Source organism: Blennius ocellaris, assembly GCF_963422515.1.
Source record: "Blennius ocellaris genome assembly, chromosome: 5".
Taxonomy (NCBI): Eukaryota; Metazoa; Chordata; class Actinopteri; order Blenniiformes; family Blenniidae; genus Blennius; species Blennius ocellaris.
In genome coordinates, this window is record NC_137654.1 from 1,638,520 (window position 1) to 1,782,698 (window position 144,179).

At 50.7% G+C, this 144,179-nt stretch overlaps 3 protein-coding genes across 6 annotated transcripts in view; 1 reads left to right on the forward strand and 2 right to left on the reverse strand.

The window, feature by feature from the left end:
• The window catches only part of sephs3 (selenophosphate synthetase 3), a 10,000-nt gene extending 2,025 nt beyond the window's left edge, over positions 1-7,975 (reverse strand). Inside the window, exons 1-6 of the mRNA XM_080496078.1 lie at positions 7,595-7,975; positions 6,822-6,925; positions 3,879-3,986; positions 3,651-3,805; positions 3,243-3,333; positions 46-145 (exon numbers count right to left, since the gene is read on the reverse strand). Coding sequence (XP_080352204.1) covers positions 46-145; positions 3,243-3,333; positions 3,651-3,805; positions 3,879-3,986; positions 6,822-6,925; positions 7,595-7,874 — 838 coding nt within the window. The 5' untranslated portion in view covers positions 7,875-7,975. The remainder of the gene's footprint in view (positions 1-45; positions 146-3,242; positions 3,334-3,650; positions 3,806-3,878; positions 3,987-6,821; positions 6,926-7,594) is intronic.
• A 45,056-nt stretch (positions 7,976-53,031) lies between these two features.
• On the reverse strand, positions 53,032-102,554 carry ikbkg (inhibitor of nuclear factor kappa B kinase regulatory subunit gamma). Of its 4 annotated transcripts, XM_080496258.1 has the most exons (16): positions 102,224-102,554; positions 91,235-91,381; positions 90,863-91,143; positions 87,453-87,521; positions 87,283-87,381; positions 86,496-86,681; positions 80,602-80,663; positions 80,434-80,481; positions 74,459-74,561; positions 74,265-74,380; positions 74,022-74,174; positions 67,267-67,339; positions 67,040-67,174; positions 65,909-66,045; positions 65,736-65,806; positions 53,032-53,891 (listed from the first exon to the last, which is right to left on the reverse strand). In XM_080496258.1, the coding sequence occupies exons 2-16, from the start codon at positions 91,377-91,379 to the stop codon at positions 53,704-53,706; spliced, it is 1,866 nt and encodes a 621-aa protein (XP_080352384.1). In that variant the 5' UTR covers positions 91,380-91,381; positions 102,224-102,554; the 3' UTR covers positions 53,032-53,703. The 4 variants fall into 4 exon arrangements, with proteins under 4 accessions (XP_080352384.1, XP_080352386.1, XP_080352387.1 ...); XM_080496260.1 differs by lacking the exon at positions 87,283-87,381; XM_080496261.1 differs by lacking the exon at positions 86,496-86,681.
• A 295-nt stretch (positions 102,555-102,849) lies between these two features.
• Positions 102,850-113,788, forward strand: LOC308130957 (transmembrane emp24 domain-containing protein 4-like). The gene is made up of 5 exons (XM_080497501.1): positions 102,850-103,042; positions 111,197-111,297; positions 111,372-111,497; positions 113,158-113,304; positions 113,373-113,788. Exons 1-5 carry the CDS (start codon positions 102,907-102,909, stop codon positions 113,520-113,522), a joined length of 660 nt encoding a protein of 219 aa, XP_080353627.1. The 5' UTR covers positions 102,850-102,906; the 3' UTR covers positions 113,523-113,788.
• The last annotated feature ends 30,391 nt before the right edge of the window (positions 113,789-144,179 follow it).

Below are 144,179 nucleotides of genomic sequence, written 5' to 3' on the forward strand. Positions count from 1 at the left end.
AGAGACATCAGTCATCTGACCCTCACATCAATGGAGACCGCGTACCTGCACGGTTCAGCGTTGCCATGGAGAACATGGCTTCCTGATAGCCCTCTTTCACTTCCTCTTTGGTGACGACCAGCTTGATCTTGTTCCACCTTTCAGGCTGAAGAGACAGAGACACTGGTGAGACGGGACAGCAGCGACATCTCATCACAGACATGGAGACAAACATGCAACAAGGTTCCTTGTTAGAACCGACTCACTAATGGATCAGTGAACCTCTGCTTCATCTCCTGACAAAACCATCCATTACAGTTTACATGGCAGAACTTTGTCATTGGGATGTTTGGTGGTTAAATTGGTTTATTTATGATTGGCTCTTGTGTTCAGTAGGGCTGCCACAAACCATTATTTTGATAGTCAGCGATTAGTTTTTCAATTAGTCGACTAATCATATCATACGTACATTTAATGTAAAACATACATCTTATGCACCAGCATGAAGTTGCTCTTATTGAACCATCATTCATTTTCAGCTTGAAGTGTTGAAGGTATATGCCAACTAAAAATAAAGAATTAAAGGTGTACAGGAGGATTTTCAGGAATTTTAGGAAAGAACCTCCCTCTCCACCGTTTGAAAAAAATGTGCATGCGCAACGCTGTACCTGCTCCCGAGACGGAACGCCTACTAAAACGTGCACGAGCCCAGTTCTCCTCGTGCACGCTCTGTTTACAAGTCACAAGTCGCCATCGCTCACATAAGCTCACTTTACAAGAAGATTTGCACCAGAGGGGGTGAAACTGTGTAAAAATGTGGGAGAATAATGCGTGGGGTCGGCCAGCGGCATGATGAGAACCGTGTGGAGTGAGCTGCAGGGACGAGCACGTACGACGGCCTTACGTCATATATCACCACAATGATTGACAATTAGGAGGACCAGTTATTTTGATGATCCACCCGGAAGAAGAAAATCTTCTACTATACCTTTAAGAGAGTTCATTAATACTTTAATGAAATATGCTTGTAGCAGCAAACCCTTGTTTAACTGTGTAGAATAAAGTGCAAACAGCTGAGCAAAATAAGGAAAAGGCACTTGCCTAAACAACACAAAAATAAATACTTCAGGTTGGTTTTTTAGGGGTATATTTCTCCTTAATGTGTCTTTGACATCAAACATAGCAACAATGAGGTAGGAACCTGTAAATAAGGACTTATTAAAGTTTTGGTCTCAGTGCCCACAACTGAATTCAACTTTACTACTCTGACTCTATAGAATCCCAAACTGCACAAGACTCTTGTTCATAGCCAGGAAAGTGAGCATTTCTACATGTGTTGGAGAAAGACTTGTTCTCTCCTGAGAGCAGATGTTCCCTGCTGCAGAGGAAATGCACTCCGATGGGCTGCAGGACTGGTGGTACTTTTTAGCACTGAAACATCACGTTAGCAAGCAGCGTTACCACATTTCCTATTCAAACACGTCACTGTAAAGTGACAGAAAAAGCATGAAATGTGTTGTCAAATCGTCATCGCTAACGTTAACGTTTACAGCTATATGAGGAAGTAGTAAGTTAGCTCTCTGTTTCCGCTAATATTAGCAGCTAATTAGCCAGTTAGCTTGGCGTGATGACGGTCCCTCTTGCTCGTGGTCAGAAGCCATAACGTGCTTCCTTTTCAGGTGCTCGTGCTTCACGTTGTGCTGACGTGGAAGGCAAGTTCTGTCTAGCCGATATCGCATTGTACGCTTTTCTCTTTCGTTTTCTTAAAACGCGTCCACACTTTGAGCTCCGTTGCCGCCGGCAGCCATGACGTCTGAGCCCGTCTGGTAGAACTCCGGTGACATCACGGCCGACCCTGATTACCACGACTGCATGTGTGTCAAGGACAGAAAGGCAGACGCAGCAGTTGAAGGTGCCACTGCTGCAGTTTGAGAGAAAAGCAAAGATGAAAAAAATAATAAATAAAAACGACGCGTCAACTCTTAAATTAGCTGTCGACTAATTAATCGTGACTCGTCGGCTAATCGTGGCAGCCCTAAGGAAAGACGATCCTCAGGGGGGCCCCGCTGCCACTGCAGCTCCCATGCAGACCACCACCACGAGGGTCAGACCTTCCCCTGATCCAGAGACCAGCACCCAGAGTCTGATCTCCCATCAAGCAGGAAAACCAACCGGTTCCTCCAGGACGGACCAGGGAAACGACGCCTCACAGAACTTCTTTGAGTTTTCCTCAACCAGCAGGAAAACCATCACAGACCTGAGCAACCAGCTCCTCAGTCTGAACAAAAGGAACAACCAGGAGCTGCAAAGAAGGACTCCTGAAACATCAACTTCATCTTCTTCTCCTCAGCCTGCAGAACCAGCAACCACAGTTAGCAGGAGGTGCTAACTACAGGAGAAGACGCCAGCTTCCCTCCAGCAGGACAACAACTGAACTCCTTCAAGGAAGTGGGAACAACAACTGGGCTTTACCTGAGATTAGTTATCAACTTGTAAACCAACGTTAGCTCTGCCACAGACACAGGGTCTGCATGCTAATCTTTGCTTTACTAACTAGTTAACTCACAATCCTACACATATCACATCAAAGACAACATCACACAGTAAAATGCAGCAACTGTCCCACCATTTGCTGCATAAACACAAACACAACATACTAAAATAAATATAAAATGTAAAAGAAAAACAAACAATAGTACATGACGTGGCCCTCAGAAGCAGCTGCAACACAAAGACGCTCCTCCACTGTCATGGAGGGAAGGCAGCACTTCACCTTTTTTTTTTTTTTATTCTATCCAGAAAGAACTTCCTTCCGAAGTGTAGTTTACTTTAAATGACCTTTCTGTTATTAAGTTAGAGCAGTCTCTCCCCTCTCTCTGTATCTTCCTGCTGACAGAGGAACGTTCCGTCATCTCAAGCAGGAATAAACTCTAATCACTCCACAGCACGAATCCTCTGATTGTTATTGGTTTCTTTTATAGCACTTTATTAATGCCCAAGGCGAAATTCATACTGAATGGACCCATCGGTTGCAGCCACACAGGCTGGGGGAAACTGAGGGTCTTGCTCAGGGACCCCCAGTGTGGGAGGAAACACACAGGGAGGACATGCAAACTCCACACAGAAAGGAAGCCCCGACCTTGCTGCTGTGAGGCGACAGCACCAACCACTCTGCCACCCTAAACTGCCTCCAGGGTGTGTAAACAGGTTTGTGTGTCAACAAGCCGACGGCAGTCTGCAGACCACGTGATGCGGCGTCTCACCTGGTCCAGCCACTGGTGAGCGTTGACGGCCACCTGAGTCCCCAGAGGCTTGGTGAGAACCAGAACGTCACCCGGCACGGCGCCATCGGGCCTGAGAGGGAAACCAGCAGCAAGTCTTCATTAACAACAACACTGCCCTCTTGACCCCCCCCCCCCCCATTTCTAATGTGATTTAACTGATGAAAAACAAGGTTTGAATAAAAACAGCATATTTACATCTACAGTTGATAGTTTTGTATTATTCTATAATATTTACTTTGAGAAATAAATGAGTGTTGTGTTAAAGTGGAGACAGATCTTAAAGCCTGTCAGTCACTGTCCTTTGTCTTCAGTTCTCATTTCACCAGTGTCTTGACACTTTGGTCTCAGCCTTGCTTCTTCCTCAGCTGAAGCGTGACTCTGACTCACATGATGAACTCGTTGGGCTGGCAGACCACTGAGGCGACCCCCCCCACAATGATCCAGGGGTTGATGACGGTCTGGCCGCCCGTCACTGAGGTCCCGCCCTCCTCGGCGGCGTCACGAAAGCCTCGGATCATCAGAGGCATCACCAGCTCGCGGTCCTGTTCCACACACACTCTTTAGGACACAACATGAAATCAAGGGGGGGGGTCTACTCACGGCTGAGCGTCCAACCTTGTCGTTCATCTTCTGGCTGACGCTGAGCAGCATCAGCATGTTGTCGCACTCCGTGATTCCCATGGCGTAAAGGTCGCTGAGGACATTCGCACATGCTATCCTCCCCTGAGACAAACACACACATTTCATTTCATCTTTTTGCTTCGTTGGACGGGACAGAGCAGATCAACGTGCAGCGATCTCAGGAATGTTCACCAGGCCACTGTCTCCAAGCCAGATTCAGCACAAGTCTACCGTCCATCTGAAGTCCCACACCCACTCAGACAGGACGCTTCTAATCACAGCAGGTGGCCTTCCAATCGCCAGACTGAGTGCTTGATCTTCATCTCACCCCGTCCACAAGAAAACAAGAACTTTCTCCCAGCTGAGGGAGGGACTGAGGTGTGCTGCCTCACCTCTCTACCCAGACCAGAGGAGCCAGTCCCCCAGGAGGTGGGGGGGACTGAGGTGTGCTGCCTCACCTCTCTACCCAGACCAGAGGAGCCAGACCCCCAGGAGGTGGGGGGGGGACTGAGGTGTGCTGCCTCACCTCTCTACCCAGACCAGAGGAGCCAGACCCCCAGGAGGTGGGGGGGGGACTGAGGTGTGCTGCCTCACCTCTCTACCCAGACCAGAGGAGCCAGACCCCCAGGAGGTGGGGGGGGGGGGGGGGGGGGGGGGGGGACTGACTGAGAGAAGCAGTTTGTCTCTGTGAGTTTTGATTTATTTAAATAAAAGAGTGCTGTGTCTGGAAAGCGCTGACTCGCGCCTCTGTGGGTGAAGCTGCTCTACTGCCCCCCCTGACTACTACTGACTTGTTTTGTCTCTTGGACTATACGTTGACCAGCAAAGCCCACCCAGGACCACCTGTCCCACCAGACAGTACAGTTCTAATGTCGGGGTTGTGAAGGACGCAGAGACAACGAGCGGTGGAATGGTGGCTGTAGTCCCAAAGGTCTTGGAAAGAGCAGTGGACCACTTCACCTCAGACTTGGAGCAGCATCAGTTCAATCAAGATCTAGAAAAATGCACTCCACTCAAATACCTTTATGAATCTTAGTCTTAATGGACTTGACCTCTGCGTTCGAGAGTTTGGACCACAATATACTGATTGACAGACACATCTGAGCTGGGGGTTCCAGGTCTGTCCTTCAGTGGTTTTCCTCACATATGAAAAGGTACATCTTTCAACGTTGCCATTACTATATAGACCAATGTACCCAACCTGTCCTGTGGAGGCCAAGGCTCTGTCCTGTGGAGGCCAAGGCTCTGTCCTGTGGAGGCCAAGGCTCTGTCCTGTGGAGGCCAAGGCTGTGTCCTGTGGAGGCCAAGGCTCTGTCCTGTGGACTCCAAGGCTCTGTCCTGTGGACTCCAAGGCTCTGTCCTGTGGAGGCCAAGGCTCTGTCCTGTGGAGACCAAGGCTCTGTCCTGTGGACTCCAAGGCTCTGTCCTGTGGAGGCCAAGGCTCTGTCCTGTGGAGACCAAGGCTCTGTCCTGTGGACTCCAAGGCTCTGTCCTGTGGAGACCAAGGCTCTGTCCTGTGGAGGCCAAGGCTCTGTCCTGTGGAGGCCAAGGCTCTGTCCTGTGGAGGCCAAGGCTCTGTCCTGTGGAGACCAAGGCTCTGTCCTGTGGAGACCAAGGCTCTGTCCTGTGGAGGCCAAGGCTCTGTCCTGTGGACTCCAAGGCTCTGTCCTGTGGAGACCAAGGCTCTGTCCTGTGGAGGCCAAGGCTCTGTCCTGTGGAGGCCAAGGCTCTGTCCTGTGGACTCCAAGGCTCTGTCCTGTGGAGACCAAGGCTCTGTCCTGTGGAGGCCAAGGCTCTGTCCTGTGGACTCCAAGGCTCTGTCCTGTGGACTCCAAGGCTCTGTCCTGTGGACTCCAAGGCTCTGTCCTGTGGAGACCAAGGCTCTGTCCTGTGGAGGCCAAGGCTCTGTCCTGTGGACTCCAAGGCTCTGTCCTGTGGAGACCAAGGCTCTGTCCTGTGGAGGCCAAGGCTCTGTCCTGTGGAGACCAAGGCTCTGTCCTCGGGCCTGTTTTGTGTGCGTTGGACCTTTTAGTCTTGGCTATCTCACTGGTGATTTTAAAAATGTGCCAACCACTTATACATTGACGATATTCAGTTGTACTGTTCCTTCAATGTCTCAGTTTCATGTCTGATGTTTTTGGAACGCATGACCTGCATTAAAACGGGCTCTCTTCAAATTACCTCCATATAGATCAACTTCACTTACTACAATATCTAATGTCTGAAAATTTTATTTTAAAAATAATTAATTTAACATTTCTGGTGAGGAATAAATCAGGACGTTCCCACATTTTCCCTAAAATGTCTCAACTCACACACAAGTGGGGCTGGGCAATACGGCTCACAATTCATATCGATTTTTTATCAAAGTGGCAATTAAAAACTCTTGCTGATCTAAAATGATGTAAAGACTTGGTACAGGTGGAGCAACTCAAGCAGGTGCTTCCAGTTTGGACGGCTGCTCCAGTTCAGGTGGACAATTTACATTGAAAACCCTTAATGTTGCCAGGGCCTGGAAGTTGCAATTTAGATTTCCATTTACTTTTCATGACTGTGCAACAACTGATGGTCACCCACCATCATGTAGGGGTCACCCACCATCATGTAGGGGTCATGGGCTCATGTAGGGGTCACCCACCATCATGTAGGGGTCACCCACCATCATGTAGGGGTCATGGGCTCATGTAGGGGTCACCCACCATCATGTAGGGGTCACTCACCATCATGTAGGGGTCACCCACCATCATGTAGGGGTCATGGGCTCATGTAGGGGTCACCCACCATCATGTAGGGGTCATGGGCTCATGTAGGGGTCACCCACCATCATGTAGGGGTCACCCACCATCATGTAGGGGTCACTCACCATCATGTAGGGGTCACCCACCATCATGTAGGGGTCACCCACCATCATGTAGGGGTCATGTAGGGGTCACTCACCATCATGTAGGGGTCATCCACCAGGGGGTAGAAGAAGTCTGTGGTCTGGACCAGGGACAGTCCTCCATGTCTCAGAGGGATCACGCAGCAATCCATCCCTACACCTGCACACACCTTGTCTCAATTACTTCCTTGCACTTGAACTTTTCTGGACACAATTAGACGTCCGTGTTGGTCTCAGGCCAATATGAAGTTCTGGTTGTTGTTATTGACTCTGAAACTTCATAATTGCCTTGGTTTTGGTTGTATTTTATTTGTAGGTTGAGATTTTTCAGAAGTTAAAATGCAGCTGTGAACAATGCAGTTTAAAAACTAATTAATTGCCGATAAATCAGCTGAAACGTCACTTCCATGGTGTAAACATGATGCACTCAGCAGCAGAATGGACCATTTGAACATGGACCAGAACGTTGTCCTCCAGTCAGACAGCGGGACCTGGCTGTTGGTCTCCGGCCGCGGGAACAAGCTGCAGCTCGGCTCGGGACTTCCTGACTAATGATTAGCTTAACTTCACCTTCACGTCACAATGTGCTGAATCATGTCTGCTAATTAAACTCAACTTGTCTCCCCTGACAGACAGACGCTATTTCTTCTATCTGTCAGCAGTGCAGCTGGACAATGACTAGTTACATCACTTCCACAATTACCTCAAATAAACCCGTTTCACTCGATGAACAGTTCAAAACTGGGGAATGAGTTAATGCTAACAGCTAACTGACGCTCTGGAGCGTGTGGAAGCTAACTGCTAAAGGCTACATTTCCCGGATCCTCACCGAGCCGCGGGCCAGCCGGCTGCTGTTGACCGAACTCCGGATGCTGGTCCCCGGACTTCTCCGTCCCGTCGGCCCGGTCCGTCTCCAGTCCCGTCAGGAGTTTGAGCAGAGCCTCCTGCGGGACCTTGCAGCCTCATCCCTTCAGATCGGAGTAGGCTGTGAGGCGGAATCCGCGCTCCAATCCGTGCTCCTCGGGTTTAAAAGGTTTGTATCCCGGGGGGAGGCAGCCCCCGGGTCCCGGAGCCTCCACCACGGGAGGTGGGGAAGTCGAGCCCGACATGTCTGCCGGTCGAGAGCACTTCAACTGCACAATGTCGCCGCGGCGCTCACGCCTGTGTTCCGGACTTACTGGTTCCCGTGTCAACTGATGACTGGCGCTGGTGTTCCGGACTTACTGGTTCCCGTGTCAACTGATGACTGGCGCTGGTGTTCCGGACTTACTGGTTCCCGTGTCAACTGATGACTAGCGCTGGTGTTACGGAATTACTAGTTACCATGTTAACTGATGGCTACTGACGATTACGGAAGAGGATTAGGGCCACTGTGGAAAAAAACCCTGAGTTCTGAATTTTTTTCTCAAAATTCTGACTTTAAATTCAGAATTCTGACTTTATTCTCAGAATTTTGACTTTAAACTCAGAATTCTGAGAATAAAGTCAGAATTCTGAGTTTAAAGTAGTCAGAAGTATGGGAGCCTGTAGGGAACCAACTTCAGTGGGCTGCCAGTCTTTAAGGCCTGCAGGAGAAGAGGATGGGTGATGGGTGAAGGAGACATAATAATATAGAAGATATCCAGGAGGTGCATGAAAAAATGCATCTGGGGAATAAATAAAGAACAAAGGTTCAGTGAAAAAAATCACTATTAGCATACATTTGTTTATAATTATGAATTTTATTATTTAGTTTTTCCTAGATTTTTTTAATTTGAGCATTTCTTACTCCTTCATATAACAACATGGCAAATCAGGCCTCAGTATAGACCGGCGATAGTTAAGTGACCTATTTCACATTGATAAATGTACTGTGCTCTTTCTACGCAGGAAGAACTTGACGAAGTGGTCAACTCATGGAATTCACACAGAACAAGACCAAGACGAAGTGGTGACACGGCATCGGGCCGCCAGTGGTGATGGATTCATTCCCACAGTTGCACAGAGCTGAGGATAGACGTAAAGCTGTTTCCATGGAAGAGGTCACTGCGTGTATGGACGAGGTCACTGCGTGTAGGGACGAGGTCACTGCGTGTGTGGACGAGGTCACTGCGTTTATGGACGAGGTCACTGAGTGTGTGGACGAGGTCACTGCGTGTAGGGACGAGGTCACTGCGTGTGTGGACGAGGTCACTGCGTGTGTGGACGAGGTCACTGCGTGTGTGGACGAGGTCACTGCGTGTGTGGACGAGGTCACTGCGTGTAGGGACGAGGTCACTGCGTGTATGGACGAGGTCACTGCGTGTGTGGACGAGGTCACTGCGTGTAGGGACGAGGTCACTGCGTGTATGGACGAGGTCACTGCGTGTGTGGACGAGGTCACTGCGTGTAGGGACGAGGTCACTGCGTGTATGGACGAGGTCACTGCGTGTGTGGACGAGGTCACTGCGTGTGTGGACGAGGTCACTGCGTGTATGGACGAGGTCACTGCGTGTGTGGACGAGGTCACTGCGTGTAGGGACGAGGTCACTGCGTGTATGGACGAGGTCACTGCGTGTGTGGACGAGGTCACTGCGTGTAGGGACGAGGTCACTGTGTGTATGGACGAGGTCACTGCGTGTGTGGACGAGGTCACTGCGTGTATGGACGAGGTCACTGCGTGTGTGGACGAGGTCACTGCGTGTAGGGACGAGGTCACTGCGTGTGTGGACGAGGTCACTGCGTGTAGGGACGAGGTCACTGCGTGTATGGATGAGGTCACTGCGTGTGTGGACGAGGTCACTGCGTGTGTGGACGAGGTCACTGCGTGTATGGACGAGGTCACTGCGTGTATGGACGAGGTCACTGCCAAAGGCCACTTTCCATGTGATGGACTGGTTTTGAACTGTGTGGTCTCCTGATGCAGGACAATGGGTGGGACGCTCCCACAGGTCCACTTGTTGCAGCTGATTTCTTCATCATGTTAAGAGAGAAAATGCTGCAAATAAGCTGCAAGCTTATGTGGCAAATATTGGCATAATGATTTTCTTCCATGCTTCAGCATGACATTTACATAGAGTGAAGGTGACTTTAACCAGCTCCCAGTGTGCATCCCTCACTAAGCTGGTTACGCTGGTCTTCGTCATTCTGTCCACCAGCTCTGGACTCTTGAGTGGCGCCGCTAGCTGCTGCTAAAATGTAAAATAAGGGTGCTAATGGATGATCTATTTAGTCTTTTAGCCTGCAACAATGGTGATACTAATATATACAGTGTTTATTAAAACATGTTATATTTCAGTTATATTGTCATCGAACCATGTTGCATTTGAAGAACACATTTTATATTGGGAAAGCTGAATGTTGTGTAGCAATTAATGTGATAATGCATATGAAGTGTTTTAAACAAGATTCTACCTAAAATACGCCACAAATGAAGTAAAAAGTACAATATCTTGTATGGAAATTGAAATATGTTCTTCGGCAGTGAAATTATTTCCATAAACTGTGTAAACACAATAATTGTTTTATTGTCAAGTATATATATAAATAAAGGCCCTTAATATTCCATGTTTCTTAAATATATATTCTCAGGTTTAATATTTCACTTAACAGTGAAATGTGTTCACTAATAGTGTGGTGGCTTGTTCGCTACTGGCAGTATGAAAACATGATGTAGAGCAGGATCACTATGGCAACAACACATCACCAGTAGGTCAAACTAGCCTGTCTCACTCCGGTCTAACCAGATCACCTTCCCTATTCGTGGTGAACAATCCAACGCTGGTGAATTCTGCTTCACAATGACAGGAAGAGTCACATCCAAGGATCGAACAGCGACGTGGCTATGAACGCCTGGCGCCACGAGCCACTTCTCCCTGTGGTCACTTCTCCCTGTGGTACCTTCTCCCTGTGGTACCTTCTCCCTGTGGTCACTTCTCCCTGTGGTCACTTCTCCCTGTGGTACCTTCTCCCTGTGGTCACTTCTCCCTGTGGTCACTTCTCCCTGTGGTCACTTCTCCCTGTGGTACCTTCTCCCTGTGGTACCTTCTCCCTGTGGTACCTTCTCCCTGTGGTACCTTCTCCCTGTGGCCACTTCTCCCTGTGGTCACTTCTCCCTGTGGTACCTTCTCCCTGTGGTACCTTCTCCCTGTGGTCACTTCTCCCTGTGGTCACTTCTCCCTGTGGTACCTTCTCCCTGTGGTACCTTCTCCCTGTGGTACCTTCTCCCTGTGGTACCTTCTCCCTGTGGTACCTTCTCCCTGTGGTCACTTCTCCCTGTGGTCACTTCTCCCTGTGGTACCTTCTCCCTGTGGTCACTTCTCCCTGTGGTCACTTCTCCCTGTGGTCACTTCTCCCTGTGGTACCTTCTCCCTGTGGTCACTTCTCCCTGTGGTACCTTCTCCCTGTGGTCACTTCTCCCTGTGGTACCTTCTCCCTGTGGTCACTTCTCCCTGTGGTACCTTCTCCCTGTGGTCACTTCTCCCTGTGGTACCTTCTCCCTGTGGTACCTTCTCCCTGTGGTCACTTCTCCCTGTGGTACCTTCTCCCTGTGGTCACTTCTCCCTGTGGTACCTTCTCCCTGTGGTACCTTCTCCCTGTGGTAACTTCTCCCTGTGGTCACTTCTCCCTGTGGTCACTTCTCCCTGTGGTAACTTCTCCCTGTGGTACCTTCTCCCTGTGGTCACTTCTCCCTGTGGTCACTTCTCCCCGTGGTCACTTCTCCCTGTGGTACCTTCTCCCTGTGGTACCTTCTCCCTGTGGTCACTTCTCCCTGTGGTCACTTCTCCCTGTGGTACCTTCTCCCTGTGGTCACTTCTCCCTGTGGTACCTTCTCCCTGTGGTCACTTCTCCCTGTGGTACCTTCTCCCTGTGGTACCTTCTCCCTGTGGTACCTTCTCCCTGTGGTCACTTCTCCCTGTGGTCACTTCTCCCTGTGGTACCTTCTCCCTGTGGTCACTTCTCCCTGTGGTACCTTCTCCCTGTGGTCACTTCTCCCTGTGGTCACTTCTCCCTGTGGTACCTTCTCCCTGTGGTAACTTCTCCCTGTGGTACCTTCTCCCTGTGGTCACTTCTCCCTGTGGTCACTTCTCCCTGTGGTACCTTCTCCCTGTGGTCACTTCTCCCTGTGGTCACTTCTCCCTGTGGTACCTTCTCCCTGTGGTCACTTCTCCCTGTGGTACCTTCTCCCTGTGGTACCTTCTCCCTGTGGTCACTTCTCCCTGTGGTCACTTCTCCCTGTGGTCACTTCTCCCTGTGGTACCTTCTCCCTGTGGTCACTTCTCCCTGTGGTCACTTCTCCCTGTGGTCACTTCTCCCTGTGGTACCTTCTCCCTGTGGTCACTTCTCCCTGTGGTACCTTCTCCCTGTGGTACCTTCTCCCTGTGGTCACTTCTCCCTGTGGTCACTTCTCCCTGTGGTACCTTCTCCCTGTGGTACCTTCTCCCTGTGGTCACTTCTCCCTGTGGTCACTTCTCCCTGTGGTCACTTCTCCCTGTGGTCACTTCTCCCTGTGGTACCTTCTCCCTGTGGTCACTTCTCCCTGTGGTACCTTCTCCCTGTGGTACCTTCTCCCTGTGGTCACTTCTCCCTGTGGTACCTTCTCCCTGTGGTCACTTCTCCCTGTGGTCACTTCTCCCTGTGGTACCTTCTCCCTGTGGTCACTTCTCCCTGTGGTACCTTCTCCCTGTGGTCACTTCTCCCTGTGGTACCTTCTCCCTGTGGTCACTTCTCCCTGTGGTCACTTCTCCCTGTGGTACCTTCTCCCTGTGGTCACTTCTCCCTGTGGTACCTTCTCCCTGTGGTCACTTCTCCCTGTGGTCACTTCTCCCTGTGGTACCTTCTCCCTGTGGTCACTTCTCCCTGTGGTACCTTCTCCCTGTGGTCACTTCTCCCTGTGGTACCTTCTCCCTGTGGTACCTTCTCCCTGTGGTACCTTCTCCCTGTGGTCACTTCTCCCTGTGGTACCTTCTCCCTGTGGTCACTTCTCCCTGTGGTACCTTCTCCCTGTGGTACCTTCTCCCTGTGGTCACTTCTCCCTGTGGTCACTTCTCCCTGTGGTCACTTCTCCCTGTGGTACCTTCTCCCTGTGGTCACTTCTCCCTGTGGTACCTTCTCCCTGTGGTCACTTCTCCCTGTGGTACCTTCTCCCTGTGGTCACTTCTCCCTGTGGTACCTTCTCCCTGTGGTCACTTCTCCCTGTGGTACCTTCTCCCTGTGGTCACTTCTCCCTGTGGTACCTTCTCCCTGTGGTACCTTCTCCCTGTGGTCACTTCTCTGACACGTCCTGCTTAGAACCCAGAAAGTCAGAAGGATCGTGATAAATGCATTTATCATCAAAAATGACAAAGCTTTGTTATCCAAAAAACAACAACAACTATAGTAGAACAAGTAGCAATTTATGCACAATCTAACTTTGTGACAAACAATGACATGGTTAAATCGCAACCATATGAGCAATAACAATCAACAAAAACCATCAATTGATGCAATGCCATCAGGCTTTAGCTTGTCATAGCATCCATGTGCCAAAGTGCATCTGGTCCTCTGCAAGTGTCCTGACGTCTCCTCAGGCGCCGCGCTCTTCTCACTTCTACACCTTGTGGACCGACCAGTTTGATGATGCGTCTAATGGCGTCTTGTGACACAACAGATCCTCGCTGAACTGCACCAAGGTGTAACCAGCGATAAGCCTGCATTCGTCCATTGGTCGGGACTTCATGTTGGACAAAAGCAAACACTTCCTCCAAGTCAGACTTCTTCCTCCTGAACAGACCAAGTCTTGTACAAACTCTCTTTAAAGTGCTGATGCTTGTCACGGTCTGCTTGTAATGTGCTCAAATTGCAAGTATTTCCTTGTTACTGAAACAAAGCCTGAAGTACAGTTTGATAAGATCCTCCAAATCAGGCACTGCAGGCATTTTTGTGCAAAGCAAACATGAAGGGATCATCACGCTGAGAAGAATCTCCCACAGGAATTGAAGACAGCAATTCGGTCACTGTAGGAAGGGATGTGATTGGCCAGAGTTGCATCATCCATGAGTCGATCTGCACAGAGGAGGAAATGAAATATGAGATCATGCATTTTTTTTCAATGTGAACATGCATAAATGTGGAAGTGATTGCTTAGTTGTTGCTTTTTTTTGTTTGTTTTTTAAGAATTATTTGTACATAGCATGTAGTGGACAGCCTATCACAAACAGAGTTTATGTGTACAACAACACATGTACAGTATTTACACAATCTACTTTTCTAAAAGTTGCAGTGACATTAACACAGTTGTGTGAGACGGGACGCCACAGACAGCACTGACTCAATGAAAAGAACCAATGGCTGGTGAAGTCAGTGTCACTGACTTCACCTGTCAGTGTCACTAACTTCACATGTCAGTGTCACTGACTTCACATGTCAGTGTCACTGACTCCACATGTCAATGTCACTAACTTCACATGTCAGTGTCACTGACTTCACCTGTCAGTGTCACTGACTTCACATGTCAGTAACACTAACTTCACCTGTCAGTGTCACTAACTTCACCTGTCAGTGTCACTAACTTCACCTGTCAGTGTCATTGACTTCACATGTCAGTGTCACTGACTTCACCTGTCAGTGTCACTGACTTCACATGTCAGTAACACTAACTTCACCTGTCAGTGTCACTAACTTCACCTGTCAGTGTCACTGACTTCACCTGTCAGTGTCACTGACTTCACCTGTCAGTAACACTAACGTCACCTGTCAGTGTCACTAACTTCACCTGTCAGTAACACTAACGTCACCTGTCAGTGTCACTAACTTCACCTGTCAGTAACACTAACTTCACCTGTCAGTAACACTAACTTCACCTGTCAATGTCACTAACTTCACCTGTCAGTAACACTAACTTCACCTGTCAGTGTCACTGACTTCACCTGTCAGTGTCACTGACTTCACCTGTCAGTGTCACTAACTTCACCTGTCAGTAACACTAACGTCACCTGTCAGTGTCACTGACTTCACCTGTCAGTGTCACTAACTTCACCTGTCAGTGTCACTGACTTCACCTGTCAGTAACACTAACTTCACATGTCAGTGTCACTGACTTCACCTGTCAGTGTCACTAACTTCACCTGTCAGTGTCACTAACTTCACCTGTCAGTGTCACTGACTTCACCTGTCAGTAACACTAACTTCACATGTCAGTGTCACTAACTTCACCTGTCAGTGTCACTGACTTCACCTATCAGTGTCACTGACTTCACCTGTCAGTAACACTAACGTCACCTGTCAGTGTCACTAACTTCACCTGTCAGTAACACTAACTTCACCTGTCAGTAACACTAACGTCACCTGTCAGTGTCACTAACTTCACCTGTCAGTGTCACTGACTTCACCTGTCAGTAACACTAACGTCACCTGTCAGTGTCACTAACTTCACCTGTCAGTGTCACTGACTTCACCTGTCAGTAACACTAACGTCACCTGTCAGTGTCACTAACTTCACCTGTCAGTAACACTAATGTCACCTGTCAGTGTCACTAACTTCACCTGTCAGTAACACTAACTTCACCTGTCAGTAACACTAACTTCACCTGTCAGTAACACTAACGTCACCTGTCAGTGTCACTAACTTCACCTGTCAGTGTCACTGACTTCACCTGTCAGTAACACTAACGTCACCTGTCAGTGTCACTAACTTCACATGTCAGTAACACTAACTTCACCTGTCAGTAACACTAACGTCACCTGTCAGTGTCACTAACTTCACCTGTCAGTGTCACTGACTTCACCTGTCAGTAACACTAACGTCACCTGTCAGTGTCACTAACTTCACCTGTCAGTAACACTAATGTCACCTGTCAGTGTCACTAACTTCACCTGTCAGTAACACTAACTTCACCTGTCAGTAACACTAACTTCACCTGTCAGTAACACTAACGTCACCTGTCAGTGTCACTAACTTCACCTGTCAGTGTCACTGACTTCACCTGTCAGTAACACTAACGTCACCTGTCAGTGTCACTAACTTCACATGTCAGTAACACTAACTTCACCTGTCAGTAACACTAACTTCACCTGTCAGTAACACTAACTTCACCTGTCAGTAACACTAACGTCACCTGTCAGTGTCACTAACTTCACCTGTCAGTTTCACTGACTTCACCTGTCAGTAACACTAACGTCACCTGTCAGTGTCACTAACTTCACATGTCAGTGTCACTAACTTCACCTGTCAGTAACACTAACTTCACCTGTCAGTAACACTAACTTCACCTGTCAATGTCACTAACTTCACCTGTCAGTAACACTAACTTCACCTGTCAGTGTCACTGACTTCACCTGTCAGTAACACTAACTTCACCTGTCAGTGTCACTGACTTCACCTGTCAGTGTCACTAACTTCACCTGTCAGTAACACTAACGTCACCTGTCAGTGTCACTGACTTCACCTGTCAGTGTCACTAACTTCACCTGTCAGTGTCACTGACTTCACCTGTCAGTAACACTAACTTCACATGTCAGTGTCACTGACTTCACCTGTCAGTAACACTAACTTCACATGTCAGTGTCACTAACTTCACCTGTCAGTAACACTAACTTCACCTGTCAGTGTCACTAACTTCACCTGTCAGTGTCACTGACTTCACCTATCAGTAACACTAACTTCACCTGTCAGTAACACTAACTTCACCTGTCAGTGTCACTGACTTCACCTGTCAGTAACATTAACTTCACCTGTCAGTGTCACTGACTTCACCTGTCAGTGTCACTAACTTCACCTGTCAGTAACACTAACGTCACCTGTCAGTGTCACTGACTTCACCTGTCAGTGTCACTAACTTCACCTGTCAGTGTCACTGACTTCACCTGTCAGTAACACTAACTTCACATGTCAGTGTCACTGACTTCACCTGTCAGTAACACTAACTTCACATGTCAGTGTCACTAACTTCACCTGTCAGTAACACTAACTTCACCTGTCAGTGTCACTAACTTCACCTGTCAGTGTCACTGACTTCACCTATCAGTAACACTAACTTCACCTGTCAGTAACACTAACTTCACCTGTCAGTAACACTAACTTCACATGTCAGTAACACTAACTTCACATGTCAGTGTCACTAACTTCACCTGTCAGTAACACTAACTTCACATGTCAGTGTCACTGACTTCACATGTCAGTGTCACTGACTTCACATGTCAGTAACACTAACTTCACCTGTCAGTGTCACTGACTTCACCTGTCAGTAACACTAACGTCACATGTCAGTGTCACTAACTTCACCTGTCAGTAACACTAACTTCACATGTCAGTGTCACTGACTTCACATGTCAGTGTCACTGACTTCACATGTCAGTAACACTAACTTCACCTGTCAGTGTCACTGACTTCACCTGTCAGTAACACTAACGTCACCTGTCAGTGTCACTAACTTCACCTGTCAGTAACACTAACTTCACCTGTCAGTGTCACTAACTTCACCTGTCAGTGTCACTGACTTCACCTGTCAGTAACACTAACGTCACCTGTCAGTGTCACTGACTTCACCTGTCAGTGTCACTAACTTCACCTGTCAGTGTCACTGACTTCACCTGTCAGTAACACTAACTTCACCTGTCAGTAACACTAACTTCACCTGTCAGTAACACTAACTTCACATGTCAGTAACACTAACGTCACCTGTCAGTGTCACTGACTTCACCTGTCAGTAACACTAACGTCACCTGTCAGTAACACTAACTTCACCTGTCAGTAACACTAACTTCACATGTCAGTAACACTAACGTCACCTGTCAGTGTCACTGACTTCACATGTCAGTAACACTAACGTCACCTGTCAGTGTCACTGACTTCACCTGTCAGTGTCACTGACTTCACCTGTCAGTAACACTAACTTCACCTGTCAGTGTCACTGACTTCACATGTCTGTCAGTAACACTAACTTCACATGTCAGTAACACTAACTTCACCTGTCAGTAACACTAACTTCACCTGTCAGTAACACTAACTTCACATGTCAGTGTCACTAACTTCACCTGTCAGTGTCACTGACTTCACCTGTCAGTAACACTAACTTCACCTGTCAGTAACACTAACTTCACATGTCAGTGTCACTAACTTCACCTGTCAGTGTCACTGACTTCACCTGTCAGTAACACTAACTTCACATGTCAGTGTCACTAACTTCACCTGTCAGTAACACTAACTTCACCTGTCAGTGTCACTGACTTCACATGTCAGTAACACTAACGTCACCTGTCAGTGTCACTGACTTCACATGTCAGTAACACTAACGTCACCTGTCAGTGTCACTGACTTCACCTGTCAGTGTCACTGACTTCACCTGTCAGTAACACTAACTTCACCTGTCAGTAACACTACCTTCACATGTCAGTGTCACTAACTTCACCTGTCAGTGTCACTGACTTCACCTGTCAGTGTGACTGACTTCACCTGTCAGTAACACTAACTTCACCTGTCAGTAACACTAACTTCACCTGTCAGTGTCACTAACTTCACCTGTCAGTAACACTAACTTCACATGTCAGTAACACTAACTTCACCTGTCAGTGTCACTGACTTCACATGTCAGTAACACTAACTTCACCTGTCAGTAACACTAACTTCACATGTCAGTAACACTAACTTCACCTGTCAGTAACACTAACTTCACCTGTCAGTAACACTAACTTCACATGTCAGTAACACTAACTTCACCTGTCAGTGTCACTGACTTCACATGTCAGTAACACTAACTTCACATGTCAGTAACACTAACTTCACCTGTCAGTAACACTAACTTCACATGTCAGTGTCACTAACTTCACCTGTCAGTGTCACTGACTTCACCTGTCAGTAACACTAACTTCACCTGTCAGTAACACTGACTTCACATGTCAGTGTCACTAACTTCACCTGTCAGTGTCACTGACTTCACCTGTCAGTGTCACTGACTTCACCTGTCAGTAACACTAACTTCACATGTCAGTGTCACTAACTTCACCTGTCAGTAACACTAACTTCACCTGTCAGTGTCACTGACGTCACATGTCAGTAACACTAACGTCACCTGTCAGTGTCACTGACTTCACCTGTCAGTAACACTAACTTCACCTGTCAGTAACACTACCTTCACATGTCAGTGTCACTAACTTCACCTGTCAGTGTCACTGACTTCACCTGTCAGTGTCACTGACTTCACCTGTCAGTAACACTAACTTCACCTGTCAGTAACACTAACTTCACATGTCAGTAACACTAACGTCACCTGTCAGTGTCACTGACTTCACATGTCAGTAACACTAACGTCACCTGTCAGTGTCACTGACTTCACCTGTCAGTGTCACTAACTTCACATGTCAGTGTCACTAACTTCACCTGTCAGTGTCACTGACTTCACCTGTCAGTAACACTGACTTCACATGTCAGTAACACTAACGTCACCTGTCAGTGTCACTAACTTCACCTGTCAGTAACACTAACTTCACATGTCAGTAACACTAACTTCACCTGTCAGTGTCACTTACTTCACATGTCAGTAACACTAACGTCACCTGTCAGTGTCACTGACTTCACATGTCAGTAACACTAACGTCACCTGTCAGTGTCACTGACTTCACCTGTCAGTAACACTAACTTCACCTGTCAGTGTCACTGACTTCACCTGTCAGTAACACTAACTTCACATGTCAGTAACACTAACTTCACCTGTCAGTGTCACTGACTTCACATGTCAGTAACACTAACTTCACCTGTCAGTGTCACTGACTTCACATGTCAGTAACACTAACGTCACCTGTCAGTGTCACTGACTTCACCTGTCAGTAACACTAACTTCACCTGTCAGTGTCACTGACTTCACCTGTCAGTAACACTAACTTCACATGTCAGTAACACTAACTTCACCTGTCAGTAACACTAACTTCACATGTCAGTGTCACTGACTTCACATGTCAGTAACACTAACGTCACATGTCAGTAACACTAACGTCACCTGTCAGTGTCACTGACTTCACATGTCAGTAACACTAACGTCACCTGTCAGTGTCACACCCCATTGCTGCTGCTGAGGTTGGGGGAAAAGCCTTGATTCAAAGAAAAATAGAAAAACAGCCCCCTCCCCCCCCCTTAAAAAACGAACTAAACATTATAAGTTGTAATACTACTGTTCTCCTAATTCAGGTGTAAAAATTGGCGCTGTCATAACTTTTTACTGACAGTAGGTGTCGCCCAACCAGGAAGTGAAACTCCACACACACACTGACTGTCACATTATTGATAAGATAAAATGACACTTTCAGCAATAATCCTCCTGCCCAGACACTAGAGGGCGCTATCACTGCCCAGACACTAGAGGGCGCTATCACTGCCCAGACACTAGAGGGCGCTATCACTGCCCAGACACTAGAGGGCGCTAACACTGCCCAGACACTAGAGGGCGCTATCACTGCCCAGACACTAGAGGGCGCTAACACTGCCCAGACACTAGAGGGTGCTATCACTGCCCAGACACTAGAGGGCGCTAACGCTGCCCAGACACTAGAGGGTGCTAACACTGCCCAGACACTAGAGGGTGCTAACACTGCCCAGACACTAGAGGGCGCTATCACTGCCCAGACACTAGAGGGCGCTATCACTGCCCAGACACTAGAGGGCGCTAACACTGCCCAGACACTAGAGGGTGCTATCACTGCCCAGACACTAGAGGGCGCTAACGCTGCCCAGACACTAGAGGGTGCTAACACTGCCCAGACACTAGAGGGTGCTAACACTGCCCAGACACTAGAGGGCGCTAACACTGCCCAGACACTAGAGGGCGCTATCACTGCCCAGACACTAGAGGGTGCTATCACTGCCCAGACACTAGAGGGCGCTAACACTGCCCAGACACTAGAGGGTGCTATCACTGCCCAGACACTAGAGGGCGCTATCACTGCCCAGACACTAGAGGGCGCTATCACTGCCCAGACACTAGAGGGCGCTAACACTGCCCAGACACTAGAGGGCGCTATCACTGCCCAGACACTAGAGGGCGCTAACACTGCCCAGACACTAGAGGGTGCTATCACTGCCCAGACACTAGAGGGCGCTAACGCTGCCCAGACACTAGAGGGTGCTAACACTGCCCAGACACTAGAGGGTGCTAACACTGCCCAGACACTAGAGGGCGCTAACACTGCCCAGACACTAGAGGGTGCTATCACTGCCCAGACACTAGAGGGTGCTAACACTGCCCAGACACTAGAGGGTGCTATCACTGCCCAGACACTAGAGGGCGCTAACACTGCCCAGACACTAGAGGGCGCTAACACTGCCCAGACACTAGAGGGCGCTAACACTGCCCAGACACTAGAGGGTGCTATCACTGCCCAGACACTAGAGGGCGCTATCACTGCCCAGACACTAGAGGGTGCTAACACTGCCCAGACACTAGAGGGCGCTATCACTGCCCAGACACTAGAGGGCGCTATCACTGCCCAGACACCAGAGGGCGCTATCACTGCCCAGACACTAGAGGGCGCTATCACTGCCCAGACACTAGAGGGTGCTATCGCTGCCCAGACACTAGAGGGTGCTATCGCTGCCCAGACACTAGAGGGCGCTATCGCTGCCCAGACACTAGAGGGCGCTAACGCTGCCCAGACACTAGAGGGCGCTAACGCTGCCCAGACACTAGAGGGCGCTATCGCTGCCCAGACACTAGAGGGCGCTAACGCTGCCCAGACACTAGAGGGCGCTATCGCTGCCCAGACACTAGAGGGCGCTAACACTGCCCAGACACTAGAGGGCGCTAACACTGCCCAGACACTAGAGGGCGCTAACACTGCCCAGACACTAGAGGGCGCTAACACTGCCCAGACACTAGAGGGCGCTATCACTGCCCAGACACTAGAGGGCGCTAACACTGCCCAGACACTAGAGGGCGCTAACACTGCCCAGACACTAGAGGGCGCTATCGCTGCCCAGACACTAGAGGGCGCTAACGCTGCCCAGACACTAGAGGGCGCTAACTCTGCCCAGACACTAGAGGGCGCTATCACTGCCCAGACACTAGAGGGCGCTATCACTGCCCAGACACTAGAGGGCGCTAACACTGCCCAGACACTAGAGGGCGCTATCACTGCCCAGACACTAGAGGGCGCTATCACTGCCCAGACACTAGAGGGCGCTAACACTGCCCAGACACTAGAGGGTGCTAACACTGCCCAGACACTAGAGGGCGCTATCACTGCCCAGACACTAGAGGGCGCTATCACTGCCCAGACACTAGAGGGCGCTATCACTGCCCAGACACTAGAGGGCGCTATCACTGCCCAGACACTAGAGGGCGCTAACACTGCCCAGACACTAGAGGGCGCTATCACTGCCCAGACACTAGAGGGCGCTATCACTGCCCAGACACTAGAGGGCGCTATCACTGCCCAGACACTAGGGGGCGCTAACACTGCCCAGACACTAGAGGGCGCTATCACTGCCCAGACACTAGAGGGCGCTATCACTGCCCAGACACTAGAGGGCGCTATCACTGCCCAGACACTAGAGGGCGCTATCACTGCCCAGACACTAGAGGGCGCTAACACTGCCCAGACACTAGAGGGCGCTATCACTGCCCAGACACTAGAGGGTGCTAACACTGCCCAGACACTAGAGGGCGCTAACACTGCCCAGACACTAGAGGGCGCTATCACTGCCCAGACACTAGAGGGTGCTATCACTGCCCAGACACTAGAGGGCGCTATCACTGCCCAGACACTAGAGGGTGCTAACACTGCCCAGACACTAGAGGGTGCTAACACTGCCCAGACACTAGAGGGTGCTATCACTGCCCAGACACTAGAGGGTGCTATCACTGCCCAGACACTAGAGGGTGCTATCACTGCCCAGACACTAGAGGGCGCTATCACTGCCCAGACACTAGAGGGCGCTATCACTGCCCAGACACTAGAGGGCGCTATCACTGCCCAGACACTAGAGGGCGCTATCACTGCCCAGACACTAGAGGGCGCTAACACTGCCCAGACACTAGAGGGTGCTAACACTGCCCAGACACTAGAGGGAGCTATCGCTGCCCAGACACTAGAGGGCGCTAACGCTGCCCAGACACTAGAGGGCGCTAACTCTGCCCAGACACTAGAGGGCGCTATCACTGCCCAGACACTAGAGGGCGCTATCACTGCCCAGACACTAGAGGGCGCTAACACTGCCCAGACACTAGAGGGTGCTAACACTGCCCAGACACTAGAGGGTGCTAACACTGCCCAGACACTAGAGGGCGCTATCACTGCCCAGACACTAGAGGGCGCTATCACTGCCCAGACACTAGAGGGCGCTATCACTGCCCAGACACTAGAGGGCGCTATCACTGCCCAGACACTAGAGGGCGCTATCACTGCCCAGACACTAGAGGGCGCTAACACTGCCCAGACACTAGAGGGCGCTATCACTGCCCAGACACTAGAGGGCGCTATCACTGCCCAGACACTAGAGGGCGCTATCACTGCCCAGACACTAGAGGGCGCTAACACTGCCCAGACACTAGAGGGCGCTATCACTGCCCAGACACTAGAGGGCGCTATCACTGCCCAGACACTAGAGGGCGCTATCACTGCCCAGACACTAGAGGGCGCTAACACTGCCCAGACACTAGAGGGCGCTATCACTGCCCAGACACTAGAGGGTGCTAACACTGCCCAGACACTAGAGGGTGCTAACACTGCCCAGACACTAGAGGGCGCTATCACTGCCCAGACACTAGAGGGTGCTATCACTGCCCAGACACTAGAGGGCGCTATCACTGCCCAGACACTAGAGGGCGCTATCACTGCCCAGACACTAGAGGGCGCTAACACTGCCCAGACACTAGAGGGCGCTATCACTGCCCAGACACTAGAGGGCGCTAACACTGCCCAGACACTAGAGGGCGCTATCACTGCCCAGACACTAGAGGGCGCTAACACTGCCCAGACACTAGAGGGTGCTATCACTGCCCAGACACTAGAGGGTGCTATCACTGCCCAGACACTAGAGGGTGCTATCACTGCCCAGACACTAGAGGGTGCTAACACTGCCCAGACACTAGAGGGTGCTAACACTGCCCAGACACTAGAGGGTGCTATCACTGCCCAGACACTAGAGGGCGCTATCACTGCCCAGACACTAGAGGGCGCTAACACTGCCCAGACACTAGAGGGCGCTATCACTGCCCAGACACTAGAGGGCGCTAACACTGCCCAGACACTAGAGGGTGCTATCACTGCCCAGACACTAGAGGGTGCTATCACTGCCCAGACACTAGAGGGTGCTATCACTGCCCAGACACTAGAGGGTGCTAACACTGCCCAGACACTAGAGGGTGCTAACACTGCCCAGACACTAGAGGGTGCTATCACTGCCCAGACACTAGAGGGTGCTATCACTGCCCAGACACTAGAGGGTGCTAACACTGCCCAGACACTAGAGGGTGCTATCACTGCCCAGACACTAGAGGGTGCTATCACTGCCCAGACACTAGAGGGTGCTAACACTGCCCAGACACTAGAGGGTGCTAACACTGCCCAGACACTAGAGGGCGCTAACACTGCCCAGACACTAGAGGGTGCTAACACTGCCCAGACACTAGAGGGTGCTATCACTGCCCAGACACTAGAGGGTGCTAACACTGCCCAGACACTAGAGGGTGCTAACACTGCCCAGACACTAGAGGGTGCTAACACTGCCCAGACACTAGAGGGCGCTATCACTGCCCAGACACTAGAGGGTGCTAACACTGCCACAGCAGCATGTCAGTAACTCACTGTGACAAACTGACAAGCCGCGACAGACCGGGGTTATTGTCCAGTCGCCCAAGATTTAATGCTTAAACGCTTATAGAACAAACATGCTATGAGCTAGCTCGCATCAGCATTTAACATATTGCAGCCAATTCCTGATTCACAAACACCACGCACCAAACCAACACTGATCAGTTTCACTCACCTTCTGCTCCTCCATCAATCAAACGCCTTCGTCTGGAACCCTCCACCAGCAGAAACTCTACATCCCACATCTTGGTCCATCTGGCTCTTCTCCTGCAGGCCTGAAAGACTGGCAGCCCACTGAAGTTGGTTCCCTACAGGCTCACATACTTCTGACTACTTTAAACTCAGAATTCTGACTTTAAACTCAGAATTCTGTTTGAACTCAGAATTCAGAAATAGTGACCAAAATTCATTTTGAAATGTCAAATTTGAAAACTAAAATGCATACAGTAGCGACATCACATGTTTTTCAGCATTATGGATTTGAAGGATAGGATTTCAAAGTAGAGTCACGAGGAGAGGTATTTAACTATTATAAGTACTTTAATAAGTGCACAACCTGCTGAACTGGACGATGGACTGGTCTTCAGAGCTGACAGCCGCTGTTGCCATAGTTACTTGAAAGAACTCATCTGGTTACTGATCACTAGCTACTCCTTTAAAAACTAACTCCGCTACTTCACTGGTTACTCCTTTTTAAAAGTAACTAAGTTTGATTACAAGTTACTGTCAGCAGCTGCCAACAACACCCCCCATCAGCTGACCAAACTCTGCTGACCTCCTGCGCTCCTGCACCATGTTTATACATGTTGGGATCTGCAGGACCATAGAAAGTTTGTTCATTTCTGGGGAGAGACAATATTCATTTGTCATGAGACGCAGTCATGACATGAATTCTGACCCAGGAATGTGATGGCCTTTCACACCTAGAGTGGGGAAGGGGGGACATTCTCCAAGACCTTCCTCCCCCCCCTTTCTGCTCACAAGACTCTCCCCCCATGCAATCAGCCAGTTACTGATTGGTTGAAGCTCTCAGGCTTCGACACCTCTGAAGTCACACGTGGACAAAAGGCTTTCACCCAGCCTCCATTCTCAGAGACTCTTGCAAAGAAAACTCCAAGGAGGTGGGTTGCTGCAGAGCAGCTCATCCAGCGTTAGCACACAGCTAACACGAGAGGCCGGCAACCAGAGGCCTCCACTCCTTAACTCATCTGCTGACCCACCACGAGGGTCAGACCTTCCCCTGATCCAGAGACCAGCACCCAGAGTCTGCTCTCCCATCAAGCAGGAAAACCAAGCAGTTCCTCCAGGACGGACCAGGGAAACGACGCCTCACAGAACTTCTTTGTGTTTTTCCTCAACCAGCAGGAAAACCATCACAGACCTGAGCGACCAGCTCCTCAGTCTGGACAAAAGGAACAACCAGGAGCTGCAAAGAAGGACTCCTGAAACATCAACTTCATCTTCTTCTCCTCGGCCTGCAGAATCAGCAACCACAGTTAGCAGGAGGTGCTAACTACAGGAGAAGACACCAGCTTCCCTCCAGCAGGACAACAACTGAACTCTTCCAAGGAAGTGGTAACAACTGGGCTTTACCTGAGATTAGTTAAACCTGATGCTATGATAGAACTGTTTAACTTTCATGAAGGTGTGTTGATTCTGTTACAGTGATTGAGTTCTATAGATAATGATATTAGGAGCAGTTATCAACCTGTAAACCAACGTTAGCTCTGCCACAGACACAGGGTCTGCATGCTAATCTTTGCTTTACTAACTAGTTAACTCACAATCCTACACATATCACATCAAAGACAACATCACACAGTAACTGAACACCATCTGACGACTCCTGACGTTTTACAAGACAAGTCTCATTCACATCAAGTCATTCTAGAAATGGTCCCTTAGCAGAGACACACCAGAAGCAGATGCTACAGCTAGCTTCTATTGTTCCATTGCTATCAGCACATGGTGGAGACCCCGGACAGACTTCCTGCTCTCTGATAACCTCCATTTGGAATGTAGTTTCTTGTGATCCGCCATCTTGTTTTGTAGTTCCATCACACGTCACACACACACACTCCCTCCAACTCTCTCTCTCTCTTTCTCTCTCTCTTTCTCTCTCCACACACACACACACACACACACACACACACACACACACACACCCAGCTGTATATAGGTAGTTAGAATCTGTGTTTTATTTGTTTTCATTGTTAATAAATATAATGTTTGGAATCATACTTGCTGTGTTATTAATGAGCACAAAGGAGAATGAAATGTCGACTTCTTCTGTGTCAAGAACTCCAAAATCCTTCAATCTTTACTGTTAATTCTGGTAATTGTAATTAATTTAACTATTAATTCAAATTCCTGATGAACTGTTTAGTATGTGTTATGAGACTGATAGAACTGAATTGACTATCATTTCCTGTTAAGACAGGTGGAGCTCCGAGGTTCTGATACACATCAGATTAAATTTCAACATTATTAATAACTATCTTTGATAATTATTAATCATTATCGATAGCCAACCAAAACATAAATAGTGATCCATATGAGGACATAATGGTCCCAACATTATGGTGCCCCCCCCGAGGGCATAGCAAAGTCGACTTTCATTCATATTTGTGCAATATTAATATCAGCGTACTTTGGTACAAACCAAAACTCTCTGATTCCGGTGTGAAATCTCCCAAAGCTTTCACATCCACCATTGTCTTCCTGCTACCGCAGTGGACATCCAGCCTACTTACAAGAGTACGATGTGGTGAAAATTGTTTTATTCACAACTGAATCAAAATTGAGAGACAGTGTGTGAGTAAATAAGTCCTTTGAGTTACACTGGAGTTGCTGCTCCAGCTGACGTTTCCAAGTCACTGCCCTGCAGTGAAACATTAGCATTCGAATGACACCCATTCAATGCAACTAGAAGCAAAGTTGGTGATTCTATTGTCCTTAAACTTATCACATCAGTGCCACCGGCCGTGTGATACTTGAAGAGTGAGTGAGAATCAGCTGATGCTGCCAACGCATATCAGCATAAGAGCATTTCGCCACAGTGACCAAAACACTGTGAAGTTTTTACCTTGCTGTTATTCCCAAATTCCAGCTTGAGTTAAAGTTAAAACTTTTCCTGACTGATACTGCCATGCATTGTAGTTAGTGTATGTTTTAACCCTGGTACGCATTTGCAATCGTAAATTCCTACCTGATCTTATCTGTGTGTGTGAAGCCCTCTCTCCACAGGGAGTCCCCCTCACCACATAGAGAAGAACAATCCTTTGATCAGGCTAACCACAGGAACATCTTATGGTGTCTGCTAGACAACTCCATAAACACACATTTAAGTTTTCAAACGATAACTTAATCTTAGCCTCATCATCATCATCCCTTTTGAAACAATGGAAATCAATCATTTGGACGAGTTGATCACTTCAATTGCAAAAAGCTTGAAACCTGGTTTCATGGACCTCATTGGCAGATTGAGTCTGGTTGAATGCAATGAAGAGATGATCTCTCTAATTAGTGGTTCTGGTAATGCACAGACTGCATCCCATGGTTCATTGTTGAGATGTTTGCTTCTAATCTTTCATAGGCAAACCACCCTCGCCTGTAAAATTAAAGCAGACTTAGAAAAGGAAGTAGAACTTTTAAAAGTGCAAAATGCTTCTCTCCTCCATGAAGCTGGAACGGCGAGTAGGAAAGCATTACACTACTTAAAAGATCTACACGCAGCAGAGTCAGAACTCTGCTCACAAAGAGAAGAACTGTTCAGGCTTAGGTCAGAGAATCTAACCCCAGTCAGATCTTCCAGCCAATGTGACTCTGGTTTTACAGATTCATCCTCTGTGGAAGAGGAGCAGGGATCCCCACAGACGGTGCAATCTGTCCCAACCGAGCCAATGTCTTTGGGACTCCAGTCATTTGCAACCTGTCTGTCAACAGACACAGTCAACAATGACTTGACTTCCCAGTTTTCCGACTCAGATTTTGAGGAGACAGTTAGATTATCTTCCAGATTCTTTGATCCAAGTCCCTCTCATCCAATTTCGGACTCCCAGGTCCACAGGAGAAGGGGGGTCAGCTGCTTCACAGCTCCCCCCGACACACCTCCCAGACCTGAGGTATGCGAGTCAAGCCATACCTTTTCAAATGCTAATTTAGTCCTGTCTTTATCAGAGAGGAAATCCAAGTTCCCTCGGTTTAAAGAGCTGACATTTTTATCAGAAGACATGCCAATATTTGATCCAGACAACTCTGATCAACATGTTGAGGATTATTTGAGAGAGTTAGACACTCATCTAGTTGATCTTCCACACACCAGTGACAGGGAAAGGATTCTCTTTTTGCAGAAAACCAGCTCACGAGCGGTCCATCAGTTTATCCAAACACAACCTCCCAGTGTGCAAGACAACTACACTCAGCTTCGCCAAGCCATGACTGAAGAATTTTCTTCTGCCGTTGACGAAACCGACTGTATAGTTGGAGCTCTCCAAATTAAACATTCACGTCTTGAAAATCCCAGGGATTTTTATCAACGTTTGAGACACACGTATGTTGGGATTTATGGTTGGTAATTAGCATAAATAATTACTGTAAGTAATGGATTACTGAAAGTAATAGATTACTGAAAGTAATTTAGGAAAAATTGGAATTACTAATGAAGTAAACGGTTAGTTACTCATCAGCAACTCCTAGAGTAATTGAGTAATTACTCAAAAGTTAATAAATTATCAAAAATAATTTATTAATAAAAATTATTAATTTGCATAAATTGGTTATTTATCAAATAATAATTAAATCGGGGCACCACCAGCTAAGCTGGAAATAGCTAATACCAAATTTCAGTCTCGTTTGTCAAAAAGGGTTATTTAAGTAAAGTTAATATTTCTGTGTAAATATAACAATGTTAAATAACAAGGAAGGTGTGAGCTTCGAGCACAGACTGTTACAAACCAGTGAATTGTCAACAATAAATACACAATGATAACCAAGAATCGATCAATTCAGTTAAAATGCGTTTATTAACAAAAAGTATTTATTCAAAAATAATTCATAAATTATTTATTAAAACAACACAATTAAGTAATAAACAATCAAACACGAAGATCTAATCCATTAAACAGCAAACACTATGTACAACGAAAGAGGGTGTGTGTGTGTGTGAGTGTGTGAGAGTGTGTATGAGTGAGTGTGTGTGAGTGAATGTGTGGAAGCCTGAGTGGGATGTAATGACCACGAACGTCCACCAGGTGGCGGCAGGCGTTGGAGGGTCAGTGTGTGTGGGTGTAATGACCTCGAACGGACACTAGATGGCGGCAGGCGTCTAGTTCGAGGCAGTAACCGGAACGACCACTAGGGGCGCGGCGGCGCACGGAGGGAGAATGCAATGACTCGACTTGTCCACCGAGTGGCGGTCTTTCAAGAGATTGCAATCACCAACGCGGCCACCAGAGGCGCTTGGTGCACTCTTTCTGGACAGCGTGACGTCACTGTGCTCGTGCACGGCTCGTGAGCCTGCTCGGAGCGCGCCTGGGGGCTCGTGGCTGAGAAATCCCAGGGACAGTGAACTACACACGGTCACAGAAGCGGGTGCAGCAGCGCGCGGCTGCTTTTACGCGATCGTTTATGAGGAGGAGAGGAAAAATGAAAAGGAGGGAGGGAGAAGGGCAGTGGACAGAATATGTTCAGCTCTGCACACTGTCTCTGGACTCCAGTCTAGAAATGGTCTGTGCAAGTTGAGAGAGAGAGCGAGAGAGAGAGAATGTTCGCGTGGATGTAAATCCAACGCGCAGACACAGATTGGTTGAAACAGGGATCGGCGTCCCTGACTTCAACACAATAATAAACACACAGCAATATTACAGTCACGTTATTCTCATTGCCTGCCCAGACTCTAAGCCTTACTCAGTTTGATGAGGGTGAACGTGCTGCCGGCGGCCGGGGAAAGTGCGTTGATTTCCCGGCTGGAGATTGTTTTTCTCTCTGGCGTCCCAGGGAAAACAAGCTCAAATGATCTGTGGACAGGAAAAGTCCACAAGATGATCCGAGGAGGATCAAGCGCTTATTTTGAGGAGGGGGAGAAGAAGCGGCTTCAGGTCTGCATGCGGGAGGAGTGTGCGCTGGCAGCTGCACACTCGGACTCCGGTGAAGAAGAAAAAAAGGAAAAAGGGAAAAGTAGAAGTAGTTCCACGGTGGTTGTCGGCTCGTCCGGCCGGGTGTGGAACTCCGGGCCCGGTCAGCGGGCACACGTGGCACTTCGTCTCCGTGCGAAACGGATGCGTCCGTCTTTACGCAGGTTTCAACATTGGAGAGGCAGAAATCACCCCGGCGGGGGTGTTTTATACCTCTTGTTGTGGTTTCGTGTTACCGGTCGGCTCTGGGTCATGTGGACCAATCCTGACGGAGGGCCCGCCCTGGACCTTCCAGCTGGTGAGGGAGCTCTCAGGCTCCCCCTGCCGTTGGCCTCTAGTATTGCACCTTGGAAGGGGGGGTCCAGGGGGTGATCACGTGACCAATGGCAGACTTTTTCAGTTGTAGGCATGTGGTCCTTTGTTCTCAAAGCGTGGTCTCCCCTCCCCCTTCCATGAGGTTGAGCGGCCCCCAACATCCCCCCTTTGGTCCGAAGAGTGGGATGCGGATCTCAGGCTTTGGAGCAAACCTGGGCCGAAACGTCTATGAGTCTGTGAATGTCCCAATGTCCTGTGGAACACAAGGTCATTTTCTGTCCAACAGTTCATACAGGAGGTTATTGTCCGAGCAGGGCAAGGCTAGTCTGGGCAGGGTAAGGCTAGTCTGGGCAGACCTACTATTCCTGTTCTAACTATCTAAGCCTTCATACATTTCATTTCTTACAAGTGCATCACCAGTGAAAATGAAAGAGGTAGGAAAGGGCAGGAAAGTTGAAGAACAGGAGGGAGATGGGTTAGTAGGCAGCTCGAGGACAAGTTTACAAAAGCGGAGGTACCGGATACAAGGAGTAGAGTCTGATCTGTAAACTGTGGATGTGGTTGCACCAGTGAGCAAGTGTCCAAAAGCCACCAGCCGTCTGGGGCTTTTGGTGCACCTGCTCCGGTGAGGAGTGAGAGTGAAGTGTGGTGTGTGGAGGTGCACGTGTGTGTTCCCTTCCAAAACCCAACTTTCACTACAGAGGCTTAAAACTGTACACATTATTTCTGTTAATAATGGCTAAGTTTTGAAGAAATCACAACTCTTGGCTCTGTGGTTTCACAGAGGTTAAAATAGCACTGCCGGGACTGTCAGATGTATCTGTGAAGGTTGTATAACCGTGGTGGTGTTAGTCTTGACAAATTGCTCAACCCGGGTTAGTGGAGCTAAGCAAGGTGGTTCTACCTGTACTGAAGCTGCTAACGGAGGAGCTAATCTCCCTTCGATCTCGTGTGAGATTTCTGACTATACACAGGGGTTATTTCTCCTAAACAATACTTGACTGGTCTAAGGCATGCTAAGTGGTGTTAACAGAGCTGGATATGCGTTTACAGTGACTATATTTCCCTGAATGGTTCAACTCGAGCTTTGTAACTGCTCACGTTGTCTAAGGAGGCAGGGTTAGATTTCTGATGGTGGCAGGGGTTAGTACATGCATCTGATGGGAATTGAGCATGCTGGCACTAAACCCTACTGATTAAAATCTATTCTGCTCCTGGAATGGAGGTTCTCCCCCCTCGCTAGGGGAGGAGTCGACCTTACTCCGAGGGAGTAAATTGATTGAGTGGCTCTGCAGTGCAGGCCGTGACAACACTGACCTCTTCTGGCTGGTCCAGAAGGTGCAGTGTAAGGTCATTTCTCTACCGGTCATTCTTTGGAGGGAGTGGAACCTGTGGAGTGGTGTATGGTGGTCCGATTGGTCACCAACACCCGTTGGAGGCTCACGTCTCCATCTGCACCACCGCTGTTGCCATACCGGAGTATGTGGGTGGTGCTGTGGTTGACTCGGTCAACCTGGGAAAATGACTAGGAGTGGTATGGTGAATGGAGGTTGGCCTCCATTACCAAAATGTCGTACAGGGCAACCATGACACTGCGTGTGGCATGTGTGCCTGTCTGAGTCGACCAAAGATGGGAAGCTCCAGTGGCTGAACGCTTGGTTCAGAAGGAGGGCAGCAGCCGGAATGGCTGTGTCAAGATGGAGGCTCCCAAGTTATGACACGTTAGTCGGGCTCTGAGGTTTTGACTGGCGTGAACTCTCCCTGCTGGGGTTCAGTCCCATCAGCGCCACCTATGAGCCCAATGAATTCAGCTTTGGTGCGGCCTCCCAAACTATGCTGAGAGCAAGTTTGGTTCACGCTACCAGAAGTTGATAAAGGACGTGTCGTGTCTCGGCTAAATGTTCCTCACAGGTGCAGTGACGCATGAGGAAGTCATCCACATAGATGAGGGTTGCCGTGAGCAGCAATGTTACTCATCATGGTGTGGAGAAGGATGGTAGACACCGATGGTGGGTCTAAGTAGCCGAAGTGGCACCGGTTCCAGGCGAACTGGCGGTTGCCAAAGAAAGAAACTAGCTGCTACTGGTTAGCGGGGACCACCTTCGTGGTCCAGCACCGCTTTACCGCGTATACAGCTAGAAAGAGTGTGTACTGGTGTACACAAGATGGCGGTGCCTCGAGGTCAGTGGGGACGCGCACCAGGTGGTGGTCTGTGACCCCCCTTTCGTGCGAGACCCACGCGAAGATCGTGTGATAATCGCGGAAGACCTCAATGAATGCATCTCCTCGTTTCTGCTGTGTAAAGCGCTAGCTTTAGCAGGGTGTGGCTCGGTCTTTGACTCGAAACCTGAATAAGGTTCTTCTGGTACAGACGCGGTCTGTTTACCTGAAGTGTCTGTATTCTCTGGTTGAGTCATCGGAGCGTGCACAACCAGGTCACCTTCAGTGCTCGGTTTTGTTCCATGGAGAACCTGTTCAAGGTTAACATGGTGAGCGCTGGTGATGGTTTTGGTTGTGGGAATGAGGAGAGCGGTGTCATGCGTGTCGTCACGGGTGAGGGACGACGGCAGGTTGTCAGTGAGAGGCACCATCAGTTCAAGATTGTGAAATGAACTGTCAGTTGACATCTCTAACGGTGGAAATGCGGTCACTTTAATCTGACCGCGTGTCAGATTGTGGACCTGCGGGTTGGCTGAACGATTGTTCAGCTCCAGAAGAGATGTGTCACAGATCACCGGCACGGGATCTGGACAGCGAGTCGAGGAGGCACATGAACCAGGGACCTTGGTTAAGGTCTGAAGTGACCGTGCTAAAAGTGAGCGGTGGCTCGGAACTTTAAGCAGGCCGGCGTCGGTGGCCGATCTCTCGGGCCAGCGCGCCAAAGGTGCCTCCGGAACCAAGGTTCCATCCATGTGTGCACCCCCCACGGTGTGGTGGGCGTGCAAAGAAGTACTCATGTACAAAGAAGAACTCACGTCCTTCAGTGACAAGAGTAAAGAGTGGTGTGCTTGAACTGGGTCTTGGCTCGTCACCTGCGGCGGATGCTGACTGTCAGGGAGCCTTGAAGTGGATTGGCTGGGGTCAAACTCTAGGAGAGACCCAAGTATTGGTAGGGGACCTCTGGACTGGATGGCATCGACTCTGCTGTTGAAAGCTTGGTGGCCTGGTTCAGGGCCAAGAGGAGTCGGGCTGGTGACTTGGGACCAAAGGCGCCATTGGTTGCAGTCCATCAGCACGGCCAGTCGGTTTAAGAGGTCCTGACCAATAAGCAGTTCCTCTGTGTTCAGGTCAGTGACATAGATGGGATGTGTCACCGACATGTCCTGGAAAGTTATGTCGACCCAGACACGTTTAGTGATGGGAGAAGAGTCCTGAGTGAAGCTTCTGATGTTTATGCTACACTCTTCCACCTGAAGTGGCTTTCCTAGGGCACGCATGGTTCTAGCAACCTGCGTGAAGGTGGCTGAACACATGAGGGTGATTTCTGACCCAGAATCAAGCAGGGCGAGGGTGTCTACACCCCCTGCCATCACTGAAGTGTATACGCAGTTGGCGTTGCCATTGCGTACAAGATCACCCAAGAATGTCAAAGGGGGCTCCTCTGTTGGTTCTGAGGGCCTCTTTGACCTCCTGGATCTCCTCCTCCTCCTCCTGACAAAGCAAACTTTGTGTGCGGAGGGGAGAGGCGACCGGCCTAGTCATGTGGTCAGGGGCCGGGAGTCCGGTTCCTCAGGGGAGTCGGGTCCCTTCTGACCAGGCGGGTCCAGGTCCCGCATCACCTCCTTGAGGCAGGATTTAACCCACTGTGGGACGTCTGCGTCCCAGTGGTTTTGGGTCTGACCTCGGCCTTGGTTGTGAGACTTACCTCTCCGCTGGGAGTGGTGAGGTCTCGGTCTGCCTGATCTCTTACCTCTGGGCCGTTGTCCACCTCGTGGTCGAGGTTGTGGACATCTAACGGGTCCCCCATCCACAGCAGGTGTGGGGGAGGGGACCTCGTGACCTACAGGTGACAGGTTCGTGTTTCCGGTCGCCTGCGTTCTCAGGACGCCTGCGTCACCGTCATGGTTTTCACCTGAACTGTGACGCAGCTCCCACACCATCTGCGCGTGTTTGCGGAGGTCTTTCATGGTGGGGTTTGTAGTCCTGCAGAACAGAGCGACATCAAACCGCACACTGTTGTGGAGGTTGTTAATGAAGAGCGACTTTAAAGTCTGGTCTTCATCCAACCCCGGTGCGCTGCGGCCTTGGAAGTAGGCGGCCCTAAGGCGCCTATAGTACTCTCTGGGAGGCTCCGCCTCCTTCTGAGTAATGGCAAGTGCACCAAAGGTTGCAGAGGCAGGATCATTGTACAGAGAATACTCTTCCCTAAGTGCATGACAGAGGGATGAGTAATGGTCTCTGATGGCAGGTGGGAGGGATTCCATGTAAACATGGACGCTCCTGGACGTCGTCTTCCAGAGAAGCTTCAGCTTCTCACGTGACGAAGGATGAGGCAGGTCGAGGAGGCAGCGTTCAACCTCCCGGAGGTAGTCCTCTATACTAACCTCCCGGTTGTTTGGGTTGAACTGCTCTATGTCCTCTGCGAGGGACTCAAGCTGGCGGGTCCGAAGACCACGTTCCCTTGGGGGACCGGAATGGTCCGAGTCATCTGAGCTGGACCCCCCTGGTTCTCTCCGGTGGAGAGAGTGAGGGTCATGATGACCAAGAGGGTCTCCAGTGAGTGGAGGACCAAAGCTGACAGCACGGTGAGGTGCTGCAGAATAACTCCTTTCATTCTCCTGGAGCGGAGTGAAAGAGCTGTGAGAGCGCATTGTGGTGCGGCTAAGCACCGATGGATGTGTGTCATAGCACACCGGGACCCTGCGGTCCTTAAAGTGAAAAGCTGGGGGGACTGGGTGTCGGTTCAGTGGGATGCAGTCAACTCCCACAACACTGGGCAGGTGTCTTATGCCACGCCCCCCTGGCTGTGTGTCAAGCCCCCCCCTCGCCATGGCTGCGGGGAAGCTTGATGCAGTCTGTCCCCCTGACGGGACAGCTCCAAGTCTACACTCACCTGTGGTGGTCGGTCCACCTGACTGGACCACCTCAGGATTGTAGAGACCTGGAGGAGGCTGTCCACCTGACTGGACAGCTTCAAGAATGCGCATAACTGGGGTCATTTGTCCATCTGACTGGACATTTTCCAGACTGCGGAGATGTGCTGCGTCTCTGCTGAGAGCTGCACCAGGTTTTACCCCAGTGTGGTTTGGCTCATTGTGCTGAGAGCCATAACCTGACTCATCGTCTGATGAATCATCAGATGATGTGTTTGTTTTGACTTCTTTCACAGAAGTTCGGGTTAGTAACCCAATAGGTTCCGTATAAGGAGCCTGATCGTCCCTGGCCTGGATCTCCTGTCGCAGGCGGGAGTTCTCCAGCTTCAGCTGGGCATGGTTAATCCTCAGCTGCGAACTGTAAAGTTGCAGCTGGGAGAGCTGCTCTTGAGCTTCGAGAGCTTGCAGCTCGGCCTTGCGCTGGTAGAGCAGTGCAATGTGGCCTAACACGTCCGGAATGGTGAGCTCTACCTGACCAACCGGGTTCCTCACATAGCTTAACAGCTGCCTGATCTCTGCTTCACAGGTCTCTAAGCTGTAGCTGTTGAGGTTTCTTCTCTCCTGTGTGGAGAGGCATAGGAGCCCAGCGACCACAGTCTGCAGGGCTGGGTCATGTGACTCCCGAGGAGTCTCTGCTCCGAGCACGCAGTGTCTCTGACTCCTCATGGTAGGAGTCACGCGAAAGCTGTGTTTTGAAAAGTGCCAAAATGTTGTTAATGCACAGGTGATGGTTACACCTGTGGCTTACAACTCTGTGGGTTGCTAATTGCTCTAACTGTAACCTCTCTCAAGTTAACAGGGTGGTGTTAGCACCTTGGGTGAGCAATAGCGGGTTAGTGTACATTTATCTCTATGCCAGAAATAAAAGAATGCATGAAAATGCAAGAAAAAGAAGGCTTTACCACTTCACAAACACAATTGACTTTGCTTAGCAGTGCTGTAACGTGTTCTTCGAAAAACTAAGTTCTGAGAAAAACAAAGTTATCGGTTGTAAAACTAAACAGACAATTCTGGATAAATTATGCAGATATTGTGACAATACTGGTTTTAAAACAGCCTCACACGGGCGGCACCATTATGTTGGGATTTATGGTTGGTAATTAGCATAAATAATTACTGTAAGTAATGGATTACTGAAAGTAATAGATTACTGAAAGTAATTTAGGAAAAATTGGAATTACTAATGAAGTAAACGGTTAGTTACTCATCAGCAACTCCTAGAGTAATTGAGTAATTACTCAAAAGTTAATAAATTATCAAAAATAATTTATTAATAAAAATTATTAATTTGCATAAATTGGTTATTTATCAAATAATAATTAAATCGGGGCACCACCAGCTAAGCTGGAAATAGCTAATACCAAATTTCAGTCTCGTTTGTCAAAAAGGGTTATTTAAGTAAAGTTAATATTTCTGTGTAAATATAACAATGTTAAATAACAAGGAAGGTGTGAGCTTCGAGCACAGACTGTTACAAACCAGTGAATTGTCAACAATAAATACACAATGATAACCAAGAATCGATCAATTCAGTTAAAATGCGTTTATTAACAAAAAGTATTTATTCAAAAATAATTCATAAATTATTTATTAAAACAACACAATTAAGTAATAAACAATCAAACACGAAGATCTAATCCATTAAACAGCAAACACTATGTACAACGAAAGAGGGTGTGTGTGTGTGTGAGTGTGTGAGAGTGTGTATGAGTGAGTGTGTGTGAGTGAATGTGTGGAAGCCTGAGTGGGATGTAATGACCACGAACGTCCACCAGGTGGCGGCAGGCGTTGGAGGGTCAGTGTGTGTGGGTGTAATGACCTCGAACGGACACTAGATGGCGGCAGGCGTCTAGTTCGAGGCAGTAACCGGAACGACCACTAGGGGCGCGGCGGCGCACGGAGGGAGAATGCAATGACTCGACTTGTCCACCGAGTGGCGGTCTTTCAAGAGATTGCAATCACCAACGCGGCCACCAGAGGCGCTTGGTGCACTCTTTCTGGACAGCGTGACGTCACTGTGCTCGTGCACGGCTCGTGAGCCTGCTCGGAGCGCGCCTGGGGGCTCGTGGCTGAGAAATCCCAGGGACAGTGAACTACACACGGTCACAGAAGCGGGTGCAGCAGCGCGCGGCTGCTTTTACGCGATCGTTTATGAGGAGGAGAGGAAAAATGAAAAGGAGGGAGGGAGAAGGGCAGTGGACAGAATATGTTCAGCTCTGCACACTGTCTCTGGACTCCAGTCTAGAAATGGTCTGTGCAAGTTGAGAGAGAGAGCGAGAGAGAGAGAATGTTCGCGTGGATGTAAATCCAACGCGCAGACACAGATTGGTTGGAAACACGGGATCGGCGTCCCTGACTTCAACACAATAATAAACACACAGCAATATTACAGTCACGTTATTCTCATTGCCTGCCCAGACTCTAAGCCTTACTCAGTTTGATGAGGGTGAACGTGCTGCCGGCGGCCGGGGAAAGTGCGTTGATTTCCCGGCTGGAGATTGTTTTTCTCTCTGGCGTCCCAGGGAAAACAAGCTCAAATGATCTGTGGACAGGAAAAGTCCACAAGATGATCCGAGGAGGATCAAGCGCTTATTTTGAGGAGGGGGAGAAGAAGCGGCTTCAGGTCTGCATGCGGGAGGAGTGTGCGCTGGCAGCTGCACACTCGGACTCCGGTGAAGAAGAAAAAAAGGAAAAAGGGAAAAGTAGAAGTAGTTCCACGGTGGTTGTCGGCTCGTCCGGCCGGGTGTGGAACTCCGGGCCCGGTCAGCGGGCACACGTGGCACTTCGTCTCCGTGCGAAACGGATGCGTCCGTCTTTACGCAGGTTTCAACATTGGAGAGGCAGAAATCACCCCGGCGGGGGTGTTTTATACCTCTTGTTGTGGTTTCGTGTTACCGGTCGGCTCTGGGTCATGTGGACCAATCCTGACGGAGGGCCCGCCCTGGACCTTCCAGCTGGTGAGGGAGCTCTCAGGCTCCCCCTGCCGTTGGCCTCTAGTATTGCACCTTGGAAGGGGGGGTCCAGGGGGTGATCACGTGACCAATGGCAGACTTTTTCAGTTGTAGGCATGTGGTCCTTTGTTCTCAAAGCGTGGTCTCCCCTCCCCCTTCCATGAGGTTGAGCGGCCCCCAACACGTACTTTCAGGGTAGAAACGCACCGGGCTTGGAAGAGAACCCAAAGCTCAAATCCATGTTCTTGTGACACCTGCACCCTTCCATACGTGTTCACGTTGCACTCATGACACTTAAAGGTATTCCATCCATGCATGAGCTCAGGAAGATCACACAAGCAGTCTGGGAAACTGCTGTCACTTCCAAAATCATCGCAAAACCATCTGAACCTGCCAGTTCCAATCCTACAGTGTCAAACAGATGTTCTCCCCCACACCCCTCTCACAACAGGTCGAGGGGGGGGGGGGGGTGTGAAAAGACAACAGGGAACCCAGAAGAGTAACCGCTGCATCCCACAGCTGCCTAGAGATGGCCATGCTCAGAACAGAAGCTGCAGAAGACCATACTGGGAGATTCTGACTTAAAACCAAGACGTGCACAGTGACTGGTCTGACAGCGACGCCCACTCTGACAGTTCTGACAGTTCCAGGCACAGTGAGGACTTCTCAGACAGGGACAACGCCTCCAACCGTCTCTCTGTCTCCCACAACCAGGAGCGTTACCGCCCGGAGCCCCGAACAAACCACAGACGCTCCAGGGCTCCTCATAGTCCATCCCTGCACTGACATCAACACAAATGCTAATCCAATGTAGCCACCTTGTTTCCTGCAGTTAGGCAGACTTGAGTTGTCAGCAGCAGCAGAAACTCCGTCCCTAAACAGTAATAGCAAGACACCCTGCTATTAACTTGGTAAGCCTAACTTCTGATTGGACCCAAAACACCACTGTCCACTTAACAAGTACACTTGGATTATATTTTGTGCACAACCTTGTCAGACACATAGCTAGTTTGAAACACTAGTTAGGACTCAGTATGACTTACACATAGTCATAAACATGCATTTCCATGCTAACACGAGAGGCTCTTGCAACCAGAGGCCTTCACTCCTCAACTCATCTGCTGACCCGGCCACGAGGGTCAGACCTTCCCCTGATCCAGAGACCAGCACCCAGAGTCTGCTCTCCAGGAAAACCAACCAGTTCCTCCAGGACGGACCAGGGACCCTCACAAAGCTTCTTTGTGTTTTTCCTCAACCAGCAGGAAAACCATCACAGACCTGAGCGACCAGCTCCTCAGTCTGGACAAAAGGAACAACCAGGAGCTGTAAAGAAGGACTCCTGAAACATCAACTTCATCTTCTTCTCCTCAGCCTGCAGAACCAGCAACCACAGTTAGCAGGAGGTGCTAACTACAGGAGAAGACACAAGCTTCCCTCCAGCAGGACAACAACTGAACTCCTTCAAGGAAGTGCTAACAACAACTGGGCTTTACCTGAGATTAGTTAAACCTGATGCTATGATAGAACTGTTTAACTTTATGAAGATGTGTTGATTCTGTTACAGTGATTGAGTTCTATAGATAATGATATTAGGAGCAGTTATCAACTTGTAAACCAACGTTAGCTCTGCCACAGACACAGGGTCTGCATGCTAATCTGCTTTACTAACTAGTTAACTCACAATCCTACACATATCACATCAAAGACAACATCACACAGTAACTGAACACCATCTGACGACTCCTGACGTTTTACAAAACAAGTCTCATTCACATCAAGTCATTCTAGAAATGGTCCTTTAGCAGAGACACACAGGAAGCAGACGCTAAAGACTAGCTTCCATGTTCCATTGTTCTCCAGCACATGGTGGAGACCCAGGACAGACTTCCTGCTCTCTGATAACCTCCATTTGAATGTAGTTTCTTGTGATCCGCCATCTTGTTTTGTAGTTCCATCACACGTCTCACACACACTCCCTCCAACTCTCTCTCTCTCTTTCTCTCTCCACACACACACACACACACCCAGCTGTATATAGGTAGTTAGAATCTGTGTTTTATTTGTTTTCATTGTTAATAAATATAATGTTTGGAATCATACTTGCTGTTTTATTAATGTGCACAAAGGAGAATGAAATGTCGACCTCTTCTGTGTCATGAACTCCAAAATCCTTCAAGCTTTACTGTTAATTCTGGTAATTGTAATTAATTTAACTATTAATTCAAATTCCTGATTAACTGTTTAGTATATCTTATGAGACTGATATAACTGAATTGACTATCATTTCCTGTTAAGACAGGTGGAGCTTCGAGGTTCTGATACACATCAGATTAAATTTCAACATGATTAATAACTATCTTTGATAATTATTAATCATTATCGATAGCCAACCAAAACATAAATAGTGATCCATATGAGGACATAATGGTCCCAACAATATTTAACCTTTGACCTTCATTCTTTGTTGTATTTATATCTGACTCATGCTTTTATTATCACATTATTACTACTACTGCTATTTATTGACCCAGAGATGTAGTTGAAGTCTGCTGTTGCACTAGTTATTCACTTGCACTGCCGGCTCTGTGTGACTTCATTTGCCCCCCAATTCTTTTGTGTTCCTGACAGCTGGCCTGTGATTGGCTGAGAGTGGAGGAGGGGGTCAGGTGAGCGCGCAGCGTCTGCATGCAGGTGTCTGTCTGGTTCCGTTGGGAAGAGGAAGGAGGAGCGGTCAGCTGTGTTTCATAATAAAGTGGCTTTGCAGACAAGAAGCTGATCCTGCGGGACACTATAATTATAATAATAATAATTATAATAACAATAACGCACAGTGACCGGGACAAGTAACTTTAATTGACTACTGGTGTGGAAAGAGTAACGCATCACTAATTAACACAAAGACCATTCTGAGTGGCTGGAAGTGTGCATCTGACGTAAAGCTCTGCTTTCCTGGACGAGTTTCTATTGGTTCTGTTGGGATTTATGGTTGGTAATTAGCATAAATAATTACTGTAAGTAATGGATTACTGAAAGTAATAGATTACTGAAAGTAATTTAGGAAAAATTGGAATCACTAATAAAGTAAACGGTTAGTTACTCATCAGCAACTCCTAGAGTAATTGAGTAATTACTCAAAAGTTAATAAATTATCAAAAATAATTTATTAATAAAAATTATTAATTTGCATAAATTGGTTATTTATCAAATAATAATTAAATCGGGGCACCACCAGCTAAGCTGGAAATAGCTAATACCAAATTTCAGTCTCGTTTGTCAAAAAGGGTTATTTAAGTAAAGTTAATATTTCTGTGTAAATATAACAATATTAAATAACAAGGAAGGTGTGAGATTCGAGCACAGACTGTTACAAACCAGTGAATTGTCAACAATAAATACACAATGATAACCAAGAATCGATCAGTTCAGTTAAAATGCGTTTATTAACAAAAAGTATTTATTCAAAAATAATTCATAAATCATTTATTAAAACAACACAATTAAGTAATAAACAATCAAACACGAAGATCTAATCTATTAAACAGCAAACACTATGTACAAAGAAAGAGGGTGTGTGTGTGTGTGTGTGTATGTGTGTGAGAGTGTGTATGAGTGAGTGTGTGGAAGCCTGAGTGGGGTGTAATGACCACGAACGTCCACCAGGTGGCGGCAGGCGTTGGAGGGTCAGTGTGTGTGGGTGTAATGACCTCGACCGGACACTAGATGGCGGCAGGCGTCTAGTTCGAGGTAGTAACCGGAACGACCACTAGGGGCGCGGCGGCGCACGGAGGGAGAATGCAATGACTCGACTTGTCCACAGAGTGGCGGTCTTTCAAGAGATTGCAATCACCAACGCGGCCACCAGAGGCGCTTGGCGCACTCTTCTGGACGGCGTGACGTCACTGTGCTCGTGCACGGCTCGTGAGCCTGCTAGGAGCGCGCCTGGGGGCTCGCGGCTGAGAAATCCCAGGGACAGTGAACTACACACGGTCACAGAAGCACATGCAGCAGCGTGCGGCTGCTTTTACGCGATCGTTTATGAGGAGGAGAGGAAAAATGAAAAGGAGGGAGGGAGAAGGGCAGTGGACAGAATCTGTCTAGCTGCACAGTCCCGCGGTGTGTAACTATGGAGCTGTACACACCAGTCCAGAAATGAGAATATATATAGGACTCAGACGGAGAGAGAGAGAGAGAGAGAGCGAGGTTCGCGTGGATGTAAATCCAACGCGCAGACACAGATTGGTTGGAAACAGGGATCGGCGTCCCTGACTTCAACACAATAATAAATCACACAGCAATATTACAGTCACGTTATTCTCATTGCCTGCCCAGACTCTAAGCCTTACTCAGTTTGATGAGGGTGAACGTGCTGCCGGCGGCAGGGAAAGTGCGTTGATTTCCCGGCTGGAGCTTGTTTTCTCTCTGGCGTCCCAGGGAAAACAAGCTCAACTGGTCTGTGGACAGGAAAAGTCCACAAGATGATTCCAGGATGATCAAGCGCTTCTTTTGAGGAGGGGGGAGAAGAAGCGGCTTCAGGTCTGCATGCGGGAGGACGGTGCGCTGGCAGCTGCACACTCGGACTCCGGTGAAGAAAGAAAAAAAGGAAAAAGGGAAAAGTAGAAGTAGTTCCACGGTGGTTGTCGGCTCGTTCGGCCGGGTGTGGAACTCCGGGCCCGGTCAGCGGGCACACGTGGCACTTCGTCTCCGTGCGAAACGGATGCGTCCGTCTTTACGCAGGTTTCAACATTGGAGAGGCAGAAATCACCCCGGCGGGGGTGTTTTATACCTCTTGTTGTGGTTTCGTGTTACCGGTCGGCTCTGGGTCATGTGGACCAATCCTGACGGAGGGCCCGCCCTGGACCTTCCAGCTGGTGAGGGAGCTCTCAGGCTCCCCCTGCCGTTGGCCTCTAGTATTGCACCTTGGAAGGGGGGGTCCAGGGGGTGATCACGTGACCAATGGCAGACTTTTTCAGTTGTAGGCATGTGGTCCTTTGTTCTCAAAGCGTGGTCTCCCCTCCCCCTTCCATGAGGTTGAGCGGCCCCCAACATCCCCCCTTTGGTCCGAAGAGTGGGATGCGGATCTCAGGCTTTGGAGCAAACCTGGGCCGAAACGTCTATGAGTCTGTGAATGTCCCAATGTCCTGTGGAACACAAGGTCATTTCTGTCCAACAGTTCATACATGAGGTTATTGTCCGAGCAGGGCAAGGCTAGTCTGGGCAGGGTAAGGCTAGTCTGGGCAGACCTACTATTCCTGTTCTAACTATCTAAGCCTTCATACATTTCATTTCTTACAAGTGCATCACCAGTGAACATGAAAGAGGTAGGAAAGGGCAGGAAAGTTGAAGAACAGGAGGGAGATGGGTTAGTAGGCAGCTCGAGGACAAGTTTACAAAAGCGGAGGTACCGGATACAAGGAATGGAGTTTGATCTGTAAACTGTGGATGTGGTTGCACCAGTGAGCAAGTGTCCAAAAGCCACCAGCCGTCTGGGGGTTTTGGTGCACCTGCTCCGGTGAGGAGTGAGAGTGAAGTGTGGTGTGTGGAGGTGCACGTGTGTGTTCCCTTCCAAAACCCAACTTTCACTACAGAGGCTTCAAACTGTACACATTATTTCTGTTAATAATGGCTAAGTTTTGAAGAAATCACAACTCTTGGCTCTGTGGTTTCACAGAGGTTAAAATAGCACTGCCGAGACTGTCAGATGTATCTGTGAAGGTTGTATAACCGTGGTGGTGTTAGTCTTGACAAATTGCTCAACCCGGGTTAGTGGAGCTAAGTAAGGTGGTTCTACCTGTACTGAAGCTGCTAACGGAGGAGCTAATCTCCCTTCGATCTCGTGTGAGATTTCTGACTATACACAGGGGTTATTTCTCCTAAACAATACTTGACTGGTCTAAGGCATGCTAAGTGGTGTTAACAGAGCTGGATATGAGTTTACAGTGACTATATTTCCCTGAATGGTTCAACTCGAGCTTTGTAACTGCTCACGTTGTCTAAGGAGGCAGGGTTAGATTTCTGATGGTGGCAGGGGTTAGTACATGCATCTGATGGGAATTGAGCATGCTGGCACTAAACCCTACTGATTAAAATCTGTTATGCTCCTGGAATGGAGGTTCTCCCCCCTCGCTAGGGGAGGAGTTGACCTTACTCCGAGGGAGTAAATTGATTGAGTGGCTCTGCAGTGCAGGCCGTGACAACACTGACCTCTTCTGGCTGGTCCAGAAGGTGCAGTGTAAGGTCATTTCTCTACCAGTCATTCTTTGGAGGGAGTGGAACCTGTGGAGTGGTGTATGGTGGACCGATTGGTCACCAACACCCGTTGGAGGCTCACGTCTCCATCTGCACCACCGCTGTTGCCATACCGGAGTATGTGGGTGGTGCTGTGGTTGACTCGGTCAACCTGGGAAAATGACTAGGAGTGGTATGGTGAATGGAGGTTGGCCTCCATTACCAAAATGTCGTACAGGGCAACCATGACACTGCGTGTGGCATGTGTGCCTCTGTCTGAGTCGACCAAAGATGGGAAGCTCCAGTGGCTGAACGCTTGGTTCAGAAGGAGGGCAGCAGCTGGAATGGCTGTGTCAAGATGGAGGCTCCCAAGTTATGACACGTTAGTCGGGCTCTGAGGTTTTGGCTGGCATGAACTCTCCCTGCTGGGGTTCAGTCCCATCAGCGCCACCTATGAGCCCAATGAATTCAACTTTGGTGTGGCATCCCAAACTATGCTGAGAGCAAGTTTGGTTCACGCTACCAGAAGTTGATAAAGGACGTGTCGTGTCTCGGCTAAATGTTCCTCACAGGTACAGTGACGCATGAGGAAGTCATCCACATAGATGAGGGTTGCCGTGAGCAGCAATGTTACTCATCATGGTGTGGAGAAGGATGGTAGACACCGATGGTGGGTCTAAGTAGCCGAAGTGGCACCGGTTCCAGGCGAACTGGCGGTTGCCAAAGGAAGAAACTAGCTGCTACTGGTTAGCGGGGACCACCTTCGTGGTCCAGCACCGCTTTACCGCGTATACAGCTAGAAAGAGTATGTACTGGTGTACACAAGATGGCGGTGCCTCGAGGTCAGTGGGGACGCACGCCAGAGGGAGGTCTGTGACCCCCCTTTCGTGCGAGACCCGCGCGAAGATCGTGTGATAATCGCGGAAGACCTCAACGAATGCATCTCCTCGTTTCTGCTGTGTAAAGCGCTAGCTTTAGCAGGGTGTGGCTCGGTCTTTGACTCGAAACCTGAATAAGGTTCTTCTGGTACAGACGCGGTCTGTTTACCTGAAGTGTCTGTATTCTCTGGTTGAGTCATCGGAGCCTGCACAACCAGGTCACCTTCAGTGCTCGGTTTTGTTCCATGGAGAACCTGTTTGAGGTTGACATGGTGAGCGCTGGTGATGGTTTTGGTTGTGGGAATGAGGAGAGCGGTGTCATGCGTGTCGTCACTGGTGAGGGACGACAGCAGGTTGTCAGTGAGAGGCACCATCAGTTCAAGATTGTGAAATGAACTGTCAGTTGACATCTCTAAAGGTGGAAATGCGGTCACTTTAATCTGACTGTGTGTCAGATTGTGGACCCGCGGGTTGGCTGAACGATTGTTCAGCTCCAGAAGAGATGTGTCACAGATCACCGGGTCGCGATCTGGACAGCGAGTCAAGGAGGCACATGAACCAGGGACCTTGGTTAAGTTCTGAAGTGACCATGCTGAAAGTGAGCGGTGGCTCGGAACTTTGAGCAGGCCGGCGTCGGTGGCCGATCTCTCGGACCAGCGCGCCAAAGGTGCCTCCGGAACCGAAGTTACATCCATGTATGCACCCCCCACGGTGTGGTGGGTGTGCAAAGAAGTACTCATGTACAAAGAAGAACTCACGTCCTTCAGTGACAAGAGTAAAGAGTGGTGTGCTTGAACTGGGTCTCGGCTCGTCACCTGCGGCGGATGCTGACTGTCAGGGAGCCTTGAAGTGGATTGGCTGGGGTCAAACTCTGGGAGAGACCCAAGGATTGGTAGGGGACCTCTAGACTGGATGGCATCGACTCTGCTGTTGAAAACTTGGTGGCCTGGTTCAGGGCCAAGGGGAGTCGGGCTGGTGACTTGAGACCAAAGGCGCCATTGGTTGCAGTCCATCAGCACGGCCAGTCGGTTTAAGAGGTCCTGACCAATAAGAAGTTCCTCTGTGTTCAGGTCAGTGACATAGATGGGATGTGTCACCGACATGTCCTGGAAAGTCATGTCGACCCAGACACGTTTAGTGATGGGAGACACGTCCTGAGTGAAGCTTCTGATGTTTATGCTACACTCTTCCACCTGAAGTGGCTTTCCTAGGGCACGCATGGTTCTAGCAACCTGCGTGAAGGTGGCTGAACCCATGAGGGTGATTCCTGACCCAGTATCAAGCAGGGCGAGGGTGTCTACACCCCCTACCATCACTGAAGTATATACGCGGTTGGCAGTGCCATTGCGTACAAGATCACCCAAGAATGTCAAAGGGGGCTCCTCTATTGGTTCTGAGGGCCTGTTTGACCTCCTGGATCTCCTCCTCCTCCTCCTAACAAAGCAAACTTTGTGTATGGAGGGGAGAGGCGACCGGCCTAGTCATGCGGTCAGGGGCCGGGAGTCCGGTTCCTCAGGGGAGCCGGGTTCCTTCTGACCAGGCGGGTTCAGGTCCTGCATCACCTCCTTGAGGCAGGTTTTGATCCACTGTGGGACGTCTGCGTCCCAGTGGTTTTGGGTCTGACCTCGGCCTTGGTTGTGAGACTTACCTCTCCGCTGGGAGTGGTGAGGTCTCGGTCTGCCTGATCTCTTACCTCTGGGCCGTTGTCCACCTCGTGGTCGAGGTTGTGGACATCTAACGGGTCCCCCATCCACAACAGGTGTGGGGGAGGGGACCTCGTGACCTACAGGTGACAGGTTCGTGTTTCCAGTCGCCTGCGTTCTCAGGACGCCTGCGTCACCATCATGGTTTTCACCTGAACTGTGACGCAGCTCCCACACCATCTGCGCGTGTTTGCGGAGATCTTTCATGGTGGGGTTTTTGGTCCTGCAGAACAGAGCGACATCGAACCGCACACTGTTGTGGAGGTTGTTAATGAAGAGCGACTTTAAAGTCTGGTCTTCATCCAACCCCGGTGCACTGCGGCCTTGGAAGTAGGCGGCCCTAAGGCGCCTATAGTACTCTCTGGGAGGCTCCGCCTCCTTCTGAGTAATGGCAAGTGCACCAAAGGTTGAAGAGGCAGGATCATTGTACAGAGAATACTCTTCCCTAAGTGCATGACAGAGGGATGAGTAATGGTCTCTGACGGCAGGTGGGAGGGATTCCATGTAAACATGGACGCTCCTGGACGTCGTCTTCCAGAGAAGCTTCAGCTTCTCACGTGACGAAGGATGAGGCAGGTCGAGGAGGCAGCGTTCAACCTCCCGGAGGTAGTCCTCTATACTAACCTCCCGGTTGTTTGGGTTGAACTGCTCTATGTCCTCTGCAAGGGACTCAAGTTGGCGGGTCCGAAGACCACGTTCCCTTGGGGGACCGGAATGGTCCGAGTCATCTGAGCTGGACCCCCCTGGTTCTCTCCGGTGGAGAGAGTGAGGGTCATGATGACCAAGAGGGTCTCCAGTGAGTGGAGGACCAAAGCTGGCAGCACGGTGAGGTGCTGCAGAATAACTCTTTTCATTCTCCTGAAAAGGAGTGAAAGAGCTGTGAGAGCGCATTGAGGTGCGGCTAAGCACCGATGGATGTGTGTCGTAACACACCGGGACCCTGCGGTCCTTAAAGTGAAAAGCTGGGGGGACTGGGTGTCGGTTCAGTGGGATGCAGTCAACTCCCACAACACTGGGCAGGTGTCTTGTGCCACGCCCCCCTGGCTGTGTGTCAAGCCCCCTTCTCGCCATGGCTGCGGGGAAGCTTGATGCAGTCTTTCCCCCTGACGGGACAGCTCCAAGTCTACACTCACCTGTGGTGGGCGGTCCACCTGACTGGACCACCTCAGGATTGTAGAGACCTGGAGGAGGCTGTCCACCTGACGGGACAGCTTCAAGAATGCGCATAACTGGGGTCATTTGTCCATCTGACTGGACATTTTCCAGACTGCGGAGGTGTGCTGCGTCTCTGCTGAGAGCTGCACCAGGTTTTACCCCAATGTGGTTTGGCTCATTGTGCTGAGAGCCATAACCTGACTCATCGTCTGATGAATCATCAGATGATGCGTCTGTTTTGACTTCTTTCGCAGAAGTTCGGGTTAGTAACTCAATAGGTTCCGTATAAGGAGCCTGATGGTCCCTGGCCTGGATCTCCTGTCGCAGGCGGGAGTTCTCCAGCTTCAGCTGGGCATGGTTAATCCTCAGCTGCGAACTGTAAAGTTGCAGCTGGGAGAGCTGCTCTTGAGCTTCGAGAGCTTGCAGCTCGGCCTTGCGCTGGTAGAGCAGTGCAATGTGGCCTAACACATCCGGAATGGTGAGCTCTACCTGACCAACCGGGTTCCTCACATAGCTTAACAGCTGCCTGATCTCTGCTTCACAGGTCTCTAAGCTGTAGCTGTTGAGGTTTCTTCTCTCCTGTGTGGAGAGGCATAGGAGCCCAGCGACCACAGTCTGCAGGGCTGGGTCATGTGGCTCCCGAGGAGTCTCTGCTCCGAGCACGCAGTGTCTCTGACTACTCATGGTAGGAGTCACGCGAAAGCTGTGTTTTGAAAAGTGCCAAAATGTTGTTAATGCACAGGTGATGGTTACACCTGTGGCTTACAACTCTGTGGGTTGCTAATTGCTCTAACTGTAACCTCTCTCAAGTTAACAGGGTGGAGTTAGCACCTTGGGTGAGCAATAGCGGGTTAGTGTACATTTATCTCTATGCCAGAAATAAAAGAATGCATGAAAATGCAAGACAAAGAAGGCTTTACCACTTCACAAACACAATTGACTTTGCTTAGCAGTGCTGTAACGTGTTCTTCGAAAAACTAAGTTCTGAGAAAAACAAAGTTATCGGTTGTAAAACTAAACAGACAATTCTGGATAAATTATGCAGATATTGTGACAATACTGGTTTTAAAACAGCCTCACACGGGGCACCATTATGTTGGGATTTATGGTTGGTAATTAGCATAAATAATTACTGTAAGTAATGGATTACTGAAAGTAATAGATTACTGAAAGTAATTTAGGAAAAATTGGAATCACTAATAAAGTAAACGGTTAGTTACTCATCAGCAACTCCTAGAGTAATTGAGTAATTACTCAAAAGTTAATAAATTATCAAAAATAATTTATTAATAAAAATTATTAATTTGCATAAATTGGTTATTTATCAAATAATAATTAAATCGGGGCACCACCAGCTAAGCTGGAAATAGCTAATACCAAATTTCAGTCTCGTTTGTCAAAAAGGGTTATTTAAGTAAAGTTAATATTTCTGTGTAAATATAACAATATTAAATAACAAGGAAGGTGTGAGATTCGAGCACAGACTGTTACAAACCAGTGAATTGTCAACAATAAATACACAATGATAACCAAGAATCGATCAGTTCAGTTAAAATGCGTTTATTAACAAAAAGTATTTATTCAAAAATAATTCATAAATCATTTATTAAAACAACACAATTAAGTAATAAACAATCAAACACGAAGATCTAATCTATTAAACAGCAAACACTATGTACAAAGAAAGAGGGTGTGTGTGTGTGTGTGTGTGTGTGTGTATGTGTGTGAGAGTGTGTATGAGTGAGTGTGTGGAAGCCTGAGTGGGGATGTAATGACCACGAACGTCCACCAGGTGGCGGCAGGCGTTGGAGGGTCAGTGTGTGTGGGTGTAATGACCTCGACCGGACACTAGATGGCGGCAGGCGTCTAGTTCGAGGTAGTAACCGGAACGACCACTAGGGGCGCGGCGGCGCACGGAGGGAGAATGCAATGACTCGACTTGTCCACAGAGTGGCGGTCTTTCAAGAGATTGCAATCACCAACGCGGCCACCAGAGGCGCTTGGCGCACTCTTCTGGACGGCGTGACGTCACTGTGCTCGTGCACGGCTCGTGAGCCTGCTCGGAGCGCGCCTGGGGGCTCGCGGCTGAGAAATCCCAGGGACAGTGAACTACACACGGTCACAGAAGCACATGCAGCAGCGCGCGGCTGCTTTTACGCGATGGTTTATGAGGAGGAGAGGAAAAATGAAAAGGAGGGAGGGAGAAGGGCAGTGGACAGAATCTGTCTAGCTGCACAGTCCCGCGGTGTGTAACTATGGAGCTGTACACACCAGTCCAGAAATGAGAATATATATAGGACTCAGACGGAGAGAGAGAGAGAGAGAGAGCGAGGTTCGCGTGGATGTAAATCCAACGCGCAGACACAGATTGGTTGAAACAGGGATTGGCGTCCCTGACTTCAACACAATAATAAACACACAGCAATATTACAGTCACGTTATTCTCATTGCCTGCCCAGACTCTAAGCCTTACTCAGTTTGACGAGGGTGAACGTGCTGCCGGCGGCAGGGAAAGTGCGTTGATTTCCCGGCTGGAGCTTGTTTTCTCTCTGGCGTCCCAGGGAAAACAAGCTCAAATGGTCTGTGGACAGGAAAAGTCCACAGGATGATCCGAGGAGGATCAAGCGCTTATTTTGAGGAGGGGGAGAAGAAGCGGCTTCAGGTCTGCATGCGGGAGGACGGTGCGCTGGCAGCTGCACACTCGGACTCCGGTGAAGAAGAAAAAAAGGAAAAAGGGAAAAGTAGAAGTAGTTCCACGGTGGTTCTCGGCTCGTCCGGCCGGGTGTGGAACTCCGGCCCGGTCAGCGGGCACACGTGGCACTTCGTCTCCGTGCGAAACGGATGCGTCCGTCTTTACGCAGGTTTCAACATTGGAGAGGCAGAAATCACCCCGGCGGGGGTGTTTTATACCTCTTGTTGTGGTTTCGTGTTACCGGTCGGCTCTGGGTCATGTGGACCAATCCTGACGGAGGGCCCGCCCTGGACCTTCCAGCTGGTGAGGGAGCTCTCAGGCTCCCCCTGCCGTTGGCCTCTAGTATTGCACCTTGGAGGGGGGGTGATCCGGGGGGTGATCCGGGATGAATGGCGAACTTTTCCCATTCTGACCATGTGATCTCTTTGTTCTCAAAACGTGGTCTCCCCTCCCCCTTCCATGAGGTTGAGTGGCCCCCAACAGTTCCAAACCCGGGGGTCGCGGCCCTCCTGAGGGTCGCCATCTCCCCCCTGCCCCCCCCCCCCCCCCGCCATCGTGACAGTGGGTCAGCCCCTGCACCAGTAGTGGTGCAGGATGTAGTTTCTGGGTGAGCCTCAACATCTGGATGGGACCGTTAAAATCAACCCAAACAACAAACGCTTCCCCTTCATCTCCGTTTCAGTGCTTTCCTGCAGCAGAGGACAGCGACTCAGTGGACTTGTCCTGTCCACTGTGCTTTCCTGCAGCAGAGGACAGCGACTCAGTGGACTTGTCCTGTCCACTGTGCTTTCCTGCAGCAGAGGACAGCGACTCAGTGGACTTGTCCTGTCTGTGTCTTCACATGAAGACTGACTGGTCTGCAGACCTGGTGCAGGTCACGGTGTGACATGATTGTCTTCACGCTCCACTCTGGACTCACTTCCGTCCGCGTTCCGGAACGTAACGATCCCGATAACGTGCCTGGCGTTCTCCACCTTTCCTAAAATAGTTTCGCTTTCATGTCAGGAGTTCTGAGCCGTGTGTGTGTCTTCGTTTGCTTTTAGTTTGTGGTTGTTGAGACGGGAGACGGAGGATCGCTGCAGAGCGGAGCCTGTGTCAAGGACCCGCCACAATAAGAGCTCCCTACCACACCGACCAGTCGCAACACATTAAATGGAGACGCTAACTTGCCCCTCGGTGTCAACGTGAGTGTGTGTGTGTGCGTGTGTGTATGTGACCTGTGATGAACTTCCCCACGACAGCAGTTGTATAGATGACCTTTGGCTTTGTACATCAGGATTTTGTATATGAGAGTATTTTATCTCTGTGACAGATTTCGGGATCTGGATTGATGCTCTTCATGAGCGGGATCTATTTTAAAAAGACACAAACGACAATATATAACTGCTTTATTTTGTAAATCTCCAACAGCTTGATATTGTTTGAAGCACATGGGCTTGAATTCCAGGCAGGATACACAGACATGACGGTCGCTCAGTGCGCCGACCTTCAGATAAAAAGCTGGGGGCTACGGGGGGGGGGGGAGGGGGGGGGGGTGCTAAATCAAAAGTGTACACAGGCACAGAACTCAGAGAAGGGCTACTTTTTTCAACAAGAGTAAACCATCTCCAATACATCATTGTGATAATATTTGTTTGGGGCAATGCAGATATTTACATTCACAACCTAAACATACTGTGTTGAGAACTTAAAGCTCACCAACATATTTACAAGGACAAGAGATCTGATCTCTGAGACAGAAGAGAAGTCCAGCACTGGAATCAACACTTTAGGTCCATTGATTGATGGGTTGGATAGTTGATGAGATTGGGGCTGTGGTGGGTGGTGGTGGTGGGTGGTGGTGGGGGGGGGGCTCAGACACCAGGAGCAGGATGTGGAGAACTGAAGAGGTGGAACAATGGGTGAAGCTCGGCTGCTCCACCAGTTTCTTAATTGAAACACAGAAGGTGTAGATCCACTCTAATGTGAGCTTGATAAAGCAAGAGGCTGTCAGACTTCACAGCACAACGTACATGTTCTAGATAAAGGAACCTTGAGGTAGCTGTTCTTGCTCTGGTTACTGTATGCAGTCCATGACGTGGATCTGCAGCGTGTCCATATCTGGAGCTTGGTACTGGCACTTTGGACAGCACAGATCCGGGAGATCCTGACCTCCGGCTGCTCCTTGATCTCCGGCTGGAACCAGACCCTGATTCCGGAACAAGGAGGCGGGGGGAACCGTGTTGAACCCAGCCCCCGTGAACCCTGCAGACAGGAAACAGCTTAATACTAGTGGTCACAGCCAGAGATATGAGGAGGAGGAGGAAAACAAGTCAACATTACAACTTTCATCTCAAAATCCCAACTTCATTTTTTCACATTTTCCTTTCCTGCGCTTCGTTTCACACCTTCATGACAGGGTCCAACATCTGTGTGAGAACCTGTGTGAGAACCTGTGTGAGAACCTGAGGCTCCTGAACACCACCTGTCCAGGTGGTGTTCAGCAGCCTCAGTGATAGAACCTTGTGTTGAGTCTGACCACCAACGTTCCTGGTCCACAGCTGAACATGACCGATAAAACTGTCTGTAGCACTTTCCCTTCATAAACACCCTCCGTCTGGAAGGGTGACCGTCCCTCTCTCGCCCTCAACACCCCACTTTTCTACCATCTCCGCCCTCAACACCCCACTTTTCTACCATCTCCGCCCTCAACACCCCACTTTTCTACCATCTCCTTCCCTCAACACCCCTCTTTTCTACCATCTCCTTCCCTCAACACCCCTCTTTTCTACCATCTCCTTCCCTCAACACCCCTCTTTTCTACCATCTCCTTCCCTCAACACCCCACTTTTCTACCATCTCCTTCCCTCAACACCCCACTTTTCTACCATCTCCTTCCCTCAACACCCCACTTTTCTACCATCTCCTTCCCTCAACACCCCTCTTTTCTACCATCTCCTTCCCTCAACACCCCTCTTTTCTACCATCTCCTTCCCTCAACACCCCACTTTTCTACCATCTCCTTCCCTCAACACCCCACTTTTCTACCATCTCCTTCCCTCAACACCCCACTTTTCTACCATCTCCGCCCTCAACACCCCTCTTTTCTACCATCTCCTTCCCTCAACACCCCTCTTTTCTACCATCTCCTTCCCTCAACACCCCTCTTTTCTACCATCTCCTTCCCTCAACACCCCACTTTTCTACCATCTCCTTCCCTCAACACCCCACTTTTCTACCATCTCCTTCCCTCAACACCCCACTTTTCTACCATCTCCTTCCCTCAACACCCCACTTTTCTACCATCTCCTTCCCTCAACACCCCACTTTTCTACCATCTCCTTCCCTCAACACCCCTCTTTTCTACCATCTCCTTCCCTCAACACCCCTCTTTTCTACCATCTCCTTCCCTCAACACCCCACTTTTCTACCATCTCCTTCCCTCAACACCCCACTTTTCTACCATCTCCTTCCCTCAACACCCCACTTTTCTACCATCTCCTTCCCTCAACACCCCTCTTTTCTACCATCTCCTTCCCTCAACACCCCTCTTTTCTACCATCTCCTTCCCTCAACACCCCACTTTTCTACCATCTCCTTCCCTCAACACCCCACTTTTCTACCATCTCCTTCCCTCAACACCCCACTTTTCTACCATCTCCTTCCCTCAACACCCCACTTTTCGGCAGTGGAGAGGGAGGAGAGTGACATCATGGAGGACAGTGACATCATGAGGAGAGTGACATCATGAGGAGAGTGACATCATGGAGGAGAGTGACATCATGGAGAAGAGTGACATCATGAGGAGAGTGACATCATGGAGAAGAGTGACATCATGGAGGAGAGTGACATCATGGAGGAGAGTGACATCATGGAGGACAGTGACATCATGGAGGACAGTGACATCATGGAGGAGAGTGACATCATGGAGAAGAATGACATCATGAGGAGAGTGACATCATGAGGAGAGTGACATCATGGAGGACAGTGACATCATGGAGGAGAGTGACATCATGAGGAGAGTGACATCATGGAGGAGAGTGACATCATGGAGGAGAGTGACATCATGAGGAGAGTGACATCATGGAGGAGAGTGACATCATGAGGAGAGTGACATCATGGAGGACAGTGACATCATGGAGGAGACTGACATGAGGAGAGTGACATCATGGAGGAGAGTGACATCATGGAGGAGAGTGACATCATGGGGGAGAGTGACATCATGGAGGAGAGTGACATCATGGAGAGTGACATCATGGGGGAGAGTGACATCATGGAGGAGAGTGACATCATGGAGGAGAGTGACATGAGGAGAGTGACATCATGGAGGAGAGTGACATCATGGGGGAGAGTGACATCATGGAGGAGAGTGACATCATGGAGGAGAGTGACATCATGGAGGACAGTGACATCATGGAGGACAGTGACATCATGAGGATAGTGACATCATGGAGGACAGTGACATCATGGAGGACAGTGACATCATGAGGAGAGTGACATCATGGAGAAGAGTGACATCATGGAGGACAGTGACATCATGAGAAGAGTGACATCATGGAGGAGAGTGACATCATGGAGGACAGTGAAATCATGAGAAGAGTGACATCATGGAGGAGAGTGACATCATGGAGGAGAGTGACATCATGGAGGAGAGTGACATCATGGAGGAGAGTGACATCATGGGGGAGAGTGACATCATGGAGGAGAGTGACATCATGGAGGAGAGTGACATCATGGAGGAGAGTGACATGAGGAGAGTGACATCATGGAGGAGAGTGACATCATGGGGGAGAGTGACATCATGGAGGAGAGTGACATCATGGAGGACAGTGACATCATGGAGGACAGTGACATCATGAGGATAGTGACATCATGGAGGACAGTGACATCATGGAGGACAGTGACATCATGAGGACAGTGACATCATGGAGGACAGTGACATCATGGAGGACAGTGACATCATGAGGACAGTGACATCATGGAGGACAGTGACATCATGGAGGACAGTGACATCATGGAGGACAGTGACATCATGGAGGACAGTGACATCATGAGGATAGTGACATCATGGAGGACAGTGACATCATGAGGAGAGTGACATCATGGAGAAGAGTGACATCATGGAGGACAGTGAAATCATGAGAAGAGTGACATCATGGAGAAGAGTGACATCATGGAGGACAGTGAAATCATGAGAAGAGTGACATCATGGAGAAGAGTGACATCATGGAGGAGAGTGACATCATGGAGAGTGACATCATGGAGGAGAGTGACATCATGGAGGAGAGTGACATCATGGGGTGCAGCACCCGAGCACTCGGGGTGATAAAACAAGCGTGATGGTTGACGGCAGCGTTGGAGACTCAGTAGTTTCATCTGTTTATTAAATGTATGAATTAGATATTTGAACAGGGGATTTTGTGTTTTGACAAAAAGTGAGCAGCTTTTATCAAGATTTACAGCCATAATGTACAAATATACTAACCAATTACAATAATAATAATAATAATAATAATAAAAGGAGCGAAAGGGGAAATAAAAAAATAAATACATTTAAAATATATATATATATATATATATATATATATATATATATATATATATAAGCTGTTTGAGGCAGAGGGACCCAACCCAGCAGAGACGAGGGGGCCACGGTCTCATTATTTAAATATATATATATAAATAAAAGGGAACACAAAAATAAGACATCCCACATCTCAATTAATGAAATATTGCAGTTGTCTTTATTCAATATATAGTAGAGTGCTGAGAACAAAATAACATAAAAATGAACAATGTCAATGTAAACGATTCTCCCCTGCAGGTCTGGATTTGGAATCCTATCAAAATAAAAGTGGAGAATCACATTGCAGGTAGAATTCCTCCAGACCAATCAGAATGAGGCTCAGTAGTGGGCGTGGCCTCCACCTGCCTGTATGACCTCCCTCCATGCCTGGGCTCCTGATGGGGGGAGGTTCTCCTGAGGGACGGCCTCCCAGACTGGGACCAGAGTATCAGGAACTCCTGGACAGTCTGTGGTTGGTGGACGGAACCAGACATCATGTCCACATGTCCTCCATTGGACAGAGGTCTGGGGGACAGACAGGCTCGTCCAGAGCATCAATACCTTCATCATGAAGAACACATGAGGCCTGGCAGAACCCAGGTTCCACTGCACCAGCATCTGGTCTCACACTGGGTCTGAGGTTCTCCTGCTGGTACCTGATGGCAGTCAGGGTTCCTCTGGCTAGAACATGGGGGACTGTGGGTCCTCCTGGTACCTGATGGCAGTCAGGGTTCCTCTGGCTAGAACATGGGGGACTGTGGGTCCTCCTGGTACCTGATGGCAGTCAGGGTTCCTCTGGCTAGAACATGGGGGACTGTGGGTCCTCCTGGTACCTGATGGCAGTCAGGGTTCCTCTGGCTAGAACATGGGGGACTGTGGGTCCTCCTGGTACCTGATGGCAGTCAGGGTTCCTCTGGCTAGAACATGGGGGACTGTGGGTCCTCCTGGTACCTGATGGCAGTCAGGGTTCCTCTGGCTAGAACATGGGGGACTGTGGGTCCTCCTGGTACCTGATGGCAGTCAGGGTTCCTCTGGCTAGAACATGGGGGACTGTGGGTCCTCCTGGTCCCTGATGGCAGTCAGGGTTCCTCTGGCTAGAACATGGGGGACTGTGGGTCCTCCTGGTACCTGATGGCAGTCAGGGTTCCTCTGGCTAGAACATGGGGGACTGTGGGTCCTCCTGGTACCTGATGGCAGTCAGGGTTCCTCTGGCTAGAACATGGGGGACTGTGGGCCATCCTGGTACCTGATGGCAGTCAGGGTTCCTCTGGCTAGAACATGGGGGACTGTGGGTCCTCCTGGTACCTGATGGCAGTCAGGGTTCCTCTGGCTAGAACATGGGGGACTGTGGGTCCTCCTGGTACCTGATGGCAGTCAGGGTTCCTCTGGCTAGAACATGGGGGACTGTGGGCCATCCTGGTACCTGATGGCAGTCAGGGTTCCTCTGGCTAGAACATGGGGGACTGTTGGCCATCCTGGTACCTGATGGCAGTCAGGGTTCCTCTGGCTAGAACATGGGGGACTGTGGGTCCTCCTGGTCCCTGATGGCAGTCAGGGTTCCTCTGGCTAGAACATGGGGGACTGTGGGTCCTCCTGGTACCTGATGGCAGTCAGGGTTCCTCTGGCTAGAACATGGGGGACTGTTGGCCATCCTGGTACCTGATGGCAGTCAGGGTTCCTCTGGCTAGAACATGGGGGACTGTTGGTCCTCCTGGTACCTGATGGCAGTCAGGGTTCCTCTGGCTAGAACATGGGGGACTGTGGGTCCTCCTGGTACCTGATGGCAGTCAGGGTTCCTCTGGTTAGAACATGGGGGACTGTGGGCCATCCTGGTACCTGATGGCAGTCAGGGTTCCTCTGGCTAGAACATGGGGGACTGTGGGCCGCCCAAAGAAATATCTCCTTCCACCATTACTGACCCAAACCGCTCATGCTGGAGGATGTAGCTGCAGTGGAACGTTCTGCATAGTGCTGCAGTGGAATGTTCTCCATGTTGCTGCAGTGGAACGTTCTCCATGGTGCTGCAGTGGAACGTTCTCCATGGTGCTGGAGGATGTAGCTGCAGTGGAACATTCTCCATGGGGCTGCAGTGGAACGTTCTCCATGGTGTTGCAGCAGAACGTTCTCCATGATGCCATAGCATAACGTTCTCCATGGTGCTGCAGTGGAACGTTCTCCATGGTGCTGCAGCAGAACGTTCTCCATGGTGCTGGAGGATGTAGCTGCAGTGGAATGTTCTCCATGGTGCTGCAGCAGAACGTTCTCCATGGTTCTGGAGGATGTTGCTGCAGCAGAACGTTCTCTATGGTGCTGCAGCAGAACATTCTCCATGGTTCTGGAGGACATTGCTGCAGCAGAACGTTCTCTGTGGTGCTGCAGTGGAACGTTCTCCATGGTGCTGCAGCAGAACGTTCTCCATGGTTCTGGAGGACGTTGCTGCAGCAGAACGTTCTCCATGGTTCTGGAGGACGTTGCTGCAGCAGAACGTTCTCCATGGTGCTGCAGCAGAACGTTCTCCACTGTGCTGGAGGATGTAGCTGCAGCAGAACGTTCTCCATGGTGCTGGAGGATGTAGCTGCAGCAGAACGTTCTCCATGGTGCTGGAGGATGTAGCTGCAGCAGAACGTTCTCCATGGTGCTGGAGGACATTGCTGCAGCAGAACGTTCTCCATGGTGCTGCAGCAGAACGTTCTCCATGGTGCTGGAGGATGTAGCTGCAGCAGAACGTTCTCCATGGTGCTGGAGGATGTAGCTGCAGCAGAACGTTCTCCATGGTGCTGGAGGACATTGCTGCAGCAGAACGTTCTCCATGGTGCTGCAGCAGAACGTTCTCCATGGTGCTGGAGGATGTAGCTGCAGCAGAACGTTCTCCATGGTGCTACAGCAGAACGTTCTCCATGGTGCTGCAGCAGAACGTTCTCCATGGTGCTGGAGGATAGAGACGCTAATATTGCTGTTCTCTGGTAAATGCCAATGGCCCTGCAGGGTGTTGGGCTGTAAGAACAGCTCCCCCTGGTGGACGAGGTTCCTCATAGCACCCTGGTGAAGTGTGTTTGTGACAGTTTGAGCAGGAACATCACATCAGTGTCCTGCTGGAGGTTCTGCAGCTTCTGCAGCTCCTCCTGGTCCTTCTTGCACAAAGGAGGAGGGAGCAGTCCTGCTGCTGGCTTGTTGTCCTCCTACCCCCCCTCCATGTCTCCTGGTGTCCTGGTGTGTCCTCCTACCCCCCCTCCATGTCTCCTGGTGTCCTGGTATGTCCTCCATGTCTCCTGGGGCCTCATTTATAAACGTTGCGTACGCACAAAAGAATGCGTACGCCACTCTCTACGCAAACCGTGGGATTTATAAAAAGAGAACTTGACGGGAAAATGTGCGGTCCACCACGCCAACTCTGACCCTGGGTCACCCTAACCCTAACCCAACTCTGACCCTGGGTCACCCTAACCCTAACCCAACTCTGACCCTGGGTCACCCTAACCCTAACCCAACTCTGACCCTGGGTCACCCTAACCCTAACCCAACTCTGACCCTGGGTCACCCTAACCCTAACCCAACTCTGACCCTGGGTCACCCTAACCCTAACCCAACTCTGACCCTGGGTCACCCTAACCCTAGCCCAACTCTGACCCTGGGTCACCCTAACCCTAACCCAACTCTGACCCTGGGTCACCCTAACCCTAGCCCAACTCTGACCCTGGGTCACCCTAACCCAACTCTGACCCTGGGTCACCCTAACCCTAACCCAACTCTGACCCTGGGTCACCCTAACCCTAACCCAACTCTGACCCTGGGTCACCCTAACCCTAACCCAACTCTGACCCTGGGTCACCCTAACCCTAACCCAACTCTGACCCTGGGTCACCCTAACCCTAACCCAACTCTGACCCTGGGTCACCCTAACCCTAACCCAACTCTGACCCAGGCGTACCACAGAACTGGGGGAAGGAGAAACTGCGCCACTGATGGCAGAAGAAAGAAACGGGAGAAACTGTGTGAAACTGATGGTGTAAAATAAATAGTTATATGACCTCATATATGGACAGTTTATTTGCAAGAAGTGGATAGTAAACAATAACATTTCTACAATGAATAAACAAACATACTCCCTGGAGTGCACACAGGAAACATATGATTAAGACAGTAGTAAGACAACAGTATTATGTTTCCACTGATATGAATGCAGTGTAACATCCTATATCATAGAGCCCATATAGCAGTGTTGGGCGCAGACTGGAGGCTGTACGTGATGGGTGGCTTCTAGGTACGGAGAATTCATGTGGAAATCCTGAGACTTGCAATGTTGTAGGAGTGTTTAACCCGTTCACGACCTTGCAGGCGACAGTGGAGAACCCTAACCCTCAAGCAGTGGCTGCTCACCCCTTTTCCTCACCCACAAGGCGCAGAGGAGAGGACCTAGAATCTATAGTATTGTGGAGCGCACCATCGGGCTCCTGGAGGGCAGGTGGCGGTGTCCCCCTCCACCTCCGTCACCACTCCACTCAGGAGGGATTCCCCGATGACCCCCGCCAGTGTTTCCTCCAGCGGGGTGAGCTCCGGAGGGCCCGTTCCCCCGCCCGGGGCACAGACGCTCTGCCTGTGTGACGCCAGGCGCTTTTTTGTGTCTACTTTGATGTCGGACCACTTTTTTTCCCCTCAGCCACACTCCGACCTTCTGAGGCCACAGCATTGACACCATCCGCCACATGCTGCCACTCTACAGCCTTTTTGGCGTTGGTGACCCCAACACTGACCCTAACCCTAACCCAACACTGACCCTAACCCTAACCCAACACTGACCCTAACCCTAACCCAACACTGACCCTAACCCTAACCCAACACTGACCCTAACCCTAACCCAACACTGACCCTAACCCTAACCCAACACTGACCCTAACCCTAACCCAACACTGACCCTAACCCTAACCCAACACTGTGTCCACCAAATAATATCGCCTTCCTCTTCTCCACCTCCCCGACCAGAACTTCCACCTCACACTGGGTGAAGTTGTGTTTCTTGGCTTTTCTTTCTGCTTTCGGCATGCTGTCAGTCGTGAATCAATATTCATGAGAGGCGTTTCTCTGAATATTTAGAGGCAAATATGGGCGTGGTCTGACCCGCACACAGGTGCGCCACATTTAGAGTGGATTGTGATTTATAAAGGGAAATCGGCGTAGGACGTGCGTGCGCACTGTTTTATAAATCAGGATATTTTTGTGCGTAAGCACTTTCTGTGTTTCGTGCGTACGCCAATTTTGACGTCAATCCTACGCACAGTTTTATAAATGAGGCCCCTGGTATGTCCTCCATGTCTTCTGGTGTCCTGGAATGTCCTCCATGTCTCCTGGTGTCCTGGAATGTCCTCCATGTCTCCTGGTGTCCTGGTATGTCCTCCTACCCCCCGTCCATGTCTCCTGGTATGTCCTCCATGCTCTGGACACTGTCCAGGGAGACTCATTGAGGTTCCATTTTGTGTTGGTCGTCTCCTCCCCCTGCTCCCCCTCTCCTCCTCCCCTCCTCCCCCCCCTCTCCTCCTGCTCCCCCTCCTCCTCCTCCCCCTCTCCTCCTCCTCCCCTCCTCCCCCTCTCCTCCTCCTACTCCCCCTCCTCCTCCTCCCCTCCTCCCCCCCCTCTCCTCCTCCTCCTCCTCCTCCCCCTCTCCTCCTCCTCCTCCCCCTCTCCTTCTCCTCCTCCTCCTCCCCCTCTCCTTCTCCTCCTGCTCCTCCCCCTCTCCTCCTCCCCCTCCCCTCCTCTCCTCCTCCCCCTCTCCTTCTCCTCCTGCTCCTCCCCCTCTCCTCCTCCTCCTGCTCCTCCAGGACTGAAACACTAACAAGGTTCTAAAGTGAGCAGGAACCAGGAGAACGTCTTCATGGTTTGTGGTCACCAGGTGCAGAACGTCTCCTTTACAGCAGTCGTCTTGATCATCACCTGTCATTTCCACATGTTGTGTTTGATTGAACAACAACATCGCCTGTCATTTCCACATGTTGTGTTTGATTGAACAACAACATCGCCGGTCATTTCCACATGTTGTGTTTGATTGAACAACAACATCGCCTGTCATTTCCACATGTTGTGTTTGATTGAACAACAACATCGCCTGTCATTTCCACATGTTGTGTTTGATTGAACAACAACATCGCCGGTCATTTCCACATGTTGTGTTTGATTGAACAACATCATCGCCTGTCATTTCCACATGTTGTGTTTGATTGAACAACAACATCGCCTGTCATTTCCACATGTTGTGTTTGATTGAACAACAACATCACCTGTCATTTCCACATGTTGCGTTTGATTGAACAACAACATCGCCTGTCATTTCCACATGTTGTGTTTGATTGAACAACAACATCGCCTGTCATTTCCACATGTTGTGTTTGATTGAACAACAACATCGCCTGTCATTTCCACATGTTGTGTTTGATTGAACAACAACATCGCCTGTCATTTCCACATGTTGTGTTTGATTGAACAACATCATCGCCTGTCATTTCCACATGTTGTGTTTGATTGAACAACAACATCGCCTGTCATTTCCACATGTTGTGTTTGATTGAACAACAACATCGCCTGTCATTTCCACATGTTGTGTTTGATTGAACAACATCATCGCCTGTCATTTCCACATGTTGTGTTTGATTGAACAACAACATCGCCTGTCATTTCCACATGTTGTGTTTGATTGAACAACAACATCACCTGTCATTTCCACATGTTGTGTTTGATTGAACAACAACATCGCCTGTCATTTCCACATGTTGTGTTTGATTGAACAACAACATCGCCGGTCATTTCCACATGTTGTGTTTGATTGAACAACAACATCGCCTGTCATTTCCACATGTTGTGTTTGATTGAACAACAACATCGCCTGTCATTTCCACATGTTGCGTTTGATTGAACAACAACATCGCCTGTCATTTCCACATGTTGTGTTTGATTGAACAACAACATCGCCGGTCATTTCCACATGTTGTGTTTGATTGAACAACATCATCGCCTGTCATTTCCACATGTTGTGTTTGATTGAACAACATCATCGCCTGTCATTTCCACATGTTGTGTTTGATTGAACAACAACATCGCCTGTCATTTCCACATGTTGTGTTTGATTGAACAACAACATCGCCTGTCATTTCCACATGTTGTGTTTGATTGAACAACAACATCGCCTGTCATTTCCACATGTTGTGTTTGATTGAACAACAACATCGCCTGTCATTTCCACATGTTGTGTTTGATTGAACAACGACCGGTGAAAGTGATTGACAGTGAGTGTAGTTTCACACCAGTGTGATGTACTGGGAGTGACGTTGTGTTGTTTACGGGTTCCTGGAGCTTTTGGAGTCAACAATGACATTAATTGAATTAAGTGATTTGAAATGTTTAACGCTTTAAAAACCTTGAACGTATTTAATGGCGCTTTGTTTACTTCTGGTTTTTACCGGAGCATCATGTGCAGCGTGTCTGGGGGCACTGGATCGACGGAGCAGCACCACACCAAGGGCAGGAAGTTTCATTTTAAAACGTTACCTGATGGCTGATTGAGAAGGTGAAAGTCATTAGCTTTACTTTGTAAAGCTGAACTTAACAAACAGCTAAACAGCAGGTTGCCATGTTGGCTGACCAAACTGTCCAGCTGCAGGAAATACTTTTTTCCCTTTTCTCTTTCCCTGGCTGTCCTGTATCGTGTGGCACCACAGTTAAGCTGTTAGGATCTTCTTTCCACTGGAGCTTTATTCTTGCAAGTTGCAAGTCATTTGTTCAAATATCCAGAAAATAAACAAAAATCTACAATATCTACAAAACTGTCGGAATCTTGAAAATGAGACAAAGTAAAATAAAAATGGATTTCCATGGATTAATTCTGAATTAAAACTGCATAAAACTAAAACTAGATCCTACCCTGGTGGGTGACTACGACGAAAATGTGTGTGTGTGTTTTCGGTCCATCATCATTTCCTGCCTTAATTCCAGAGAAGTGTGTTTTCTCCAGGCCCCAGTGAGTCTGCTGTATCATCAGTCAGAGGTTTGGTTGGTCTTCGCCCGTCGTTATGAACTTCTCTCAGCTGGAACCCAGCTTCGGTCCAACTTGGACTGGTTAAAGATTTGCTCTTATTCTGACTGTGTTGCCAACAAAGTGGATTCATTGTGACTTCACTATTGACATTGTGACAATTTTCTCAACATTTGACCTTATTTGATATCTTTGAGTTTTCAGAATGATTTTAATGTGAATATTTCACGTTTCCTCTCAGACGCTGCAGACACACCCGTGTTCACCACTAAAGTATTAAAGACTATTATTGTGTGCTACAGAATGTGACCGTCAAACATTGAGCATTGCTTTTCATCGATGAAGAGAAAATTGTGAAATCTGGATTAAATTGACTTGCCTACATTTGATGGAGTTCACAGTATGTATGTGTTTACGTGGTTATTTGTTGAAGTGCGGTTTGTCCTGCACGTGGAGCTTTTTGTACCGTCAGTACAGTGGTGTGGTTTTAACCTGTGTGGATGAGAACCAGTGGTTTGGTGTGTACCTTGGGGAATGTGTGAGGGCCGCGCTGGAAAGTCCTCCAGATGTCTCAGCTTCATCTGCTCCATACGGACGCTGAGCAAAACAAAGTACAACCTTCATGTTTAAGCCCACGGTAACACACACACACACACACACACACACACACACAGAGAGAGAGAGAGAGAAGACGTGTACCGTGACGTGGCCTCCTGTTTCAGCCTGTCGATCTCCGTCACGGCCTGGTTCAGCTGGTCCTGCAGTTCCTCCTTCTTCTGGTTCAGCTTCTCTCGAGCTTCTCGTTCAGCCAAGAAATCTGCCTTGTAGATTTCAGCCTGCAAACACGCAGTCAACTTTGACATCTGACGTGTGTGTGTGTGTGTGTGTGCACATGCGTGTGGGTGTATCTTAACATCAAAATAGCTGTCCCCTGTGTACAAAACGTTTTCTATGTATTTACATGGAATGGTGTTCCGCCTCTGACATGTCGCACTGTTCTCTTGTAGCACCAAGCTTGAAACCTTGGGCGTATGTGGAGGGAACTTTCCTTTTTGCAGGAATAAAGGTAGTGGACAGAGTGAAAGTCCAGCCTGATGTCAGAAACGATCCTCAGGATGCCAGTACATCTCAGTTCTCTCCATACTTTCCACATTGCGTGTTCACAGATCACAGGTTTACACACCATTGTATCCATACTAACTTTGTGTGGTGTAACTAATGTTGCACAACAATCCTGAAAATATCTCCACTTCTGGTGGCGCCGATGTCCTTCCCTAGAGTAGTTTGTGTTTCCCTCCAGGAGCTCTGAGCCGTCCTTTCCATTCTGCCTGTACAGACGGAGATGGAGGATCTCCTCACACACCAGTCGCTCTGGCTCACAGCTGCTGCTCACCGTCTGTGCTCTCAAAAACTGAACGCAGACCCTCCTGCACTGGTGGAGGACAACTGTGTGGTGACACGGACCAAAGCACACTGTGCACATGTGGACATGAACGTTTGGATTGGCCTTCAGCGAAGATTCCAACAGCAGAAGTCCAAGTGTCCACAACAAGTCATGGACATTGATGCAACACTGATTCAAACAACACATTTCAGAAATGATGTGCAAACAGTCCCACACGGACTATAAAACACCCATCATGGTCTGCAATGTCACTGAACTTTATTTCTTTATTCCAACAATTTTACTCATTTCCCAATTGATTCATATTTTACAGCATTCAAAAATAAATATGACATGAATACTTGAGTGGAAGATCCTGGATGAAATGAAACTTGGGGGATGTGTGAGTGTTTTGCGGTGAAACAGTGTGTGTGAGCACTACGTACCTGAGCGGTGAGCACGGGGACGGTTTCCAGAGAGCCTTTCTGCTGTTCAACTTCCTCCTTCAGCTTATCGATCAGGTCCTGCTTCAGGGCCAGCGCCCTCTCCGCCTCCTCCAGGCGGCTGCACAAATCTCCTCCCTGAGAGACAGAGAGAGAGAGAGAGAGAGAGCAAATGAAAACTGAAGTGATCTCATGGCACTGGGGAGTCTGAAGACTGCAAAGTGTTTTACCTCACTCTTCAGTTTGGAGTCGTAGTCTTTGAACAGACACGTGTACGCGTGTTGCAACTGTGTCAGTTTTTTCCTATGAAAAGAAAACAGGAGGAACGTGTTATCATCACTCTGGTGCTTTTTCTACAAAACACAAGAAACAAACTACATTTGAGCCTTTACAACACCACATGAATCCTATTGAAAAGTGTTTGAGTTCTCCATCACAAGTGTGATGATCACCTTACATTTGTCTTTTTAATATTTATTTACATCTACCTTTATTTGAACAAGGACACAAAAATATGAACAAAACTCTGTAAAATGTTCCTCTTCCAATGCTGTGGATCCATTGTTGGACGTGGCGTCATAGCATGAAGAGTTCATTTCCACAGTTAAACAATATGTACAGCACTTAGTGAATAATAAAAACTGTCTGCTGGGTAATTGAATGAGCATCTGCATGTTCTCCATGAGCCCATGCGACTTTCCTTCATAGTCACCAAACAAGAAGCTGTTGTCAGTTGCATTTCATTGCATGCTCATGTTTAATTAATTTATGACATGTCAAACCCAAGGCCTGCGGGCCAAATGTGGCCCGCCACCTTATTTTATGTGGGCCACGAGGGCTTAAAGGATGAAGATGTTCCACCCGGCGGCGGACAACCCCCAGCCAGGAAGTCTGCCACCCTCTCCACAGTTGTTCACAGGTATTATGTCCCTTTTTTCCTCCTGAAGTCAATGATGACCTCCTTGGTTTTGGAGGTGTTTGGCAGCAGATTGGTTCCACCACACCAACCCGTCAGTCGCTCCACCTCGTCCCTGTGGGCAGTATCATCTCCCCTCCAGATCAGTCCCACCACCGTGGGGTGACCGTGATGAGTGGGGGTGCAGCGGTGGGTGTAGAGGGTGTAGAGCCGAGGATTCAGCACACAGCCCAGTGGGGAGCTGGTGCTGAGGTTAAGGGCTGTTGACAAGTGAAGGCCAACTCTAACTCCCTGATTGCGCCTGATCCACATGCACGGAATATGAGGAGACCAGGTCCACCAACAGCCCAGAGGTTCGTCCTGCAGTTGGTGAGCTGCTGGACTCCCCGCCACACCCACCTGCTGTTGTTGCTGTCCAGGTGGTCCTCAACCCTCCTGCTGCTGAGGCTTCATCTCAGGTTGGCTCGGCCCATTCTGTAGAGCGCTCGTCTCCACACCTGAAGGAGGTTTCCCTCTCCTTCAGCAGCTGCCGGACCTCCCGATTCATCGATTGGGATCTATCTGGATGCGTTAGTCCACCGTCAGTGTCCATACACTGTTTAATGTGAGCATATTACACCGTCAGAAAACCCCTTGAGGACTGGCTGTTCAACAATGTCCCAGTTGATCCTGGTGAACTAGTCCTGCAGCTGCTGAGGGGCCCCATCAGAGCAAGTTCTGACCGTTTGAGAGGTGGTAAGAGCAGCTTCCCTGAGGAGGGAAAATGCAGGGAGCGGTGGTTGGACTGACCCAGGTGTGGTAGTGGCCCAGCTGTTGCTCAGCTTGATGTTCAAGTAGCCCTTGTCCAGTGTAATAGCTCCTTTTCTGGCACACTTAACATGATGGTGGGATTGAGGTCTACATGACTAAAGTTGCCTGTGATGAGGTGCACAGCATCGGTATATACAGAATGCGCTGCTGCCTGCTCATGCTGTCATACAAGAGTCCAGCTAAGTCATGTGGAATGTAAACAGCAGTGATCATGACCACAGTAAAGTCCTTCGGATGGCAAAAGGGCTGCCTTTAACAGCAACACACTCCAGGTCCAGGGAGCAGTGACTGTGGCTGGTGTGCTTGCTGTATTTGTACACCACTTGTCGTTGACATACACACAGCGCACCCCTCCTCTGCTCTTGCTGGAGTCCGCTGTTCTGTCATGCCGTTGTGCTGTGTAGCCTGCTAGTTCCATAGCCGAGTCCAGCCAGGTCACTGTGGTCAGCAGAAGGCAGCTGTTCTTCATACTGTTTGTAGCAACCTGTGGCCTCAGTCCATCCATCTTGTTAGCGAGTGAGCTGGCTTTCATCAGGAACAGGCTGGGGAGTGGTGGTCTGTTTGGCTCCCTTCGTAGCCTGGCTAGTGCGCTGGCCATGCAGCCTCCGTTCGGCTTTCTCTCGCCGTCTCCTCACCACTGGGATGGTAATCTATAGCAGTGGTTCCCAACCTTTTTTGACCAGTGTACCCCTTGAGCTGGTTTCCATGTGAAAAGTACCCCCTCTCTCGTGTGTGATTATTCGCCTTAATGTGTACTTATATTTAACCCTTTGTCTTTCTATCTATCCAACTGCTCATTTAAATAAAACAATTATTGTGAGTGTAAAAACATACCTTTTAATGAGACACTTGCGCTTGCTTGTCTTTCATAAGTCTTTCCTAATTCCTTTTTTCACTGGGCTCCCCTGTGCCTGCGTCCGAGGCGACGGTAGCAGTAGCGGTAGCTGGACGTTTACTCCTGCCTAGCCATGCATCCATGTTTACAGTCGGTATGCAGCTACAGTTAGCTAGCTTCGCGAATCGTGCGCGCCCGCAGCAAGAACGTGAACCTTTTTTTTTTTCTTTTTTTTTAAAAGCGCGCCACTTTATAGTCTTTTCATGTTATGTGCATTGTAGTGTTACAATCACTGTGGACGAACTGCTACTCATGGAAAATAAACGTATGGCCTTACTAAAATTCATGATATAATACAATATAATAGAGTATAATTTTTTTTTTGTGTGTGTGGATACTGTAGGCTAATTTATAATCTTTCTGCGTACCCCCTGCAATACCCTCGCGTACCCCTAGGGGTCCGTGTACCCCCGGTTGGGAATCACTGATCTATAGAGTCGGGTCTCCGAGCTATGTTCTCCTATCCTTAGGAGATCGTGTTGTAGGTGCACTTCTCCCAACAGAAAGTATAAGACGAGTAGAAACACGAACATACACCACCAAACAAATCACTGACTGGGCTAGCACCACGGCACCCCCACTGTGTGTACTGCCATCTTTGGTCTTTAAAGATGTTAGAGTTTGAATGGCCACATCATGGATGGTGATGTGGATAAAGCCAACAATTTCAATCGGCTTTTCAACAGATTTGATGGAGGGGCTGTGATCACCCCGCCCCTGCATCCACCCCCATGTGATGTCAGCTGCTGCTAATGCTTCCGTACCACCATCTCACAAAAGGCGCAGTTCAGAAAGAACCCACGACCGCTGGGTACTATTTTCCCCAACCTTTCTGCTGAGGTACCTGGCGCCGAGCAACGGGTCTGTGAGGAGGAGCGACGGCGCCGCCTTCTGCTGATTGGTGGTGACGATCGCTCCTCTCGACTTGCCCACAATATTTAGCGGCTGTAAACATTCCATTGTTATTTACATGTGCCGCTTTGCGCTCAGTGGTTGATTTGTTATGTCGGTTTATTAAAACGTCAGCACGACACAACATCGATGTTGTGTCGCTCCTCTCAGGAACAGGAGGAGGAGATTCAGCAGGAGCTGGACGCTGCTGTTCACCTTGAGAAGGTTTAACCTGAGTCACAAGAGAATGACTTGAAGGGCCAACAGCCGCTTCTGTGTTCTTCACTGGAGCGTCTCAGTCATTCACAACGCCGCCGACATTTTGACCCTACCTTCTGTTGTGGGACTGCGTAACAGGGTTGGTCCTGGGTGCGCTTTGCCGTACCTGCCCTGCACTGTGCGGTGGAACAGCGGCTCAAGATAGCCCCTCAGCGTCCCCCCCCCCCCCACGACTACAACATTCTCTCCTGGAGGCCGACAACCACTGTCCTTCACAGTGGATTGGGTCAGGAGACTTTGTGCAGGGCCGGCTCCAGTCCCAGGAGTGTGTCCACGGCTACTAAACCACTATGCAACTCAACTGACAGAGCCCCTCCAGTGGATCGTCAACAGAAATCTTCCAACAGGCAAAGTACCAGAGCTGTGGAAGACATCCTTTCTGGTAGCGGTGGGATGCCCAGCAGAGTTGAAGGACTACAGACCTGTGGCCCTAAGATCTCATATCATGAAGATACTGGAACACCTGGTCCTCCGGTTCTTGACATCAGAGTTCACTGAGACAATGGACCCACTCCAGTTTGCTTATCAGAAGCCTCTTGGGAGTCGAGGATGCGATTCTGTTGCCTCGGGTCTATACCTACCTGGAGGAGTCGGGACATTATGTGAAGATCCTGTTTTTTGAAAGGCTGCTGGTGCAGAACCCAATATGGCAGTGTTGCGGACATAGTTATTCATGGCCACCGCCATACTCGTATGCGGCCGCCACCATGCTTGCAACGGTGCAAGGCAGAAGGCCATTCTACGGCAATGAAGCACAGTGGAAGCCTGCGCTCCCAAAATGATGTAAGCGGAAGCCCACTCATCGAAAGTGATGCAGGTGGAAATCCACTTGCCTGAAATGACGCAAAGTGAAACTATTCACAGGAAATGACAAGACAGAATGTTTATTCTTACAAGACTTTGGCTTCAGGGCTTCCATGATGATCTGACGGAGTCGAGGGTCCGTTCAGACAGAATATACCTCTGGAAGAGACCGTCAGCATCACCTGCCGTCAAGCACCATCTCAAACTGAGGAAGCTGCCTTTCAGTGACCAGCAGGTAAGAAAACACCTCATCGGTATGTGTGAGAGTATATAACAACATAACAACATACGATTTGTTGATGGGTTGGCAAACCTATCAATATGCATGATATCACTGTTTTTCAGATCGACATCCCGATGGCTGAAGGATCAACCAGGCTGCGGGAGAACATCCTCACAGCATCTGACAGATCAGTCAGGCTGGTCACCTGATAGACAAACACGTCATCACACATCAGATGACGCTCTGAGGAAGGCTGCAGTGGCAGCCCAAACATGTCAGCAAGGGAAAAACGCTTTCTCTGCATTTATCGCCAGTTTAAAAAAGAACGCAAACAAGCAGTGGCATGGTGCTGTATTTGTTTCTTTTAGACAATAAACAAGCAGTGGCATGGTGCTGTATTTGTTTCTTTTAGACAATAAACAAGCAGTGGCATGGTGCTGCAGTGGCTGGATGAAGATGTTCATGAACATCTTGGCAGGGAGGAACCCACACAGGATTCACTTCTCTCAACGAGCAATTAAGGCGAGCCTCTGACATGTTTCTCCCGGTGTTCCCTGGACACTACCAGGTGAGGCGCAGGCCAAACCCAGCTGCTCAGCGCACCAGTGGTAATGGCGGGGGGCGTGGCCAGGCTGGCCGCCACAAGGTGCATACTGGTTGCTAGAGTAATTCACAATATCCTTGGCGATACTTTTTGGTGACAAGCATTCGTCCCCGTTCATCATGAGAGTTAATTGTATATATAATGTGTTTTTTTCCTCACCTCTTTAATTCACTTGGCTCTGGACCTTATAAATGCTCACTGAGCTTCATTATGATAAAAAATCGATTCTACTTCCACCTGTAATTCCCTCGTTTTGAGCGCAGCCGCGTCTCCAGAATTTCCCCTAAAAGTGACATTTCTGTCTCGGTATTGTAGCCATCATGTGCTGCTTTACGTGGTCCAGTCTTAACTGGACCACGTAAAGCACTGGAGCTGACAGGCCTGAGGGATGCATTCAGGGGAATGACGGAACTCTGGCCCATGCTACACGCTCACGAGGGTCGTGTCTCACACAGGAGTCAGGTTACATGGTAAACATGATTAAAATATGACTGATAGTCATTCGCGAGCTGGAAGAAGTGTGTGCAGCACACGGCAGTGTGTAAACACACCAGGCACCGTATTGCTGCAGACTTGAGGCAGAAAGTGGAACTAAAAAGACCAATCACACAAGAGTTTGCGGACCACACATCAAAACATACTCCAGCCTGGACAGTTGGCACGGCACAACAAAATGTCTTCTGGCAGAAAGAGCTGCATGAAGAAAATGACATAATTTGTTTGTCCAGACCCTCATCAGTCAGGGATTTCTCAGGCATCTTGTGCAGTGTGAATGTAGTAGTGACAGTAGTAAAAAAACAGAACCACACCCACAGGTGTTGTCAGATCCGCCACTAAATGTGGATTGACAGACTGTGTTATAGAACATTTGCGGGGCAGACGTTGTGCACACAGCCCTGTGTGCAGGAATTTCCCACATTATGAAAAACAGATTTGAAGACAATATGCGCATCCCTGCAATCCAGCAGTCACATTAAGTCACCTTTAAATGATGTTCAAATCGATTTTAAAAATGTACTAGGAAAATCAAATATAGAACTTGTTCTGACCCTTTTTCCTGCTGCAACTTTCTATGACAAGAGAACATGCAGCACTAGGATTGGTCCGGACGGTAGACGTGTTGTTTGGCCCCAGGAACTGTCAAGCATTGATAGCAAGGCATTGTGGTCCTTTGATCACACAAACAAATCTAAAAATGGATTGTGGAGCAGTCTACAAATATCCACACTGCAGACCAATGCACCCCGGAGATCAAATTAAATCCAGAGGTGATTTTTAAATCACACAGGGTTCAGCGTTTATACAGTCCCGTCAGCAGCAAACTGCCAGAGAGCATGCTGATGAAAAGCTTCCTCTTGATAACGACAGTCAGCCTGTGGACATCCTGAATGCAGCTCTGAGCAGTTATTGTAACTGTAACAGAGGTGGATGTGTGACGTTAGCGTCCTGTGCTGACAGCAGTCAGGACTCACAGGTCATCGGGTCGCCTGAAATGCCAGTTAATGCCAGATGGGAATGTGTGTGTGTGTGTGTGTGTGTGTGTGTGTGTTGTGTTGAACCCACTTCTCCTCTGTGACCACGTGCCTCTCGGTCTTCAAGGCCTGCTCCAGGTTCTGGTTCTGCAGCATCAGTTTGTCCAGGGTCACTTGATGCTGCTTGCGCTGCTGCTCTTGCTCCCGCTTGGCCACCTGGAGGCCTTTGATGTTACTGCAGCGCCTGTGAAGCAGCGTGGGGACAAACACACACCATGAACACCACACAATGTCAGTCGGCGGAGGTCTTGCGGCTGCACTGCCGTCCACTCACTCCTCCTCCAGCACTTTGCGCTCGTGCTCGCTTTTGTCCAAGCAGCTCTGCCTCTCCTTCAGCTCCCCCAGCAGGGAGGTGGCCTGGGCCTTCAGGGCCTCGCAGTCCTTGGCCATCTGCAACAGCACCAACAGGTAGAAGACCTTCTACAAAGCTGCATAGGGAGGAGCTCGGACACGTGGATGAAGACTAACCTGAGCACAGTCCTTGTCCTTCTGTTTGAGCAGAGCTTCAGTTCTGTCACGCTGAACGGAACTCTTCTGCAGATAGTTCAGTTTGTCCTCCAGATCACGGTACCTACAGAGAAACATTTCCTACTGTTCAGGTCAGTCCAACTTGCATAGCAGTGCTGCACATGAGGCAGTTGAATAGTTGAAGAGAATCAGTTTGGTGTCTAATTCTCCTATCAGGAACAGTTTGACCACTTCAGCAGCTGAGTCAGAAGCAAAACTGGCCCAAGAGGGGCTTTTTCACCAGAAACAACCAGGTTCTAGTTCTGGTCCAGGGCCAGATTCAGCACCAGTTCTTCGTCTTTCCACCTCCAAAGCCTATCAGGGGCTAAACTGGTGCAATGCTGGCCAGAGCAGGTCTGACCCCACATCAGCTGGGGGAGTGATCTCTGAAGTTTTCACTACCTACAAGGTGGAAGAGAGGCTGAACAGGCTTTCTGAAATCTAGTGAACATGGAGCCCCGGAGTGACTATAGGAAGAAAAATACACGTGTGAATGATATAATAAGTTGATCCCTGAAGTGAATGATACGAAGGAATGAGATCATGTAATCTGTGATCACGGAGCCGTGGCTCTGGAGGTCCTGCCGAGCTGCCCTGTCAACTGCCTGAGCTCTGGACTCTAGAAGCAGGTTTCTTCACGCTTTTCATGGTCTTGTTTGTGTTCCGACCGCAGGCTGAGGTCTTCTCCCTACCAGACGCTGCACTGGTCTCTTCTACCCACACTACTCTACAATGAAGCAACACCTTGGCTTCATCAGCAACTACTAAACAAACTACACACTAGTGTAAATGAAAGCTGGATCTTTAACCATAAAATGAGTCTTTTAATGGTTTCATGTGAAAGAGAACTTTAATCATTTACGTAGGTTTCCATTATAAACGCTGTAGAGCAGCGTTCTGTCATTCTACACCTCCATTCTATCATTCTACACCTCCATTCTATCATTCTATCATTCTACACCTCCATTCTATCATTCTACACCTCCATTCTATCATTCTACACCTCCATTCTATCATTCTACACCTCCATTCTATCATTCTACACCTCCATTCTATCATTCTATCATTCTACACCTCCATTCTATCATTCTACACCTCCATTCTATCATTCTACACCTCCATTCTATCATTCTATCATTCTACACCTCCATTCTATCATTCTACACCTCCATTCTATCATTCTACACCTCCATTCTATCATTCTATCATTCTACACCTCCATTCTATCATTCTACACCTCCATTCTATCATTCTACACCTCCATACCTCCTCCTATCATTCTACACCTCCATTCTATCATTCTACACCTCCATTCTATCATTCTACACCTCCATTCCTCATTCTATCATTCTACACCTCCATTCCTCATTCTATCATTCTACACCTCCATTCCTCATTCTATCATTCTACACCTCCATTCCTCTTCCTATCATTCTACACCTCCATTCCTCATTCTATCATTCTACACCTCCATTCCTCGTTCTATCATTCTACACCTCCATTCCTCGTTCTATCATTCTACACCTCCATACCTCCTCCTATCATTCTACACCTCCATTCTATCATTCTACACCTCCATTCTATCATTCTACACCTCCATTCCTCATTCTATCATTCTACACCTCCATTCCTCTTCCTATCATTCTACACCTCCATTCCTCCTCCTATCATTCTACACCTCCATTCCTCCTCCTATCATTCTACACCTCCATTCCTCCTCCTATCATTCTACACCTCCATTCCTCGTTCTATCATTCTACACCTCCATTACTCGTTCTATCATTCTACACCTCCATTCTATCGTTCTATCATTCTACACCTCCATTCTATCGTTCTATCATTCTACACCTCCATTCCTCCTTCTATCATTCTACACCTCCATTCCTCCTTCTATCATTCTACACCTCCATTCCTCCTTCTATCATTCTACACCTCCATTCCTCCTTCTATCATTCTACACCTCCATTCCTCATTCTATCATTCTACACCTCCATTCCTCCTCCTATCATTCTACACCTCCATTCCTCGTTCTATCATTCTACACCTCCATTCCTCGTTCTATCATTCTACACCTCCATTCCTCGTTCTATCATTCTACACCTCCATTCCTCCTTCTATCATTCTACACCTCCATTCCTCCTTCTATCATTCTACACCTCCATTCCTCATTCTATCATTCTACACCTCCATTCCTCGTTCTATCATTCTACACCTCCATTCCTCCTTCTATCATTCTACACCTCCATTCCTCCTTCTATCATTCTACACCTCCATTCCTCCTTCTATCATTCTACACCTCCATTCCTCATTCTATCATTCTACACCTCCATTCCTCCTCCTATCATTCTACACCTCCATTCCTCCTCCTATCATTCTACACCTCCATTCCTCGTTCTATCATTCTACACCTCCATTACTCGTTCTATCATTCTACACCTCCATTACTCGTTCTATCATTCTACACCTCCATTCCTCCGTCTATCATTCTGCACCTCCATTCCTCATTCTATTATTCTACACCTCCATTCCTCCTCCTATCATTCTACACCTCCATTCCTCCGTCTATCATTCTGCACCTCCATTCCTCATTCTATCATTCTACACCTCCATTCCTCCTTCTATCATTCTACACCTCCATGCCTCCTCCTATCATTCTACACCTCCATGCCTCATTCTATCATTCTACACCTCCATTCCTCATTCTATCATTCTACACCTCCATGCCTCATTCTATCATTCTACACCTCCATTCCTCCTTCTATCATTCTACACCTCCATTCCTCCTCCTATCATTCTACACCTCCATTCCTCCTCCTATCATTCTACACCTCCATTCCTCCTCCTATCATTCTACACCTCCATTCCTCCTCCTATCATTCTACACCTCCATTCCTCCTCCTATCATTCTACACCTCCATTCCTCCTCCTATCATTCTACACCTCCATTCCTCCTCCTATCATTCTACACCTCCATTCCTCCTCCTATCATTCTACACCTCCATTCCTCCTTCTATCATTCTACACCTCCATTCCTCCTATCATTCTACACCTCCATTCCTCCTATCATTCTACACCTCCATTCCTCCTCCTATCATTCTACACCTCCATTCCTCCTCCTATCATTCTACACCTCCATTCCTCCTATCATTCTACACCTCCATTCCTCCTCCTATCATTCTACACCTCCATTCCTCCTCCTATCATTCTACACCTCCATTCCTCCTCCTATCATTCTACACCTCCATTCCTCCTCCTATCATTCTACACCTCCATTCCTCCTTCTATCATTCTACACCTCCATTCCTCCTCCTATCATTCTACACCTCCATTCCTCCTCCTATCATTCTACACCTCCATTCCTCCTCCTATCATTCTACACCTCCATTCCTCCTTCTATCATTCTACACCTCCATTCCTCCTATCATTCTACACCTCCATTCCTCCTCCTATCATTCTACACCTCCATTCCTCCTCCTATCATTCTACACCTCCATTCCTCCTCCTATCATTCTACACCTCCATTCCTCCTATCATTCTACACCTCTATTCCTCCTATCATTCTACTCCTCCATTCCTCCTTCTATCATTCTACACCTCCATTCCTCCTATCATTCTACACCTCCATTCCTCCTATCATTCTACACCTCCATTCCTTCTATCATTCTACACCTCCATTCCTCCTCCTATCATTCTACACCTCCAGTCCTCCTATCATTCTACACCTCCATTCCTCCTATCATTCTACACCTCCATTCCTCCTCCTATCATTCTACACCTCCATTCCTCCTCCTATCATTCTACACCTCCATTCCTCCTCCTATCATTCTACACCTCCATTCCTCCTCCTATCATTCTACACCTCCATTCCTCCTTCTATCATTCTACACCTCCATTCCTCCTCATGCTGAAGCTTTTGATTCAGACACGTCCAGAAATAAAGTGAAAGGAGCAGAAATTGACTATGTAATGTCCACATGGGGACAAAGAAGCCCAACGCTCATTCATCCATCAATCATTATTATTATTATATTTTTCGGCCACTAGGGGCTCCAGACTGAAACAAGACAGACGTGAATAAACACCAATAGAGGACGAGGAGACTGAATGTTTCCCGTCTCTTTGGTCTACATGCGAGGTTCAGGACAGACTAGATGCAGGGACCTGGACCATGAATAGTCTGTCTCTTTGTTCTTGTATGAGCACTGTCAGCGCTAAACTGGTGAAATCATCGCCGTATCACGTTTTAGAGTGACGCAATGACGTGGCAACAGCTTATTTATCTATATATTTAATTAAATCTCAACATTTTCACTATACATGAGTAATTCTTTGCAATAAAACAAAAAAAAAAAAAAAGAATAAAATTTGAGCGCTGTCCAAATAACTAATTTAAAGGTTATTATGCCACTATACAAATCTTGTACTTTACAGTCTCGATCAGTTTCTCCATCATACTTTTTGATGTGAACAGTTCAGGTGTCCAAAAAGACGATCTGGACACACGTCATGTTGGCCATATCTGCATATTTATCACTCAAAATCTGCACAACATAATAGTGAGAAACAGAAAACTATCGGAGTAGATTTTTCCTCACACTAAAAATAGAATATTGAAATATAGACGCGAATGAAATAACCTAAAACTAAAATGTACTTATCAGTTGGTACTCATGGCACTTTTCCATTAGACAGTTGTGTCGCGACTCTGCTGGATTCTTCTCAACCTACCTTCACTCCTTCTCCATTACACTATAGCGCCCCCTAGGCGTGGGAGGAGGCGTCTGAGCTTTTCCAAGTTGTGCCAAAGTAGACAACCCGATAGAATCGGTGTCCCTCGCTGTGGAGGGCGCATGCATCTGGAATGGTGGATCTACAACTCTGTGTCTCTGGATATCAGCTTAAATGATCAATATTCCAAAAGGTGGATTGTTACGATCACGCTTTGCCAAAGACGTGCTGCCCTGTCCGGGCTTCCATTGAGCTGGTTCCCTCGCTGCCACCAGCCGTTAGTAGCAGCCGATGTTAAAATAAGACCGACAAACAGTACCACGCTTTAATGGAAATGCCATTAAACAGCATTCCTCAGGACAGCAAAGGTGCTTAATCAAGGTTCTATTACTTGAACTTTGTCATATAAACCAGGCCCGACTCTAAAACACATGAATAACGCTGATTATGATTTTATCCACTTAGACGAACTAACAGCACCAAGAAGACACTTTTTCAGTGCTTTTTAATGATTTGAGCAGTTCTGCAGCCACTATTGTGAACTACATGGAGGGATTAACTCTTGTGAGCATGCAATGGGTGAAAGGAGGCGGGTGCAGACGGAGGAACATGCACTACAGAGAGAGAGAGAGAGAGAGAGACAGAGAGAGAGAGCGAGAGAGAGAGAGAGACAGAGAGCGAGAGAGAGAGAGCGAGAGACAGAGAGAGACAGAGACAGAGAGCGAGAGAGACAGAGCGAGAGACAGAGACAGAGACAGAGACAGAGACAGAGAGAGACAGAGAGAGAGAGAGAGAGAGACAGAGAGAGAGACAGAGACAGAGAGACAGAGACAGAGAGCGAGAGAGACAGAGCGAGAGACAGAGACAGAGACAGAGACAGAGAGAGAGAGAGAGAGAGAGAGAGACAGAGAGCGAGAGAGAGAGAGCGAGAGACAGAGAGAGACAGAGACAGAGAGCGAGAGAGACAGAGCGAGAGACAGAGACAGAGACAGAGACAGAGACAGAGACAGAGACAGAGAGAGACAGAGAGAGAGACAGAGAGAGAGACAGAGACAGAGAGACAGAGACAGAGAGCGAGAGAGACAGAGACAGAGAGACAGAGACAGAGAGCGAGAGAGACAGAGACAGAGACAGAGACAGAGACAGAGACAGAGAGAGAGAGAGAGAGAGAGAGAGAGAGAGAGAGCCACACAGAGTTGTGGGCTCACCTGCCCTGTGTGGCCTGAAGCTGCTCGGTGAGTTTAGCCAGACTTGAGCTAGAAACAGGAAACAGGAAACAGGAAACAGGAAGCAGGAGTGAACAGGAGTCAGTTCAGTGCTGTTAGTCTCAAACGAAGCATTTCCAGAAGCAGAGGTTGAGGGGAATGAGCTCTTACCAGTCGGAGGAATGCTGAGCCTCAGAGCGATGTGGGACCCCCTCCTCAGGACCGCCACTGGCCTGGAGAACAGTGGTCACAGTACTGGAACTCATCACCACGGCAACGGACGGTACAAACATACTTCTGAATCATCACTACAGAGTACCTGCATCAAATATTGCTTTTGATGACAGCCGTCTCTGGTGGCTGAATAAACACCCTCAATTCAAGTCATGACCTGAGACCTGAGACCTGAGACCTGAGTAGACCAGAGCAGACCTGAGACCTGAGACCTGAGACCTGAGTAGACCAGAGCAGACCTGAGACCTGAGTAGACCTGAGACCTGAGTAGACCTGAGACCTGAGTAGACCAGAGCAGACCTGAGACCTGAGACCTGAGACCTGAGTAGACCTGAGACCTGAGACCTGAGACCTGAGTAGACCAGAGCAGACCTGAGACCTGAGTAGACCTGAGACCTGAGTAGACCAGAGCAGACCTGAGACCTGAGTAGACCTGAGACCTGAGTAGACCTGAGACCTGAGTAGACCTGAGACCTGAGCAGACCTGAGACCTGAGTAGACCTGAGACCTGAGACCTGAGTAGACCTGAGACCTGAGCAGACCTGAGACCTGAGTAGACCTGAGACCTGAGTAGACCTGAGACCTGAGCAGACCTGAGCAGACCTCAGACCTGAGACCTGAGTAGACCTGAGACCTGAGTAGACCTGAGACCAGAGCAGACCTGAGACCTGAGTAGACCTGAGTAGACCTGAGACCTGAGTAGACCTGAGACCTGAGTAGACCTGAGACCTGAGCAGACCTGAGACCTGAGCAGACCTGAGACCTGAGTAGACCTGAGACCTGAGTAGACCTGAGACCTGAGTAGACCTGAGACCTGAGACCTGAGTAGACCTGAGACCTGAGACCTGAGTAGACCTGAGACCTGAGCAGACCTGAGACCTGAGTAGACCTGAGACCTGAGCAGACCTGAGACCTGAGCAGACCTGAGACCAGAGCAGAGTACCTCTGTCCCTCAACAGTTAGTGAGACCATAAACCCACGGAGCCAATATGCTCGTGCTGCTGGGATGAGGTGACACCCCTCAGACCCAGTGCACCTGGCCACTGGGTCTGAGGAGTGAGGGATGAGGTGACACCCCCTCCCTCACCCCTCAGACCCAGTGCACCTGCCCACCTGGCCACTGGTGCAGTGGGTCTGAGGGGTGAGGGATGAGGTGACACCCCCCCCTCACCCCTCAGACCCAGTGCACCTGGCCCTGCCCACCTGGTCACTGGTGCAGTTGAACAATGACAGTGGTTTGCGCCCACAGGGGGCGTCTGCCTCGCCTCAACACCAGCCCCACCATGCACTGGCTGTGATTGTGTTTGTGAGGGTGAGGACGACAGCGCGCTGTGTTTTTAATCCCAGAGCCAAAAACAGATCATGTGCTGTTCATTAATGACCCTTGACCTGAGAGGCGCCTGGCGGACATCCTGCCAGCTTCTTCCATGGACGTCACCTGGCAGGGGCTGGGTTCTGAACCTTCTCATCATTAATCATGGAGCAGACTATTATATCCCCACGGCCGGGCCGCTGCTTTCTGCAATCCCTTGCAGACTAGATGCTTCTAAAGTGGAAATTGCCAAGGAGGAAGGTGCCACTATAGAGCAGCTTGGGATTGTGTGGCGCTCACACTCCCTGTGGCCTCCCTCCCTACCTGCTCTGCACAAGGTGAGCAAAGGGGGAGGCCTGATGTTATTTTTGGCACCTCAAAAATGATCAGTACACAATTCCACATACACAGCATTTTGACATGGACTTGGCAGGGAAAGTAACTTCTTTTACCACGGTTGATTTGGCGAGAGGCTCCCTCCCCCCAGGTCCAAGTCCAGCCGAGGATGTGGCCCAGACTGCAGCGACCACAACGTCTGAGTTGAGTCACATCACGTTCTGAGTGTCTGCGGCCGTCTAGTGCTGAGAGCAACACAATTGTGACAAAAACTAAAGTTTTGCCACTTGGATGTAATATTTAGCCCATATTTCCATCACACTTTGATGTGCAGCAAACCTCAACACGCACCACATGCAAACACCTGCTGCATGCTGCTTGGAGTGGAGTTGGTTTGATGACCCTTTTCACAGGAAAAACCACTTGTGTTTGTATTCATTCTTGTAAGGAAAACAAAAACCTCTTTTTCAATAACGTCGTTTTCCTTCTTTGCTTCACTGTTTGGTCCCCGACACTGACAATGTTATTGAATGTGTTTAAAATCATAACTACAATATCTGTACTAGTTTTTGAGAAGCACACTTTATGCTTTTCCTCAAGTATTTTAAACAAGAGGACCTTCATTGGACGGTAGCAGGCTCATGTGTTGGAGGGTGTGACGGTGTGTATCAGTCCTCTAGCGACCAGTCCTCTAGCGACCAGTCCTCTAGCGACCAGTCCTCCAGCGACCAGTCCTCTAGTGACCAGTCCTCCAGCGACCAGTCCTCTAGTGACCAGTCCTCCAGCGACCAGTCCTCCAGCGACCAGTCCTCTAGCGACCAGTCCTCTAGCGACCAGTCCTCCAGCGACCAGTCCTCTAGCGACCAGTCCTCCAGCGACCAGTCCTCCAGCGACCAGTCCTCCAGCGACCAGTCCTCCAGCGACCAGTCTTCCAGCGGCCAGTCCTCTAGCGACCAGTCCTCTAGCGACCAGTCCTCTAGCGACCAGTCCTCCAGTGACCAGTCCTCTAGCGACCAGTCCTACCAGTCCTCCAGCGACCAGTCCTCTAGCGACCAGTCCTCTAGCGACCAGTCCTCCAGTGACCAGTCCTCTAGCGACCAGTCCTACCAGTCCTCCAGCGACCAGTCCTCCAGCGACCAGTCCTCTAGCGACCAGTCCTCTAGCGACCAGTCCTCCAGCGACCAGTCCTCTAGCGACCAGTCCTCCAGCGACCAGTCCTCTAGCGACCGGTCCTCTAGCAACCGGTCCTCTAGCAACCGGTCCTCTAGCGACCAGTCCTCTAGCGACCAGTCCTCTAGCGACCAGTCCTCTAGCGACCAGTCCTCTAGTGACCAGTCCTCTAGCGACCAGTCCTCTAGCGACCAGTCCTCCAGCGACCAGTCCTCCAGCGACCAGTCCTCTAGCGACCAGTCCTCCAGCGACCAGTCCTCTAGTGACCAGTCCTACCAGTCCTCTAGCGACCAGTCCTCTAGTGACCAGCCCTCTAGCGACCAGTCCTCTAGCGACCAGTCCTCTAGCGACCAGTCCTCCAGTGACCAGTCCTCTAGCGACCAGTCCTACCAGTCCTCCAGCGACCAGTCCTCTAGCGACCAGTCCTCTAGCGACCAGTCCTCCAGTGACCAGTCCTCTAGCGACCAGTCCTACCAGTCCTCCAGCGACCAGTCCTCCAGCGACCAGTCCTCTAGTGACCAGTCCTACCAGTCCTCTAGCGACCAGTCCTCTAGTGACCAGCCCTCTAGCGACCAGTCCTCCAGCGACCAGTCCTCTAGTGACCAGTCCTCCAGCGACCAGTCCTCCAGCGACCAGTCCTCTAGCGACCAGTCCTCTAGCGACCAGTCCTCCAGCGACCAGTCCTCTAGCGACCAGTCCTCCAGCGACCAGTCCTCCAGCGACCAGTCCTCCAGCGACCAGTCCTCCAGCGACCAGTCTTCCAGCGGCCAGTCCTCTAGCGACCAGTCCTCTAGCGACCAGTCCTCTAGCGACCAGTCCTCCAGTGACCAGTCCTCTAGCGACCAGTCCTACCAGTCCTCCAGCGACCAGTCCTCTAGCGACCAGTCCTCTAGCGACCAGTCCTCCAGTGACCAGTCCTCTAGCGACCAGTCCTACCAGTCCTCCAGCGACCAGTCCTCCAGCGACCAGTCCTCCAGCGACCAGTCCTCTAGCGACCAGTCCTCCAGCGACCAGTCCTCTAGCGACCGGTCCTCCAGCGACCGGTCCTCCAGCGACCGGTCCTCTAGCAACCGGTCCTCTAGCGACCGGTCCTCTAGCGACCAGTCCTCTAGCGACCAGTCCTCTAGCGACCAGTCCTCTAGCGACCAGTCCTCTAGCGACCAGTCCTCTAGTGACCAGTCCTCTAGCGACCAGTCCTCTAGCGACCAGTCCTCCAGCGACCAGTCCTCCAGCGACCAGTCCTCTAGCGACCAGTCCTCCAGCGACCAGTCCTCTAGTGACCAGTCCTACCAGTCCTCTAGCGACCAGTCCTCTAGTGACCAGCCCTCTAGCGACCAGTCCTCTAGCGACCAGTCCTCTAGCGACCAGTCCTCCAGTGACCAGTCCTCTAGCGACCAGTCCTACCAGTCCTCCAGCGACCAGTCCTCTAGCGACCAGTCCTCTAGCGACCAGTCCTCCAGTGACCAGTCCTCTAGCGACCAGTCCTACCAGTCCTCCAGCGACCAGTCCTCCAGCGACCAGTCCTCTAGTGACCAGTCCTACCAGTCCTCTAGCGACCAGTCCTCTAGTGACCAGCCCTCTAGCGACCAGTCCTCTAGCGACCAGTCCTCCAGTGACCAGTCCTCTAGCGACCAGTCCTACCAGTCCTCCAGCGACCAGTCCTCTAGCGACCAGTCCTCTAGCGACCAGTCCTCTAGCGACCAGTCCTCCAGTGACCAGTCCTCTAGCGACCAGTCCTACCAGTCCTCCAGCGACCAGTCCTCCAGCGACCAGTCCTCCAGCGACCAGTCCTCTAGCGACCAGTCCTCCAGCGACCAGTCCTCTAGTGACCAGTCCTACCAGTCCTCTAGCGACCAGTCCTCTAGTGACCAGCCCTCTAGCGACCAGTCCTCTAGCGACCAGTCCTCTAGCGACCAGTCCTCCAGTGACCAGTCCTCTAGCGACCAGTCCTACCAGTCCTCCAGCGACCAGTCCTCTAGCGACCAGTCCTCTAGCGACCAGTCCTCCAGTGACCAGTCCTCTAGCGACCAGTCCTACCAGTCCTCCAGCGACCAGTCCTCCAGCGACCAGTCCTCTAGTGACCAGTCCTACCAGTCCTCTAGCGACCAGTCCTCTAGTGACCAGCCCTCTAGCGACCAGTCCTCCAGCGACCAGTCCTCTAGCGACCAGTCCTCTAGCGACCAGTCCTCTAGTGACCAGTCCTACCAGTCCTCTAGCGACCAGTCCTCTAGTGACCAGCCCTCTAGCGACCAGTCCTCTAGCGACCAGCCCTCTAGCGACCAGTCCTCTAGCGACCAGTCCTCCAGCGACCAGTCCTCTAGTGACCAGCCCTCTAGCGACCAGCCCTCTAGCGACCAGTCCTCTAGCGACCAGTCCTCCAGCGACCAGTCCTCTAGTGACCAGTCCTCTAGCGACCAGCCCTCCAGCGACCAGTCCTCTAGCGACCAGTCCTCCAGCGACCAGTCCTCTAGCGACCAGTCCTCCAGCGACCAGTCCTCTAGTGACCAGCCCTCTAGCGACCAGTCCTCCAGCGACCAGTCCTCTAGCGACCAGTCCTCTAGCGACCAGTCCTCTAGTGACCAGTCCTACCAGTCCTCTAGCGACCAGTCCTCTAGTGACCAGCCCTCTAGCGACCAGTCCTCTAGCGACCAGCCCTCTAGCGACCAGTCCTCTAGCGACCAGTCCTCCAGCGACCAGTCCTCTAGTGACCAGCCCTCTAGCGACCAGCCCTCTAGCGACCAGTCCTCTAGCGACCAGTCCTCCAGCGACCAGTCCTCTAGTGACCAGTCCTCTAGCGACCAGCCCTCCAGCGACCAGTCCTCTAGCGACCAGTCCTCCAGCGACCAGTCCTCCAGCGACCAGTCCTCTAGCGACCAGTCCTCCAGCGACCAGTCCTCTAGCGACCAGCCTTCTAGCGACCAGTCCTCTAGCGACCAGTCCTCCAGCGACCAGTCCTCTAGCGACCAGTCCTCTAGTGACCAGTCCTCTAGCGACCAGTCCTCTGCTCTCTCACCTGAGCCTGAGCCAGTTTGCTGCACAGCTGGTCGATGCAGCGACGCATCTGCTCTCGCTCTTTCTCTCCCTCTTCCTTCTCTTTCTCCAGTTCTTCATTTTTCTTCCTCAACTCCTTCATCCCCTCCTCCAGCTTTTCCTTGTGGCTCTTCAATAACTGCAAGAACTCATTTGCACCTTCCACAGGCTGCGGAGACAGACACACGGGGGGGGGGGGGGGGGGGGGCAGTCAGAGCTCGGTTTGGACATGAGGAGAAACACCACAAGTGTAAAGTAAAAACATCGACGACGTAAGGGTTCTGCACCAAAGGAGTGAGGTTCTGCACCAGGAGGAAGAATGATAAGAGCTTTGGTGCTTCTGCTGCGGCTCCTGGAGCCTCGGCCCACCGCAGCTCATCCCTGAACGGGCAGTGCTGTACAGCAAGGTGCCCCCAGAACCAACTGGGCTGTACGGCCCCACCAGAGAGTGGTCAAATGTAGGCGGGGTCGTGAGTGAGGAAACTGTGGCCGTCTGAAGCCATGAGCTTTCTTTATCTGTTCTTAACTGCAGCGTCCGTCTCCCACTGGGTCTCCTCTTGGCTCGTTACTGCGAGGAGCGTCTGCACCGCGCTGGAAGACGCTTCATTACAGCCAGTCAACAAAACCACCAGTGTGTGCAAAGCGGCGTATGTGAGAAATAACGGAAGTGTTTACGACACATGAGACATTTTAATGTTGTGGCCCTGTGTGATCAGAGGTGGAAATGTCTGGGGGGTTTGATTGGTGGAATTGGGCTGGAGCATTCTCACCTGGCCGCCGTCCCGGCCCAGCTCGTCTCCCAGTCCCTCTGAAAATGACACTGGGAAAGAGGGCACTTGGAAGCTCAGGGAGCCACACAAAGAATCCCCCTGGACACACAAAGACAGTCCTGTTGGAACAACAACACAACACGAGCAACAAAGACTCAAAGGCATCTCACCAGGCTGCGCGGTGGAGTGGTCTGTGTGTGCTGCTCTGAGCCTCCTGCACTCTTCCACTGATCCAGAGTCTGACAAGCAACACAAACGGGAATCAGCACGTTCCTTATGGTACAATGCATCTTCATCCCACACATCAAACTGCTCTATGACAGAGAGATAAAGAGAGAGAGAGAAAGGAGCGTCTTTCTCTCTCCGGCCATCGTACTGAGTATCATGTGTTCAGTTTAGTGTTGAGCTCTGTGGAAGAGAAAGGGCTTCCCTCTTTAATGCACACTGCAACTTGCAGCCAAACCGGTGAACACAAACGATCAGACACAAACTATGGGGACCCATAAAAAAAGATTTTCTCAAAAGTCATATAATGGAAGAAAGACAATTGTAGTCGGAGGCGGCGTGTTCAGCAAGGAACTCACAATGTTATCCTCCATTCAACCACACTTCTGAGTAACTCCATTGTTTTCTCTCTCTCTCCAACACGAGAGCAGCGCAGTGCAACACCAAAACACTTCTGACCGCAACCCTGCCTCCCGACAAAATAAAGTTCCTACTGTGGTGATCAGTTCAGGTCATAATTCACCCAGTTACTGTGGGCCGCTGGGGAACTTTATTTTGTAGAGGGGCAGGGTTTTCGAGCGGAAGTAGTTTTGTTGTTGCGTTCTGTTGGCGATGAGAGAAAAAAAGAGAGGAAGGAGAAGCGCTTCAGTGTGTTCCACTGGAAAGTCAAGTTTGGAGTTCCTTGCCTCTGACTCAATTTTATTTTGTACCAATTTAGCAAAGTATTTATGTTGGACTTATTTATTGAAGTGAATCTATCCGTTATTATATTTTATTTATTTTTTGTTTTCAAAAGGTTGAGTGCAGTACAACAGTTTATATTTTAACTACTACCGTATTTTCTGCCCTATAAGGCACCGGGTTATAAGGCTCACCTACATTGATTGACATAATTTACAACTTCATTCATATATAAGGCGCACCGCCCTATAAGGCGCATGGAATAGACCGGCAACATTTATAACTCAAAGCCATTAAGTTACATTTTCCATTGCTTCTAACACCCAGAGAGGTGCACACACTTTATTTTGATAGTCCTACCTGCAGCCTATGCCAGGAGGACACTACACACAAAACCTTCTTCACTGCTGGTTGACAACTTACAACTACCGGTAATAATAATAATAATAATAAACTAAACTACATGAACCAAGCAACAAAAACACAACACAACACAATTATTACCGACACCACAAACCAAATAGAACCCCCAATAATTGCATTTAAAACACCACAAACAGCTGCAATGAATTATGGGAGTTTCTATCGGCTGCCCTGAGGAGCTCAGGATGTCCCATCATGCCTTGCAGCGACAAATTCATGTTTTGTGTTGTTGGAGGTTATTGTGGGTTGTTGTTGGGCTTGGTGTTGTGTTGATTGTGTTTATGTGTTTTTGTTCCCCAGTTTAGGGAGTCATTATTTCATCTAGTTTATTTTGGTTTGTTAGAATGTTGGTGTGCAACCATGAGTGATGAAGGTGTTGTGTGGAGTGTCGTCCGCTCTGAAGATCCGGTTGCAAAGTTAGAGTTGTCAAAATAAAAGCTTCTGGTTGTTCAGCTGTCAAATAGCAGTCTGGAGTAGAACAATCGTCCATATATAAGGCGCACCGGGTTATAAGGCGCACTGGCAGCTTTTAAGAAAATTTGAGGTATTTAGGTGCCTTATAGTATGGAAAATACGGTAGTTTACAAGATATTTTTATATATTTAACAGGAAAGTCATGTTCAATAAATGCTGTTCCAAATTCAAAGACATAATCATGTGAATAATTGTGATTTCAATCTTGCCCCAAAAAATTGTGATTATGATTTTTTTTTCCATAATCGAGCAGCCCGAGTCCCCAATTATTATTTCAGTTTATCTCTCAGGGATATTATATATAAATTATAGCAATTTTGGAATGGAAGTAAGGAATCGAGAAGCAGAACCAGAATCATATTCATACAAGTTGTAACGATACCATACCCAGGTACACACACAAAGGTGTTACTGATTAGTTTTCATGCACTTATGGGTGAAATGTGATAGATGAACCCTTTGAAAAGCGACTCATGCAGCCCAGAGCAAAGCATGGCTGCACCATCGTGTCATGCTCCTGGATATTGTTTTGCCAGTACTGGAAGTCAGACCTTGTCAAACGGGGCAATGTCTGATTCGGAGTCATAAAGGTCTATGATAGAACCGACCAGACAAACACCAAGAGCCACAACAATGACTAGAGTACTTAACATTAGTTAAATCAAGGCCAAACACAAAAATAAAACTGTGTCACATTAACAGAGTATGAAATGTTTGTGTCTTACTGATTGAATCATGTTATTATTCAATAAAGAATCATTCTGAATGTTGTTCTGCTTCAATGGCACAACTTAGGTCTGACACTCTTCCTCACCACAACACTTTGAAATGTTCCAGCCATGTCTGGCAGGAATATTGCTTTCCAATATGTTCAACAAAGAAACAAAAAGAAGAATAAAAACCTTTGCCACTGTGCATGAGCTGTCCCGAGTTCAGCTTGATGATGGAACATGCTCAGCGTGGCCAGGTGTTTCTCCCCGACCATTTCTGGTAATGCCTTCCTCTCACCAACCCCGGGAACAGCCTCCCTCCCTCGACACTTCAACTCCTCACATAGTTTAAAACATGCACTCAGAACAGAAGAAAGGAAAAGAGCTGCCACTCTTCCCTCTCTCTCATTTCATGTAGTTTTGCTTTAATGGAGGGCAAATGTAGTTTTATTGACGAGATTAAACTGAGTGACATGGTGACTTGAAGGAATCATGATCATCAACGGTCATCAAGCGGAAGTGTTTTCCACTGTGACAACAGTTTGACTCTCCGTTCAGACCTTTTTGTTTTGTTTGAGATCTGGTCGACTGAAGTTCATGGACTGAGGAGCTGGATGGAGGGAGGGAGGGAGGGAGGGATGGAGGGATGGAGGGATGGATGGAGGGATGGAGGGATGGATGGAGGGATGGATGGATGGAGGGAGGGAGGGATGGAGGGATGGATGGATGGAGGGAGGGGTGGATGGAGGGATGGATGGATGGATGGAGGGAGGGGTGGATGGAGGGATGGATGGATGGAGGGATGGAGGGATGGATGGATGGATGGATGGATGGATGGATGGAGGGAGGGGTGGATGGAGGGATGGATGGATGGATGGAGGGAGGGGTGGATGGAGGGATGGATGGATGGAGGGATGGAGGGATGGATGGATGGATGGATGGATGGATGGAGGGATGGATGGATGGAGGGAGGGGTGGATGGATGGAGGGATGGATGGAGGGATGGATGGATGGATGGAGGGATGGATGGATGGAGGGATGGATGGATGGATTTCCAGAGGACTGACCTTTGACCCCTCCACTGGGCCATTCCTCGCCGGCCGTGCCTGCAGGTCTTCGGTCTGGTTGCAGCAGTGATTTAAAGAGGAGGTGGAGGAGGTGGAGGAGGAGACCGGCACGTTCACCAAGCTTTGTAAGGAGTGATTCTCCTGGGCCAGCCTCTCCACCAGCGCCCTGGCCTCCTGGAAGCGACAGCTAAGAAACTCTCGCTCCTCTCGTGTCCTCCGCTGCCATCCCTCCATCTCCTCGCAGCGCTGGCGCAGGGCCAGATTACTGCGCCGTAAAGCATCTGCAGGAACACAAGCATGTGACATCAGACGGGCTCCCGGAGCAGGGTGGCGGTCCAGAGAGGCCCGGCTGTGGCTGTGGCGAGCTCCTACCTCGGAGCTGCTGGTTGTCCCCCAGCAGTTTGGTCACCACCTCATTGGACGCCAGCTCCGGCGGCACCCTGAGAGCCCAACCACTGTCGTCTCCCGACACGTCCTCTCCCCACCGCATGGGACCGTCGGGCTGCGGCTGCACCATCCCTGCACAAACACACAGCAAAATCAGGTCAATGTTCAAATATCTGCTCAATAAACGAAGAGAAAAACACTCTGCAAGGCTACGAGATGGACACAATAAAGGTGAAGATGGTGATAAAAAGGTATGATTAAAAGAGTTTCAGTTCGTCTCTATTGGACAAACATTTGAAACCTTACACTCTGGAACAGACAGACTGAAAACCATGTGTGGCTCTTCAACTCCCCTTTGAATGAACATTTGAATCACACACCAGACGGTCGTTCAAAATTACTCTCAGTTGAAGGAGACACATATCTTTAAAAGAGAAATGTTTTTACAATCTTCTATTTTTCTTGACATTTCTCTGAATAGTTCTGTCTGTTTTTAAGCTGAAGTTCAAAGAGCTGCAACCTCCTGGGACATTCAACTATCAACACAGAAACTACCTGTCCTCCCCATAACTCAGACTGCAATCATTCAGATGAGCTAGCAGACATTTAGAATACATGGAGTGGAAACAGGACACAGTATGGTCGGCCTCCATAACGAGCCCAGTCTTTCCTGGTCCTGCTCTGGTGGCCGTGGGAAGTGTCGCCTCAGTTTCATGGTCTTAGCTGTTCTGGCCCAGGTCTAGGGCCCCCCCCACTCCTACCACCCTTCTACCACACCCAAGAAGGCCAGCAGCACAGGTTCCAAATAACAAAAAGCCATGAGCAGTGCCCACAATATAAATTCAGTCTCGGACTCTGAAGTGACCTTTGAGGAGAAAAGAAAAAGAAACATGACATCATTTCTTCACCAAAGTCCTTCTCAAACACAGGGGGGGGGAAACAAAAACATGGCAGTGCCAAGTCAAAAAAAGAAGGGTTTCTCATTCCAATGAGAACTGCCCATGAGCACCAAGTACAGGGGTCAATAAAAAAGAAAGAATTATGACTGTCTCTTTATTAACACAGGTACCACAAATCTACTCACACTGACTCGGTGGTGATTACCCACAATACATCACAAACGCAGTAAACGCTGGTGTTACTGGAGGAAATGAAGGGAGTCATAGGCTCCTAGTGGCTGGTGATTAGAATTATTCACAAACAAATCTTCATTGACAAGGACTGCATATGAACCTGGTTCACACTTCTAGCAGCAGCCAGACCTGTGTGGGGCAGTGCAACCAGAAACATGAAGCCCTGATAGCCAATCACAATCCTGGAATATACAAAATGTCACCAATTGTGACGTAAATATATGCCTACCCTCTTTAAATGCAAATAAAGACGCTGAGTTTTTCTAAATCTCCACTGTGGCCTGAGTTTTCAGGAATCATTGATTGTGGTGAGTCGTATAAGTGCAAGGCCCAAACGCTGAGACAAATCTCCAGTTTTTTAAATACCCGGGTCCGTGTAACCATGGTCTTAGGAAGAAAGAGGACCTTAAGACCCCCTCGGCCCAAATGTTGTGACTGTGTGACTGTGTGACCGACTGCGCAGGTGCTGGCCTCGACCTATTCCAGAGCAAACTTTGAAGAGTGTTTATGCGAGAAGGTCCGCCGATATCCTCACATCTACAATACCCACCTGAGGGAGTATAAAGACAGCCAGATGGCTGCCAACTCCTGGCGTGAAATAGCTTCCCCCCTGGGCAAAGAAGAGCAGGAACGCTGCCAGAAGTGCAAGTACCTCAGAGACCGGTACGTGGACCGTGTGCTGCCGCCAGCACAGAAGTGGAGCCTGGCCACAGCATGAAGGCCCCTTTAGGAGGAGATTGCAGATCTATACAAAACAATTATGATCTGGGTCATAACACCCCCCCACCTGAAAGTCAAGCATTTACCCCTAAAAATAAATGTTTGATTAAAGACCTTGACGGAGCGTCAGCCATGACATTATCAACACCCTCTTTGTACCCAATGGCAATATTGACATCTTTCAGCAACAGGGCATGAGGCGCTGGTTGCAATTCTGCATCTGAGGTAGGAACGCCAGAGGGTTTTGATTGGAGGACTGACTGAACTGGACCCAAGATACACGTCAAAAGCCATAAGCACACTCAATACTTTTTTTTTTTTCAACAGTGCTGTAGGGAAGCTTGCGTTTCTTCAATAAAAAGTCCCAGACCAGATGATCGGGGCCACATTCATCCTCCTACACAAGCACTACTCCGGCCCCAAATGCACTGGCATCAACTTCCAGTTTGAATGGCTGTGTGACGTTTGGTTGGGTGAGAAGACAGCCTCAAATAAGCCTCTTTTCCAGTGAACGTGGCCTAATTCAGAGGTGGTTTCTGGTCGTACTTTTGTGAATGTATGCTTCAAACTCTGAGGAGGCAGTAATCCTGTGTGTTGGTGTGTTGGAATGCTCAATCAGGGTTAATAAAGTGAAGATCGCAAGCACTCAGACCAATGGTGCAGCATCATCACAGACCAATGGTGAACCATCATCACAGACCAATGGTGCAGCATCATCACAGACCAATGGTGGACCATCATCACAGACCAATGGTGAACCATTATAACAGACCAATGGTGGACCATTATAACAGACCAATGGTCCAGCATCATCACAGACCAATGGTGAACCATCATCACAGACCAATGGTGAGCCATCATCACAGACCAATGGTGAGCCATCATCACAGACCAATGGTGCAGCATCATCACAGACCAATGGTGAACCATCATCACAGACCAATGGTGAACCATCATCACAGACCAATGGTGCAGCATCATCACAGACCAATGGTGAACCATCATCACAGACCAATGGTGAACCATCATCACAGACCAATGGTGCAGCATCATCACAGACCAATGGTGCAGCATCATCACAGACCAATGGTGAACCATCATCACAGACCAATGGTGAACCATTATAACAGACCAATGGTGAACCATCATCACAGACCAATGGTGGACCATCATCACAGACCAATGGTGAGCCATCATCACAGACCAATGGTGAGCCATCATAACAGACCAATGGTGAGCCATCATCACAGACCAATGGTGAGCCATCATAACAGACCAATGGTGCAGCATCATCACAGACCAATGGTGCAGCATCATCACAGACCAATGGTGCAGCATCATCACAGACCAATGGTGCAGCATCATCACAGACCAATGGTGAACCATCATCACAGACCAATGGTGAACCATCATCACAGACCAATGGTGAACCATCATCACAGACCAATGGTGAGCCATCATCACAGACCAATGGTGAGCCATCATCACAGACCAATGGTGAACCATCATCACAGACCAATGGTGAACCATCATCACAGACCAATGGTGAGCCATCATCACAGACCAATGGTGAACCATCATCACAGACCAATGGTGAACCATCATAACAGACCAATGGTGGACCATCATCACAGACCAATGGTGAGCCATCATAACAGACCAATGGTGAGCCATCATAACAGACCAATGGTGAGCCATCATCACAGACCAATGGTGCAGCATCATCACAGACCAATGGTGAACCATCATCACAGACCAATGGTGAACCATCATCACAGACCAATGGTGAACCATCATCACAGACCAATGGTGAGCCATCATCACAGACCAATGGTGAACCATCATCACAGACCAATGGTGAGCCATTATAACAGACCAATGGTGAACCATCATCACAGACCAATGGTGAGCCATCATCACAGACCAATGGTGAACCATCATCACAGACCAATGGTGAACCATCATCACAGACCAATGGTGCAGCATCATCACAGACCAATGGTGCAGCATCATCACAGACCAATGGTGCAGCATCATCACAGACCAATGGTGCAGCATCATCACAGACCAATGGTGAACCATCATCACAGACCAATGGTGAGCCATCATCACAGACCAATGGTGAGCCATCATAACAGACCAATGGTGAGCCATCATCACAGACCAATGGTGAACCATCATCACAGACCAATGGTGAACCATCATCACAGACCAATGGTGAACCATCATCACAGACCAATGGTGAACCATCATCACAGACCAATGGTGAACCATTATAACAGACCAATGGTGAACCATCATCACAGACTAATGGTGAACCATCATCACAGACCAATGGTGAACCATCATCACAGACCAATGGTGAACCATCATAACAGACCAATGGTGGACCATCATCACAGACCAATGGTGAGCCATCATAACAGACCAATGGTGAGCCATCATCACAGACCAATGGTGAGCCATCATCACAGACCAATGGTGAGCCATCATCACAGACCAATGGTGCAGCATCATCACAGACCAATGGTGCAGCATCATCACAGACCAATGGTGCAGCATCATCACAGACCAATGGTGCAGCATCATCACAGACCAATGGTGCAGCATCATCACAGACCAATGGTGCAGCATCATCACAGACCAATGGTGAACCATCATCACAGACCAATGGTGAGCCATCATCACAGACCAATGGTGAGCCATCATCACAGACCAATGGTGAGCCATCATCACAGACCAATGGTGAACCATCATCACAGACACATGGTGAACCATTATAACAGACCAATGGTGGACCATCATCACAGACCAATGGTGAGCCATCATAACAGACCAATGGTGAGCCATCATAACAGACCAATGGTGAGCCATCATCACAGACCAATGGTGAGCCATCATCACAGACCAATGGTGCAGCATCATCACAGACCAATGGTGCAGCATCATCACAGACCAATGGTGAACCATCATCACAGACCAATGGTGAACCATCATCACAGACCAATGGTGAGCCATCATCACAGACCAATGGTGAACCATCATCACAGACCAATGGTGAGCCATTATAACAGACCAATGGTGAGCCATCATCACAGACCAATGGTGAGCCATCATCACAGACCAATGGTGAACCATCATAACAGACCAATGGTGAGCCATCATCACAGACCAATGGTGAACCATCATCACAGACCAATGGTGAACCATCATCACAGACCAATGGTGAACCATCATCACAGACCAATGGTGAGCCATCATCACAGACCAATGGTGAACCATCATCACAGACCAATGGTGAGCCATCATCACAGACCAATGGTGAACCATCATCACAGACCAATGGTGAACCATCATAACAGACCAATGGTGGACCATCATCACAGACCAATGGTGAGCCATCATCACAGACCAATGGTGAGCCATCATAACAGACCAATGGTGAGCCATCATCACAGACCAATGGTGAGCCATCATCACAGACCAATGGTGAGCCATTATAACAGACCAATGGTGAACCATCATCACAGACCAATGGTGAACCATCATCACAGACTAATGGTGAACCATCATCACAGACCAATGGTGAACCATCATCACAGACCAATGGTGAACCATCATCACAGACCAATGGTGAACCATCATCACAGACCAATGGTGAGCCATCATAACAGACCAATGGTGAACCATCATCACAGACCAATGGTGAGCCATCATCACAGACCAATGGTGCAGCATCATCACAGACCAATGGTGCAGCATCATCACAGACCAATGGTGCAGCATCATCACAGACCAATGGTGCAGCATCATCACAGACCAATGGTGAACCATCATCACAGACCAATGGTGAACCATCATCACAGACCAATGGTGAACCATCATCACAGACCAATGGTGAACCATCATCACAGACCAATGGTGAACCATCATCACAGACCAATGGTGAACCATCATCACAGACCAATGGTGAGCCATCATCACAGACCAATGGTGAACCATCATCACAGACACATGGTGAGCCATCATCACAGACACATGGTGAGCCATCATCACAGACCAATGGTGGACCATCATAACAGACCAATGGTGAGCCATCATCACAGACCAATGGTGAGCCATCATCACAGACCAATGGTGCAGCATCATCACAGACCAATGGTGCAGCATCATCACAGACCAATGGTGAACCATCATCACAGACCAATAGTGAACCATCATCACAGACCAATGGTGAGCCATCATCACAGACCAATGGTGAACCATCATCACAGACCAATGGTGAGCCATTATAACAGACCAATGGTGAACCATCATCACAGACCAATGGTGAGCCATCATCACAGACCAATGGTGAACCATCATAACAGACCAATGGTGAGCCATCATCACAGACCAATGGTGAACCATCATCACAGACCAATGGTGAACCATCATCACAGACCAATGGTGAACCATCATCACAGACCAATGGTGAGCCATCATCACAGACCAATGGTGAGCCATCATCACAGACCAATGGTGAGCCATCATCACAGACCAATGGTGAGCCATCATCACAGACCAATGGTGAGCCATCATAACAGACCAATGGTGCAGCATCATCACAGACCAATGGTGCAGCATCATCACAGACCAATGGTGCAGCATCATCACAGACCAATGGTGCAGCATCATCACAGACCAATGGTGAACCATCATCACAGACCAATGGTGAGCCATCATCACAGACCAATGGTGAACCATCATAACAGACCAATGGTGAGCCATCATCACAGACCAATGGTGAACCATCATCACAGACCAATGGTGAACCATCATCACAGACCAATGGTGAACCATCATCACAGACCAATGGTGAACCATCATCACAGACCAATGGTGAACCATTATAACAGACCAATGGTGAACCATCATCACAGACTAATGGTGAACCATCATCACAGACCAATGGTGAACCATCATCACAGACCAATGGTGAACCATCATAACAGACCAATGGTGGACCATCATCACAGACCAATGGTGAGCCATCATAACAGACCAATGGTGAGCCATCATCACAGACCAATGGTGAGCCATCATCACAGACCAATGGTGAGCCATCATCACAGACCAATGGTGCAGCATCATCACAGACCAATGGTGCAGCATCATCACAGACCAATGGTGCAGCATCATCACAGACCAATGGTGCAGCATCATCACAGACCAATGGTGCAGCATCATCACAGACCAATGGTGCAGCATCATCACAGACCAATGGTGAACCATCATCACAGACCAATGGTGAGCCATCATCACAGACCAATGGTGAGCCATCATCACAGACCAATGGTGAACCATCATCACAGACACATGGTGAACCATTATAACAGACCATGGTGGACCATCATCACAGACCAATGGTGAGCCATCATAACAGACCAATGGTGAGCCATCATAACAGACCAATGGTGAGCCATCATCACAGACCAATGGTGAGCCATCATCACAGACCAATGGTGCAGCATCATCACAGACCAATGGTGCAGCATCATCACAGACCAATGGTGAACCATCATCACAGACCAATAGTGAACCATCATCACAGACCAATGGTGAGCCATCATCACAGACCAATGGTGAACCATCATCACAGACCAATGGTGAGCCATTATAACAGACCAATGGTGAACCATCATCACAGACCAATGGTGAGCCATCATCACAGACCAATGGTGAACCATCATAACAGACCAATGGTGAGCCATCATCACAGACCAATGGTGAACCATCATCACAGACCAATGGTGAACCATCATCACAGACCAATGGTGAGCCATCATCACAGACCAATGGTGAGCCATCATCACAGACCAATGGTGAACCATCATCACAGACCAATGGTGAGCCATCATCACAGACCAATGGTGAACCATCATCACAGACCAATGGTGAACCATCATAACAGACCAATGGTGGACCATCATCACAGACCAATGGTGAGCCATCATCACAGACCAATGGTGAGCCATCATCACAGACCAATGGTGAGCCATCATCACAGACCAATGGTGAGCCATTATAACAGACCAATGGTGAACCATCATCACAGACCAATGGTGAACCATCATCACAGACCAATGGTGAACCATCATCACAGACCAATGGTGGAGCATCATCACAGACCAATGGTGGAGCATCATCACAGACCAATGGTGAACCATCATCACAGACCAATGGTGAACCATCATCACAGACCAATGGTGAGCCATCATAACAGACCAATGGTGAGCCATCATCACAGACCAATGGTGCAGCATCATCACAGACCAATGGTGCAGCATCATCACAGACCAATGGTGCAGCATCATCACAGACCAATGGTGCAGCATCATCACAGACCAATGGTGCAGCATCATCACAGACCAATGGTGAACCATCATCACAGACCAATGGTGAGCCATCATCACAGACCAATGGTGAGCCATCATCACAGACCAATGGTGCAGCATCATCACAGACCAATGGTGCAGCATCATCACAGACCAATGGTGAACCATCATCACAGACCAATAGTGAACCATCATCACAGACCAATAGTGAACCATCATCACAGACCAATGGTGAACCATCATCACAGACCAATGGTGAGCCATCATCACAGACCAATGGTGAACCATCATCACAGACCAATGGTGAGCCATTATAACAGACCAATGGTGAACCATCATCACAGACCAATGGTGAGCCATCATCACAGACCAATGGTGAACCATCATAACAGACCAATGGTGAGCCATCATCACAGACCAATGGTGAACCATCATCACAGACCAATGGTGAACCATCATCACAGACCAATGGTGAACCATCATCACAGACCAATGGTGAGCCATCATCACAGACCAATGGTGAGCCATCATCACAGACCAATGGTGAACCATCATCACAGACCAATGGTGAACCATCATCACAGACCAATGGTGAACCATCATAACAGACCAATGGTGGACCATCATCACAGACCAATGGTGAGCCATCATCACAGACCAATGGTGAGCCATCATAACAGACCAATGGTGAGCCATCATCACAGACCAATGGTGAGCCATCATCACAGACCAATGGTGAGCCATTATAACAGACCAATGGTGAACCATCATCACAGACCAATGGTGAACCATCATCACAGACCAATGGTGGAGCATCATCACAGACCAATGGTGAACCATCATCACAGACCAATGGTGAACCATCATCACAGACCAATGGTGAACCATCATCACAGACCAATGGTGAGCCATCATAACAGACCAATGGTGAACCATCATCACAGACCAATGGTGAGCCATCATCACAGACCAATGGTGAGCCATCATCACAGACCAATGGTGCAGCATCATCACAGACCAATGGTGCAGCATCATCACAGACCAATGGTGCAGCATCATCACAGACCAATGGTGCAGCATCATCACAGACCAATGGTGAGCCATCATCACAGACCAATGGTGAACCATCATCACAGACCAATGGTGAGCCATTATAACAGACCAATGGTGAACCATCATCACAGACCAATGGTGAGCCATCATCACAGACCAATGGTGAACCATCATAACAGACCAATGGTGAGCCATCATCACAGACCAATGGTGAACCATCATCACAGACCAATGGTGAGCCATCATAACAGACCAATGGTGCAGCATCATCACAGACCAATGGTGCAGCATCATCACAGACCAATGGTGCAGCATCATCACAGACCAATGGTGCAGCATCATCACAGACCAATGGTGCAGCATCATCACAGACCAATGGTGAACCATCATCACAGACCAATGGTGAACCATCATCACAGACCAATGGTGAACCATCATCACAGACCAATGGTGAGCCATCATCACAGACCAATGGTGAACCATCATCACAGACCAATGGTGAGCCATCATCACAGACCAATGGTGAGCCATCATCACAGACCAATGGTGAACCATCATCACAGACCAATGGTGAGCCATCATCACAGACCAATGGTGAGCCATCATAACAGACCAATGGTGAGCCATCATCACAGACCAATGGTGAGCCATCATAACAGACCAATGGTGCGGCATCATCACAGACCAATGGTGCAGCATCATCACAGACCAATGGTGCAGCATCATCACAGACCAATGGTGAACCATCATCACAGACCAATAGTGAACCATCATCACAGACCAATGGTGAACCATCATCACAGACCAATGGTGAGCCATCATCACAGACCAATGGTGAACCATCATAACAGACCAATGGTGAGCCATCATCACAGACCAATGGTGAACCATCATCACAGACCAATGGTGAACCATCATCACAGACTAATGGTGAACCATCATCACAGACCAATGGTGGAGCATCATCACAGACCAATGGTGAACCATCATCACAGACCAATGGTGAACCATTATAACAGACCAATGGTGAACCATCATCACAGACCAATGGTGAACCATCATCACAGACCAATGGTGAACCATTATAACAGACCAATGGTGAACCATCATCACAGACCAATGGTGAACCATCATCACAGACCAATGGTAGAGCATCATCACAGACCAATGGTGAGCCATCATCACAGACCAATGGTGAACCATCATCACAGACCAATGGTGAACCATTATAACAGACCAATGGTGAACCATTATAACAGACCAATGGTGGAGCATCATCACAGACCAATGGTGGAGCATCAGAGAGGCCATGAGCCCTGGAGGCGAGCTGAGGATTCACTTTCACTTTCACTTTGGGTCCAGATCGCAGTTCAGGTGTGGACCCAGGTTCCACACAGGACCTGACCCCAGGTGAGCAGTGTCACGTGACCACGGATGCTGCGGGTCAGGAAAGACCCGTATGACAGCCACAGCCCTCATTTCACCCCCAGACCACACACACACACACACACACACACACACACACACACACACACACACACACACACACACACACACACACACACACACACACACACACACACACACACACACACACACACACACACACACACACACACACACCGTACCCCCCCCCCACTTCTTCAGCACTCATTGAAACGCTTGCCGTTAGAGAGAGGAACTCGTCCTACCTGCTGTCTTCGTACCTTGTTCCTGCTGTCGTCCTTCCCGGGCTGCTTGTCACTGACGCCACTGGTCGTGTTTATCCAGCCTCACGGCAGGCTAATGCTAACTGCTAGCGGCTGGGCTAGAACGCGACAACTCAGAGAAAACACCGGTCTCTCGCTGCTTGACATGAAAAGTCCTGTACGTGAATGAAGTGTGGCCTCCTCACAAACACATGCGGCCCCTTTTCGTGATGCGAGTCCAAACAGTGTGTTTGTTAGAGAAGCTTAAGCTTCAGTGTCAGAGCCGCCGCGCTGTTGTTAGCTCAGGAAATGCTGAGCTGTTCCTTCCACGAGTTTAGTCTGCCAGGCACAAGCCACACGTTAACTCCTACTTTATTTCTCAAAACAATTTAACAAAATCAAAATTCTCAGATCAAGGTCATTATTCTAATAAAAAAAAGTGTCCGAATTGATTTCTAAAGACTTATGTGTGGCCTAACTCTCCCCTGGAGAGCTCATGAGCGTCAGCCTGTGAGCCCTTACTCAGGGAAGCACAGCCCCACGCTTCAGGAAATCCCCTTCCGGGTTCCGCAACGGAGAGAGCGCGTCAGCGGCAGCAGCGTCCGCCGCCTTCTGCACCGGCGCCCCTATCAGCGCCTCCTCCGCCGCCTCCTCTGCTGATGTGAACACCAGTCGGAGGCTCCACGATGCCCTCAGTCCCCGCCGCCGCAGTGCTTCTCTTCCTGACCTGGATCTATCCGAACGGCGCTCTGTATTTCCACATCGGGGAGACGGAGAAGAAGTGTTTCATCGAGGAGATCCCGGATGAGACGATGGTGATCGGTGAGCACAGCTAGCTTCTTCCAGCTCTGGCAGCACTGAGCTCCCAGCTTCTCCGTACGAGCACTGGCTCCAAATACTCAGATTACTGTACTGAAATATCCCCATGACTGTCCTCAAAGACTCAGATTATTCCTTCAAAGACTCGGATGACTGTCCTCAAAGACTCAGATTACTCCCTCAAAGACTCAGATTACTACATCAAAGACTCAGATTACTCCCTCAAAGACTCAGATTACTCCCTCAAAGACTCGGATCACTGTCCTCAAAGACTCAGATTACTCCCTCAAAGACTCAGATTACTCCCTCAGACTCGGATTACTCCCTCAGACTCGGATTACTCCCTCAAAGACTCAGATTACTCCCTCAAAGACTCAGATTACTACATCAAAGACTCAGATTACTCCCTCAAAGACTCAGATTACTCCCTCAAAGACTCGGATCACTGTCCTCAAAGACTCAGATTACTCCCTCAAAGACTCAGATTACTCCCTCAGACTCGGATTACTCCCTCAGACTCGGATTACTACATCAAAGACTCAGATTACTTAATCAAAGGCTCGGATTACTCCCCTCAAAGACTCGGATTACTCCCCTTAAAGACTCGGATTAGTCCCCTCAAAGACTCAGATTAGTCCCCTCAAAGACTCGGATTACTCCCCTCAAAGACTCGGATTACCCCCCTCAAAGACTCGGATTACCCCCCTCAAAGACTCGGATTACCCCCCTTAAAGACTCAGATTAGTCCCCTCAAAGACTCAGATTAGTCCCCTCAAAGACTCGGATTACTCCCCTCAAAGACTCGGATTACCCCCCTCAAAGACTCGGATTACTCCCCTCAAAGAGTCATTACTCCCGTCAGAGACTTGTTACTTTTCCAAAAGCTCACATTACGCACTAGACTCAGATTACTCCAGTCTTAAACTCAGATTTCTCTTCCAAACGGCCTAAATGATCACGCCTCAAAATACACGTTACTTCTCATTGAGGCTCAGATGACTCACCCCAATTGCTCGGATTACTCACCTCAACTCACTTCGTATGGTGGCCACTCCCACTGGTGTGCTAACATGTGTGAATGTGATTAGCAATGTAAAGAGCTTTGGACACTGCTCAAGCAGTGGAAAGGTGTTCTCGAAGTGAAACCCACTTACTAAAAGCTCACATTTGCCCCTTAGAATACTGAAAGCCCGGTTTTCTCCACACAAAAAGTTCGGGAATGGACAGGTATAGTCCGTTACGGTTCGGGTTTCCACCGCAACAATTTGGGATTTTCCGGAAACAACCGCTCCAAAGGTGGACGCTTTTCCGCCACCTTTCCTTTGGGGTACTCGGCATAGATATGGCGTGTTTCCACCACACAAAAAGTGCAGGGATGGAACAGAGCTTTACAGAGCGGTACAGTATAGTGTACCCACAGCCAAACCTGGAGCGTTTCCACTGCAGAAAGTAGGTTAAAAAGTAGGCGGGGCTTAGAGCCCCGCAGATATGTGACGTTACAACCATAATCTCAGTCGGGCGGCAGATCTGGACCTTGTGAATCCTCTGTTGTTGTTTACATCCTCCGCTTTGCACGAGTTGTTTAGTTAACTTTTATTGTTTGCAGCTACAGAGCTGCAGCTGCAACTTCCGCGTTGGTTCTTCGAGAGCGAACGCTCCGGTGACTCGGCCCGCACCTGAGCGCGCCTTCGCCGGCCGCGGCACAGAGCCGAGCCGGTGCGATGCGCCGGGACAGGGGAGCTGCCCCGAGCACCGGGGTCCATCCCCACACGCACAAGCCAAGGCAACCACGGCCAGCGGCGCCGACTGCCGGAGTGGTTCTCTGCCACTCCGGCAGTCGGCGCCACTGCATCGACACGGAAGTTTAGGCAGTGGCATCCAGCGGTGCTGACCACCGGAGTGGCTACTCCAGCGTTTGAGCTGGAAGGGCGGATGCTCATCGTAGCGCCTGCTCCCAAGTGCCGTTCTCCCTCCCTGTCTCAAGTCCGCTCTTTCACAACCCACACTAAAGTTGTGCAGCAAAGAAAAGAAAAGAAAGCAAACCACCAGAGCAAAGCTGACCACATTAACAGTGGAAGATTCATCCAGCTGACACATTAACATATTGAGGGTGTGTAGTAAATCACTGACCAATCAGCAGGCGGCTCCTCAAACTCAGACCTGTTCCGTGGTCCTGGTACCCAGACGGGGGGGGGGGGTGGAAAAGCGACCACCTTTGGAGCGGTTGTTTCCGGAAAATCACAAATTGTTGCGGTGGAAACCTGAACCGTACCGGACTGTACCGGACTGTACCGGTCCATTCCCACACTTGTTGTGCGGTGGAAACCTGAACTGTACCGGACTGTACCGGTCCATTCCCACACTTGTTGTGCGGTGGAAACCTGAACCGTACCGGACTGTACCGGTCCATTCCCACACTTGTTGTGCGGTGGAAACGGGGCTGTGCAAACAGTAGGTGTCGCACTTCCAGGGGATAGAGCTTTTCCTCAGCTTTAAAATGAAGTATTATTTGTGTTGTACGTGAACAAACAAGTGAGCTACGAATGTTTTAGTGGGTTTTCTAGTCTGAAATCTATATGTTAAGCACGAGTTGGAGGCCATCCCAACATGGCGGCGTTGCAGGCACGTCACCGGGAGGCATCTAGTGTTTTCCATCTATGGTACCAGGACCATGGAACAGGTCTGATTTTGAGGAGCCGTCTGCTGATTGGTCAGTGATTTACTACAAGCCCTCAATATTTTAATATGTTGGCTGTATGAATCCTCTGTTGTTAGCGTATTCAGCTTTGCACTGGTTGTTTTTTTTTTTTTTTGCTGTGCAATTTTCATGTTGGTCCTGAAAGAGCAGAGGCGAAGCAGGGACAGGACCTGGACTCTGGAGCAGAGGAGCACCAACGTCTGTTTGTGCATCGCTGTCACGCTTTTCACTGAAACATGGAAGTTAATGAGAGAAGAGAGACAACCCCTGTATCGAGAGCAATAAAGAGTCAAAACAACAAGTCAGCTTGAACAAGGACAGAGAAATGAATTCACCTCAGGAGCTGAAGTTCACCCATCTGCCCCATCTTCATTTCTCTGCCCCGTTTTATTCAAAGTAGGCGATTACATTTTCACACACAGACAAAGCAGGTTAACACTGGTTCTCAGGCCTGTGTGTGTGTGTGTGTGTGTGTGTGTGTGTGTGTGTGTGTGTGTGTGTGTGTGTGTGTGTGTGTGTGTGTGTGTGTGTGTGTGTGTGTGTGTGTGTGTGTGTGTGTGTGTGTGTGTGTGTGTGTGTGTGTGTGTGTGTGTGTGTGTGTGTGTGTGTGTGTGTGTGTGTGTGTGTGTGTGTGTGTGCGTGCGTGCGTGCGTGCGTGCGTGCGTGCGTGTGTGTGGCTACACTTCTATGTGGTTCACACAGTTGAAGCAGGAGTCTCAGATCAGATGTCCAGAGACCTTGAAGAGTCTCAGAGTGGTACAGTGTCAATAATACAAAGACTCGTGGCCTTGCAGGTGTGAAACAGTGAACAGTGGTTATAATAGTAATAATATATCAACGATAACTTACAAAATGTTAATTCCCATTATATCAAGTACTAATAATAAACATAAAGTACAAATTCACCTAACAATATGTTCCTGACAGCACTATGATGTGGCTCTCGCTTGGCTCCGTTGACAGTAGAAACACAACCGGTTCTTTGACGGTGCTCATTTTAGAACTGGCCCTGGCATCAACGCTGTACCAGAACCTGAACTAGAACCTGGTTCTTTCTGATGGAAAAGCCCTAAAATTGCAATAGTCAGGTACTCTGTTCACTTGGCAGGGAGGTGAGCCTAGAAATTTAACAACTTCATTTGGTTTCGAGTTCACATTATTTTTAGACACGCATAAAAGTTAAACAGTTCTATCATAGCATCAGGTTTAACTAATCTCAGGTAAAGCCCAGTTGTTGTTCCCACTTCCTTGAAGGAGTTCAGTTGTTGTCCTGCTGGAGGGAAGCTGGTGTCTTCTCCTGTAGTTAGCACCTCCTGCTAACTGTGGTTGCTGGTTCTACAGGCTGAGGAGAAGAAGATGAAGTTGATGTTTCAGGAGTCCTTCTTTGCAGCTCCTGGTTGTTCCTTTTGTCCAGACTGAGGAGCTGGTCGCTCAGGTCTGTGATGGTTTTCCTGCTGGTTGAGGAAAACACAAAGAAGTTCTGTGAGGCCTCGTTTCCCTGGTCCGTCCTGGAGGAACCGGTTGGTTTTCCTGGTTGATGGGAGATCAGACTCTGGGTGCTGGTCTCTGGATCAGGGGAAGGTCTGACCCTCGTGGTGGGTCAGCAGAGGATTTGAGGAGTGAAGGCCTCTGGTTGCAGGCCTCTGGTGTTAGCTGGATGCTAACGCTGGGTGAGCTGCCTCCAGCAACCTCCTCCTCCATTGAAGAACAGGAGCAAAAGCCTTTTGTGAGAGGAACAGCTGGGACTCAACTCCTCCCTGGTGTTCACCGGGGAAGACTCGGGGCAAGACTCACTTTAGGAGTCTCTTACAAAGGCTTTTGTTAGGGGGATTCGAAGGTGTGAAATCCTAAGAGCAGGAATCGGACCAGGATCGTGTGCGTGTCTCCCCAGGATTTGGCTCGATGGGCTTGTTCAATCTCCGGTAGCTTCACGGTATGTTCCTCGCCGAGAAGCGATTGTAAGAGCCTGCCAACAAACATCGTCACGTGTCCAGATTCTCTACCTTCTGGTATTCCCACAAACCGGAGATTCTGGTGCCTGCTGCGGTTTTCCATGTTGTCCAGTTTGTGGTGAAGGTGGTCCACCTCAGCCCTGGTAGCCACTGGGTTAGCTTCCAAGGATGCTTCCATTGTCTTGTCCGCATCCTCCAGCCACTCCTCCCTCTTCTCCATGTCGTGTAATAGGTGAGGACAACTTCTCTCCCACTGACATCGTGGTACGCTGGATATCATCCAGGCCGGCCAGGTCAGTTGAAGTCTTCTGCAATGCAGTAATAACATTTGCGATGTCTTGAGCAAATATTGCGGGTCGGGACATGTGTCCCCGACGTCGGCGCCATCTTGGGATGTAGTTTGAACCCGCAAATGCTTTTTAATATTGCCACTGGTCGTGCTCTTCTTTGGTTTCGACATCCTGGTGCAGGTATGCAGTGTTCTGGCTCACGACGCCTGTGGTCCTGGATAAAATTGTCAGGATAAATTAAGCACTGCTTGTTTAACCGAGGCAGCCATCTTGGCAACCGCGTCACGTGACTCCAGTATAAATGTTTCTTTAGTGAGACATTACTGCTGAATCAGCAGCACTGTGTTCATATGTCATACTTTCATCTTCAAATGATACAGAGCTGTGGATAGAACTGATTGATTATCAATTGTGACAAAGTGTGTAACGATCAGTCTAATTTCAGAGTGAGCATAAAGAATAGAAGCATCAAAGCAGAAAGCATGATGTCACTCTCCTCTGACCACCTTCACATCAAACACTTCTCCACCTCCGCAGTCTCAGATCACTTGTTCTTTTATTAGTGATTCCACTACTGTGACACCAAATCACATCCTTTTCCTGACCCGCACCTCCTCATGGCCATTTCTCTCTCCATAGAATTCCTTCCTCATCTTTTCTTCCAGGATTTAGCATCAAATGTCATTGATCAGTTGATTGAGATGCAAAAATATTGAGGAGGTACTTTGCAATGAGCATTTATGGTAGAAAGCGGGCGTGTCGAGGGCAGGAGATGAGTTGTCAACTTTCCAGGTGGACTGTGATCTGTACAAGCAAAGTGCAAGATGTGCGTACGCACAGTTTTACACATCCCATCTTTGGGGGGCAAGGCCATCTTCAGAATTTGGGGGCACGTATGTTGTTAGTAGGAATCCTATGCAATGTTTTATAAATGAGGCCCCTGATTCGTCCACTCAGAGGATGCTTTTTGGCAAATATTGGTGTTTTAGGCGTCCATCCCAAAAATCTGGGTGTCCCAAATATATTTGGACAGCAACCAGCGCCAGGGGGTCCGAGGAGCCTCACCTGAGAATATTAAAAAAATAGACCTTAAATGGTGCATTCTGGACGATTAATATTGCATTGTGACATGTGTCTCTGTCTCTCTCTGTGTCTCTGTCTCTGTCTCTCTCTGTGTCTCTGTCTCTCTCTATGTGTCTCTGTCTCTCTCTCTGTGTCTCTGTCTCTCTCTATGTGTCTCTGTCTCTCTCTGTGTCTCTGTCTCTCTCTGTGTCTCTGTCTCTCTCTGTGTCTCTGTCTCTCTCTCTGTGTCTCTGTCTCTCTCTCTGTGTCTCTGTCTCTCTCTGTGTCTCTGTCTCTCTCTCTGTGTCTCTGTCTCTCTCTATGTGTCTCTGTCTCTCTCTATGTGTCTCTGTCTCTCTCTGTGTCTCTGTCTCTCTCTGTGTCTCTGTCTCTCTCTCTGTGTCTCTGTCTCTCTCTGTGTCTCTGTCTCTCTCTATGTGTCTCTGTCTCTCTCTATGTCTCTGTCTCTCTCTCTGTGTCTCTGTCTCTCTCTGTGTCTCTGTCTCTCTCTGTGTCTCTGTCTCTCTCTATGTGTCTCTGTCTCTCTCTCTGTGTCTCTGTCTCTCTCTGTGTCTCTGTCTCTCTCTATGTCTCTGTCTCTCTCTCTGTGTCTCTGTCTCTCTCTGTGTCTCTGTCTCTCTCTCTGTGTCTCTGTCTCTCTCTCTATGTCTCTGTCTCTCTCTCTGTGTCTCTGTCTCTCTCTGTGTCTCTGTCTCTCTCTATGTGTCTCTGTCTCTCTCTGTGTCTCTGTCTCTCTCTGTGTCTCTGTCTCTCTCTATGTGTCTCTGTCTCTCTCTGTGTCTCTGTCTCTCTCTGTGTCTCTGTCTCTCTCTATGTGTCTCTGTCTCTCTCTATGTGTCTCTGTCTCTCTATGTGTCTCTGTCTCTCTCTATGTGTCTCTGTCTCTCTCTGTGTCTCTGTCTCTCTCTATGTCTCTGTCTCTCTCTCTGTGTCTCTGTCTCTCTCTCTGTGTCTCTGTCTCTCTCCATGTGTCTCTGTCTCTCTCTCTGTGTCTCTGTCTCTCTCTGTGTCTCTGTCTCTCTCTGTGTCTCTGTCTCTCTCTCTGTCTCTCTCTATGTCTCTGTCTCTCTCTCTGTGTCTCTGTCTCTCTCTGTGTCTCTGTCTCTCTCTATGTGTCTCTGTCTCTCTCCATGTGTCTCTGTCTCTCTCTGTGTCTCTGTCTCTCTCTATGTGTCTCTGTCTCTCTCGCTGTGTCTCTGTCTCTCTCTGTGTCTCTGTCTCTCTCGGTGTCTCTGTCTCTCTCGGTGTCTCTGTCTCTCTCTCTGTGTCTCTGTCTCTCTCTATGTGTCTTTGTCTCTCTCTGTGTCTCTGTCTCTCTCTGTGTCTCTGTCTCTCTCTATGTGTCTCTGTCTCTCTGTGTCTCTGTCTCTCTGTCTCTCTGTCTCTCTCTGTGTCTCTGTCTCTCTATGTGTCTCTGTCTCTCTCTCTGTCTCTCTGTCTCTCTGTCTCTCTGTCTCTCTGTGTCTCTGTCTCTCTCTATGTGTCTCTGTCTCTATCTCTGTCTCTCTGTGTCTCTGTCTCTGTCTCTCTGTGTCTGTGTCTCTCTCTATGTGTCTCTGTCTCTCTCTATGTGTCTGTGTCTCTGTCTCTCTCTGTGTCTCTGTCTCTCTCTATGTGTCTGTGTCTCTGTCTCTCTCTGTGTCTCTGTCTCTCTCTGTGTCTCTGTCTCTCTCTATGTGTCTCTGTCTCTCTCTCTGTCTCTCTGTGTCTCTGTCTCTCTCTATGTGTCTCTGTCTCTGTCTCTCTGTGTCTCTGTCTCTCTCTCTGTGTCTCTGTCTCTCTCTCTGTGTCTCTGTCTCTGTCTATGTGTCTCTGTCTCTCTCTATGTGTCTCTGTCTCTCTCTCTCTGTGTCTCTGTCTCTCTCTATGTGTCTCTGTCTCTCTGTGTCTCTGTCTCTCTCTCTGTCTCTCTGTGTCTCTGTCTCTCTGTGTCTCTGTCTCTCTCTGTGTCTCTGTCTCTCTCTATGTGTCTCTGTCTCTCTCTCTGTCTCTCTGTGTCTCTGTCTCTCTCTATGTGTCTCTGTCTCTCTCTCTGTCTCTCTGTGTCTCTGTCTCTCTCTATGTGTCTCTGTCTCTCTCTCTGTCTCTCTGTGTCTCTGTCTCTCTGTGTCTGTGTGTTGTGGCTGTGTGACAGGGAAGTACCGCACTCAGCTGTGGGACAGACAGAGCAGCTCCTTCCTCCCGGCCACTCCTGGTCTGGGGATGCATGTGGAGATTAAGGATCCAGACACCAAGGTAACCTGGGAGCAGCACTGCCCTCCAGCAAACCCTCAGATTGAAGAGAAAGCTAACGTCAAGTCTTGTTTCAGATCATCCTGTCTCGTCAGTACGGCTCAGACGGACGCTTCACCTTCACCTCGCACACTCCTGGAGAACATCAGATCTGTTTACATTCCAACTCCACCAAGATGGCTCTGTTTGCTGGAGGAAAGCTGGTATGAACACAGTGTGCACTTCTTCAATCCACCAAACGCTTCACACGTTTGAATGTGAAGGTCTGACGGCTCTCAAAGCCCGGCGCTACCTGTAAACTCACATTGGTTCATTTGCTCACTTCAAAAACTATTGTTGTCATTTCCTGAGCAGAAGGGAATCCATGTGTTCAGCAGAAGTGACCACATGGTGTCGCTCCCTGCTTTGACGTGCTGTGCGTTCCACATCACCAGCAAACTCAAACTTTCTTCTAAATGGCACATTTAGAAGCAGATGCTGAAAATCTTGCACAGCAGAGGTCCCCAACACGGGGCCTGGGACACCAGGTCTCCCCCAAGGACCACTGCAGGGGCCTGTTCTAGAAATAGCACAACTCACAAATGAGCTGCTTATACAATCTATTTTTATTCTGTTGCTATTCTTTTTTAATTCTTTTTCGTACCAAGTCCGTTTGGTTGCACCTGAAAAATGTATAATAATGATCAGACCTGACAAAACTGCAGAAACATGAATTTATGGCCAACTGTTGGTGAGGAATTACCGTATTTTCCGCCCTATAAGGCGCACCGGGTTATAAGGCGCACCTACATCAATTGACATAATTTATAACTTCATTCATATATAAGGCGCACCGCCGTATAAGGCGCATGGAATAGACCAGTGATCAGCAACCTTTACAGCTCAAAGCTATTAGGTTACATTTTCCACTGATTCTAACACCCAGAGAGGTGCACACACTTTATTTTGATAGTCCTACCTGCAGCCTATGCCAGGAGGACACTACACACAAAACCTTCTTCACTGCTGGTTGACAACTTACAACTACCGGTAATAATAATAATAATAAACTAAACTACATGAACTAAGCAACAAAAACACAACACAACACAATTATTACCGACACCACAAACCAAATCTAACCCCCAATAATTGCATTTAAAACACCACAAACAGCTGCAATGAATTATGGGAGTTTCTATCGGCTGCACTGAGGAGCTCAGGTTGAATTTGTCGCTGCAAGGCATGATGTCCCATCATGCCTTGCAGCGACAAATTCATGTTTTGTGTTGTTGGAGGTTATTGTGGGTTTTTGTTGGGCTTGGTGTTGTGTTGATTGTGTTTATGTGTTTTTGTTCCCCAGTTTAGGGAGTCATTATTTCATCTAGTTTATTTTGGTTTGTTAGAATGTTGGTGTGCAACCATGAGTGATGAAGGTGTTGTGTGGAGTGTCGTCCGCACTGAAGATCCGGTTGCAAATTTAGAGTTGTCAAAATAAAAGCTTCTGGTTGTTCAGCTGTGAAATAGCAGTCTTGAGTAGAACAATCGTCCATATATAAGGCGCACCGGGTTATAAGGCGCACTGGCAGCTTTTGAGAAAATTTGAGGTATTTAGGTGCCTTATAGTATGGAAAATACGGTATTGTTTCTACACAAAATGTGCTCGCAGGAGGCTGAGCCTCAGAATGCCTCAATGGAACATGAAGCCTGAAGAAGCTCTGCCGGAACCATCTCTGCTGTTGCACCGTGGAAATGAGTGCCGTCCGTTCTTCACGTCAGATGAATTCATGTTGTATAATCCAACATTCTGTCCCGGCCTCCGCTGCAGCAGCAGTGTTTCATGTTTTTGTTTTTGAAAAGTGTGCTGTGACTTGTGTGCTGCAGAGAGTTCACCTGGACATCCAGGTGGGAGAACACACCAACAACTACCCTGAGATCGCCGCCAAGGACAAGCTGAGCGAGCTGCAGCTGCGAGTGCGTCAGCTGCTGGACCAGGTGGAGCAGATCCAGAAGGAGCAGAACTACCAGAGGGTGGGTGGAGCACCACCACACGGCCCCCACAGCAGGGGGGAGGGACTGAACGCCTCTTCTCTCCACAGTACCGCGAGGAGCGTTTCCGCATGACGAGCGAGAGCACCAACCAGCGCGTCCTGTGGTGGTCCATCGCGCAGACCCTCATCCTCATCCTCACCGGCATCTGGCAGATGAAGCACCTGAAGAGTTTCTTCGAGGCCAAGAAGCTGGTGTGAAGAACCGTCCAAATGTCCCGGCCGTCCTGCGGGACAGTGGATCTTCCTTGGTTTTTGCTCTAGTATTTTTTTTTTCTTTTTTACTTGTTTTAGGTTTTCCATCCAGAGCAAGGCTCAAGATTCTCGTTGTGTCTCTGGTTGTGTTTTTCTTTGGTTTTTAACTTTTTCAACACTGGACTTTTCCCTTTTCTATCTTGAAGTGTAAAGAGAAGAAGCTTTTTGTGATTATCCATGAGAATGAAAAGTAAAGAAATGGTCAAATCCCACTCATTTCTTCTGTTGTTGTTTGCACTGAGGTTTTTTCACATTGCGCCATGACTGTTGGGACGTATGCAAATATAGTCCCGAAGAACTCGATACGCAGCATTTCTCAACTGCCCAGAAATGCTCAGTGAACATTTAGTTTGAGGTTTTGGAGCATTTGTACCAGGAAGAGCTCATTAATGATTAACTTTGTGTTAAATAAAGAATTCTGAACACGTGCTTTAAACAGTGAGGAGGATTATTCTGCTTTATTAACTTATCTCTGTAATCACATTTGAAAAGATTTTACATTAAAATCAAGCTTGTTTTGCGTTAAACATCAACTCGGCATTCAGGGTGCTTTTTGTTTGAGTTTTTTCTGAAACAGTATAATCCTCTATAGCAGGATGACGACTTTTTAACCATATTTGATCATTTTTAATTGATCGGCATTTCGTGTGCAGGTTGTTCAGGCGTTCAAATGGTCTTCATTAACTAAGTTCCACTTTTACTCTCCAGTTATTGTCATCAGGATTAACTTTCTGAAACACAGAAGGAGTGATCCTGAAGCCCAGGGGCCTCATTTATAAACGTTGCGTACGCACAAAAGAATGCGTACGCCACTCTCTACGCAAACCGTGGGATTTATAAAAAGAGAACTTGACGGGAAAATGTGCGGTCCACCACGCCAACTCTGACCCTGGGTCACCCTAACCCTAACCCAACTCTGACCCTGGGTCACCCTAACCCTAACCCAACTCTGACCCTGGGTCACCCTAACCCTAACCCAACTCTGACCCTGGGTCACCCTAACCCTAACCCAACTCTGACCCTGGGTCACCCTAACCCTAACCCAACTCTGACCCTGGGTCAGCCTAACCCTAACCCAACTCTGACCCTGGGTCACCCTAACCCTAACCCAACTCTGACCCTGGGTCACCCTAACCCTAACCCAACTCTGACCCTGGGTCACCCTAACCCTAACCCAACTCTGACCCTGGGTCACCCTAACCCTAACCCAACTCTGACCCTGGGTCACCCTAACCCTAACCCAACTCTGACCCTGGGTCACCCTAACCCTAACCCAACTCTGACCCTGGGTCACCCTAACCCTAACCCAACTCTGACCCTGGGTCACCCTAACCCTAACCCAACTCTGACCCAGGCGTACCACAGAACTGGGGGAAGGAGAAACTGCGCCACTGATGGCAGAAGAAAGAAACGGGAGAAACTGTGTGAAACTGATGGTGTAAAATAAATAGTTATATGACCTCATATATGGACAGTTTATTTGCAAGAAGTGGATAGTAAACAATAACATTTCTACAATGAATAAACAAACATACTCCCTGGAGTGCACACAGGAAACATATGATTAAGACAATAGTAAGACAACAGTATTATGTTTCCACTGATATGAATGCAGTGTAACATCCTATATCATAAAGCCCATATAGCAGTGTTGGGCGCAGACTGGAGGCTGTACGTGATGGGTGGCTTCTAGGTACGGAGAATTCATGTGGAAATCCTGAGACTTGCAATGTTGTAGTAGTGTTTAACCCGTTCACGACCTTGCAGGCGACAGTGGAGAACCCTAACCCTCAAGCGGTGGCTGCTCACCCCTTTTCCTCACCCACAAGGCGCAGAGGAGAGGACCTAGAATCTATAGTATTGTGGAGCGCACCATCGGGCTCCTGAAGGGCAGGCGGCGGTGTCCCCAGGGCCGCCCCTGGCCAAGTGGGGGCCCAAAGCAGGATTTTATTTTGGGGCCCCCCTTCCAATAACATAATAATACTAATAATACTACTACTACTACTACTACTAATAATAATAACAATACATTTAATTACTAACGAATCAAATGAACAGCGTCTATCAACAGTGGAACAACAACTTTATAGATCAAAAGTGGAACAATCTTTTTTATTTCAACAACATCCCACCTTCAAGTGAAGCACGAGCCTCTTCTTGTTTGGACTGTTTCTTTCTTTTGCTAGCTCCTGAATCGTATTGATGTTTGGAAGCTGTCTCTCTCTCTCTCTCTCTCTCTCTCTCTCTCTCTCTCTCTCTCTCTCTCTCTCTCCTGCCTCGGGCTGACTTGGTGGCGGTGTTCTACGCGCCTCTCGGCAAAATGCAGCGCATCCTTTGCGCATTTGCAGAGAATGATGATACTTTATTGATCCCGAGGGAAATTCAATTCACTTGCGCAAAATGGGGCCCCCATGGATCGCGGGGCCCGACGCACAGCGCGTGTTCTGCGTGTAGGGAGGGGCGGGCCTGGGTGTCCCCCTCCACCTCCGTCACCACTCCACTCAGGAGGGATTCCCCGATGACCCCCGCCAGTGTTTCCTCCAGCGGGGTGAGCTCCGGAGGGCCCGTCCCCCCGCCCGGGGCACAGACGCTCTGCCAGTGTGACGCCAGGCACTTTTTTGTGTCTACTTTGATGTCTGACCACTTTTTTTCACGTCAGCCACACTCCAACCTTCTGAGGCCACAGCATTGACACCATCCGCCACATGCTGACACTCTAGAGCTTTTTTGGCGTTGGTGACCCCCATTAGTGACCCCAACACTGTGTCCACCAAATAACATCGCCTTCCTCTTCTCCACCTCCCCGACCAGAACTTCCACCTCACACTGGGTCAAATTGTGTTTCTTGGCTTTTCTTTCTGCTTTCGGCATGCTGTCAGTCATGAATCCATATTCATGAGAGGCGTTTCTCTGAATATTCATGAACAAATATGGGCGTGGTCTGACCCGCACACAGGTGCGCCACATTTAGAGTGGATTGTGATTTATAAAGGGAAATCGGCGTAGGACGTGCGTGCACACTGTTTTATAAATCAGGATATTTTTGTGCGTACGCACTTTCTGTGTTTCGTGCGTACGCCAATTTTGACGTCAATCCTACGCACAGTTTTATAAATGAGGCCCCAGTACATGGGTGGAGCACAGCGGACCTCCACCCTCTGGAGACGAGGCACATGCTTCACCTTGAAACACACAAACAGGAAAACTAAACCGGTTTAAATAGTTTCACTTGATTGTTTTTGGTGTTATTCAGTCTGACATTAGCAGCTCTCCTCCTCTCTTGCTCCACCTCCTCTCTTGCTCCACCTCCTCTCTTGCTCCACCTCCTCTCTTGATCCACCTCCTCTCTTGATCCACCTCCTCTCTTGATCCACCTCCTCTCTTGCTCCACCTCCTCTCTTGCTCCACCTCCTCTCTTGATCCACCTCCTCTCTTGCTCCACCTCCTCTCTTGATCCACCTCCTCTCTTGATCCACCTCCTCTCTTGATCCACTTCCTCTCTTGCTCCACCTCCTCTCTTGATCCACCTCCTCTCTTGCTCCACCTCCTCTCTTGCTCCACGTCCTCTCTTGCTCCACCTCCTCTCTTGCTCCACCTGCTCTCTTGATCCACCTCCTCTCTTGCTCCACCTCCTCTCTTGCTCCACCTGCTCTCTTGCTCCACCTCCTCTCTTGATCCACCTCCTCTCTTGCTCCACCTCCTCTCTTGCTCCACCTGCTCTCTTGCTCCACCTCCTCTCTTGCTCCACCTCCTCTCTTGCTCCACCTGCTCTCTTGCTCCACCTCCTCTCTTGATCCACCTACTCTCTTGATCCACCTCCTCTCTTGATCCACCTCCTCTCTTGCTCCACCTCCTCTCTTGCTCCACCTGCTCTCTTGATCCACCTCCTCTCTTGCTCCACCTCCTCTCTTGCTCCACCTGCTCTCTTGCTCCACCTCCTCTCTTGATCCACCTCCTCTCTTGCTCCACCTCCTCTCTTGCTCCACCTGCTCTCTTGCTCCACCTCCTCTCTTGCTCCACCTCCTCTCTTGCTCCACCTGCTCTCTTTAATCTGGATTCCGCTCACAACACTGACACAGCCCTTCTGAAGTTCACCAACATCCTCCTCCTCCTCAACGTCCCTCAACGTCCCATCACACTCCTCCTCCTCAACGTCCCTCAACGTCCCATCACACTCCTCCTCCTCAACGTCCCCATCACACTCCTCCTCCTCAACGTCCCTCAACGTCCCATCACACTCCTCCTCCTCCTCCTCAACGTCCCATCACACTCCTCCTCCTCCTCAACGTCCCATCACACTCCACCTCCTCAACGTCCCCATCACACTCCTCCTCCTCCTCCTCAACGTCCCATCACACTCCTCCTCCTCCTCCTCAACGTCCCATCACACTCCACCTCCTCAACGTCCCCATCACATTCCTCCTCCACCTCCTCAACGTCCCATCACACTCCTCCTCCTCCTCCTCAACGTCCCATCACACTCCTCCTCCTCAACGTCCCATCACACTCCTCCTCCTCAACGTCCCCATCACACTCCTCCTCCTCAACGTCCCATCACACTCCACCTCCTCAACGTCCCATCACACTCCTCCTCCTCCTCCTCAACGTCCCATCACACTCCACCTCCTCAACGTCCCCATCACACTCCTCCTCCTCCTCCTCAACGTCCCATCACACTCCTCCTCCTCAACGTCCCATCACACTCCTCCTCCTCCTCCTCAACGTCCCATCACACTCCTCCTCCTCAACGTCCCATCACACTCCTCCTCCTCCTCCTCAACGTCCCATCACACTCCTCCTCCTCCTCCTCAATGTCCCATCACACTCCTCCTCCTCAACGTCCCCATCGCACTCCTCCTCCTCCTCCTCAACGTCCCCATCGCACTCCTCCTCCTCCTCCTCAACGTCCCCATCACACTCCTCCTCCTCCTCCTCAACGTCCCATCACACTCCTCCTCCTCAACGTCCCCATCACACTCCTCCTCCTCCTCCTCAACGTCCCCATCACACTCCTCCTCCTCCTCCTCAACGTCCCCATCACACTCCTCCTCCTCCTCAACGTCCCATCACACTCCTCCTCCTCCTCCTCAACGTCCCCATCACACTCCTCCTCTTCCTCCTCAACGTCCCCATCACACTCCTCCTCCTCAACGTCCCATCACACTCCTCCTCCTCCTCCTCAACGTCCCCATCACACTCCTCCTCCTCCTCCTCAACGTCCCATCACACTCCTCCTCCTCAACGTCCCCATCACACTCCTCCTCCTCCTCCTCAACGTCCCCATCGCACTCCACCTCCTCCTCCTCAACGTCCCATCACACTCCTCCTCCTCAACGTCCCATCACACTCCTCCTCCTCAACGTCCCCATCACACTCCTCCTCCTTCTCCTCAACGTCCCATCACACTCCTCCTCCTCCTCCTCAACGTCCCCATCACACTCCACCTCCTCTTCCTCCTCAACGTCCCCATCACACACCTCCTCCTCCTCAACGTCCCATCACACTCCTCCTCCTCCTCCTCAACGTCCCCATCACACTCCTCCTCCTCCTCAACGTCCCCATCACACTCCTCCTCCTCCTCCTCAACGTCCCATCACACTCCTCCTCCTCCTCCTCAACGTCCCCATCACACTCCTCCTCCTCCTCCTCAATGTCCCATCACACTCCTCCTCCTCAACGTCCCATCATACTACTCCTCCTCAACGTCCCTCAACGTCCCATCATACTCCACCTCCTCAATGTCCCCATCATACTCCACCTCCTCAATGTCCCCATCACACTCCTCCTCCTCAACGTCCCTCAACGTCCCATCACACTCCTCCTCCTCCTCCTCAACGTCCCATCACACTCCTCCTCCTCCTCCTCAACGTCCCATCACACTCCTCCTCCTCAACGTCCCTCAACGTCCCATCACACTCCTCCTCCTCCTCCTCAACGTCCCATCACACTCCTCCTCCTCCTCCTCAACGTCCCCATCACACTCCTCCTCCTCCTCCTCAACGTCCCCATCACACTCCTCCTCCTCCTCCTCAACGTCCCTCAACGTCCCATCACACTCCTCCTCCTCCTCAACGTCCCATCACACTCCTCCTCCTCAATGTCCCATCACACTCCTCCTCCTCCTCCTCCTCAACATCCCTCAACGTCCCATCACACTCCTCCTCCTCCTCAACGTCCCATCACACTCCTCCTCCTCAATGTCCCCATCACACTCCTCCTCCTCAACGTCCCATCACACTCCTCCTCCTCAATGTCCCCATCACACTCCTCCTCCTCAATGTCCCCATCACACTCCTCCTCCTCCTCCTCAACGTCCCATCACACTCCTCCTCCTCAACGTCCCCATCACACTCCTCCTCCTCAACGTCCCTCAATGTCCCATCACACTCCTCCTCCTCAACGTCCCATCACACTCCACCTCCTCAACGTCCCATCACACTCCACCTCCTCAACGTCCCCATCACACTCCTCCTCCTCAACGTCCCTCAATGTCCCATCACACTCCTCCTCCTCAACGTCCCATCACACTCCACCTCCTCAACGTCCCATCACACTCCACCTCCTCAACGTCCCATCACACTCCTCCTCCTCAACGTCCCATCACACTCCTCCTCCTCAACGTCCCATCACACTCCTCCTCCTCAACGTCCCATCACACTCCTCCTCCTCAACGTCCCATCACACTCCACCTCCTCAACGTCCCATCACACTCCTCCTCCTCAATGTCCCATCACACTCCACCTCCTCAACGTCCCATCACACTCCTCCTCCTCAACGTCCCATCACACTCCACCTCCTCAACGTCCCATCACACTCCTCCTCCTCAACGTCTCATCACACTCCTCCTCCTCAACGTCCCATCACACTCCTCCTCCTCAACGTCCCATCACACTCCACCTCCTCAACGTCCCATCACACTCCACCTCCTCAACGTCCCATCACACTCCTCCTCCTCCTCCTCAACGTCCCATCACACTCCTCCTCCTCAACGTCCCATCACACTCCTCCTCCTCCTCCTCAACATCCCCATCACACTCCTCCTCCTCCTCAACGTCCCCATCACACTCCTCCTCCTCCTCCTCAACGTCCCCATCACACTCCTCCTCCTCCTCCTCAACGTCCCTCAACGTCCCATCACACTCCTCCTCCTCCTCAACGTCCCATCACACTCCTCCTCCTCAATGTCCCCATCACACTCCTCCTCCTCAACGTCCCATCACACTCCTCCTCCTCAATGTCCCCATCACACTCCTCCTCCTCAATGTCCCCATCACACTCCTCCTCCTCCTCCTCAATGTCCCATCACACTCCTCCTCCTCAACGTCCCATCACACTCCACCTCCTCAACGTCCCCATCACACTCCTCCTCCTCAACGTCCCTCAATGTCCCATCACACTCCTCCTCCTCAACGTCCCATCACACTCCACTTCCTCAACGTCCCATCACACTCCTCCTCCTCAATGTCCCATCACACTCCACCTCCTCAACGTCCCATCACACTCCTCCTCCTCAACGTCCCATCACACTCCTCCTCCTCAACGTCCCATCACACTCCTCCTCCTCAACGTCCCATCACACTCCACCTCCTCAACGTCCCATCACACTCCACCTCCTCAACGTCCCATCACACTCCTCCTCCTCCTCCTCAACGTCCCATCACACTCCTCCTCCTCAACGTCCCTCAACATCCCCATCACACTCCTCCTCCTCCTCCTCAACGTCCCATCACACTCCTCCTCCTCAACGTCCCCATCACACTCCTCCTCCTCCTCAACGTCCCCATCACACTCCTCCTCCTCCTCCTCAACGTCCCATCACACTCCTCCTCCTCCTCCTCAACGTCCCATCACACTCCTCCTCCTCCTCCTCAACGTCCCCATCACACTCCTCCTTCTCCTCCTCAACGTCCCATCACACTCCTCCTCCTCAACGTCCCATCACACTCCTCCTCCTCCTGCTCGACGTCCCATCACACTCCTCCTCCTCAACGTCCCCATCACACTCCACCTCCTCAATGTCCCCATCACACTCCTCCTCCTCCTCCTCAACGTCCCCATCACACTCCTCCTCCTCAACGTCCCTCAACGTCCCATCACACTCCTCCTCCTCCTCAACGTCCCATCACACTCCTCCTCCTCAATGTCCCCATCACACTCCTCCTCCTCAACATCCCATCACACTCCTCCTCCTCAATGTCCCCATCTTACTCCTACTCCTCCTCCTCCTCAACGTCCCATCACACTCCTCCTCCTCCTCCTCAACGTCCCCATCACACTCCTCCTCCTCCTCCTCAACGTCCCATCACACTCCACCTCCTCAACGTCCCCATCACACTCCTCCTCCTCCTCCTCCTCAACGTCCCATCACACTCCTCCTCCTCCTCCTCAACGTCCCATCACACTCCTCCTCCTCAATGTCCCCATCTTACTCCTACTCCTCCTCCTCCTCAACGTCCCATCACACTCCTCCTCCTCCTCCTCAACGTCCCCATCACACTCCTCCTCCTCCTCCTCAACGTCCCATCACACTCCACCTCCTCAACGTCCCATCACACTCCACCTCCTCAACGTCCCCATCACACTTGTTGGGATTTATGGTTGGTAATTAGCATAAATAATTACTGTAAGTAATGGATTACTGAAAGTAATAGATTACTGAAAGTAATTTAGGAAAAATTGGAATTACTAATGAAGTAAACGGTTAGTTACTCATCAGCAACTCCTAGAGTAATTGAGTAATTACTCAAAAGTTAATAAATTATCAAAAATAATTTATTAATAAAAATTATTAATTTGCATAAATTGGTTATTTATCAAATAATAATTAAATCGGGGCACCACCAGCTAAGCTGGAAATAGCTAATACCAAATTTCAGTCTCGTTTGTCAAAAAGGGTTATTTAAGTAAAGTTAATATTTCTGTGTAAATATAACAATGTTAAATAACAAGGAAGGTGTGAGATTCGAGCACAGACTGTTACAAACCAGTGAATTGTCAACAATAAATACACAATGATAACCAAGAATCGATCAATTCAGTTAAAATGCGTTTATTAACAAAAATGTATTATTCAAAAATAATTCATAAATCATTTATTAAAACACAAGTAATAAACAATGAAACACGAAGATCTAATCTATTAAACAGCAAACACTATGTACAAAGAAAGAGGGTGTGTGTGTGTGTGTGTGTGTGTGTGTGTGTGTGTGAGTGTGTGAGTGTGTGTGAGTGAATGTGTGGAAGCCTGAGTGGGATGTAATGACCACGAACGTCCACCAGGTGGCGGCAGGCGTTGGAGGGTCAGTGTGTGTGGGTGTAATGACCTCGAACGGACACTAGATGGCGGCAGGCGTCTAGTTCGAGGTAGTAACCGGAACGACCACTAGGGGCGCGGCGGCGCACGGAGGGAGAATGCAATGACTCGACTTGTCCACCGAGTGGCGGTCTTTCAAGAGATTGCAATCACCCACGCGGCCACCAGAGGCGCTTGGCGCACTCTTTCTGGACGGCGTGACGTCACTGTGCTCGTGCACGGCTCGTGAGCCTGCTTGGAGCGCGCCTGGGGGCTCGTGGATGAGAAATCCCAGGGACAGTGAACTACACACGGTCACAGAAGCGCATGCAGCAGCGCGCGGCTGCTTTTACGCGATCATTTAATGGAGCGGAGAGAGAAAAGGAGGGGGAAGAAGAGCAGTGGACAGAATATGTTCAGCTCTGCACACTGTCTTGGACTACACAGTCTAGAAATGGTCTGTGCAGGTTGAGAGAGCGAGCGAGAGAGAGAGAGAGAGAGAGAGGAGGTTCGCGTGGATGTAAATCCAACGCGCAGACACAGATTGGTTGGAAACAGGGATCGGCGTCCCTGACTTCAACACAATAATAAACACACAGCAATATTACAGTCACGTTATTCTCATTGTCTGCCCAGACTCTAAGCCTTACTCAGTTTGACGAGGGTGAACGTGCTGCTGCGGCGGGGAAAATCCGTTGATTTCCCGGCTGGAGCTTGTTTTTCTCTCTGGCGTCCCAGGTAAACAAGCTAAAATGGTCTGTGGACAGGGAAAAGTCCACAGGATGATCCGAGGAGGATCAAGCGCTTCTTTTGAGGAGGGGGGAGAAGAAGCGGCTTCAGGTCTGCATGCGGGAGGAGGGTGCGCTGGCAGCTGCACACTCGGACTCCGGTGAAGAAGAAAAAAAGGAAAAAGGGAAAAGTAGAAGTAGTTCCACGGTGGTTGTCGGCTCGTCGGCCCGGTGTGGAACTCCGGGCCGGTCAGCGGGCACACGTGGCACTTCGTCTCCGTGCGAAACGGATGCGTCCGTCTTTACGCAGGTTTCAACATTGGAGAGAAAGAAATCACGTCCGCGGGGGTATTTCATACCTTTTGGCTGGTGTCGGGTTTCCAGCCGGCTCTGGGTCATGTGGACCAATCCTGACGGAGGGCCCGCCCTGGACCTTCCAGCTGGTGAGGGAGCTCTCAGGCTCCCCCTGCCGTTGGCCTCTAGTATTGCACCTTGGAAGGGGGGGTCCAGGGGGTGATCCGGGATCAATGGTGAACTTTTCCATTCTGACCATGTGATCTCTTTGTTCTCAAAACGTGGTCCCCCCTCCCCCTTCCATGAGGTTGAGTGGCCCCCAACACACTCCTCCTCCTCAACGTCCCATCACACTCCACCTCCTCAACGTCCCCATCACACTCCTCCTCCTCAACGTCCCCATCACACTCCTCCTCCTCAACGTCCCCATCACACTCCTCCTTCTCCTCCTCAATGTCCAATCACACTCCTCCTCCTCCTCCTCAACGTCCCATCACACTCCTCCTCCTCAACGTCCCATCACACTCTTCCTCCTCCTCCTCAACGTCCCTTAACGTCCCCATCATACTCCTCCTCCTCCTCAACGTCCCTTAACGTCCCATCACACTCCTCCTCCTCCTCAACGTCCCCATCACACTCCACCTCCTCCTCCTCAACGTCGCATCACACTCCTCCTCCTCAACGTCCCCATCACACTCCACCTCCTCCTCCTCAACGTCCCCATCACACTCCTCCTCCTCCTCCTCAACGTCCCATCACACTCCTCCTCCTCAACGTCCCCATCACACTCCACCTCCTCAACGTCCCATCACACTCCTCCTCCTCAACGTCCCCATCACACTCCTCCTCCTCCTCCTCAACGTTCCATCACACTCCTCCTCCTCAACGTCCCCATCACACTCCACCTCCTCAACGTCCCATCACACTCCTCCTCCTCCTCCTCAACGTCCCATCACACTCCTCCTCCTCAACGTCCCATCACACTCCTCCTCCTCCTCCTCAACGTCCCATCACACTCCTCCTCCTCCTCCTCAACGTCCCTCAACGTCCCATCACACTCCTCCTCCTCAACGTCCCATCACACTCCTCCTCCTCAACGTCCCCATCACACTCCTCCTCCTCAACGTCCCCATCACACTCCTCCTCCTCCTCCTCAACGTCCCCATCACACTCCTCCTCCGCCTCAACGTCCCCATCACACTCCTCCTCCTCCTCCTCAACGTCCCATCACACTCCTCCTCCTCCTCCTCCTCAACGTCCCATCACACTCCTCCTCCTCAACGTCCCATCACACTCCTCCTCCTCAACGTCCCCATCACACTCCTCCTCCTCCTCCTCCTCAACGTCCCTCAACGTCCCATCACACTCCTCCTCCTCCTCAACGTCCCATCACACTCCTCCTCCTCAATGTCCCCATCACACTCCTCCTCCTCCTCCTCAACATCCCCATCACACTCCTCCTCCTCAACGTCCCTCAACGTCCCATCACACTCCTCCTCCTCCTCAACGTCCCATCACACTCCTCCTCCTCAACGTCCCCATCACACTCCTCCTCCTCAACGTCCCCATCACACTCCTCCTCCTCAACGTCCCATTACACTCCTCCTCCTCAATGTCCCCATCTTACTCCTACTCCTCCTCCTCCTCAACGTCCCATCACACTCCTCCTCCTCAACGTCCCTCAACGTCCCATCACACTCCTCCTCCTCCTCAACGTCCCATCACACTCCTCCTCCTCAACGTCCCTCAACGTCCCATCACACTCCTCCTCCTCCTCAACGTCCCATCACACTCCTCCTCCTCAACGTCCCTCAACGTCCCATCACACTCCTCCTCCTCCTCCTCAACGTCCCCATCACACTCCTCCTCCTCCTCCTCAACGTCCCATCACACTCCACCTCCTCAACGTCCCCATCACACTCCTCCTCCTCCTCCTCAACGTCCCATCACACTCCACCTCCTCAACGTCCCCATCACACTCCTCCTCCTCAACGTCCCATCACACTCCTCCTCCTCAACGTCCCTCAACGTCCCATCACACTCCTCCTCCTCCTCAACGTCCCATCACACTCCTCCTCCTCAACGTCCCTCAACGTCCCATCACACTCCTCCTCCTCCTCCTCAACGTCCCCATCACACTCCTCCTCCTCCTCCTCAACGTCCCATCACACTCCACCTCCTCAACGTCCCCATCACACTCCTCCTCCTCCTCCTCAACGTCCCATCACACTCCTCCTCCTCAACGTCCCATCACACTCCTCCTCCTCCTCCTCAACGTCCCCATCACACTCCTCCTCCTCAACGTCCCCATCACACTCCTCCTCCTCAACGTCCCCATCACACTCCTCCTCCTCCTCCTCAACGTCCCCATCACACTCCTCCTCCGCCTCAACGTCCCCATCACACTCCTCCTCCTCCTCCTCAACGTCCCATCACACTCCTCCTCCTCCTCCTCCTCAACGTCCCATCACACTCCTCCTCCTCCTCCTCAACGTCCCCATCACACTCCTCCTCCTCCTGCTCGACGTCCCATCACACTCCTCCTCCTCCTCCTCAACGTCCCTCAACGTCCCATCACACTCCTCCTCCTCCTCAACGTCCCATCACACTCCTCCTCCTCAACGTCCCCATCACACTCCTCCTCCTCAACGTCCCCATCACACTCCTCCTCCTCAACGTCCCATCACACTCCTCCTCCTCAATGTCCCCATCTTACTCCTACTCCTCCTCCTCCTCAACGTCCCATCACACTCCTCCTCCTCAACGTCCCTCAACGTCCCATCACACTCCTCCTCCTCCTCAACGTCCCATCACACTCCTCCTCCTCAACGTCCCTCAACGTCCCATCACACTCCTCCTCCTCCTCAACGTCCCATCACACTCCTCCTCCTCAACGTCCCTCAACGTCCCATCACACTCCTCCTCCTCCTCAACATCCCATCACACTCCTCCTCCTCAACGTCCCCATCACACTCCTCCTCCTCAACGTCCCATCACACTCCTCCTCCTCAATGTCCCCATCTTACTCCTACTCCTCCTCCTCCTCAACGTCCCATCACACTCCTCCTCCTCCTCCTCAACGTCCCCATCACACTCCTCCTCCTCCTCCTCAACGTCCCATCACACTCCACCTCCTCAATGTCCCCATCACACTCCTCCTCCTCCTCCTCAACGTCCCCATCACACTCCTCCTCCTCCTCCTCAACGTCCCCATCACACTCCTCCTCCTCCTCCTCAACGTCCCATCACACTCCACCTCCTCAACGTCCCCATCACACTCCTCCTCCTCAACGTCCCATCACACTCCTCCTCCTCAACGTCCCCATCACACTCCTCCTCCTCAACGTCCCCATCACACTCCTCCTCCTCCTCCTCAACGTCCCCATCACACTCCTCCTCCGCCTCAACGTCCCCATCACACTCCTCCTCCTCCTCCTCAACGTCCCATCACACTCCTCCTCCTCCTCCTCCTCAACGTCCCATCACACTCCTCCTCCTCCTCCTCAACGTCCCCATCACACTCCTCCTCCTCCTGCTCGACGTCCCATCACACTCCTCCTCCTCCTCCTCAACGTCCCTCAACGTCCCATCACACTCCTCCTCCTCCTCAACGTCCCATCACACTCCTCCTCCTCAATGTCCCCATCACACTCCTCCTCCTCCTCCTCAACATCCCCATCACACTCCTCCTCCTCAACGTCCCTCAACGTCCCATCACACTCCTCCTCCTCCTCAACGTCCCATCACACTCCTCCTCCTCAACGTCCCCATCACACTCCTCCTCCTCAACGTCCCCATCACACTCCTCCTCCTCAACGTCCCATCACACTCCTCCTCCTCAATGTCCCCATCTTACTCCTACTCCTCCTCCTCCTCAACGTCCCATCACACTCCTCCTCCTCAACGTCCCTCAACGTCCCATCACACTCCTCCTCCTCCTCAACGTCCCATCACACTCCTCCTCCTCAACGTCCCTCAACGTCCCATCACACTCCTCCTCCTCCTCAACGTCCCATCACACTCCTCCTCCTCAACGTCCCTCAACGTCCCATCACACTCCTCCTCCTCCTCAACATCCCATCACACTCCTCCTCCTCAACGTCCCCATCACACTCCTCCTCCTCAACGTCCCATCACACTCCTCCTCCTCAATGTCCCCATCTTACTCCTACTCCTCCTCCTCCTCAACGTCCCATCACACTCCTCCTCCTCCTCCTCAACGTCCCCATCACACTCCTCCTCCTCCTCCTCAACGTCCCATCACACTCCACCTCCTCAATGTCCCCATCACACTCCTCCTCCTCCTCCTCAACGTCCCCATCACACTCCTCCTCCTCCTCCTCAACGTCCCCATCACACTCCTCCTCCTCCTCCTCAACGTCCCATCACACTCCACCTCCTCAACGTCCCCATCACACTCCTCCTCCTCAACGTCCCATCACACTCCTCCTCCTCAACGTCCCTCAACGTCCCATCACACTCCTCCTCCTCAACGTCCCATCACACTCCTCCTCCTCAACGTCCCATCACACTCCTCCTCCTCAACGTCCCATCACACTCCACCTCCTCAACGTCCCATCACACTCCTCCTCCTCAACGTCCCATCACACTCCTCCTCCTCAACGTCCCATCACACTCCTCCTCAACGTCCCATCACACTCCACCTCCTCAACGTCCCATCACACTCCACCTCCTCAACGTCCTATCAAAATCCTCCTCCTCCTCCTCAACGTCCCATCACACTCCTCCTCCTCAACGTCCCTCAACGTCCCATCACACTCCTCCTCCTCCTCAACGTCCCATCACACTCCTCCTCCTCAACGTCCCCATCACACTCCTCCTCCTCAACGTCCCATCACACTCCTCCTCCTCCTCCTCAACGTCCCATCACACTCCTCCTCCTCAACGTCCCCATCACACTCCTCCTCCTCCTCCTCAACGTCCCATCACACGCCTCCTCCTCAACGTCCCCATCACACTCCTCCTCCTCCTCCTCAACGTCCCCATCACACTCCTCCTCCTCCTCCTCAACGTCCCCATCACACTCCTCCTCCGCCTCAACGTCCCCATCACACTCCTCCTCCTCCTCCTCAACGTCCCATCACACTCCTCCTCCTCCTCCTCCTCAACGTCCCATCACACTCCTCCTCCTCCTCCTCAACGTCCCCATCACACTCCTCCTCCTCCTCCTCCTCAACGTCCCTCAACGTCCCATCACACTCCTCCTCCTCCTCAACGTCCCATCACACTCCTCCTCCTCAATGTCCCCATCACACTCCTCCTCCTCCTCCTCAACATCCCCATCACACTCCTCCTCCTCAACGTCCCTCAACGTCCCATCACACTCCTCCTCCTCCTCAACGTCCCATCACACTCCTCCTCCTCAACGTCCCCATCACACTCCTCCTCCTCAACGTCCCCATCACACTCATCCTCCTCAACGTCCCATCACACTCCTCCTCCTCAATGTCCCCATCTTACTCCTACTCCTCCTCCTCCTCAACGTCCCATCACACTCCTCCTCCTCCTCCTCAACGTCCCCATCACACTCCTCCTCCTCCTCCTCAACGTCCCATCACACTCCACCTCCTCAACGTCCCCATCACACTCCTCCTCCTCCTCCTCAACGTCCCATCACACTCCACCTCCTCAACGTCCCCATCACACTCCTCCTCCTCAACGTCCCATCACACTCCTCCTCCTCAACGTCCCCATCACACTCCTCCTCCTCCTCCTCAACGTCCCATCACACTCCTCCTCCTCAACGTCCCATCACACTCCTCCTCCTCAACGTCCCTCAACGTCCCATCACACTCCTCCTCCTCAACGTCCCCATCACACTCCTCCTCCTCAACGTCCCCATCACACTCCTCCTCCTCCTCCTCAACGTCCCCATCACACTCCTCCTCCGCCTCAACGTCCCCATCACACTCCTCCTCCTCCTCCTCAACGTCCCATCACACTCCTCCTCCTCCTCCTCAACGTCCCATCACACTCCTCCTCCTCCTCCTCAACGTCCCCATCACACTCCTCCTCCTCCTCCTCCTCAACGTCCCTCAACGTCCCATCACACTCCTCCTCCTCCTCAACGTCCCATCACACTCCTCCTCCTCAATGTCCCCATCACACTCCTCCTCCTCCTCCTCAACATCCCCATCACACTCCTCCTCCTCAACGTCCCTCAACGTCCCATCACACTCCTCCTCCTCCTCAACGTCCCATCACACTCCTCCTCCTCAACGTCCCCATCACACTCCTCCTCCTCAACGTCCCCATCACACTCCTCCTCCTCAACGTCCCATCACACTCCTCCTCCTCAATGTCCCCATCTTACTCCTACTCCTCCTCCTCCTCAACGTCCCATCACACTCCTCCTCCTCAACGTCCCTCAACGTCCCATCACACTCCTCCTCCTCCTCAACGTCCCATCACACTCCTCCTCCTCAACGTCCCTCAACGTCCCATCACACTCCTCCTCCTCCTCAACGTCCCATCACACTCCTCCTCCTCAACGTCCCTCAACGTCCCATCACACTCCTCCTCCTCCTCAACATCCCATCACACTCCTCCTCCTCAACGTCCCCATCACACTCCTCCTCCTCAACGTCCCATCACACTCCACCTCCTCAACGTCCTATCAAAATCCTCCTCCTCCTCCTCAACGTCCCATCACACTCCTCCTCCTCAACGTCCCTCAACGTCCCCATCACACTCCTCCTCCTCCTCAACGTCCCATCACACTCCTCCTCCTCAACGTCCCCATCACACTCCTCCTCCTCAACGTCCCATCACACTCCTCCTCCTCCTCCTCAACGTCCCATCACACTCCTCCTCCTCAACGTCCCCATCACACTCCTCCTCCTCCTCCTCAACGTCCCATCACACTCCTCCTCCTCAACGTCCCCATCACACTCCTCCTCCTCCTCCTCAACGTCCCCATCACACTCCACCTCCTCCTCCTCAACGTCCCCATCACACTCCTCCTCCTCCTCCTCAACGTCCCATCACACTCCTCCTCCTCCTCCTCAACGTCCCATCACACTCCTCCTCCTCCTCCTCAACGTCCCATCACACTCCTCCTCCTCCTCCTCAACGTCCCCATCACACTCCTCCTTCTCCTCCTCAACGTCCCATCACACTCCTCCTCCTCAACGTCCCATCACACTCCTCCTCCTCCTGCTCGACGTCCCATCACACTCCTCCTCCTCAACGTCCCCATCACACTCCACCTCCTCAATGTCCCATCACACTCCTCCTCCTCCTCCTCAATGTCCCATCACACTCCTCCTCCTCCTCAACGTCCCCATCACACTCCACCTCCTCCTCCTCAACGTCCCCATCACACTCCTCCTCCTCCTCCTCAACGTCCCATCACACTCCTCCTCCTCCTCCTCAATGTCCCATCACACTCCTCCTCCTCCTCAACGTCCCCATCACACTCCTCCTCCTCCTCCTCAATGTCCCATCGCACTCCTCCTCCTCCTCAACGTCCCCATCACACTCCACCTCCTCCTCCTCAACGTCCCCATCACACTCCTCCTCCTCCTCCTCAATGTCCCATCGCACTCCTCCTCCTCCTCAACGTCCCCATCACACTCCTCCTCCTCCTCCTCAACGTCCCCATCACACTCCTCCTCCTCCTCCTCAACGTCCCATCACACTCATCCTCCTCCTCCTCAACGTCCCATCACACTCCACCTCCTCCTCCTCAACGTCCCCATCACACTCCTCCTCCTCCTCCTCAACGTCCCATCACACTCCTCCTCCTCAACGTCCCCATCACACTCCACCTCCTCAACGTCCCATCACACTCCTCCTCCTCCTCCTCAACGTCCCCATCACACTCCTCCTCCTCAACGTCCCATCACAATCCTCCTCCTCAATGTCCCCATCACACTACTCCTCCTCCTCCTCAACGTCCCATCACACTCCTCCTCCTCCTCCTCAACGTCCCATCACACTCCACCTCCTCAACGTCCCCATCACACTCCTTCTCCTTCTCCTCAACGTCCCATCACACTCCCCCTCCTCCTCCTCAACGTCCCTCAACGTCCCATCACACTCCACCTCCTCAACGTCCCCATTACACTCCTTCTCCTCCTCCTCAACGTCCCATCACACTCCTCCTCCTCCTACTCAACGTCCCTCAACGTCCCCATCACACTCCTCCTCCTCCTCCTCAACGTCCCATCACACTCCTCCTCCTCAACGTCCCCATCACACTCCTCCTCCTCCTCCTCAACGTCCCATCACACTCCTCCTCCTCCTCCTCAACGTCCCATCACACTCCACCTCCTCAACGTCCCCATCACACTCCTCCTCCTCCTCCTCAACGTCCCTCAACGTCCCATCACACTCCTCCTCCTCAACGTCCCATCACACTCCTCCTCCTCAACGTCCCATCACACTCCTCCTCCTCCTCCTCAACGTCCCATCACACTCCTCCTCCTCAACGTCCCATCACACTCCTCCTCCTCCTCCTCAACGTCCCATCACACTCCTCCTTCTCAACGTCCCTCAACGTCCCCATCACACTCCTCCTCCTCCTCCTCAACGTCCCTCAAAGTCCCATCACACTCCTCCTCCTCCTCCTCAACGTCCCCATCACACTCCTCCTCCTCCTCCTCAACGTCCCTCAAAGTCCCATCACACTCCTCCTCCTCCTCCTCAACGTCCCATCACACTCCTCCTCCTCCTCCTCAACATCCCCATCACACTCCTCCTCCTCCTCCTCAACGTCCCATCACACTCCACCTCCTCAACGTCCCCATCACACTCCTCCTCCTCCTCCTCAACGTCCCCATCACACTCCTCCTCCTCCTCCTCAACGTCCCCATCACACTCCTCCTCCTCCTCCTCAACGTCCCATCACACTCCACCTCCTCAACGTCCCCATCACACTCCTCCTCCTCAACGTCCCATCACACTCCTCCTCCTCAACGTCCCTCAACGTCCCATCACACTCCTCCTCCTCAACGTCCCATCACACTCCACCTCCTCAACGTCCCATCACACTCCTCCTCCTCAACGTCCCATCACACTCCTCCTCCTCAACGTCCCATCACACTCCTCCTCCTCAACGTCCCATCACACTCCTCCTCCTCAACGTCCCATCACACTCCACCTCCTCAACGTCCCATCACACTCCTCCTCCTCCTCCTCAACGTCCCATCACACTCCTCCTCCTCAACGTCCCTCAACGTCCCCATCACACTCCTCCTCCTCCTCAACGTCCCATCACACTCCTCCTCCTCAACGTCCCCATCACACTCCTCCTCCTCAACGTCCCATCACACTCCTCCTCCTCCTCCTCAACGTCCCATCACACTCCTCCTCCTCAACGTCCCCATCACACTCCTCCTCCTCCTCCTCAACGTCCCATCACACTCCTCCTCCTCCTCCTCAACGTTCCATCACACTCCTCCTCCTCAACGTCCCCATCACACTCCTCCTCCTCCTCCTCAACGTCCCCATCACACTCCTCCTCCTCCTCCTCAACGTCCCATCACACTCCTCCTCCTCCTCCTCAACGTCCCATCACACTCCTCCTCCTCCTCCTCAACGTCCCCATCACACTCCTCCTCCTCCTCCTCAACGTCCCATCACACTCCTCCTCCTCAACGTCCCATCACACTCCTCCTCCTCCTGCTCGACGTCCCATCACACTCCTCCTCCTCAACGTCCCCATCACACTCCTCCTCCTCCTCCTCAATGTCCCATCACACTCCTCCTCCTCCTTAACGTCCCCATCACACTCCACCTCCTCATCCTCAACGTCCCCATCACACTCCTCCTCCTCCTCCTCAACGTCCCATCACACTCCTCCTCCTCCTCCTCAATGTCCCATCACACTCCTCCTCCTCCTCAACGTCCCCATCACACTCCTCCTCCTCCTCCTCAATGTCCCATCGCACTCCTCCTCCTCCTCAACGTCCCCATCACACTCCACCTCCTCCTCCTCAACGTCCCCATCACACTCCTCCTCCTCCTCCTCAATGTCCCATCGCACTCCTCCTCCTCCTCAACGTCCCCATCACACTCCTCCTCCTCCTCCTCAACGTCCCCATCACACTCCTCCTCCTCCTTCTCAACGTCCCATCACACTCCTCCTCCTCCTCATCAACGTCCCCATCACACTACACCTCCTTCTCCTCAACGTCCCCATCACACTCCTCCTCCTCCTCCTCAACGTCCCATCACACTCCTCCTCCTCAACGTCCCCATCACACTCCACCTCCTCAACGTCCCATCACAGTCCTCCTCCTCCTCCTCAACGTCCCCATCACACTCCTCCTCCTCCTCCTCAACGTCCCCATCACACTCCTCCTCCTCAACGTCCCATCACAATCCTCCTCCTCAACGTCCCCATCACACTACTCCTCCTCCTCCTCAACGTCCCATCACACTCCTCCTCCTCCTCCTCAACGTCCCATCACACTCCACCTCCTCAACGTCCCATCACACTCCACCTCCTCAACGTCCCCATCACACTCCTTCTCCTCCTCCTCAACGTCCCATCACACTCCTCCTCCTCCTCCTCAACGTCCCTCAACGTCCCCATCACACTCCTCCTCCTCCTCCTCAACGTCCCATCACACTCCTCCTCCTCAACGTCCCCATCACACTCCTCCTCCTCCTCCTCAACGTCCCATCACACTCCTCCTCCTCCTCCTCAACGTCCCATCACACTCCACCTCCTCAACGTCCCCATCACACTCCTCCTCCTCCTCCTCAACGTCCCTCAACGTCCCATCACACTCCTCCTCCTCAACGTCCCATCACACTCCTCCTCCTCAACGTCCCATCACACTCCTCCTCCTCCTCCTCAACGTCCCATCACACTCCTCCTCCTCAACGTCCCATCACACTCCTCCTCCTCCTCCTCAACGTCCCATCACACTCCTCCTCCTCAACGTCCCTCAACGTCCCCATCACACTCCTCCTCCTCCTCCTCAACGTCCCATCACACTCCTCCTCCTCAACGTCCCATCACACTCCTCCTCCTCAACGTCCCATCACACTCCTCCTCCTCCTCCTCAACGTCCCATCACACTCCTCCTCCTCAACGTCCCTCAACGTCCCCATCACACTCCTCCTCCTCCTCCTCAACGTCCCCATCACACTCCACCTCCTCAACGTCCCATCACACTCCTCCTCCTCCTCCTCAACGTCCCATCACACTCCTCCTCCTCAACGTCCCTCAACGTCCCCATCACACTCCTCCTCCTCCTCCTCAACGTCCCATCACACTCCTCCTCCTCCTCCTCAACGTCCCATCACACTCCTCCTCCTCAATGTCCCCATTACACTCCTCCTCCTCCTCCTCAACGTCCCATCACAGTCCTCCTCCTCCTCCTCAACGTCCCCATCACACTCCTCCTCCTCCTCCTCAACGTCCCTCAAAGTCCCATCACACTCCTCCTCCTCCTCCTCAACGTCCCATCACACTCCTCCTCCTCAACGTCCCCATCACACTCCTCCTCCTCCTCCTCAACGTCCCATCACACTCCTCCTCCTCCTCCTCAACGTCCCCATCACACTCCTCCTCCTCCTCCTCAACGTCCCATCACACTCCTCCTCCTCAACGTCCCCATCACACTCCTCCACCTCCTCCTCAACGTCCCCATCACACTCCTCCTCCTCCTCCTCAACGTCCCTCAACGTCCCATCACACTCCTCCTCCTCCTCCTCCTCCACGTCCCCATCACACTCCTCCTCCTCCTCAACGTCCCTCAATGTCCCATAACACTCCTCCTACTCAACGTCCCCATCACACTCCTCCTCCTCCTCCTCAACGTCCCATCACACTCCTCCTCCTCAACGTCCCCATCACACTCCTCCACCTCCTCCTCAACGTCCCCATCACACTCCTCCTCCTCCTCAACGTCCCTCAACGTCCCATCACACTCCTCCTCCTCCTCCTCCTCCACGTCCCCATCACACTCCTCCTCCTCCTCAACGTCCCTCAAAGTCCCATCACACTCCTCCTCCTCCTCCTCAACGTCCCATCACACTCCTCCTCCTCCTCCTCAACGTCCCCATCACACTCCTCCTCCTCCTCAACGTCCCATCACACTCCTCCTCCTCAACGTCCCCATCACACTCCTCCTCCTCAACGTCCCATCACACTCCTCCTCCTCCTCCTCAACGTCCCATCACACTCCTCCTCCTCAACGTCCCCATCACACTCCTCCTCCTCCTCCTCAACGTCCCATCACACTCCTCCTCCTCCTCCTCAACGTTCCATCACACTCCTCCTCCTCAACGTCCCCATCACACTCCTCCTCCTCCTCCTCAACGTCCCCATCACACTCCTCCTCCTCCTCCTCAACGTCCCATCACACTCCTCCTCCTCCTCCTCAACGTCCCATCACACTCCTCCTCCTCCTCCTCAACGTCCCCATCACACTCCTCCTCCTCCTCCTCAACGTCCCATCACACTCCTCCTCCTCAACGTCCCATCACACTCCTCCTCCTCCTGCTCGACGTCCCATCACACTCCTCCTCCTCAACGTCCCCATCACACTCCTCCTCCTCCTCCTCAATGTCCCATCACACTCCTCCTCCTCCTTAACGTCCCCATCACACTCCACCTCCTCATCCTCAACGTCCCCATCACACTCCTCCTCCTCCTCCTCAACGTCCCATCACACTCCTCCTCCTCCTCCTCAATGTCCCATCACACTCCTCCTCCTCCTCAACGTCCCCATCACACTCCTCCTCCTCCTCCTCAATGTCCCATCGCACTCCTCCTCCTCCTCAACGTCCCCATCACACTCCACCTCCTCCTCCTCAACGTCCCCATCACACTCCTCCTCCTCCTCCTCAATGTCCCATCGCACTCCTCCTCCTCCTCAACGTCCCCATCACACTCCTCCTCCTCCTCCTCAATGTCCCATCGCACTCCTCCTCCTCCTTCTCAACGTCCCATCACACTCCTCCTCCTCCTCCTCAACGTCCCCATCACACTCCACCTCCTCCTCCTCAACGTCCCCATCACACTCCTCCTCCTCCTCCTCAACGTCCCATCACACTCCTCCTCCTCAACGTCCCCATCACACTCCACCTCCTCAACGTCCCATCACACTCCTCCTCCTCCTCCTCAACGTCCCCATCACACTCCTCCTCCTCCTCCTCAACGTCCCCATCACACTCCTCCTCCTCAACGTCCCATCACAATCCTCCTCCTCAACGTCCCCATCACACTACTCCTCCTCCTCCTCAACGTCCCATCACACTCCTCCTCCTCCTCCTCAACGTCCCATCACACTCCACCTCCTCAACGTCCCATCACACTCCACCTCCTCAACGTCCCCATCACACTCCTTCTCCTCCTCCTCAACGTCCCATCACACTCCTCCTCCTCCTCCTCAACGTCCCTCAACGTCCCCATCACACTCCTCCTCCTCCTCCTCAACGTCCCATCACACTCCTCCTCCTCAACGTCCCCATCACACTCCTCCTCCTCCTCCTCAACGTCCCATCACACTCCTCCTCCTCCTCCTCAACGTCCCATCACACTCCACCTCCTCAACGTCCCCATCACACTCCTCCTCCTCCTCCTCAACGTCCCTCAACGTCCCATCACACTCCTCCTCCTCAACGTCCCATCACACTCCTCCTCCTCAACGTCCCATCACACTCCTCCTCCTCCTCCTCAACGTCCCATCACACTCCTCCTCCTCAACGTCCCATCACACTCCTCCTCCTCCTCCTCAACGTCCCATCACACTCCTCCTCCTCAACGTCCCTCAACGTCCCCATCACACTCCTCCTCCTCCTCCTCAACGTCCCATCACACTCCTCCTCCTCAACGTCCCATCACACTCCTCCTCCTCAACGTCCCATCACACTCCTCCTCCTCCTCCTCAACGTCCCATCACACTCCTCCTCCTCAACGTCCCTCAACGTCCCCATCACACTCCTCCTCCTCCTCCTCAACGTCCCCATCACACTCCACCTCCTCAACGTCCCATCACACTCCTCCTCCTCCTCCTCAACGTCCCATCACACTCCTCCTCCTCAACGTCCCTCAACGTCCCCATCACACTCCTCCTCCTCCTCCTCAACGTCCCATCACACTCCTCCTCCTCCTCCTCAACGTCCCATCACACTCCTCCTCCTCAATGTCCCCATTACACTCCTCCTCCTCCTCCTCAACGTCCCATCACAGTCCTCCTCCTCCTCCTCAACGTCCCCATCACACTCCTCCTCCTCCTCCTCAACGTCCCTCAAAGTCCCATCACACTCCTCCTCCTCCTCCTCAACGTCCCATCACACTCCTCCTCCTCAACGTCCCCATCACACTCCTCCTCCTCCTCCTCAACGTCCCATCACACTCCTCCTCCTCCTCCTCAACGTCCCCATCACACTCCTCCTCCTCCTCCTCAACGTCCCATCACACTCCTCCTCCTCAACGTCCCCATCACACTCCTCCACCTCCTCCTCAACGTCCCCATCACACTCCTCCTCCTCCTCCTCAACGTCCCTCAACGTCCCATCACACTCCTCCTCCTCCTCCTCCTCCACGTCCCCATCACACTCCTCCTCCTCCTCAACGTCCCTCAATGTCCCATAACACTCCTCCTCCTCAACGTCCCCATCACACTCCTCCTCCTCAACGTCCCCATCACACTCCTCCACCTCCTCCTCAACGTCCCCATCACACTCCTCCTCCTCCTCAACGTCCCTCAACGTCCCATCACACTCCTCCTCCTCCTCCTCCTCCACGTCCCCATCACACTCCTCCTCCTCCTCAACGTCCCTCAAAGTCCCATCACACTCCTCCTCCTCCTCCTCAACGTCCCATCACACTCCTCCTCCTCCTCCTCAACGTCCCCATCACACTCCTCCTCCTCCTCCTCAACGTCCCATCACACTCCACCTCCTCAACGTCCCATCACACTCCTCCTCCTCAACGTCCCCATCACACTCCTCCTCCTCCTCCTCAACGTCCCCATCACACTCCTCCTCCTCCTTCTCAACGTCCCCATCACACTCCTCCTCCTCCTCCTCAACGTCCCATCACACTCCTCCTCCTCCTCCTCAACGTCCCATCACACTCCACCTCCTCAACGTCCCCATCACACTCCTCCTCCTCAACGTCCCTCAACGTCCCATCACACTCCTCCTCCTCAACGTCCCATCACACTCCTCCTCCTCAACGTCCCATCACACTCCTCCTCCTCAACGTCCCATCACACTCCACCTCCTCAACGTCCCATCACACTCCTCCTCCTCAACGTCCCATCACACTCCTCCTCCTCAACGTCCCATCACACTCCTCCTCCTCCTCAACGTCCCATCACACTCCTCCTCCTCAACGTCCCATCACACTCCACCTCCTCAACGTCCCATCACACTCCTCCTCCTCAACGTCCCATCACACTCCTCCTCCTCAACGTCCCTCAACGTCCCCATCACACTCCTCCTCCTCCTCAACGTCCCATCACACTCCTCCTCCTCAACGTCCCCATCACACTCCTCCTCCTCAACGTCCCATCACACTCCTCCTCCTCCTCCTCAACGTCCCATCACACTCCTCCTCCTCAACGTCCCCATCACACTCCTCCTCCTCCTCCTCAACGTCCCATCACACTCCTCCTCCTCCTCCTCAACGTCCCATCACACTCCTCCTCCTCAACGTCCCCATCACACTCCTCCTCCTCCTCCTCAACGTCCCCATCACACTCCTCCTCCTCCTCCTCAACGTCCCATCACACTCCTCCTCCTCCTCCTCAACGTCCCATCACACTCCTCCTCCTCCTCCTCAACGTCCCCATCACACTCCTCCTCCTCAACGTCCCCATCACACTCCTCCTCCTCAACGTCCCATCACACTCCTCCTCCTCAACGTCCCCATCACACTCCTCCTCCTCAACGTCCCATCACACTCCTCCTCCTCCTCCTCAACGTCCCATCACACTCCTCCTCCTCAACGTCCCATCACACTCCTCCTCCTCCTGCTCGACGTCCCATCACACTCCTCCTCCTCAACGTCCCCATCACACTCCTCCTCCTCCTCCTCAATGTCCCATCACACTCCTCCTCCTCCTCAACGTCCCCATCACACTCCACCTCCTCCTCCTCAACGTCCCCATCACACTCCTCCTCCTCCTCCTCAACGTCCCATCACACTCCTCCTCCTCCTCCTCAATGTCCCATCACACTCCTCCTCCTCCTCAACGTCCCCATCACACTCCTCCTCCTCCTCCTCAATGTCCCATCGCACTCCTCCTCCTCCTCAACGTCCCCATCACACTCCACCTCCTCCTCCTCAACGTCCCCATCACACTCCTCCTCCTCCTCCTCAATGTCCCATCGCACTCCTCCTCCTCCTCAACGTCCCCATCACACTCCTCCTCCTCCTCCTCAACGTCCCCATCACACTCCTCCTCCTCCTTCTCAAACGTCCCATCACACTCCTCCTCCTCCTCCTCAACGTCCCCATCACACTCCACCTCCTCCTCCTCAAAGTCCCCATCACACTCCTCCTCCTCCTCCTCAACGTCCCATCACACTCCTCCTCCTCAACGTCCCCATCACACTCCACCTCCTCAACGTCCCATCACACTCCTCCTCCTCCTCCTCAACGTCCCCATCACACTCCTCCTCCTCCTCCTCAACGTCCCCATCACACTCCTCCTCCTCAACGTCCCATCACAATCCTCCTCCTCAACGTCCCCATCATACTACTCCTCCTCCTCCTCAACGTCCCATCACACTCCTCCTCCTCCTCCTCAACGTCCCATCACACTCCACCTCCTCAACGTCCCATCACACTCCTCCTCCTCCTCCTCAACGTCCCCATCACACTCCTCCTCCTCCTCAACGTCCCATCACACTCCACCTCCTCAACGTCCCATCACACTCCACCTCCTCAACGTCCCCATCACACTCCTTCTCCTCCTCCTCAACGTCCCATCACACTCCACCTCCTCAACGTCCCATCACACTCCTCCTCCTCCTCCTCAACGTCCCATCACACTCCACCTCCTCAACGTCCCCATCACACTCCTCCTCCTCCTCCTCAACGTCCCTCAACGTCCCATCACACTCCACCTCCTCAACGTCCCCATCACACTCCTCCTCCTCCTCCTCAACGTCCCTCAACGTCCCCATCACACTCCTCCTCCTCCTCCTCAACGTCCCATCACACTCCTCCTCCTCAACGTCCCCATCACACTCCTCCTCCTCCTCCTCAACGTCCCATCACACTCCTCCTCCTCCTCCTCAACGTCCCATCACACTCCACCTCCTCAACGTCCCCATCACACTCCTCCTCCTCCTCCTCAACGTCCCTCAATGTCCCATCACACTCCTCCTCCTCAACGTCCCATCACACTCCTCCTCCTCCTCCTCAACGTCCCATCACACTCCTCCTCCTCAACGTCCCCATCACACTCCTCCTCCTCCTCCTCAACGTCCCATCACACTCCTCCTCCTCCTCCTCAACGTCCCATCACACTCCTCCTCCTCAACGTCCCCATCACACTCCTCCTCCTCCTCCTCAACGTCCCATCACACTCCTCCTCCTCCTCCTCAACGTCCCATCACACTCCTCCTCCTCCTCCTCAACGTCCCCATCACACTCCTCCTTCTCCTCCTCAACGTCCCATCACACTCCTCCTCCTCAACGTCCCATCACACTCCTCCTCCTCCTGCTCGACGTCCCATCACACTCCTCCTCCTCAACGTCCCCATCACACTCCTCCTCCTCCTCCTCAATGTCCCATCACACTCCTCCTCCTCCTCAACGTCCCCATCACACTCCACCTCCTCCTCCTCAACGTCCCCATCACACTCCTCCTCCTCCTCCTCAACGTCCCATCACACTCCTCCTCCTCCTCCTCAATGTCCCATCACACTCCTCCTCCTCCTCAACGTCCCCATCACACTCCTCCTCCTCCTCCTCAATGTCCCATCGCACTCCTCCTCCTCCTCAACGTCCCCATCACACTCCACCTCCTCCTCCTCAACGTCCCCATCACACTCCTCCTCCTCCTCCTCAACGTCCCATCATACTCCTCAACGTCCCCATCACACTCCTCCTCCTCCTCCTCAACGTCCCATCATACTCCTCCTCCTCAACGTCCCCATCACACTCCACCTCCTCAACGTCCCATCACACTCCTCCTCCTCCTCCTCAACGTCCCCATCACACTCCTCCTCCTCCTCCTCAACGTCCCCATCACACTCCTCCTCCTCAACGTCCCATCACAATCCTCCTCCTCAACGTCCCCATCACACTACTCCTCCTCCTCCTCAACGTCCCATCACACTCCTCCTCCTCCTCCTCAACGTCCCATCACACTCCACCTCCTCAACGTCCCATCACACTCCTCCTCCTCCTCCTCAACGTCCCATCACACTCCACCTCCTCAACGTCCCATTACACTCCACCTCCTCAACGTCCCCATCACACTCCTTCTCCTCCTCCTCAACGTCCCATCACACTCCCCCTCCTCCTCCTCAACGTCCCTCAACGTCCCATCACACTCCACCTCCTCAACGTCCCCATCACACTCCTCCTCCTCCTCCTCAACGTCCCTCAACGTCCCCATCACACTCCTCCTCCTCCTCCTCAACGTCCCATCACACTCCTCCTCCTCAACGTCCCCATCACACTCCTCCTCCTCCTCCTCAACGTCCCATCACACTCCTCCTCCTCCTCCTCAACGTCCCATCACACTCCACCTCCTCAACGTCCCCATCACACTCCTCCTCCTCCTCCTCAACGTCCCTCAACGTCCCATCACACTCCTCCTCCTCAACGTCCCATCACACTCCTCCTCCTCAACGTCCCATCACACTCCTCCTCCTCCTCCTCCTCAACGTCCCATCACACTCCTCCTCCTCAACGTCCCATCACACTCCTCCTCCTCAACGTCCCTCAACGTCCCCATCACACTCCTCCTCCTCCTCCTCAACGTCCCATCACACTCCTCCTCCTCAACGTCCCATCACACTCCTCCTCCTCCTCCTCAACGTCCCTCAACGTCCCCATCACACTCCTCCTCCTCCTCCCTCAACGTCCCCATCACACTCCACCTCCTCAACGTCCCATCACACTCCTCCTCCTCCTCCTCATCGTCCCATCACACTCCTCCTCCTCAACGTCCCTCAACGTCCCCATCACACTCCTCCTCCTCCTCCTCAACGTCCCATCACACTCCTCCTCCTCCTCCTCAACGTCCCATCACACTCCTCCTCCTCAATGTCCCCATTACACTCCTCCTCCTCCTCCTCAACGTCCCATCACAGTCCTCCTCCTCCTCCTCAACGTCCCCATCACACTCCTCCTCCTCCTCAACGTCCCTCAAAGTCCCATCACACTCCTCCTCCTCCTCCTCAACGTCCCATCACACTCCTCCTCCTCAACGTCCCCATCACACTCCTCCTCCTCCTCCTCAACGTCCCCATCACACTCCTCCTCCTCCTCCTCAACGTCCCATCACACTCCTCCTCCTCAACGTCCCCATCACACTCCTCCACCTCCTCCTCAACGTCCCCATCACACTCCTCCTCCTCCTCCTCAACGTCCCTCAACGTCCCATCACACTCCTCCTCCTCCTCCTCCTCCACGTCCCCATCACACTCCTCCTCCTCCTCAACGTCCCTCAATGTCCCATCACACTCCTCCTACTCAACGTCCCCATCACACTCCTCCTCCTCCTCCTCAACGTCCCATCACACTCCACCTCCTCCTCCTCAACGTCCCCATCACACTCCTCCTCCTCCTTCTCAACGTCCCATCACACTCCTCCTCCTCCTCCTCAACGTCCCCATCACACTCCTCCTCCTCCTTCTCAACGTCCCATCACACTCCACCTCCTCAACGTCCCCATCACACTCCTCCTCCTCCTCCTCAACGTCCCATCACACTCCTCCTCCTCAACGTCCCATCACACTCCTCCTCCTCCTCCTCAATGTCCCCATCACACTCCACCTCCTCAACGTCCCCATCACACTCCTCCTCCTCCTCAACGTCCCCATCACACTCCTCCTCCTCCTCCTCAACGTCCCATCACACTCCTCCTCCTCAACGTCCCCATCACACTCCACCTCCTCAACGTCCCCATCACACTCCTCCTCCTCCTCCTCAACATCCCATCACACTCCTCCTCCTCCTCCTCAACGTCCCATCACACTCCTCCTCCTCAACGTCCCCATCACACTCCTCCTCCTCCTCCTCAACGTCCCATCACACTCCTCCTCCTCAACGTCCCATCACACTCCTCCTCCTCCTCCTCAATGTCCCCATCACACTCCTCCTCCTCCTTCTCAACG

Bases quoted from the DNA above. Each gene is read 5' to 3' on its own strand.
- ikbkg (XM_080496258.1), bottom strand. From the start codon at position 91,379: ATGGTGCAGCCGCAGCCCGACGGTCCCATGCGGTGGGGAGAGGACGTG. The intron at 91,144-91,234 runs GTAGGAGCTCGC...GTGTTCCTGCAG, and splicing joins GGACAACCAGCAGCTCCGAG to ATGCTTTACGGCGCAGTAAT. The intron at 74,175-74,264 runs GTGAGTGGACGG...GCTGCTTCACAG, and splicing joins CGCAAAGTGCTGGAGGAGGA to GCGCTGCAGTAACATCAAAG.
- LOC308130957 (XM_080497501.1), top strand. From the start codon at position 102,907: ATGCCCTCAGTCCCCGCCGCCGCAGTGCTTCTCTTCCTGACCTGGATC. The intron at 111,298-111,371 runs GTAACCTGGGAG...GTCTTGTTTCAG, and splicing joins TTAAGGATCCAGACACCAAG to ATCATCCTGTCTCGTCAGTA. The intron at 111,498-113,157 runs GTATGAACACAG...TGTGTGCTGCAG, and splicing joins TGTTTGCTGGAGGAAAGCTG to AGAGTTCACCTGGACATCCA.